Consider the following 126,015-nt stretch of genomic DNA (forward strand, 5'->3'; position numbering starts at 1 on the left):
TTGTCTTGCCAATGTGTGATGTTGAGAGATGGAGTTCCCAAAAACATCCTCTCTCGTGAAAGGTGTTTGAAATATAGTGTTGGGCATGCCAACACCAGTCCCCATGCATTGTTTCATCAGTGCCACCGCTCCTAAACAACAAGAAAGTATAGGAGCATAGCGGAAACTGCAACACAACCGCTGATTTAAGGCTCCCAAACATAGCCTTTAATTACATTGGATGGTTTTGTGTTCTGATGATCCTTACTTATATAGGCCATCACTTTTATTTGTTAACACCTTTACACTACAAGAAAATACGTTGTTAGCGACGGACGTTAGCGACAGAATCTTTCCGTCGCTAGTTAGCGACAGATTACCGAGCGACAAACATCCGTCGCTATAATTAATGAAGTTTACGAAAATAGCGACGGAATATAGTCTGTCGTTACTTAGCGACGAATTTTGCGACATAATGGTTTGTCGTTACGGGTGCACTATTTGCCGACGACGTTGGCGACCGAATCTAGTCTGTCGCTACTTAGCGATGGACGTGGCGATGAAATATAGTTCGTCGCTCGTTCCGTAAAGTTGATTTACGTTGGCATAGCGACGGAATTCATCCGTCGCTAAGCCGTCGCTAATTTTCAAATAACCCTAATCCCAGACAACTTTTCCTTTTCTTCTTTCGCTGCTTCTGCCGTTCGCCGGTCCCACTCCCGCCGTTCGCCAGTCTCACTGCTCGCCGGTCCCACCGTTCGTCGGTCCCAACCCCCGGAGACAGGTAAAGGAAGGCACCCCCCCCCCCCCGCATTTTCAGGCAGGGGGTCGACCCTCTGCCTGATCAGGCAAGGGGGCGACCCCCTGCTGTTCCGGCAGGGGGTCGACTCACTGGCGGAAAGGCTGGGGGTCGACCCCCTGCCCGAACAGGGGGTCAGTTAACCCCTATGTTCCGTAAGGGGGTTAACTTCCTATGTTCCGTAAGGGGGTCGACCCCCTGCCGGAACAACAGGGGAGTCGACCCCTTGCCGGAACAACCTCTTTTTTTTTTCGTGGTGACTTCATTTTAAAACTGTGTTTTTTTGTGCAGATTTTTCAACGAAACCAGCTCGTGCCCAGCCACTTGTGGTAAGTAATTGACAAAAATAATGCAAATTGGGTAAATACCCGTGGTAAGTAAGTGATGCAAGTGTATCACATGTTATTAAATTTATTAGATGTAACACTTTATTGTTCACACACTCACTTAGTTGTTGATATTTATGGTTGCTTTGTTGGAGTTCGGAGATCATGCTGAACATGATTTTAATGTATGAATATTGAAGTATTCTTATTTTTGGAGTACGGAGTCCATGCTAAGCATGGTAGTAGTTAGTGAGATATTGAAGTGTGTTTGCTGCAGGTACATGTTTGTCATTTGTTTGATATGAATGATTACGATGTATTATAATGTTTGATGTAATTGTATCCACGCTTGCATGTAGTTACTTTCAATTTGATTATGACTTCCATGTGAAATTGTATAATGAATGCATATTTCAAATGATTGTATCGTGTCATTAATAGTTTGCACATGAAAATATTAAGTTATCAATGCATGCATCAAAATTCTTGTTATTGCATAACATCATATATTGCATGATAAATTTGATATTTTCTTTATCGTAGCATTCTGATTGTTCTATTTTAATTCGTTAGGCTATTATTCATAACATCATAAGAAAATGACTGCAAACCGTGAATGGATGTACCGTAGGATAGTGGACAATGAGTTATCGCATGAATATATGGATGGTGTTGATAGTTTTATAGAATTTGCAACGACAAATGTCAGTACAGTGGATCCCACAGGTCAGATTAGGTGTCCCTGCAAGATTTGTAAGAATAATCGATTTGTAGAACCTCATAGCATTAGACATCACCTATACATGAAGGGTTTTATGAGTGATTATCAGAACTGGATGTTTCATGAAGAAGAATTTAGAAACGATTTTGATGCACGGGTGAATGTGGTGCACGATAATCCATATACGGATTTGATATTTGATGCTGCAGGAACAGAACTGGGTTCTGCTATGAGTTCTAGTGATGTAAGAATTGCCGTAGATGAAGAATCACCAAACGATGCAACTAGTAGATTTTATGATTTACTTAGAGATGCTGATAAGCCACTTTGGAACGGTTGCGAGAGTCACACTATCTTGTCTGCAGTTCTTCAACTAATGAATTTGAAGTCCGAGTATAATTTGAGTCAATCATGTTTTGACCGTTTGTGCATGATTGTGAAGAGTATGTTGCCCAAAGATGAGAAATTGTCACAAAATTTCTATCATGCAAAAGTTATGGTCAATGCTCTGAGTATGAGTTACAAAAAGATTGATGCTTGTCCAAATCATTGCATGTTGTATTTTAAGGAGCAGAAAATTAAAGGAAAAACGAAGGATAATCCGAAGGCCCGTATGAATTTAAAATTAATATGTAAGAGACCAGAATTGGAACTCAAAGAGTATAATGGCAAAGTACTGAAACCAAAGGCAAAGTACGTGCTCAGACCTGATCAAATAAAACATGTATGTCAATGGTTGAGACAATTGAGATTTCCAGATGGACATGTCTCGAACATTGCTCGGGCTGTGAATATTGACGATGGACAATTATATGGGTTGAAGAGCCATGATTGTCATATCTTTATGCAACGATTGATACCCCTAACATTCCATGATATGTTAGACAAACCTATATGGGGGGTACTGTCTGAGTTGAGCGGATTTTTCAGAACATTGTGCGCATCGGAGGTCGTAGTATCAGATGTAAAGAATCTCGAGGACTCTGTCATCACCATTGTTTGTCTGCAAGAAAAGATATTTCCGCCAGCATTTTTCGATGTTATGAAACATTTGATCATACATCTGCCATATGAACTAAGGGTTGGTGGCCCTGTGCAATATCGATGGATGTACCCATTTGAAAGATATATGTTTTTTTATATTTGTCTCTTTAATGACAGATATTTAAAAATTGAAATGTATATTTTTGCCAGATGCATGTTCGACCTCAAAAAAAAAGTTCGTAATAAAGCAAGAGTAGAAGGCTCTATTTGTGAGGCGTACACTTTAGAAGAGATTTCAAATTTCTCATCTATGTACTTCGAACCTCATATTCCAACACGTTACACATGCCCGCCCCGTAACGATGATGGAGAACAAGTAACTGTAGCTGACAAGCTGTCGATATTTCAACCACTTGGGCATGCATTTGGTAGTTGCCGATCAAGGCTCTTGACAGATAGAGAGCAAGACGCAGGACACATCTATATTCTTTTTAATTGCTCAGCGATCGACCCATACATCGAGTAAGTATATATAGACGCAACACAATTATAAATCCTTTTATGTTTTATATGTGGATACATGTCTCGATAATATAAGTATTTGTGGTTTGCAGACGATTTGATCTGGAGTTGCAAAGAGAAGTTTCACATCTCACTAATGCAAAAGTACAAAAAGAACGTGAAACTAAGTTTGTGGAGTGGTTGAAACAGTTGGTAAAGAAGCTAACATAAATTTTGTACTTATAAACAACACTAAGTTACTTAATTGATCGTGATCACAATCATTGTTTATGTCTGTGCGTAGGTCCGCCATGGTGATGTTAAAGATCAAGGAATATGTGATTTAAAAAATGGTCCGACCAAAGTTGTGCAATGCTACAACGGGTACATCGTAAATGATTATTGATTCCATACAAAAGATTATGGTATAAATAAATCAACGATGAATAGTGGCATGTGTGTCAAGGGTAGCAACTACGGTGAAAATGAACATGATTACTACGGTGTTATAGAGGAAATAATGGAGTTGACTTACTTGGGCATAAATAACAGGGTAACTTTATTCAAGTGTCATTGGTTTGATCCAACTGCAACAAGACTCGACAAAGCTTCAGGCATTGTGGAGGTGAATCATAAATCCAGGTTTGGAACATATGAATCATTCATATTAGCCTCGCAAGCTCAACAAGTTTATTATACTTCATATCCGAGTATAAAAAAGTCAGATAGAAATGAATGGTGGGCAGTTTGTAAGGTGAAGTCTAAACTATACTCTGAGTATGATCAATTACAAGAAGATGAGTTAGCTGAAGACAGTGATTACTATCAATCAGATGATGTCTATGACTTCGCTTATGGTCACGATGTTGAGCATGATATGCATGTCATATCTCCATTGGCCGATGAAACATTCATAGAGGAATGTGACCCAAATGATGTACCAAGTGGATGGGCAAACAATGAAGAAGAAGAAGAAGAAAGTCAATCAAGTAACGAGGAAGAATTCTCAAGCTAGTGAGCAAAATCTTGTAATACAAACCTCTATTTAAATGCATTGCAATACTTGATGTGAATGATTAAAAATTTTATTTGAATGTATTGTAATACTTGATACAAATTATTTGAATGCATTGTAATACTTGATGTGAATGATTTGAATGTATTGTAATACTTGATACAAATGATTCGAATGCATTGCAATACTTGATGTGAATGATTTGAATTATTTGAATGTATTGTAATTTATGCAACGAATGATTTGAATTATTGCAATACTTGATGTGAATGATTTGAATTATTTGAATGCATTGTAATACTTGATGCGGATGATTTAAATGCATTGCAATGTTTGATGTGAATGACTTGAATGCATTGCAGTACCTGATATGAATGATTTGAATGTATTGTAATACTTGATGTGAATCATTTGAATGCATGACAATACTTGATGTGAATGATTTGAATTATTGTAATACTTGATGTGAATGACTTGAATGTATTGTATGACATGTTATTTGTTAGAATATGGTTCGTGGATGTTACAGTGGTCGCTCATCCAGTAGTAGCCAGGCCCAGCCTTCATCTTCACGGGCTCCTGTGATAGGTATATCATTTAACTAATTGAATGCTTGATTAGTTCAAATGCGTATTCTGAGAAAGTCTAACATATTTTTTTACAGATGATGTTTCGCCTGTACACGACCCACCTACACCAGTTGATCAAACAAGTCATGAGCCAACATAGGAAGCAGAGTCTTCTCAGTCTGCCACAAGAAGACTCATTCGAATAGTGTATATCGATAATCGACCGTAAGTATTTCGTTTTCAATTATTGCATATCTTATAAATATTTTATATTGATATTTACTGTGTACCAATTCATGTGCAGCATGAGGTTTGAGCCACAAGAAGTAGTACGAGAGATTAGTAATTCACTTCTTCAACATCTACCAGGACTGGTGGCTCAATGAAAAGAGTACCCAAAGGAGGTGTTAGACAGATTGTGGTCCTCATTCATGGTATACAGTTGTTTCTCATAGTTAATGTGTTTTATATTTAATTTATTTAAGTAATGTCTACTAACTTTCTGAAAATATTTGTAGGCTTCGAATCGCTTCGCAACTACGGTGGAAGAAAATGATGCAAGGAAGGTGTGGCAAAAGGTGACTGTCAATCGATTTGCAGACATGCTTCACACTATGAAGACTACAGCAAAAAAAGCATATGGCGTAATAGACGATCCACTACAGTGGAAGGGCCATAGCCCTATTACTATCAAGAGAGATTATTGGGATGAAATGTGCGATAAGTGGGCGTGAGATGCATTTCAAAATCGTTCTGCAAAGGCTGCAAAAAATCGAGCAAAAATGCCCGAAGCCCATCCACACACAGGTGGATCTAAGACATTTGGGAGCCACTTAAAGAAAATGGTAACTCATCAATATATCATATTAATTTTATAAGTATTGTTGCAAACTAGTGAACTAAATCTTTTGTCCTTTAACTTCGCAGGAAGCAGAAAAAGGAGGCACTGTATCATATAAGGATGTGTTTGTTGAAACACATAAATGGAAGACCATGCGAGTCTTCCTATCAAAGAAGGCGAGAACGACAACAATATGTATTTATTCTATTAATAATCATTGCAATATGCAAGTTATCATAATGTTATCATTAATTATTAATACATACTTTAAACATTATTTTGTAGGAGGCATATGAGCAACAAATGGTAGAGCGATATGACAATGACGCTACTCAACATCCATCATTTGATCCTGCAGCATGGGTGACTGCAGCAGGTGAACCCAAAAAGGGTCACGTGTTCGGGTTTGGGAGTAATCTGAATACTTCACCAGTTATTGCTTCTTCCAGTTACGGCTCACCGATTTCTTCCGTCGACATAAGCTCCAAGCAGCAACATATTCTTTCCGGTGATGATGTACGCCATATCATTAAGGACACAATGAATGACTACTTCCATGACACCGTCGCCCCCTTTCTCCGAGATGAGATCAACAATCTTGTGCTGAATAGGGGATCTTCGATTGCAGGTCTCTCTCAGGTATAATCACATATTCAGTTTTTTGTCTGTCTGCTTTAGAACACATATGAGCATAATCGAATCACATATATAACTTTTTGCCTGCCTTAGAGCACATATGAGCATGATAGAATCACATATAGAGTTTTTTGCCTGCCTTAGAGCACATATGAGCATGCTATAATCACATATAAAGTTTTTTGCCTACCTTAGAGCACATATGAGCATGATAGAATCACATATAAAGTTTTTTTGACTGCCTTAGAGCACATATGAGCATGATAGAATCACATATAGAGTTTTTTGCCTGCCTTAGAGCACATATGAGCATGCTATAATCGCATATAAAGTTTTTTGCCTGCCTTAGAGCACATATGAGCATGATAGAATCATATATAAAGTTTTTTTGACTGCCTTAGAACACATATGAATATGCTATAATCACATATTTAGTTTTTTGACTGTCTGAGAACACATATGAGCATGTTATAATCACATATTCAGTTTTTTGACTGCCTGAGAACACATATGAGCATGCCAAAATCACATATAGATTTTTTTTACTGCCTTAGAACATATATCATTCATGATATATTCACATATAAAGTTTTTTGCTTTGCCTGCCTTAGAGCACATATGAGCATGATAGAATCACATATAGAGTTTTTTTGTCTGCCTTAGAACACATGTGAGCATGCTATAATCACATATTCAATTTTTTGACTGCCTTAGCACACATATGAGCATGATCAAATCACATATATAGTTTTTTGTCTGCCTTAGAGCACATATGAGCATGATAGAATCACATATAAAGTTTTTTTATTGCCTTAGAACACATATGAGCACATGATAGAATCACATATAGTGTGTAATTTATTTCATTATATTTTGTTATCAATACTGACTATTCTTTTCTTGTGTAGGCTGCTAGCGATAATCAATGTAGCGGAGTTGAAGGGACAGATAAAGGCAATGAAGAAGAAGACGCACAAAATCTTGGCGATGATTAGAGAACTGTGTTGAAGTTCTATTTTTTTTTGTTTCTTAAATGTAATTATTGTTGTAGTTAATTGAACTTGTTAATTTTAAGGTGAAACGATTAATTGTTGTAGATTCTTTTTATATGGATTTTTTTGTGTGGTTTGTTTTTTATTTACATGAAATATAAATTGTATAGGAAATATAAATTGTACCGTTCTCGGTATTTAATTTTCAAATAATTTTTTTTTAATTTTTTTTCGTGTTTGCGATGGATTAGCGACGAAACCATCCGTCGCTATGCATATAAATCTAGCGACGGCTTAGCGACGGACGTAAATCCGTCGCCAAGCCGTGGTCGCCGTTTAGTACCGGCGGATTGGCGACGGAATATATCGCTCGTTATTCCGTCGCAATTAGCGACGGACCACGAATTTATTCCGTCGCTAGTTAGCGTCAAAAAATTCGTGACGTAAGCATACCGTCGCCTAGTCGTCGCTAATCCGTCGCTAAGTCTGTTAGCGACAGAATAGCGACAGAATGTGGTCGTCGCTAATCCACGACTTTGTTGTGGTGTTAATGTGGCTCCTCTAGTAAATACTCATGGTATTCATGAACTTGATTCATTTTTTTTCTCTAAAAAAAGTGAACTTGTTTCCAATTCTCTACCCTATGAAAATAATATTAATTATGATGTTACTATTCCCTGCAGGTATAAATGTTGCATTTTTACCCCCATATAGAAAGCATCATCTGCTGACAAAAGGTTATACAATAGTGATCTTTTCTCTATCTACATTACTTATAAAGGAGCAATGAGAGGCAGTAGGGAGCCAAAAATTAGTTGCATTATAACATTTTAAAACTGACAAAGGAGAATGTTTTGAGTTGAATTACTAAATTGTTTATTTTCTTTTTGTTTTTATAGGAGTACCATGTCATACAACATTTTGTAAAATGACAGGGTGAGCGTTATGGTTTATATTGTCATTTTCTAAATTGGTTGCGTTTTAAGTTTTTAAGTATTTAAGTATTTAAGTAGAGAAACATTAGGAAAACTACTTATATGTGCCTGTAGGACATGAGAGAGAGAGAGCTTTACTCATAAAATTTGATCACAGTGTTTACTCATGTTTGATCCATGTGTGCATGTAAGTCTGTTCGTGAGGATAAGCCATTTTCTAGTATAAACTAATTATCTTACGCTTCTCAGTATATCTTCACAATATGTGTGTTAAATTGGTTCCAAATTGGTTCAATTGCTGACATAGTGAGCAAGGAGATTGAATTGCTTTTTAATGGCCAGCTCTAAATAAGCGCTTTATATTTGATTTTATGATGTGCAATGCAATGATGTGTCACCTGTGTTTTCAAGGTTAATGGGGTGACCTTCCTTTCCTATAAAGTTTAAATTTCAATGATAATTAAAAAAAAATCTTTATTTCGAAAAAGTTTTCCTAAAGTGCGAGCAAATTAATAGGCCAGATGAATGCGGATTACGTTCTCAAAATGCACATAACTACACTTAATCAATGAAAAAAGAAATTTAATTGACACTGCAGACAAAAATGTTTTATTGTCAAGCAGGCCTAATTAGCAGAAAACTACCCATACATCGACTCTTGAGAGGTGTCAAGTATACATCTATCTGTCTATGTGTCTCCTTGTATGCATTCACTGATCACCGTAAGAACCAAACCAATCTTATGGTGGATGGATAAGGTGGTGCATTCATAGTTCTACTGTGGAATCATATCCATTCTTCAGATGGATGGGCAATTGTAGCTAGCAGCATGCCGGCATGCATGAACAAAACCTTATGTTGAAAGGGGCACCTGTTTATATTTCGGATTCGAATCCGACCCGAATTCTTACTACGCTATGTTGTTATCCTTTGCCTTGGTGGTCCTACTATCACATTGTCATTTATCACTGCACAGTAGTGCCAACGTGTACCATATTTTGTCTCCCATTTCTCTGTCACGTTAATTTCAATATGTACGATATTTTGTCTCCCATTTCACCTTTTTCCTGCTCTACCAGCTGATTGCCACTTTGGATTGAGCTTCTTATCCCCATCCTCTTCAATGCTTGTCTGCCTATGGTGAAACTTGATTCTTCCTTTCTTGCTTTTGCTACCCTACAAAGTAAAAGCCTTACCAAAACAACTCTCTCTCTCTCTCTCTCTCTCTCTCTCTCTTTACAAAAGCTTCCATTTAATAAGGTTCAATGTATTCACTCAAAGGGATTTTTGGGCATTTTAAAAATGTTTACACTAATTAGCAAGATGGCAATAATTTATTATGTAAAACATAAAAAAACATGACATTTTTGCATGAAAAATGTCTCTGTTTGGGAGCTTTGAATTGGAGGTCAATTGCAGTTTTCCACAGCCACTGCTGTTTGGGAGCAGTGCCTTGCGGCTTCCTCAATAACTTATGGTCTCTGGGAGAAGCAGATGTCAAAACATTTCATTGGGAATAGAGTTGGCAACCGTTCTTTTGCGAATTGAGAGTAGAGTTGGCAACCTTAACACCGCATTTCCATAGTGTGAGTATCAGGTCAGGCCAAAGCACTGACGGGACGGGACAGGACAGGACAGGACAGGATCGTCAGTGCTTGCCCCAACTGCAATGGATGGATTCTAAGCCTTCCAGATGGGTCCCCGTGGGTGAGAAAGATTTCACACACAGGCAAGAACACAAATGTTTCAACGTAGTTCGGTTATGAGATAACCTACGTCCACGATCTCTCTCTCTTGTTGCTTTATTCATTGAGAGAGAGGTTCCATTATTAAGCATCACGTTACACCTTGGATGGGTCTCTGGTCCAAGACTTTCTCCTTAAGTTTTGGAGAAGTTGTTACATCATTTAGCAGGTTGATATTTTGAGATTTACACCAAGCTTTCCTATTCAACGATTTTGCTTTTGGATTCTCATTTGATATGGGCATCTTTATCGGATGAGAACCTTCCTCCTTGAGCCTTATCTACTGAGAACCTTCCTCTTTGAGATTGACTTTTGCGGGATTCACATTTGGTTCCACGATTTCTTGTTGAGCTTGGATCTTAGCAGGGTGAATCGAGCAGAGCTGAGAGGTTTGGTCATGATATCAGCCGTGGAGATATATCGGATATCCTGCTCGTGTTTGGCCACATGGTCTAAAAATAATAAAAATCAATCTCTCATTATTTGCCAGTTATGGAATACAAGATTGCCCGCCATATACGTTGCACCAATGTTATCACACCATAATGTGGGGGAGCTTTGGAGAGCAATTTTAAGTTAAGAGATAAGTTGCTTGAGCCAAGACAATTCAACAGTATTAGATGTCAGAGCTCAATATTCAACTTTGGTGACAGATTATTTTTGAGCACTCAAAGAGGCAAGGGAATTGCCAAGAAAAATGACACCCTCCTGTATATTTTTGATCATCTAAACTGTCGGCCCAATCTGCATCGATTAAGCAGACAACTTAAGATGAGGTCTGCAATGAAAAACGAGGCCATAATTGAGGGTAAACTTTAAATAACGAAGAATTCACATGAGAACACTCCAATGAACTATAGTGGGCTGATGCATAAACTGACAAACTTTATTAACCACAAAAGCAGGGTTCAGACGTGTCACACACATATACTAAAGAGCCCCAACTATCTGTCTATAAGCGGTAAGATCTAGATACAGATCACCATCATTAAGTGTTGACTTGGAATTGGATTTAAGAGGAGTGGAGATGAGTTTGGCCCTCTCCATACCTGTACATTGGAGAAGGTCCATTGTGTACTTTAACTACAATAAGATACACTTACCTTGGACTGGTATTGCTTTAATTAATGCCCAAGAAATAATTTAAGAATCCAAGATCTTTAAGAGCAAATTTTTTATTCAACAATGGGATGAGATTATCAATAAAACTTGTAGAATTGATGGTAATGAGAATATCATCCACATAGATAAGAGTATATACAATAACCGAATCATGCTCATGGATGAACAAAGAAGTATCTGTGCGAGAACTAACAAAACCAAGTTCTTGAAGATAATTACTTAGCCAATGAAACCAAGCTCATGGAGCTTACTTGAGTCCATAAAGTGATTTATGGATTTTTCACACATGGTGTTGCACCCATTGAAAATAAGATGCGAGAGAATCGTTTACGGTGGTTTGGACATATTCGGCGAAGGCCTAATGATGCTCCAGTTAGAAGGTTGGAGAAATGGGAAAATATATTAGTTAAAAGAGGTCGGGTAGGCATAGGAAGACTTGGATGGAGATGATAGGAAAGGATATGAATGCTTTGAACCTCACCGAGGACATGGCGTTGAATAGAAATGATTGGAGGAAAAGGATTCATGTGGAAGACCCAAAATGAATTTCTTTTTTGGTTCATATCGCTGACCCCAATTGTTTTGGGATGAAGGCGTAGTTGTTGTTGTTGTTGTTGTTGGTGTGGATATCAGAGACCCCTAAAGCTTAGGGGTTGAGTCATATAGATTTCCTCAGTAAGACACCCATGAAGAAAGGTATTATGTACAATAAGTTGATGAATATCCCAACCAAAATGTATAACAATATTGCGAGAACGATATAAATGCTGGTGGGTTTATCAGACTGAATGTTTCAAAATAGTCAACTCCAGCCGCTTTTGTGTATCCTTTGGCTAGTAGGCGAGCTTTGTACCTTTCAAGTGATCTATTAGCCTAATGCTTTATTTTAAAATTTTACTTGCACCCAATGATATTGTGGGATGTAGACGAGTGCACCAAGGACCAAGTCCCATTTTCAAGAAGAGCATTAAACTCATGAAGCATAGCATGGCGCCAGTGAGGATGCTTATGGGCTTGGGAGAAACAAGTCGGCTCTTTGTATTGTTAAAGCTCAGTCAGGAAAATATATGGAATAAGATATCATGTTATAGAAAAAACTTTGGGCTTGAGGGAGCCTCTTTGAAACCTAGTGACCATCGTGTGAGAGCGAGGAGTAGGAAGAGGGCAAGTGGTGGGAGCTAGTGAGAGATCAACGTCAGCTATAGGGGCAAGAGTGAGTGAGGAAGATGGTGAAGGGGTAGGTGGTTGGGATGGTTTGACAACTAGGCATGGGTTAAGGGCATCAAATGATGCAGACATTAAGAAGGTAGGAGGACTAGTGGGGAGGGGAGTAGGTTGATGTGGTGGTAATGCTAGTGATTGAAGGAACATGGAAGGAGGAGGTATAGGGAAGGGGACCAGCGCAAGGGAGGAAGAGGGCAAGGAAAATGCCTCTTTGAAAGGGAAAATTGCCTCATTGAAAATCATGTTTTGAGCAACCATGGTCTTACCACTACGCTGGTCACGACACACATACCCCTTATCAAAAATCCATCTGGGTGGGTCACACTTATGGTGGTTGCTATAACCTAGAAACACGCAACAAGTGCTACGAAAACAAGCTTGTGATGTGAAAAGCAAGTTTGTGCTGATTGTACGGATACAAGCATGGGTCGCAAGCACACCCAAACACCTTTAAAAACTTATAATAAGGTTATCTCTTGAATAACAAGAAGTAGGGTGACTTCATGTTGGCGGCTGCCGACGAAAGTCGATTTATCAAATATGTTGTCAAAATAAATACATAATCCCAAAATTGCATGGGAACACCAAATTGGGCAAAGAGTGTGAGTGCCATCTCAACAATGTTATGGTGTTTGAGTTTAGTAGACCCATTTTGCTCATGTGTATAGGCAAGAGACACGATAATCAATACCACAAGTTCAAAAGTGCATAGCAATGGATCAGTATTCAATCAAGAGGACCAAAAACTTTATGAGAAGAACGATCAAACGATAAGACATGACTTTTTCCTTGCTAACATGCTTCATAAATGCTATTTCTAGACATGTCAATGAAAAAAAGACCATACTTCTTAATAAGATAAAGTACCACACGCATGGTCGGATGACCCATGTGTTTATGCCACTGATCAAGAGTGGTGCACTTCTGAACGTGAACCTCTTTATTTTCTTGATGGTCTACAAAAAAACTGATTTTGTAAAGGTCATTGCTACTTGGTCCCTGAGCCACTAACATCCCCGTCCTGCGATCCTTTACATAGCAAAAAGAGGGGTAAAACTCAAAGAAGACATCATTGTCTTTGGAGAACCGATACACATAAAGAAGGTTTTTGGTGGTCTAGAACATGAAGAACATCATGCATAATAAAGTTTGATCTTTCAGGAGAAACAAAAGAGCTACCAATGTGAGGAATATCCAAACATGTACCATTACCCACTTTAACTGCATCACTACCTTGGTATTTTGATTGGATGAATAGGTTATTGAGATTGGTGGTAACGTGAAATGTAGCACCTGAATCAGGGTACCATGACATGTTATCGATCTCCATAGATGGAATAGCATGATAAACCTCACCAATCGAAGGTTCTTCCTGAAATTGACAGGAATAACACTATGCTTGTTGATTTCCTTGTTGATACTGCTGCTAATTTTTATTGCACTAGTTTGATCGATTATTACATCCACCACCACGACCACAATATCTATTTTGATATCCATTTTCATTGTTTCCACATTTTTTATTTCCTCGATGATATTGATTTTTCTCTTTGTTATTTTGACGATAAGTCATATTGGTAGTGGGAACAATGGCTTCATTTAGTTCAAGTTCATTGAGTTGTGCTTCATGAATGAGAAGCAAACCTAATAGATCATCAACTAAGATTGACTCTACTTGAGTATTTAGAGAGGTGTGGAACACACCATACTCATTTGCTGGAAGGCCAGCAAGAATGTACATGATCAAATCATCATCTTGAACATGCTTGGATGCCATGGCTAGCTGATGGGCTAAGGTTTTCACTTTATGAAAATAAACTAAAATTAAATTGGTCTCTTGATTAATTGAATTTAAAATCACAGTTGTTGGACACGGGATCGAGAAAACACAACATACATGCATTTGAGAATAGTCCATAACTCATGTGAAGATCCAACACCAATGACTTGGTATGCGATGTTTCAATGTTCGCGGTTTCAACAATCGAGGTAGAGGATTTCTACTTACATGATGTTCGATTTTGGGATGCATTGGCATACCCTCTATTGATCCAGGGCTTGGTTCTACATATGATCTATGCTTAAAACCATCTATGGCTAATGGATCTACATGAAAAGACTTTTGAAAATAAAAAATGGTGTTTTGGTAAATCGGTTTTGAGAAAACTTTTTTAAAAAAGCTAGTTTTGAATTCTTAAAAGCAAAAATTGTTTTGAGTGTTTAGATCTATATTTCCATTGATTTGTCTAGCAAATGTGATGTGTATAGAATGACTTATTTGTGTGATTGGCATAAGTTGTGATGCTGCAATCTTGTTCTACTTAGATCTATGCTAAAAATACACAAAATTGTTTTGTAGATTAGAAAAGGCAAAATCGGTTTTTGAAGTTTGGTTTTCTTGTTTGAATCAAATTGTTGTGAGTATGCTAGTGGATTATGTCATGTTAGAAAAGAAAATATAGACGTTATCATGTCTACAACAATTTAGAATGTCATGATTTAATTTATTTATCATGTGATTAGTATTAAAAATGAGTTATATGTTGTATTATGCTTTACCAATGAAATTTATGAAATTTTCATGGTGGGTCAGCATGAAAAGGGGTAAATATTTACTGTGAAATTATTATATTAATGTTATAACATCAAATATTGTCATGAATCATGCTTTAATGTCATGTTTAGCCTATGGTTCATGATTTCATTAAGAGTTATGGTAACTTTGTAATGCTATTCCCATTTGTGACCCTACCAGTTTTTTTTTAAATAATTTTATTTTTCCTAGAAGGCAAATCAGAAAAAAAATAAATAAAAATACTTGGATGTTCTATACATCTGGGGCCTAACTTTAGCATTTTATTTTGTTTGATTTGAATATGTTTTAAGAGAGAAAAGTTTGTTATTACAAAGCCCCATTTTTTGGCTCTAGTTATAGGTTGTTCTGACCAGTTATTTTGAGAGTCCCAAAAACCTATTCAAAACAACTCATTTAAAATTGTCAAAAATCTGAGAAAGAGTAACATATAGTATAAGGTTCTGTAAAAATGATTTTATGAAAAGAGTTAAGAGTAAGTTCCAGGAAAATCCCCAAGCTGGAAAATTATTTGCAGATTACAAAAACTGGTATGTAATTTTTCGAGAACAACATGCAGTTGTAGAATTTTTATAATTTTTGTATAACTGATTTTCGAGATTTGTTTCTTAGGTTATTTTTCTAATATACTAAGGCATACTTAGTAAAAAAAATGAAAGTTAAATCTATTTTTTGTGATTTCTGGTTGATTTTATAAAAATAAGCAAACAGAGGTCTGAATTGTCCTCACTTGTTCATTCAGATGCCTAAGCCTCTTTCAATTGGTAATTCATGTTAAGTATTACATGAAATATAGATTATAATATTTGATGCATGTAATCTAATTATGCAACATACATAATAAGGCATGATATTGGCAATGTTTGGATGCATATGTGCCATGTATAAATGCATTATGAAATGAAATTTGCAATTGATATATCATGTGATTGAATATATCCACATAATGGTACATGACATGCTTGTGTGATAGCCTGATATGAAAGTGTATATGTTGCATACACATGATATGCTTGTGTGATAGCATAATATGAAAGTGCATACATAAGTATGAATGATTAGCCTACCCAGACTATAAAAAATGCATGTTGATAGCAATACTTATAAAATTTTTATGGTAGAGACTAATCAAATGCATACATGATGGTGCCACAAATATTATTACATATGAACCAAGAATATAGTTACATGTTTGCATTAGCACACTTAACACGAGAATTAAGTAAGAAATCAAAATAAAAAATTAATTCTCTTGTGGTTTACTAAGAGAGAGTAAGCATGGTATAACTGGTGACTCCATGGGGATGTTACTTGAGCATAAAAGGTTGATTTGTCCCCCACCCATGAAACTAGGGGAAACTACTATGATTTGTCAGCAGTGTAGTAGGTAAGACTCATGATGAAATACTGATATATCAGGTTGCTAAGTTTGAGAACTCTCTCAAATTTACTCTTTTCTTCAGTAGTATGACCAGTGTTGGGGCATAACGCAGGTTATTCAATCACAATTGTTTGAATGTACAAACCTGAGCTATACCTCCAAATTGGGTGACTATGTTGTACCCACAAATGTATGATCGACAAGTGAAACAAGAATATGAAATGCATGTAAATAGACCATTGCATGTATCATTTAAGCAAAAAAATGATAACTGAAGATAAGAAATTATTCATACATGAAGGACTCGCATCACTGAAATGGTAAGTTCATTAATTTCTATAGATGTTTATGCATCTTTGTAAATGTTCATGCATATGTATGACTTTTGATGCCCTATTGAAAACCATAGCGTAAAATAACTGTGCACTAAATTGTCTTGTTGCCTTGTTACTTTCACTTATAGCATGATTGTTGCCTACTAAAGAATTTGCATGATTACTAAGATGTGTTGATTGATTTCTATGTGAGGCTATGTTTGTATGTATATTGATATCATGCATTTAATATAAGTATGTTATTTTCTACTCAAACTCGGGTTGTCTGACCCCACTATTCTAACAATTTTTAGGTTCTGAGGAGTTCGAGAGATTTTCTCTCCGCGTAGTTGTTCGAAGACTTTGCTTACTATCTGACAAGGTGGTGGTTTTGGTTCCTCATATTGAAAATATTTGATTTTGACTTTGACATTATGTTTAGTGGTGGTTTCAAATCTAGACCATTATGGATGACTTAAACTTTTATTCTATTCAATTAATAATAATGTAATTATTTCTATTATTGTAATTTAGTTCATGAATGGTTTGGCGTTGCAATTGTGAGAATCCTAAATCACATATTTCTGTTGATTTTTTTTTTAAATTTTTTCAAAAAAATTGAGTTATGAATCGGGGTCATTACTACTTCTATAATGCTCCAAAAATTTTAGAGAAATTTTTATTTTTTTAAATAGCAAAAACAACCTTTTTCTTTGGGTTAAACATTTTGGACGGGTTATAGTATGATCAATCATCTTAATTGAATTAAAATATAAATAACATTAAGTTTTAATTCAATCTCAATAATTTAAAATATATATAAGAGTATTTTGATAACAATAAATATTTTTCCAAAACTATCCCTAGAAAAGAAAAATATTGGCAAAGAAAAAGATTGAATCTTGACGCTACCCGAGCATTCCGTACCTGCTCTTCAGTTGCACATCATACTTCACCTAAAATCTATAAAATGAGTTAGACTCATGAAAGCATGGTAGGGATTATCAATACAAGTAAATTGAAACTAATATACATGAAGCATACTATCGTGTATATAAACAGGTAAACATCCATCTCAGGTAAATCAGAACTAATGTACATGATCATATTCCAATAAACTCATGCAATGATTCAAACAATTATCCATTCAAATATGCATATCATCACATTTCATCATAATAATATTATTAATAAACAATTAAAATCTTATGCATGCACAGATAAACATGTATACACTTACCATTGCAGAACGGGAGGTCATTTATGCATGAGTAGCTTAATTATTTTTAATTAGATTTTTTTTTTAAGTTATGCATGCCATGACTACCTAAATGCACAATCAATTTAAGTTCTCACTTCTTCAGCCCGTGGGTATGACACAAGCAATAACATGTATCACGACCATGGCACAAAGAGTGTATTCATACAATTTATGGCTTCATACCTAGTCGGGCACCTTTCTCCAGTCTCGGGTGAAGAATGACTGTATCAAGATAGCACTCACAACACCGTCATCCTTATGCATCAGATTTTTACTCATAAGTTTCTAACCATCTACCTCACGGTCTACTATGGAGGCTTCTTCTATCTTTGTGGTTGGGAAGGAGCAACCTTCTGTTCTAAAAAACAATATCTACAAAGCCAATATGTACTGCTTATCTTCTCCTTGTAAGCCAACTAAGTGCGGTGTATACATATAATAGTGTTGCAACACAGCATAGATAGTTTAGATATATGTAATAGTCCTAGATATCTATAACTAAGTGTAGTGTGTGCATATAATGGTGTTGCAATGCAACATAGGCAATTTAGATATGTATAACAGTCTTAGATATCCACAACTAAGTGTGGTGTGTGCGCATAATTTTCTTACACTATTAATGCCTACATATGCTTTCTACAAGTTTAGTTAAGGTATCTTACTTTCATAGATCTAAAATATATGTAAGGCAAAACCCAAAAATCTGAGGGGTTTTATGAACTTTGCACTGAATTGCCTCTTTGGCAATTCATCAAACACAAACACCCTCCAGATAAGCAAGATAAAACAATTCTAACTGATCCAAGTATTGGCTCAACTTGGTTTGGTTTATAACCCTAACTGCATCATTGCAATTATGGGTGTCTCATTTTTCATGGTAGAGCCTCATATGCTATCTATGTCCACTGTTTATTTTGTTCTATAATATTATGATCTTAAAGTCCAGTTGCCACGGTAAGAACTCAAGCATTGTTAGATGTCTTGGTTTTTCTAAAGTTTGTAACGAAAACACTATATTGACTTTTGTTGTTGGTTGGCAGTGCTATTGAAGTCTCTTAGCTTGCTCTTTTGCTATGTAAGTTGTAATTTACATCAATCTTGTCTTTGTATTTCAACTCCTTTAATTTTGCTTTCTTTCATATATTGTTTAATAAAACTTTTTATTTAGTTCATTTATGTTCTTTGTAGCTACTGTAGTGCTATCCATTTCATGAGAACTTTATTTTATGTGTGAAAAGAAAATTATAAAACTATCTCTCACAGTATTCTTCTTTTACCTTCTGGTTGATGATGTAGCTTGAACTCTTTGGTGTTGGAAGTAGTATTCTGTATTTGTTATTAAGTTATACGTAAACATCAACGTGCAAGTTTCAGTTTTTTTTCTCAAGGTCCGATTAAAAATCTAAACACAATTCAAAATAAATTCTCAATTTGAGATTGATTCTAAATCCAAATTAAAGCTCAAATTATAATTAAATCTCACCTTAAGTTCAATAATATTTTAGCATTAAATTCACTTTTATTTCCAATAAAAATATCAAAAATTCATGGGGTTTACTTCCTTCTCTCCTTAAAGAAATTTTGTTTGCAAAATTTAACTAGGGTTACTTACTGAATAAATTCTTGGTATATATTGTTTTTGTTCTTATCATTGTTTTGCTTAGTAACTATAGAAAATCTACGGTAGTATATCTATAACCATACCATCGAACATTATCATGTCCACATGCATACTAGTAGAGTATTATGGTTTTTTTATCAACTCATTGATCCATGATAAAATATGATTTGCGAAACATAGTAAATACTCTCACTTTTTAAAACTTTCACCATAGTTAATACTCCCACTATCCATGTGTATCATCATCACATGCAACATGCCACCATATGATTTGAATCAATATATATCAATATCCAAATAATCATACATATTACTAAAACATAAATAACACTATGTTGCTGCATACCGTACATAAGTTTCTAACACATGAAAATATCCATTCATGCATTCATAAAATAAACCATAAGAAGCATGACTTATGATAATTATTTATTATCATCTGCACATAAAATATATCCACATGCTTGTGTAAAATTATAATTTAGCTCCTACTTTTTCAATGCATTGCATTTAAGCAATATATGCATTAAGCTATCACAAACTAGAATCATTATGCATTTAAGAATAAAACTTAAGTCATCATCATATCTATATTTAATTTTGGATATGCTCTATATACATTTTCAATAGAAGTTATCCCATTACCATTTGGGTATGCCAAACATGATAAGCCAATTTCAACGCTTTAATCTTATGATAATAAGCAACTTAAACAATAAGTATGTTAACATACAAGTTCAAATCCATTTCTGGATCCACTCAAAATAATGCATATCCAAATTCATTGGATTTGTATGAGTCCATATCCAAAACCAACTTAAGATGTTGTCATCAAGTCCAACATGATCTATAATAAAATCAGTTCTCATGCAAGCTTAAATATTTTATGCAAAACAATGCATCACAAGAGATTTAACTATTGTCCAAACCCATATCAATATGTTCCAAATTTAAATGGATCAGTATCACATATTCATTATTATACTTATCTGAATCTATCTGGGTCAAATCAGGATTCATATATAATATATTATTGGGTTTAAATATCTAGCTTGATACTATCTAGATCTATTATAAAACTTAGACTAAATCTAGATCCATACAATATATATTCTAGTATAATTTTTAGATCCGTCTCAAGATCAAATCCAGATTCATATCCTATATCCATCCATTATACTATCCAGATCTATCATTAGATCCATTCAATAAAAAGACCCAATAAGGAACTATCCAAACTATACATGCATCAAATCATAACTGGGTTCATATCATATAATGAGCTTTGAGTCAAAAACAATTTCAAACTGAATTTCAATAATTGATCCATTATGTGTGCCTTGCATGGTATCTCTTTAGATCTGGATAGTAGCATGTTATATACATTTTGGATCTAAGTATAAATAAGTCTTTGCTTTTATGGTGGAGATCCTATTTTGATCCTATTAATATATGAATCTGGTATACCTAGTATTGATCCAATTTTATGATGGATCAAAATTGAATTAAACATTATTGAATATGATGCTTGGATAAATAAAACTAACATGGGAGCAAGTTAGACCAGTTGGAACATGTAGTATTATAATAAACCCGGTTGGATCTATATTGGATCTGGTTGAACTAGTATGGATCTTAATAGATCCATATACATTATAATGAGATTTTAACTCACATGTTATGTGAGTTATGAGCCTACCATTGTCTAGCTCCTTGGATTCTAGTGTGAGCCCCTATGGCCACACCAGATTCAATTACCAAGATCCAATAATCTCTTGACCTGATTGAAAGTTTGTGTTATATATATAAAGATGATGCTATTTTTTGTTGTTTCAAGACATTTTATAAACTAGATCTCATAGATGTGTTTAGCATGGTCTATTTGCTAGGAATTAGCTCTTGAACCATGTTTTTTTGATAGAAAAAAAGTTTGATTTTTGAAATTTAAAATATAAAAAATTATGAGCCACTCAGTTGTTTTTAAGCAAATCAATAGTATGCTTATCTATCATAGTTGAAATATCCAAAATCCAATTCGGCTAAACAAACCATATAAATCACATCTATAGGGTCAGCTTTTAAATTCCAAAAAAAAAATTGCATTGCCCATACCATATGGATGGTAAATAGAACTAATCAATATATATATATATATATATATATATATATATATTGATATATATATATATAGTAATGAATGCTGACTACTTTTCTAGCTAACGGCCATTCTAATCGGGCTTTCGAAGGATTTGTCCCATATATATTACTTAAATTTGACTGTATAGATGTGTTCAGCACAATCAATTTACTAGAACACAATACATGAACCATGTTTTTTTAATAAAAAAACATGATTTTTTAGGTCTTGAATATTTAAGAAAATCTTAGACCCTTGATTTTGTAAACCTTATAAAAACCTACTTGCTTATCGAAATTAGATCTTCCAAGAGTCGGTTTCTATTAAATCAAGCATGTAGAATGTATAAAGTCAGATTTAAGAAAAACATGAAAAAACCTTTCAAAAGCTGGTTAGCACGATGATTAACTAGAAAAGTGGTTAATGCTGGTTTTGTAACATGATACTATACACACGGTGGTATACACTTTTGTTTGCATAGATCTAGCCACTAAATGGTAAATATAAACCTATAGATGTGTTTGTCATGGTTTATTTAGTATCTTAGAAGGTTTTATCATGTCTAATAAACCACAATATTGTATTTTTGAGGATGTGAAAATCAATGGCTCACAATTATGAAAATTAGAATGGTTTAGAAATGGTCATCATATTTGAGTCAACCCTAGCACATGAAAATAGTAAATACAATATGCTAATCCTGATCCAACCGTTGGATTTTTTCTTTGAAGCTTAGATCTATGTAAATCAAGTACGTACCACAATAAAGTGTTTATAAATATAGAGAAAGAGTAACCCGTATCATTAAAAAGGTAAGTCATCTGACACAAATAGGATGTTTTTTGTGTCGCTGATCACGTGGCGGTATATTTTTGTTTTGCGTTTCACAGTTTTTAGTGGCTGTCAAGTGCTGCCTAAAAACTCATTTTTTGAATTTTTTTGACGCAAGGTACCTCGGAGCTCGTTCAACACCAGATGTATATATATATATATATATATATATATATATATATATATATATATATATAGAGAGAGAGAGAGAGAGAGAGAGAGAGAGAGAGAGAGAGAGAGAGAGAGAGAGAGCATAATAAATTTAAATAATCAACATTCTCTCCATGACTTGATGTCAACGGGGTGGCAAAAAAGGTTTTCAAACTCCTCGGCGTAACTTTCTCTCTCTTGCAGCTGTTGCGGTTGTGGGCGTGTGTAGTGCAATTTACGGATGATAGAACAAGAACGTCTACACAGGTCATTTCTTTAATGCCAGTTATTTCTGTGTTGATTTTAGAATAGCAGGAAAACAAGTTCAGAAATTGAGGTGGCGTCACTTGTCATTCTTTATCATCAGGAAGAGCAGTGGTCAACCCTGTGGTGTACAGGGAAGTATCGCTGCTTCTAATGTGTGTTTTTTTTTCTGGTCGCTTGAGATGGTCTGTGAAAGCATATGAGATCATGGAGATATTCATATAAAATGTGTATGGTCATTTTTAAACCCACAGCAAGCTTCATTTAATATGAATATATGTGGGTGTTAAAATATAGGAAAGGATTTGGTTTTTTTGGGGGAGGGTGGGAAAGTGAGGGGGGACAGTGATCACGAGGGCGGTGGAGACCGCACGCCCCCCCATCACCAAGCTTTTTGCTTTTTGCCCCGTGAACGCTTCTAAACTCGTGCATTTTTTGGTATGGTGAATTGCTGTTAGAGAGATGAAAAAGCTGCAAGAGAGAGAAAGTTACGCTGAGCAGTTTGAAAACTTTTCTTGGCAAGCCCGTTGACATTGAGTCATTGGGAGAATGATGATTATTGGTAATCGTCTCTCTCTCTCTCTCTCTCTCTCTCTCTCTCTCTCTCTCGGGAGATTGATGATTATTGGGTCATTTGCGCTCTCTCTCTCATGGAATTTAACCATTGAAACATTATACATATGAATACGAATACTGGAGCCCAAAATTAAACTAGAGTTTTTGCTTTAAAATTGTCCATTGATCGGTGCAAAATGTGAATTGCGACCCCACCTAAGTGATGGACAACGAATGACCACGAGAGGCTTGGCTTCCTATACTAAATATTGAAAACGAACAAAATTAACTGAAATTCCCGAATCCTTCTTCCCTTTTCACAGAATGTGACAAGTTTTTATCTAGAACTGTAACTTTGTGAGGTGCATTATTTTCATGGTTTTGCGGAATAGAATCGCAACTTTGAATTCAATGCATCATGTTAAAAAGTCCTAACGATGGCTTTGAAGGTACCTGCAGCATGAAAAGGTAGACACTAATCTCTTGCTTCTTTGTTGCATGCATGAAATTTCTAAATCACATGCTGTGTGATAACTTATATTCTTGCTCTTAAATGCTGGGCAACTCATCAACTTTTTTGTAGACATGTTTGCCAAAGATTTCATCTCTAATGGGAGTACAAAACTAAATGAGTTGCAATACATATCCTAGAGGGCCACTGTTTGGTGCACAGGTAAAGTGTTTTAGCTGTCAGAGTAGAAACATGAGCTCAAGTCATGGTGCAGCCACTTCTTGCAAATAAATAGAATTCACCCCAATATGCCCTTGCTGACATCCCAGAGTATGAAACTGTGTATAACCATTTTTTTTCAAGAGTGAATGAGAAAAATTGCAATACGGAAAATAAATATTTCCTAACAAAAAATAAAGCTTTTTCTTAAAGTCTATGTCACAGTGATACACGATTTTGGCCATGTGTTCCAGGTTACACAACCAAACGTGCTCATTCGGACATGGACTAGTACAACCATTATGTTAATGTTTTTTGTTACCTTTTTAATAATATTTGAATAATATATTTTTTAATGTTAAAATATCAAAAATGGTTTTTATTGATTAAAAAATAGGAAATTTCTGTCCTCAGCTCCTATCAAAGAGTTTTAGATGTTTGAACACGCCTATCAAAGAGCCTAATAATAACCATCCATAAATGCACAAAAAGTTTACAATCAAATTTCACATCAAAACCATTAGTTTCAAAGTTTGTTTCTGAGGGTCTAGTTGAACAAAATAAAGCCAACAACTTTTCAATTAGATAGTATGGTATTATCTATACTGCCAAAGATAAACCCTTCACTCTTATCATTAAAAAGAAAAAACTTTGTTCATTGAAAAAAAATTCAGTCTTCTATTACAGGTCTTGTATTGCATTTTATTCAAAAGCCCAAGTCAATTTGAAGGCTTACGTCTACCACTAGATAAGGTATTTTAGTCATTGGCAACTTGAAAGATACTTGGAAACGCATCATATATTGGAAGGGATGCCTGTTGAATGTCACAAGGCTACAATAATTGGAGTTAGGTGGAGGAGACTTATCAATCGAACATATTATTTTTGTGCCGACAAGGGTCTATTTAAGCTTCAACCTATTAGGGCATTTTCAACTATAAATGTTGAATATTGAAATACAAAACATACCCTAGTGGGCACCATATCAGAGTTTAAATTTCACTCTTGATGATTTTGGTGAATGATTGAGCTTTGGTTACATTCCTACTAGAACTTAACAGTGCTTTTGGTGCACACTTCTTCAAGTTATTAAATGGTATAAAGTTTATAGGTATTTCTTTTCCAATCCATGATGGATGTTAAGAATTAAGGACAAATCGTTGTATAAATATCTGATTGGCCCATGCTCATCTGGTAGGGGTGACTTGTGAAAGTCGCCAAGCTAAAGGAACACCATGAATTTGAAATTCATGGATGCGCATCCTTTGCTGCGAGGATGAAGCTGAGTGTACTATCTGATGGGTAAGGGGAATTTGGGCTTTTTACACCAATGAGCTTGAAAGTGGGGATGCAAATGGATCGGATCCAGATCAGCTAAATCTATAAGAAAGTCAGATCTGGATCGGGTCAGAACAACCAAAAATCATAAAAGTGATATACTGGGTCCGGTCCGTCTGCATCCCTATTTCCAAGTGAGTGAGGTGGTTTTTCACGATTGTTAAAAAATAAATAAATATCAAATTATCCTTTTCCTCTTAGCTGGCATTACATCGGCATGTTTACTTTGCTTCATACTTATATAATTAGTCTATATAAATGTGATGCGTTATGCACTAACGTTTGTAACTTGATCAAGTTATCTTTGCGTGCATTTCTACATCATATAAAATCCAACCTTCTTAGCTTGAATCTCCTGGACATACGAGTAATTTAGTAATTTATTACCTAACGATAAAATCGCTAAATTGAAAGAGAGCATCACAAATTTAAACATGAGCAGTCAACAACCTTTCATATATTTAGGCAAACATTTAATGTATCATTACTCAAACAAACTTAAAAACGAGCCTTCCCCATAAAATAGTGGTTTTACGTGGAGAGTTTAACTTAGAAATGCATAATAATATGAATATAAGTTTTCTTTTCTTATAAGTATGTCTAGCATTAAAGTCATCTCTTGTGTGAACAATGCAACCCATGTAGGACAAGTTTCTTGTAAGACAAGGCTGCACTTCCATGGCAATCTCATACAGTTAGTGCAACCATTTAATGCACTCTATTTTGTCCCTACTTGAGTTCACATCACCTAGAGGGTGGCTTTCATGCTACATTAAGAGACTTTTTTTTTTTGGTTTGATGTGCTTGCACACTTGTTACCATCCCTGGTAGTATTCTGATTTAGGACACTACTGATCCAACTACTGTCAGATTGGTTCCTGCAATATAGCAGAATCTACATAGCATATATAGAAGGCTAATTATAAAAAAACAAAAGTTTTCTTGCCTGAAAGCCTAGAATAGAAAGCATTATATTCTTTTTCTTAATCAGTCATGAAAAGTTATCCTATTGCTTCCAATCTCAATCAGGAAAGCTAATATTTCCTATTAACTCGGTTAATCTTTCTTATATATTTCAACAGTTGTATATGACAAATATAATATCTTCTAAAAAAAAGACAAATATAATATAATATAGCATTCACTTAATGACAACCATGCATGCATTTATACTCTCTCTCTCTCTCTCCTATATATATATATATATATATATATATATATGTGGAGATAAAGAGGAAGATTATTTTAGTTTATTGTGATGTTACGAAAGGTTGAAAATCAGAATTTAATGCAAGAAAACAGAATCGGAAAGCTGCTCATGATATTAACATGCAAAGGATAAGGACATAATGGCAGCATCGGTATGCGTGAGTGTGAATGAAGCGAGATAGCAGAATTGTGGTAAACAAAATATCCAACCTAATAATGACAAAAGGAAAAATGTTGGTTTTCCTTCTTGTTGTTATTAGGTTGCTGAAAGGCTGAAGAATCCCATGCCCACCACAGTGATTACAACCCAGAGTACATATCCCAAAATGGCTCAAAGAATGCAATGAATAAAATACATAATGCTATGCATAAAAGAATCCTTATTATCCTGCTTGAGTACAACAAATCAAGAGGCAAAGGAGGTCTAATAGCTGTAGGGATAGAATAACAGTGAAGAAGATAAAATGAAAGAAAAGAACAGAAAGAAAAGGGTCTCCCTTTGGGAGAAACAAGAGAAGAAACACAAAGATTTAAAAGAAAAGGTGAAAAAAGACAAAAAAAAGAACAAGATCAAGAAGAAGAAGACTTGTCTAGCCTTTTGGCTGTCTCTAAAATACAGACAAGGAAAATAGAAAACGGGAAAAGATAGCTCGGTTGATAACCTTACCATGGTCTTGGATTGGAAAAGTGGGCAGTGGATGTATCATCATTTTTAAGGCTGCGGCTGCTTGTGGCTACTGCACTCTCATCAAAGGGAGGGTTCATGCACTGACCAATACCAGCCATGCTGAGTATATCTCTGTGTGAAAGACCCTTAAAGCCAGAAACTCCAGAAGGCCCGCCAACACCCAAGAAATCCCTTGTCAACCCATCTGAATTTCCTTCTTCATCCCTTCTTGAGCTCAAGATCCCACTGAATGCCTCTTCAAAGGACCCAAATCCAGGCCCTGACAATGAATTCATCATCTCTTGAAAACTTGGAGTTGCTGCAGTGGGAGTAGAGCTCCCAGCACCTGAAGAACCAGGAGCTTCTTTCCATGAATTGAGTCCCAAACCAAAGCCAGAATTAGCAGATGGTACTGCACCAGGGAAGTGAATAGGAGCTCTTACTGTGGATGAAGGCTTGCTTACTGTTGCACCCATCTGAGCTGCTTTCTGCAACAGTGCAGTAGCTGACATATGTGCAGTGTTGCATGGGACCCTTGTCTCTTGGCTGGGGTAGTCATGGTTCAAGCGTGCAGAGAATAGTGAGGAAAGCATCTCCTGCTGGCTCATGTTAGGTGGTGCTCCTGCTGCTAACCACAAAGGCATATCTGGTCTCATGCTGAAGTTATCATCTCTCGTTAGGGTTATTCCTGATGACTGGAGGTCAATTGGGTACTGGTTTTGCAGTGTGGATGGGGATGGTTCTATTAGGGGCATGTTTGTAGGTCCATGTCCTATTATGGAGGTTGTGGAGGTTTGGTTTGATAGGAGTGGGTTCATAGGCACTGCTGTTGCCCTTGCACTTTCTTCTGTTAATGCATCACAAAAGGCTCTGTGGGTGATGAAACTGTCCCTCCTGAAAAAGCATCCCCGTGTTTACTATGGTTAAATCATGAAATCATTTCTTGAACCAGCTTGCTTCGAACACATGGTTTCAGCATGCATATGCACATTAACTTTTAGACATAGAAGTTGCTAAGATATTAAAAATAATTGATAGCAGCATGGAAAGAATGAAAATTTAATGGATGGATGGAAAGTGGTGGATCAAGTTGGGGTTTTGTGGAACAAATTAAGTAGAAAGCAGCAAGGATTTATGGGTATCATTTATTTATTGATATCTTACCTTGAGAAGAGGGTTCCGCAATCACATCTGTACTCCCTGGTGCCACAAATTTTGGAATGGGCCTTCCAGTCCGACTGAACAGCATACTTCTTTGAACACTTCTCACATTTCCACTTCTTCTCACCATGCTTCCTGCAGAAGTGCTTCTTGATGCCTGTGAGGTCCCCAAGTGCCCTTGAGGGGTCATGGTGAACACATGAAGGCTCTGGGCATATGTAAACCCTCTTCTTTATCTCTTTGCTTGTCCTTTGTTTAAGCTTCCATGGAAGGTTATGGCCTCTTCTATGGAGCTGAAGGTTTTGATCTCTTTGAAATCCCTTGTTGCAAATCTCACAGATGAATCTGTTTGTGGTCAGAAGACTCTTGGGTGATAGAGCTATTACTTCTGCATCTGGGTCTGAGTAGATGTTCAATCAACAAAATTCAGAATATATATATATATATATATATATATATATATATATATATATATATATATATATAAGAAAATAGTAGCATAAACTTATCTGAACCTTTAAAAAAAATGGTGGTTGATGCTGAAATGAAAAAATAAAAGAAATTCAAAGAGTCATATTGTTGTTAACCTGGATTGCCTGGTTGGTTTCTCTTCTTCTTGACAGGAGCTGGGTTTGTTGAAGCAAAGGACTGATACAAGTTTCCTTTATCACCTCTGTTGCCAGTGGAAACACTGCCCTCACCAGAAGCTGAGGTTAAATTGGACATGTTTCTCTTGAAACAAGGGGTGAGCTAACAGAACCCGGATCAGATATCATGCAACGCTTGAGTTGTTAGCCCAAACGAAGGAAAGAGATAAACAACCGTATCAGTTGCCCAAGTAAAAGGAGAATTGGGGCTTCATGATTTCCTGTCACTTTTCAGAAAAATTCTGGTAAATCAGCAGCAAGCAGCAGACCTCAAAGAGATTCCCAACGCCCAGCAGAAGCAACACCCGGCTACAGGTCCTATTCTCACTAGATCCAAGGGGTGACAGTCATCATGAATCCGGAAACCAGTAGATTTTCATCATTGCATAGACTTCTCCTGGCTCCAAACCAAGATAATTGTTTCTCAGTCTGGAAATAGTATCTTGTATCTCAACTTGAACCACCATGAAATCCTCTCTCTCTCTCTCTCTCTCTCTCTCTCTCTCTTCTGATAGTGCAAGGAGAGAGAGTCAACAAAAAAGGCCACAAACACCCAACACCCACATCACAAAAACACTTTGATTTTGTAGGGAGAGGAAGAAAAAATTAGAGAAAGGTGAGTAGGGGAATTGTGCAAAGGAGAAAGAGATGTGGATGAGGAAAACCTCTAAATCGTCCACCCATTCAATACCCACGCCCCCCCTTTCTCCCACAGGCTTATTCTGACGTCTCATTTTCTGTCTTTTCCTTGTTCCCTACACAAACCAAGTAATTTCTCTCTTTTGCATTTTCCCTTTTCTTGATTACTGTTTAGAATAAAAAGAGGATTCATGAACTTTTTTTTTATGATTTTAAGGGAATTATAACCATTTCATTTATAGCATATGCTTGTGTTTGTTTCTGTGTACGTGTGTTACCGTGTGGTAATATAATTAAGTCCGTTCTTTTTCAATACCGCCACCGACATCATTAGTATTCACTTCAGCGTGGCTGCATGGTGGGCATGCGGCGACTGGCTTGACAGCCACCCATCTTGGCATTTCTCGAGATAGGTGCGGTGTTCATCTCGAGAAATATTGAGATAAATGGTCATCAAGGTTGGAGCGGAATGCAGCGTTTCTGCATAAAAAATGACCTCTTATAATTACCTTGTTGATTTGTTGATTCTTGCATGATTGCATCACATGATGGTGATTTATTATCAAGATTCATGTTCCGAAAGATTTACTAACTTTAATCACTATTACTGTTCCTGATTTTACCATTACTGTCACTATTGTTATTCTTTTTCAAGCCAATATTAATTACTCTTTTTTTAATAACTCGGTAAAAACTGATTCACTTAGTAAGTTAATTAGCACAAAGCCCCAAGACCTTCATGCTCACTAATTACACCCAGATCAGTCGTGCAACAAAAGACATGCATTCATGGGTTTCGAACTTATGATGTCCCTACTAGATGAGTAGAGCTCTCGCGGACAATATTGTATATTCTCACGTTGGCTTAGTTCTTATAGGGGTGTATTAAGGTTCTAAGGTGTAGCTTATTGCTTTTATAAGTCGAGCCTTCAACCAATCAATGCTATGTGTAGCAAAGTTGATGGAACATGGTGGAATATTTTTATTTTGAGAAGGGGTGTAATGCATGCATGATATGCAGCTTCTTTTTTTTTTGGAAGGCAAGCTGGGGTTAGGGAGACCCACCAGTTATTCAACGTACCACTGTGTTTTGAACCTGCAACCTCCCACCACAAGAAGACGTGCACTAACAGCTCCTACCAACCATGCGGAATCCCTGTCGGTGCATGATATGCAGCTTGACCTCAAAGTGCAACCGTAATTTAATACTACTTTCCTTAATGCTAATGTTGTCGCTGTCATTTAGGATTCACCAATAGATAGGTGTTTCCTTTTTGTTTTTTTATACAGGCCTGAGTACAAGAAAGACCATAAACAAAGACATTACAGGGCCTGAATAAAAAAAAGGTTAGGTGTTTTCCTTTTTGTTACCATGGTTCACTGATTATTGCACAGCTATGGTTCACAATTGTATCAAGTCAAGCCTACACGAGCAAACGCCCTTCGGTGTTGTCTCTTCTTATTGCATGCCGAGCAGCATTAAAGTTCCAAAAAACCATGATGTCACTTGGAAAATAGGAGTTCCATTTTGCCAATCTGTTTTTTTTTTTTTTGGCACCGACCGCACTTTAGCAGTTTTCCTATTGATAAAACCCCTGAGGTCCCTACTACAAAACAAAGAGTCCACCCAACTTCAACCTTGCAGCAAGAGATGCTTCAGTAGTTTCAGACCACAGTCATCCCATCTTACCCCAAGCTCCTTATTTATGAAATTTCCACTGCATGAGTGCAGTTGATATTTGATTACAAGGGAATGCTTAAGCTTGAGGATTCAATTTCTTGATCTAAATATTTCTCCTTAGTGAAAATTGTGGGGCACAAACTTTAGTATATGAAAGTAATCACCTTTCACATGTGCCCAAACATGTCCTAAATGTTGCCCATGAATGCTACAAAAAGACCACTAAACGTTAAAGGTTTATTTGTTTTTGTGGCTTTCCATATCATATTAAATCCTTAATATAAAACTGTTTACAATGGTAATATCGACAACAGTAGCAATAGCAGTATATGTTTATAATATTTAGTATTTTTCATATCCTGTGGTTTCATTTGTGCTTCGATTGAGGAGTGGGCTGTATATATTCTGTTTTTCGAAAGGGTGATAACTCATCACCAGGTACTCTCACTGCTGTATTTAAATTCTATCTATCTATTTATATTTTTTTCTTTTCAGTCAAAAGAATGAATAGTAGTTGCAGTATAATTTTGTTATTATTATTCAATCTTGTATTATAATTTTTAAACTAGCAGGATGCTTCAGACCAACCCCACCATCTTCTGTCATGCAGTACATACATAAAGCAATTATTCTATTTTGCAGTGGAACTTACATAAATTATGCAATAATAAAATAAATACGTAAATTACTGAAGTGGGTCTCTCTCTCTCTCTCTCTCTCTCTCTCTCTCTCTCTCTCTCTCTTTGCGTGTGTGTGTCTCTGTGTGAAGGGAATCCAAAGCTTACAAACAAAAGTCCGTGATTCCGCGGCTTGCTGGCCCACCTTCCTAAATACTAAATAAAATAAACTGAAATATAATTTTTTGCAAACAAATATATATTAAATTTTATAATAAACTAATGAACGCCTTGTCATTTTCTTCTTATTATTATTATTTTTAAATTGTTAATCTAAAGTTGGGCTCTTAAAATATGCTTCCACAGCTCATCATACTAATTAAAAATTTCATTGCAAAGAATTAAACATTGATAAACTAAAGCTTTCGAATATACCCAAGTTGATTTTTCCTTTTTTTTTTATATATAATTAAGATATAACATATGCAAAAGAACGTTATGACCCTTGTGGGTACTCCTATTTCTTCATTTGGATTGAGTAAACAGTTGGAAATTTTATCAAATAAAGCTAGTCAGATGAATTGTGCTACAGCACAAGGGTTGGTTTATAATAATCACTTGTTAGTTAAAATTTAAGTACTAATGATAAATTGAAGAGAACTGATCACTCCAAGGAATCCCGTGCATAAGCAGGAAATTCAGAGCTCAGGCTGCTTGACACGCTGGATTCTGACACGTGGCAGTAAACAACTGGTTCCCCATAACCAAGAACAATGTTTTGCAATATAAATTTCAGAAAGAATATACCAAGAGTACCCCTAAAAATAAAAAGTACTGACATGACTTCAAGAAATATATGGTTTGGATCAGCAAATAATCATCAATTAGCTGTAGAAATGACACCCAAGATTAATCAATCATCAACCTCAAAACCAACAGCCAATACCTATGTGGGACCCACAATACGTTAAAAATGCATGCCTTATATCACAGTATGATGGATGACGATCAAATTTGATGGCTGGATCAAATTTGATGGCTGGATGATGAAGTTGCAGCATCTTGGTTGTGGTGGTGTATAGAGTTCGAATCTACCTAGGGAGGCTAGGTACGCCTTAGATTGGACAGATTATAACAACGAATGTGACAATATTAATTTGGACCTTTGGATTTGTCAAGATGTCTGGTCTACATCATGGCTTTCCCAATGATCACGCTCCTAAACCAAGTTCTTTAAGGTGATTTGGTGTCATTAAAAACTGAAATATGTAAACCAGCAAAATATGTAAACTAGTATGAATCGATATTTTCATAGTTTTTTTTTTGTAAATCTAACCCTGCAGATGCATTCAGCGTGGTCCATTTGCTTGAAATCAACTATTGGATCATTGTAATCCGATCGAAAAATGTGATTATGTATGCTTAAATATTTACAAAAATTTTGAGCCATTGATTTTCAAGCCTTAAAAAAATCCTTCTAATACATGGTAATCAGATGATCTAAGAGTCAGTTTCTATAAAACCAAGCATGTAGATCTCATTCACACCATGAAATTTTAGAAAAAAAAATAAAAAAACCTATAAAAATATCAGTGCATATCAATTTACATATTTTGCTGGTTTACATATTCCAGTCACCGGCCCTTGGTGTTATTATTTGTTTCAAAAACTTGCTACCTTTTCATGAAACGGCATAAACAATGTTAGGAATTTGCTAATTAATGACATCCAAGGGCTGTGAACCAAGTATAGCGTTGCTTCATAGGTCTAACTTAAATTATATTATGTAATCTTGCTTATTTTTTTTAATAAGGCCTCTATATTAGCATAAAAGTTACATAACAATGACAAATTAAAAAGAAAGAAAGAAAAGTGTGCTGTCTCCACAACCGTGTTTTATTAGCAGGTGTGCTTCTATTTCTGTGATACTAGCTAGGAGGCCTATTGTGAAAGGCAACGATCTAAAAGTGTTGGTTTTCAAAACCACGTTGAAAGATAAGAATGCCGTCTAGGCATCTATGCAAGATTTGTTTTTCAAATAAGTGATTAGTGATTGATATTCAAATATTGTTTTTTTTTCGATAAGAATATTCAAATATTGTTGGTGATATAATCTTACTAGTCACACCTAAGGGCCTTGGTTCTCAAATATGAGGGTTCTCATCAAAGATCCTTGGACTTTGGTTGGGTCAGGCCAAAGAACCGAGGATTTCCTTTACAAATGTGCATCTTAGAAGATCTTAAATGTCAGCCTAAAAGTGTTCAAGTTCGATACATGGGTGTGTCCATTCCCCCAAGACCCAATTAAGCTAAGAGCATTGCTAGGGGTTGCGATGGACTTTAGGGCCTTTATTGATTTTTTTTAAGGAAGGGCCTTTATTGCCTTGGGGGGTTGGCATAGTGGGGTGTATAGTGACAAATATCGCGAGATTTATGAAAATCTCATGATAATATCGTGAGAAATTGCCTAAAAGTTTAAAATGGCAATTTCAAAATATCGGGAGATTTATGAAAAAACATAAATACCATGATTTAAACGCAATATTTATGTTTTAAACGGCTATTTATCATGAAAAAACCTTGTATTAATATTTTCTTATAAAATTTATTTTTTTATTGCCGAGATTTTGCCGAAAAAAAGTGAGATTTATGATTTTTTTTTTAATTTGTCACAAGTTTTTGAAAATGAGATTTTGCCGAAAAAAGCGTTTGTCACTATGGTGGGTTGGGGCCTTGGCCCTTAGATGGCCAGTCAAGGGCTCGATTATGATGGGCATCAACCCTCTACGCAAACCAACGCCCAGCATATAGGCCTTGGAGGTGGGGTACTAGCCTCGGAGATTTATGCTGCAGCCAGCATGGTGATTGTAGGTATGGTAGGCTAAGCCAGCGCGATCATGTCTTTGTGTCGGGTGCGATTTCTTCGGGTTATAAATTAAAAAAAGGAATCTTTATCGATTAAGGCCTACACTAGAGCCTGCTAAGTTTACAATCGTTCCAGTTGCATCCCATGAAAACCAGGTTTTCCCCCTTAACTTATCTTGATAAAAAAGAAGAAAACAAAACAAAACTCTGAAATGCACCCTAAGTTTTAGGAGAAAAAAAAAAGATACCTGAAGAGGTACTTAGATCTTCATTTCAAAATTGATGCTCTAAGTCAGTAAAGGTGGAGCCCTGCCAGCTCTATATGCACGGCCCCAAAGATGTGCACACTCTTGTTAGGTTGATGGCTACGAAGTTACAAGAGCAACTTAATTGGTTCGTGCAACCAGTATAATTTTGGGCTCAACATTGCAAACTTAGGAATTAAGTCCTCCTCATTCTTTTGGAGTAGGACTAATGAAGAAAATTGTAAAAAATAAAACTGCTATTGACTTATAAAAGATAAGAAAGAAGGGAGAGAGAGGCTCATGAGATATGGCTAACTAGCCTAGTCTAGGGTTTATATTATATAAAATCCCGTTGCCAGGGCTTGTGTAGAGGTGTGGGGCCACCTAGAAAGCGCCACCAACCCCACGATCAGGGCCGTTAATGTTGACCCGGACCCGACCTGTACCAAACCCTATAGGTTTAGGGTTTGGTGATAAATAAAAAGGCTTGAGGTCGGCCCTGAAGGATTCGATTAATGTATGGAGTCGGGGATAGTTTGTGAAATTTCATACCAAACCCACGCCCGACCGGAGTTTTGATTAAGATCCGAAAATTGTCAATTTAAAAATAATAAAAAATATTATTTTACTTAGTATGATCCGGATCTAATTCATGTATTTCTCATAAGATTAGTGTATGGTTTCTCTTATAGTGAGTCGATTAGACCCGGGTCCGGACGTGATACCATAATCTCAAGTCAGGTTTGGGTCTGATTTCATATGAACCCAAACCAAACTCGACCTGTTGACACCCCTGCCCACAGTGTGTCAACGGAGAGGAAAGCCTACGGAAGGCTTCAGGTGTTGATGGGGTTGAGGCAAGGAAGGTGAGGTGAGGGTGAGAAAAAAGCAACTTTTGGGGAGGGCCACCTGACCAGCTTCAATTCTCTGGTTGTGTGAAGCATTCGTCTCTCTCTCTCCCTCTCTCTCTCTCTCTCTTGTCCATAAAATCCTGGTTGATGTATATGCAATATTACTTATGCATCTTAGAGACCTCTCCTCTCATCTGAACGACGTTCACTCAGCGGTGGTTTCTATCCTGGTTGAGTAGGCTTTGTTGTTTTGTTGACAGCTGTCTGTAGTTTCTTTTCTTTAGCTTTGTTTTTTCTATATTTTAGTTTTGTTTATTCTGTGTTCGGTTCATGGGTTCAACATTTTGTTGATCTTCATGAGTATTAATGTTGATCTTCTTTCGGCTCTCTCTCTCTCTCTCTTATGTGTGAGAAAAAAGCAACTTATGACGTTTCATTAACTTGATGACATTCATAAGTCGCCCCTACCAGATGAGCCGGAGCCCTTGTGGGTTCTCTCTTCTTAATAAGCAAAAAAAAAAAGTAGATTGAAGGGAATTTGGTGGACCCTCTCTGTAAATTAGCTAAGCTAGTTTTATTCTGCTCACCAAGTGAGAGGCGCCCTGTAACTCCCAGAGTGGAATATTCCCCATGTTCACCCTTCACTTTCAGGGCTGTGTGTGTGTGTGTGTGAGAGAGAGAGAGAGAGACGGGGGGGTGGTCACAGGCTTTGCAGTGGATTTGTGGAGAGAGAGAGAGAGAGAGAGAGAGAGAGAGAGAGAGGGGGGGGGGTGTGGTCACAGGCTTTGCAGTGGATTTGTGGCTTTTCGTTTTCACACCCCCACGTCTTACGTCTTTGAGAGCACATGCATGTACGAGAGAGAGAGAGAGAGAGAGAGAGAGAGAGAGATGGATTGGATTGAAAGTAAGCATATTGTACATTCTTAAAATAATTATTGGGCCAAGAAGGTCGCTAAAATAATAATTCGCATAGAACACTTCGAAGCAACTTAGCAACCAAGAAACAGGGTGCAATCAGCCTTTAGTATGGACCGTCCATCAACAGAATCTAACCGACATCCATATGCCTTCACTGTGGGTTTCGGCGTGAAACATGGGAGAAATGATGGTAGCATGAGTAAAGAAAAGTGGCATTTATTGGCAGTGAATTTGACGTAGAACACATGGCTTGGAAATTTCTAGAAAATCAAAATAAGTTTAAGATGAGATCAAAGTCTAAGTCTTAAGGTATGACTGAAAGCGAGAAATGGTAAAAAAAATGCAAGTAGAAAAGAAAATTGGCAACTTTTTCAACCGTTTCAAGTGAAAAAAAAAATGAAAGAAAAGTTTTTCTAAAAAATCTAATTTATATAGAGCACGTTTGGAAGTGAGAAAGATATAGGAAAAGTGATACAAGGTGTAAAAACTGTACCATTTTTTGACCCTTCCAAACGAGATTTTTTTTTTCTCTAAGAGTATTTATAAAAAGTATAATTTTTGACAGGAAAAATTTCTCCATGGGGTGGAAGAATCTTTCCTACCAAGAGAAAATGGTGATTTAAACTCTCCACCACTACAGGATAATTTTTCACCACCCCGACCCACCTCCCAAAAAATCGCCCTCCCCACCATCCATCATCACCCACCTCTTGAAAAATGGTGCCGGAGAAGCTCTACCACCACCCCTCTCCATGGTGATTTTTCACAACTACCATCATCATCACCACCACACCCACTCCTCCTCTCTTTCATTTTTTTTCAAGATTTTTTATTTTATTTTTCTCATGCTAGCCAAACAAGTGAAATTTTTTTATTTTAGAAAAAATATCATATCAAAACTTCTTATAGACAAAATTTTATTTTTCTATAAAAGTTTTTCTTGCTTTCAAATATGTTCATAGAAAAAAATTTCCTCCACACTCTAGGTAGAGGTTTTTTTCTTATCAAAAATTCTTTTTGCCTTAGGGCACGTTTGGAAGTGAGAAAGATATAGGAAAAGTGAAGATAAGAAGGAAAAATATACAATTTTTTTTACCGTTCCAAATGAGAGAAATTTTCTTTGAGAGAGTTTTTCTAAAAAGTATAATTTTTGATATGAAACATTCCTCCACCTAGAGAGGCTAGAGGAATGTTTTCTACCAAAAAAAATCATTTAACACTCTTAAAAAGAGAATTAGAGCTCTCATAAGCTTCCAAAGTTTTAATTTTTATAATTGCATTTAAACATTTCACTCTACCTGTAAGCTCGTTGGGTTGTTCTTCTACGTCTATAAAAGGGACATTCCTCTAGAGTGCCTTCTGTATTAGAACTCGCTTATAGTCATCCTCAGAGTTGGAGGCTGCAAAGCTCAGCAAAAAACAATAAGATTTTTGGGTATTTTTTACTGCTTTGTGAGGCAAAATTCCTTTTTTGGCATTCTTTTTAAGTTTAGTAGAGAAATTTTGTTATTTTTCTTTTTTCTGAAATAGGTGAAGATTTGAACCCAGAAGCAAAAGTCTAGAGAGAGAGAGCTTTTTGGATAATTGAGAAATTAATTTACTTTTAATTGATAAAATCTTGAAAATTTAGTGTATTTTCGAAGATTTTGTTATTTTTTTAGTTAATTTCATTAAAATTTTGGGTACTTTTTAGAGAAATTCAGTGGAAAATATCACCTTTTTCATTTCATCAACTCAACAAATGAGCTTTTGGGATATATCATAGCCCTACACGATCCTTTGTTATTCGTGCTCCCTAATCCAAGAATAAAAATTGTCGCCTTCTAAGCATTGACACTTCAAGGATGCAATATCTTTTGGATGTTAAATATAGCCATCTTCTAGTTATTGCTTTATAGCAATGAGATCTTCTAGCTGATAAATATAGCTGCTAGAGTGTTTTACCGACAATATCTAATGGCCAAAAAATCTCGTCGTTATACATGTCTTTAACAACTACATAACTTTCACCGTTATAAAGTAAAACCCTTTAACGACGAGATCTTCTGGCTATTAAATATACTCGTAAAGTGTTTTAACGGTAATATCTAACAGTCAGATAATCTCACTATTATACATATGTCTTTAATAGTGAGACATGTGCAGGGGCAAGGCATTACAAGGGATATTGGTGTGAGTTTTAGGAAAACCCTTTTCAAAACAATATTTTTAATGAAAATCTAGTGAAAGCCAGACACCAAAAATATAAAAACCGACTCGCACGAGTGGTGGAGTCCGACTCGATCTTAGGGAACGGGAGATACTTGTATTCAACACATACAACTACGCTACTCTTTATTGCCAAGAAAAAGAATTAATTAAATAAATGAATAACTAAAGAGTGTTGCCCTACGCAGAGGGATTAAATGAATAAAAAAATAAAACGGCCTTATTACAACCCAATGAATTGAATAAATAAAATTCTAGTCTAAAAAAAAGAGAAAAGGCTTCAGTGCTTTCAGTCATTTTGTCCCTTCTTGAGGTAATGTATGTTTTCTTGAACTTTTGCTTTTCTGAGGGCTTCCTGAGGGCACTTCTGAGAGCCCAAGGAGACCTTAGAGGGTACTTTTAGAAAACGAAAAGGGATCTACCGCACGTTCCAATGCTTCCCTGCAAAACATAAAAACAAAACAAGCAGCAAAAAAAGAAATCTACAAAAAAAAAATCATAAAAACATGAATTAAAAAAATATGAACTAAACTAATATCAAACTTAAAATAACTAACACTAAAAGACAAGGTAGCAAAACTGCCACACTAGTAGTAGAGTCCGGGTTGAACTCAGGGAACGAAAAATACTTTGTATTCAAGCATACAATTAAACTATGTTTTACTGCCAAAAATAAAAAAATTTAATTAATTAAATAACCTAAGAGTGTTACCTCTGCAAAGGGATTGAACAAATAAATAAATGTTTTTATTACAGACCCAAATTGAATTAAATTAAATGAAATAAAAGCCTAATCTAGAAATAAAGGAAAAAAGTCTTCAATGCTTGAGTCTTTTGTCCCCTTGATCTTCTTCTATGTTGAGCACTTTTGCATGGTTTGATTAAGGGATCTCTGAGGACTCTTTCTGAGGGCTTGAGGGGCCTGAAGGTCTTTTCAAGGGGACTCTTTAGGGACCTCAGAGGGCACTTTGAGGGATAAAAAATGGGCTCAACGTATATCCAACTTCTCTGCAAGAATCAAAAACACAAAACACAACAGAACGAATAGAACTAAACCAAATATAAAACTAAATTAAATCAAAATCAACAAAAAGAACTAAACTAAACTAAACTAACTAACTACATTAGAGGACGAAATAGCAAAACTAACTAAATGAGAAACACAAAAGGAACAAACTAACAAACTCACTAAAAAACAAAAATCAAGAAATCACTCTAACCGAATAACAAGATTTGAACTAATTATTTAAACTACTTAATAACTAACTAACTACAAATCAAGAAACTAATCTAACTACTAATAGATTAATTAATAAAACTAATCAAGAAAACTATGCTAACTGAATTACAAGAACTAAAACTAATTAGCTAAAAGGCAAAAAGACTAAATAACGATTTAACAACTAAACTAATGTATGAAAGTTACCAACGAGTCAACACATAACAAACATGAAATAAGAATAATAAAAAAACTAACCTATTTAACCTACTCAATGCATAATATAAAGTCAACAAAAAATAATCTAATCTATCCTACCAGCTGATATTTAAGAACTAATGTTAACATGACTTTTAGGCTTAAAATAAATAAAACAAATACTAAACTAATAATATGATTCAAACAAAACTAACCTAAATTGAACTGCTAACTAACTAATGAGTTAAACTAAAATTAATTTGTAGCTACTATGTTTTAACTCAAACTCATGTTAACTCACTCAAAACAAAAGACAATAGAAAAAAAACAAAACATGATTCAACTAAGCTATTTTATCTACGACAATTAGAATAATTGACTAACAAACAAAATACTAATTTAAAATGCTGCTCTATCGAAATCTAAACTAACTAGCTAACACAAATCTGTAATAAAACTAACTATATTAAAAATAGGAAAGCATGACAACTACCTAACCGATTATGCAAAACAAAGACCAAAGAAAAAATTCTAAACTAAAAACAATTGACGTGCATCCAGTTAAAACTAAACTAAATACTAAATTGAAAACTAACATTAACATGTAAAAACTATGCTTAATTTGAAACAACAAAATAAAATTTAACGATCTAAGGAAACACTAACTACACTAAAGGCGAAACCGGTTTTTTTTCTTTTTGTTCTTCTAATCTGATAAGTAATCTAATTAACTAAAAACTAAACTAATGTTTACTAAAAGATTAATGGCATGTATTGAACAGTAATCAATGCAAAGAACTATGATTTATTTGATGTCATCTAAAAAAAATAATATTCAGAAAACTATGTTAAAACACTATATCAGCTAAAAAATTTAATTTTATTTATGTAATCAATGAAACACCGAATATTAAAAGTATGATGCAGGCTAACTCTAACCTAGATCTAACCTAAAACTAATATAAAATCAAGAAAAGATACAAAAACATATGCCAAAACTATTGTTTTACCTATATTACGGTTATTCTATGCATAAATCAAGAAAATGACTACACTATATCAAACAAAATATATATTTTTTTCTTTTTATATTTTCAGATGCAAGAAAACTACACTAAACTAAACTAAATTAAATTATATAAATATGTAAAATATGCAAAGATCAACTAAAACTACATGCAATGCTATGATTTATGCTATGCAAAACTAAAACTACGGTGAAACGGGAGAGAAGAAGCAAATCGGACGATCCGCTTTCGACGGATGGGTTGAGAAGAGAGTGTGGTTGATCCCAAGCTGCACGCAAGCCTCCCAAATGAAGAAGATGATGTTGCCAATGGCGAGAAGGGTTAGAAGCAAGAAGAAAAAGAAGAAGAAGGAGGTGGAGGAGAAGAAGAGAGAGAGAGGAAGAAGTCGACAAAGAAAAGAGCGAGAGCAAGGGAGAGAGAGGGAGCAAGGGGGCATGTAATCCAACAAGGGAAAAACGTCTATGCATGCTGAAAAATATATATTTATAACTCCTATTTAGGTTAAAACACTAATTTTCAAAAAGAGTCTGATAATTTTTCAATAATTTCCAAGAAGAGTTGCTTCTTAAAAACGTGTTTTTTTTCTAAAATCAAAATTCTTAAACTAACTAAAATAAATTAATTGCAATCTAATATATTTAAACTATAATTAAAACAAATAAAAACACTGAAAATGCAGGGCAAGCTTTAAAATGTGCGATTTTTTGATATTTTTCATTTTAACACAATTTCTCAAAAGTAACGATAAAAATAAGTTTTAATGCAATTTTTCTATGGATCATGTATAAATATGGATGAATAAAATGCAAAATATATGCATGATCAATTTTTTTCAAAATCTCATGTGTTTTTACCTTATCATCATGTTGGATTTGTGTTGGGTCAAATTAGGCTTGTTGATGAAGAGTGTGAGTGTACCCACACATGTGTATGCATGTGTGTCCGACAGTGTGCACATGCAAGAGCATGCTCATTCTTTTTTACAACATCTCTTGCAACATTTTAGCTAACCTTTGACATTTGTTAAATCTTAAAGTGTTTGCCCCATCAATGCAATCGCAGATCAACTGATTGGTGTTATATGTATAGAAATTGGGTGCAAGCTTTTGTTTGTTTATTGAAATCAGTTTTGAGAAAGATCAAAGAATAAATCCACTTGTGGATCAGTTCTGATCAGGCATAGGAAGCAACAAGACCAGTCCTTTAGTTTGCTGGGTTTGTTCAGTTTCAAGAAAAAAAATTATTTATCAGCAGGCATTTATTGATTTGTGGGTAAGTAGATTTGCAGTTTATTATTGACTCCTACATGGTAAAATGTTCTTAACTCCTTCATCTTGAGGAGTTTTTAAGAATAGTTTGCAGCATATGAAAGCTAACAAATGCACGCACATAAAATATGGTAGAAAATGAGCTCAAGTCTTATCTCATATACAACATGGTGTTTGTTGTAACAGTGGGTGAACCTTGACTAACCGGGTTCTAAACCAAATACGAGCCAGTTAAGTTATGTGAAGTATGAACTCTTGATGTTAATGCATTGACTCAAATAATAAGTTAACATACAACCTCTGGTAGAATGCTACATGCTAATTAATTTTTGAAATATATTTTTTGAAATAAATGCTTGTGTTTATGTGCATATGTTTTGAATGGGATTGAACTTAGTTTAGAATTTTTGTGATTTGTTACTCTTGGGTGAATTTGGTTGATCTTTTGATATGTGAGCCTTAGTAGGTCATATGTGTTGTTTTGAGATTCATAAACACTACAACATATCTTCATCACAAGCATTCAAGAAAGACTATGTGTTGTGAAAAAGTTCTAATTAGTTGGAGGACACATGGTTAGACCTAGAAATTGATATAAGTGCAATTGAACATCTACCTATTGAAGAGTTAACAAAGCATCTATGGTCACAAAGAAAGTGTAATGTAAGTGCATGTATTATTGAGTTGTTTTCTGCATTGTATTTTTTTTCTCTTGAAAACGAGTTCAAAAATGTATATAGCCCTTATTTATATTTCATAATTATGTACTATCTTAACTTCATGATTTTGTTGCTACCATTCATTTGATTTAATATTGTTCTGTATGATAGTGAATATTTTTGTATAATTCAATTTTGTACAGTGTAGTCTGATATAATATTGTTTGCATGAAATTAACAGATATCGACATATTGTTCACGATGAGGAGGTCAGCGTTCTTCTTTCTGTCAGTCAAGGTGAACACTTAGCCGGGATCAACTTTAAATCACAAGTGGGTGACACTTCAAGGGAGTAAGAGGTGACCACCCACACACCACAAGACACTGTAGCTCAAGATCTGTCTATGGCAGCCTCAAGTAAATATTAATCTAGTATTTCTTTATTATAATTAAAATTTTATTATTGTCATTCTGATTAATATGTATTGTGTTTCTTACTACAAATTAGTAATTGTAGATTTTTTTTTGTATAAACGTGAGAAGAACAAATGTGTAGCCCACCAAAGGCAAATCAAGCAATGGAAAACATCAGTAACTATAAAGCCTGGGACACGAGGAGTCATGGGTGAGGGTTCCTTCGTATTCTCTAGGAGGCTTTCGTGTATCATCAAAGAAACGACCATACTCACTCACAACTAGTGAAAGAAGGTCTTAGACAATAGGATGATGGTCCTACGTGAAGCAGTTTATGAAAGTATATTGCCTAACTATATTTTAATAAATAAATTAATCAATAAAATGAGTGTTATTAACTATATTTTGATGATTTGGAACATAAAGAGTTTGATTTAGATAAAGAGATACTTGAACATTTGTGGTGCATGGAGATACAACTTTAACTATCATACTCAAGGGTGCAAAAAGGTTTCTACAAGCAATACCAAAAGTTTCAAAACTATGACGTAACAGAACAACATCCTCCTAAGAGATTCAACTCTGAAGTGTGGAAATGAATTTACAGATTTTTTATTGGAGACTATTGGATGGTAAATATTGGATATATATTTATAAGTAAATAAATGTTTAAATTTTTAGATTTTTATCTACTAATTAATCTTTTTTTGTTAACAACAGGTGTTGAAGAAAATTTTGGCCAATAGAACAAAACATACAATCCAACATACAAGTGGATCATCTTCATACCTTCAGAGGTATTATACGAGGATAAGTTTCTTATTCTTTAAGTTTATTTATTTTTTATATAGTACAATGCTAAATATGTTTGATTTAATAGATTCTTAATTTTTTATTTGCAGACTGAAATAGATGGGTAGTAACGATGGTGAATGCGTTCCACAAAGAGACGTGGACCCATTCAAATCACACGACATTCACCTGTAGCGAAGCATAAAACACCTTTGTAAGTAACTCACACTTTGTAGTGCTACATTCATTCTATTTTATACATTATCATTAGTTATTGATAATCAATTATTAACGATGTGTAAACGAAGCTGCAATTTATGAAGATTGAAAATTTGACATCTTCACAAGGAAGTCCGTCGATGATGCATCGAGATGTTTTTCCCAATGTCAGAGGAGTAGTACAGATATGTGAGGGGGAATGGGTGCATTTTTTTCTCCATGCAAATTAACCATCTTACTTCAGTCAGGCTCAAATTTCATAGCTATCTACTCAGCTGAAAATAACCTAGTTGGAGGACCAACAATTAAGAGATGAAATGGCACAAGAGAAAGAAGCAACTAGGAAGCTTAGAGAGAAAATGTAGGCCTTCATGGATGCACAAAGGCAGAAGCTCTCATCCTAGATCTAAATTTTGTAAACTCTTTGCTTATATGAGAAGTGTATATGTTTTGATGAATTAACTCTTTGCTATAATTGCTATAATTAAATTTTGATTTATATGAATATTAAAATTGTATATGTTTGTTGAAGGCTTGAAAAGGATGAAATGGAATGTAAGGAATTTGTATTTGAAATATGTTTATTGCAGGCTTGAAAAGGATGTAATGGGTTTGTATTTGAAGTGTGTTTATTGTAGGCTTAGAGGGGGTTGATATTTTTGAAGTGTATATTTGTTTTTTGAGGTGTATTTGAAGTTTTTGTTGAATGTGTCTTTGAAGTGTATGTCAATAGTTTGAAGTGTGTTGAATGTTTGAGTATATATGTTTGAAGTGTATATTTGTAGTGTAAGGTTGTTTTTGTTGAATGTAAGTTTCAGTTATTAATTTTAGTATATTTTAAGTTTTTGTTGAGGTGTATATTTGAAGTGTATGTATTTGAATGTATAAATAAAAAATAAAACTAATTTGTAGTTTTTAATTTGCAGGTTTATATCCTTTAATGACGACATTCTTGTCTCACCGTTATAGGCAACCTATAACGGTGAGTTAATTATCCCTGTTATAGCCTGCAATGATGAGTTAATGCTTGCCATTATAGGCTATAACGGTGGCACTGAAATGTTATAACCTATAGGTAGCTTATAAAGGTGATCGAGAGATCTCACCGTTATAGGGTATCTCATCATTAAAACAATCTCGTTGTTATAGGCTACTTGTCCGCTATTACTATTCTCAGTTTCGATGAGTAATCTCACTGGTGTTGAGTCACCTTTAATGATGACTTATAAATGTCGTCATTGTTGTTCACCAAATGTCATTTCTTTACAGTGACTTAACGGCGAGAATTATCATCGTTATAGGCCAATAATAGCGATAAATAAAGCAATAGTGACGAGAAAAATTACCAGTATTGACCCTCATCCTTGTAGTCTTTGCTTAAAATCCAACCTGTGTATACCCAATCAAAATTGTACCTAGGCACATTAACTCATATGGGTCAAAAATTTCAGTCAGACTCGAACCCAAAATCAAATCATATTAGTTAGATTTAGATCAATTTTTTAGACCCATTTCAAAATAGCGATAGGAAAACCTAACCCAAACTAACCCATTAGCACACACACACACACACACATATAACACACACACACACACACACACATATATATATATATATATATATATATATAGAGAGAGAGAGAGAGAGAGACTGTATCATCAAACACGGAAAGTGTTTGATGACGGTTGGATGATTATCCGCTTTTGATCTGCATGATCAGCGACATAAAAAATGCCAGTTTATATCAAAAAAAGGTCTTTAGCAGCGGGCAAAACTGCCATTAAAGACCCTGTGCGGAAAAGCCCTTCAGTGCTGAAGGGCGTTTTCTGTCCAGGGCCCCCGCTAAAGACAAAAAAAATAAAAATAAATAAATAAAACAAAAAAATGCAGAATCCGATGTGCAGCGCATCCGACCCTGCGTCCAAGGATTGAGCGTTGATGATATATATATATAGTTTCATTAGTAGATATAATTAATAGAAATAGGTTTTAAATCATGTTTTTGCAACATACAAGTTGGTTTTCTAAGCGCTTCAAAAATCAATGGGACACCATGTGCAAACAATCATAACTCAAAAATCATTAAGAAAATGATACAATGTGTGCTCCCTGACAAACAAACCATGGGCAAGACATTTTCAACTAAATTATACATGCAGTAGATAGTAGCATATCTACTCTATATATAAAGGAGCCATTACTCCCAAAGGTAACGGCTTTTAAGGTTTTTATAGCTTTTAATTGACTGTTATGCGAATATTAATGTTACCCCATTCTTTTCCCTTCGCTTGTTACCTTACCTTGATACTTCAAAAATATTCTTATTGCCATGTGTCAGTAACACTGTAACAATACTGATGGCTGTTTTTACTAAAAAATTCAGTCATAGTTTTAATTATGCACGACGTGGCTTCTGATTTTTATTGCCAAATGTGATATTTTGATTTCCTTTTTTTCATATTACCATGAAAGTGTCTGATTTTAACCCCCTCTACGACGTTTTGGTTTTATTTTTTTTTAACATTCTGTGAATAGAAATCCAAAAAAAGAAAACATGCTGTGAATAGGGCCTGGTAAACGAACCCAGCAACTCGTGGCTTGGCTCGTACCAAACTTGTTCGTGTACCGTTGGGATGGCAGAGCTGAACACGAGCTCGTTCATTCTACATAGCCGAGTCAAGCATGAACAAGGAGGAGTGTTCTTCTCGGCTGGGTTACGAGTTTGGCAAATTATTTGAAATTTCGCAATATTTTTTATGGAGAAATATGAGCCTCCTAGGGCCTCAGCTTCTCCCTGCCTACACTCTAAGATCTGCCAACTTGATAAATTTGTCGTTCACTTTCCTCAGTCTTACTTCCATGAATAATTCTAGTGGAGCTTTGAGTCATAACCCATAGACATCTAAGCATCTTCTGTTTGTTAAGGCTTAACCAATGCATCTTGCAATTTTTTCTTGAGATGGTAGGTTGTTCTACCAAATCCAAGATCTATTTAGGCTAAACACCAACACAGCATAACAAGAGATTCATTGTATTCTGTAGCATACAATCCTCGTAACACGTTCCAGAAACCGGTCTTCGTCTGGGAAGCTCATGTGCCTTGTTCATCTTGAGTTCAAAATCTAAAAAATCTTTGTTCAGCTTCACAGCCAGACACCCAACAGATTGAAAGGTCTGAAATGCTAAAAACTGGCATGTTTGTCCATTTGCTCTCAAGGCCCAACAGGTGAAAAGGACTCCCCTGTCTTTGGCAATGGCATTTCTGATGACACCCATATATCAGTGGTGATTTTAATTCCTATGACATCCTTCACTATTTACACAAGACACTTTCTTCATGCTGGATCAACCGGTGAATGAGGTTGCATCTGAACTTTGGCCTATCTATTCACTCACAATGACTCTAAAGCAACACCAAGAGTGTTGGTGTTAAACATGAGCAGCTCATCAATTCACAAAAAAGAAGCAAACAGCCATGTGAAGGTTCGGGCTTAACGCATGTTTATAGTGCCACACAGTCAACTGTTATTCTGCCGAAAAAAAGAAAAAAAACAATTACATATAGCGCCTAGTGATTTTGCGTCAACCCTCTGCACTATCAAAAATTATGTAGAAACTGCTCAATCGGGCGGATGGGTTTACTTATGTCAATTTAATTATGATTTAACAGATAAGTATCTCTATATAACTAAAAAAACTCTCTCTCTCTCTCTCAGAGAGAGAGAGGTATAGTTTTTTGAAAGGAAGAATGGCAAAACGGTTAATTTTTTTTAGTATGTAGTAAGTTAACGGTTTATCATGGTAAAATTGACATAACCCTCTCCTAAGGTAGGTATATATATATATATGAGAGAGAGAGAGAGAGTTGAAAGGAAGGGCAAAATAGCTTTTCTTTTTTGTGCTAGTTATGTAGTGAGTTAACTGTTCATCATGGTTAAAATTGACAGAAGTAAAGAACCGATTTTGATCAATTTCTAGATAAGTTTTCCGTTACATGGTAATTTTTTATAGTACAGACAGTTAAATGTAAATTTTCCATACATTAGACGGCTATATGTAACTCTCAACAAGAGTGATGCAGGCATCATGCAATAATATAAGCATCTCTACCAACGGGGGCTCCGCTTATCTGGCAGGAGCAGTTAGTGCAGGACGTTGCAAGTTTGGTATATGATTGTATAACTGGTAGGGTCAGACTAACCCCAGCTTTCTCTGTCAAAAAAAAATAATATAAGCATCTCAATCTTTGAGGGGTTAGAAAACAGAACTTTCCTCAACATCCTGAGAGCTAACCACATGGAATGCACCCAAGGCGGCATCCATTAAGGATGTAATGGCTATTATCCAGCCCGGCAAGCTGGTCCGGATTTGAGTTGGTGGGTGGGAGGAGCTTTACCAGATCTAGCGAAAATTGACTGGACAGTACGACCAAAATGATGTGTTTCACTATAATTTTCAAAAATCCACCAAATGTCCAAAACTGCGAATGTCTGCTATTAAAATGATCATTATAACTTTCGCATGAGTAAATTTTTTTGCAGGCAGATTTTCTCTCAAATATGTGCTCAAGTAATGCATTCAAAATCTGTAATAGACTTTGTCACTAATTTTCAATCCGAAATATAAAAGATTTTAGAAAAACACAAAAAATAACAAAGAAACTAGACAAAAATATATTTTCAATGATACCTGATTTGTTGAAAATGATGAATAGGCATTGAGATACCATCCCGACAATGCTCCTAAAATATAAATAAAACAGACTCGATTGTACCAATCCTAGTTATTATATGTTATTTTTCGATCACTTGTGCCAAAAATTTTAAAAAATAAAAAAATGACATAGACAGATTGAGGCATTAGCTTTTTAAGGACATTAAGATCACTTTGATTTGATGAGCAGTTAGAGATAAACATCATCTGAAAGATAGACTATTTGGTTGTTATAGTCTCTAGAGTATTTTTCTGTTCCAGTTTTGAAACTCAAAAATAGAAACTCTAGAGGGGTTTTCGATTTTGACTAAAAACTGAAAAGTTGCAGGCCTATGTCTCAACTTTCCAACAACTATAAAAATATAGGTTTTCAACCTCAGATCAAAGAGAGACAGCTCTAAGAATAAGGATTGTTTTACAAAAAATATGTGAATATGTGAATTTCCTCTTAAATATATGTAATTTTTTCCCTAAACATATGAATTTCCTCCCACTTAAAAGGATGTTTAAAAGATTTTTTTTTGCGGACATCACGAAGTTCGCATAATCATATTCATGGATATCATGAAGTTCACATATATAATACAAAATTCGCATAAAAAATGTGCACTTCCTGTTAAACCAAATTTGCATACATAGTATGAAGTTTGCATAACCAAATTTTTGAACCTCCTGAAACTGAAACCTCTCAAAACTTGCATGCATGAAAATAACTTGTTTATGCAACTTCATTTTATGCATTCAAACTAACGTGATCATACATATAATAATTTTATTCTTTCAAAAATGAATATACTCATACATATATATTCATTTCGATCATTCAAAAATGAATTTGCTCATACATATATTCATTTCATTCATTCAAATAAGAATATGTTACAAACACTCACGGTACATAGCTCAACATTAGAGGGTTTGATTTTTAGCTTTTTAATGTCAGTCGGGTTATTGTTTTTGTCTTTAGACCTTCTTCTCTCGAGCAAATGATTGAGGTGAAACTGCCACCCTTGCAATCAAACTCTTGTACCTACAAATCCTGCAATTCGACTCAGATCATGCACTTGTTCCTCTAAGGGCTCATTTTCAATCAAACATGTTGTCACATCAAAGGTTCAATCTTTTGCTTCATAATGCAGTCATATTATTGGTTTTGACTGCAAACTCTCTCTTTTCTCAAGCAACTGATTGAGGCAAAATTGTTTCCTTTGTGCACTCTCTACAACCGAGACCTTTTTCTTTTGCTGAGAATCATCAACATCATTCACCATCTCAACATCTCCACCTCTTATGTTCTCCAAAATCTTATCCACCTCAATTATGCATCCTCCCTTTGTTATTTCAAAATCTTCTCCACAATCACTTTTTAAAGGAGAAAACAAACCTTAAAATATGAACCATCATTTTTTTACTATCAAAACTTTATTTTAAATATCAAAGTGCAATAATTAATGCTAGTAAAGACATTCACAAAAATATGAGGAGATTCACATTCAAGTCTGCAGTAAATCTTCACATATTTGTGAGAAAATTTGCATATTTATGAAAAAAATCGTATATTTAGAAAGAACTCCACATATTTAGGAGAATTTAGTCAGGTATTGGCAAAGTTTTGAGGTTTGGGTATAACAGGATGTTCACAAATATTATTATGTGAACTTCGTGATGTCCGCAAAACAAAACATGTGTAGACTATCTTTTAAGTGAGAGTTTGCAATACCCAATGAGTGAAGTGATATATCTCATGAACTTCTTGAGTTTCGCACATGTGAATGTTAAAAAGGCCATTTTACAGTTGGTTATTTGTGATATTGGACATCGAGCGAATTTCAAAAATTATAGGACATTTCGAGAAACACATCATTTTTTACATAACGATCATTTTTCGTAAATCTAATCATCCCCTAACATTGCTATATCAAAATTTACATGCAAAAACAATCTATGCAGACTGGGATATTTACAGATCTAGAAAATCATTTATATGTTTGAGATATTTTGATTTGAAAAAGCAATATCAAAATGAATCTAGAGCCGGTGAATATGCAGTATTTGAAAAAGCAATATCAAAATGAATCTAGAGCCAGTGAATATGCAGTATTACCAAACTCCATTCGGACCACATTTGCTAGACCACTTATCAGTTCCTTGCCAAAGTCAGATTTAGATAAATATTTACAATTTTGGTCAAACATCGCCACTTGAACCATAGGACTTCCCCATTCCTTGTCAAAGCATGCTTGACTAAACCAACCTGGACTCGATTAAACAGGAATTACAATAGTAATCATATCTTGATCTATAGTGGGCTCATGGCTGAGGTTACCAGACTAGAAAGCAGAAGCGAAAGTGAGAAGTGAGATATTTTAAAATTTATAAGAAGCGGAAAGTGAAGAATAAATTTAAAAGCAAAATAGGAATAAAAAAAGTGACATGAGATCGAATGGGAAAAAAATACTAATCAAAGGAGAAGGGAATAAAAACTAAAATAAAAATGATCATTCTTAAATTTTGTGATTTTGTAGTGTAAGAATTATTTTTTTTTCAAAATCTAAAAATGATGCTTGCCAGTTTAAAGAAAGTATACGAGAAGTGGGAAGCGTGAAAGGAAACACATGAAAAATATGAAAAGAAGGGTGAAATAAGCACATAGGAATCATGTAGAGAAACAGGGAAGAAACTTGTGGAAAGTATAGGAGAAGCATAGGAAAATTGAGATTCCTATCAAGTTTCGGAAGCATGGAGTTTTACGCTTCGAAAGCGAGTTTACGGGAAGCATGCTTCCCACCTATCTATGAAGCTTTCGGTAACTATGCTTATGACAGATAATAGATGAAGTATATAGCGAAATTAAAAGGAAATTCTCTCTAAGTGGTCTTAATATTTGTAGACTTGGTCTAACCAATTGACTCCAAATCACAATTGTAAGTCAAGAGGCAGTAGATATTTGTGGGGTTGATGTTTTCCTTCTCCAAATCATAAGTTGGTCAGAGAAAGTATGGATGCAGGGTTTCCAGCCTGTTTTGGAATATAAACAGTTCTCAAGCTGCAACCGGAAGATACCAGCCAAGGTGGATCTCAACAGCCTTCTTTCTCCTTGCAAGCCGAGACTTCCTATGCGCTCCAGTGTTCCTGTGCAATGTCCCAACCTTCACAGCTTTATCAATGGTAGAATATGCTTCGCCGATCAGTTTCTCAATAGGTAAGATTTCTTCAGTCTGTGCATCAGTCTTCTTATAAAGTTCATCAAGTGCATCAAACACCTGTATAATGTGACAAGGGAAAGATATTAGCAAATATTTTGACATCAATTGGCAAGCTAAAGCCTAAAGATGAGTTGAAAATCATCAAAGTGGACAACAATTTCAATTGTCAAACCGCTGAAGTTTCTAATGTACAATGACTGGATTCCACAGTATCACCCAAAATTACTTTGACAACTGCCTGATTCAATAACATTCAACAATAGGAGATTCATGTTGTTGCTTAGTGGCTGTAACTGTAACCCACAGGAACATCCCATACAGGAAAAATTGCAATCCATTTTCATATATAACCCCACAATTAATGAAACACTAGGAGTTTGGAAGCATGATAACATACATTACATATAAATATAAAACTAGGCACATCAATGCTCACATGGTGTTTGTATTCATGTGCAGCACATCTATGGAGTATGGACGTGCATGCCAGATGAGCAACCAAATGTGTCTCCTCCAGATAGCCATCCCTAGACATGGCAGAATGAAACAAACAAAGAGAAAGCTCCCAAGCAGCATGTCCCGTGTGGGGTGTTCTTAATAATCAGACACCAAATCATCGAGTGCAATAGACTTTGTAAACTCATATTCACAGATAAGTACATAACATGTCAGATTTTCAGGTACTTTTTGCTTGTTTCAAGTCATTTAATACACAAGGCAAACACAAAAAAAAAAGTAATTTACTTCAGATACTGACAATAGCAGAACAATGAAAAGCACATGGGTACACATAACAAGGAGTCATGTAACGGAAGCATTAACCAACTCAAATTCCTCTCAATTTTGGAAAACGTAAGAAACTAAGAACTGGAAAAGCATCATTGCAAATTTACTTTAATCTAGAAGGAAATGTTATATAAAGAATGCAAAGAAACCTATGCATAACATCTGGCCTCACAAAAAGCATATCATAACTTGTTTAGTTGTTTTCCATATTCAAAGTTCCAGTTTATACCTCCCTAATGAGGACATTTATCTAGCAAATTTCATCCTTAGAGGGAAATCAAGTCCAGCAATAAATGCTCTGGATAGCATTATTTGTTTAATTGACCGGTACAGTTTCTCATTAGATGGTTGTGGCTTGGTCTTTTTGAAGGGCAGAGGTGCGGTGTTGATATGTACCACTCAACCCTCCACTAGGTAAAATATCTCTTTAGGGCCTTTTTCTCCAATTTGTTGCTATGCATTTGTTCTTCCCATTTACGATTCAGATTTAGCCTCTAATGACCCAGCATGCAGTCAGAGGCACTAAAAATTGCTCAAGGTGCAACTGTTGTGCTAAGGAAATGAGTCTGTGTATCCATGTGTAAACAAGCCAAACCACCAATTACATATATGACAACAAAAGTTGTACCTTTAAAATTCATCCTAGGCTTTTGACATAAGATATTTCAACTAATAGAGTAAGCAAAACAGAAACAAAGGAACATGACTCAGAAATTAAAGCAATCAGAAATTATGCAATGATGGAGGAAGCTTTAATGGGAGTGGTGGTGATGGCAATGACAGCTGAAAATGATGATAAGAATGAGGATGAAGTTAACCTTGAAGGTTTGTCTTCCAAGCACACAATCAGATGTCGAGAATGATAAGAATGAAAGGGATGGAACATTGGAACAGAGAGGACAATGAGCTGCACACTGTATATTAATGTTGTCCATTTGTCTGAACCTTGTGAAGAAAACAAGGGTATGTTTTTCATTTTCTCCATTGCAAAATGAAACAAATCCTTTTTATTTTCCTTATTATGAATGCAGTTTAAATGATGGCTCCCATATTTTCACACTAGATTGCACTAAATGCTGCTTCAGCATTGGTCACTATATTTGAGACAGATAGTACATATATGTTGACCACTTCAAAATTAATGATTTCTACTGCTTGCTCTTGTTGTCATAGTTTCATCTTGGTGACAATAGTGCATGCCTCCTATCTCATTATCGCATGAACTTACTAACAAGTGGACCTTGTAGTTGGAACAAATTCTATAACATGTGCAGTCTCCTGAACACCTGTACCTATTATGATTTTCAATTCCTTGCATAAACCACAGCTAGATAACAGGATGCTTATGGTGCAAGAAGTTGTAAAACAATTTGGGGTATCTTTAAGCACACCCATGCCAATAAAAGGAATCAAGAGAAGTAGAACATGAAAGACTTTGTCTCTGCTTTCATTTGCAGTTGGAACTGATATAATACTTGATAATTAAAATTTTCAATCTTTGTTTTCCTGAATTTTGATTATATTCCTTCCAAATTTCAATCAGAAAAAAATAGTAATTAACTCCTCAAAATTATGGTTCACAACAGAGTTGACAGTCGGGGAAGCAGGAACGGGAAGCGATTCGGGAAGCGGAAGAGGAAAGCGAGACACTTCCAAAATTTTAGAAAGTGAGAAGCACGTGACAACTTAGAAGCAAACCAGGAATCATCTTGGAAAAGACGTAGGAAGCGAACTGGAAGCGAGGGGGAAGCAAAAAAAGAGAAAAATAAAAATGAAAAAAGAAGGAGAAGCGAGCTTCCTATAAATGAGAAGCGTGCTTCCCCTAAATTGGGAAGCGAGCTTCCTATAAATGGGAAGTGTGGTTCCCCTAAATTAGGAAGCGTGTTTCCCCTAAATGGAAAGCGTGCTTCCCAATTTTTTTGGGTGCTTCCCAGCACGTTTCGAAAGTGCCACGTTCCGCACTTCCGAAACGCACTTCCCCCATGCCCTATGGCGCTTCCGATAACCCTGGTTCAAAGTCACCAAGGATACAAAAAAAAAGAGCATTACAACTTTAACTCCTTAGAAAATTTTGAAATTTTAAAGGGAGAGAAAAAATATGTGAAGTCAGAGCCTATTTGAGAAATATAAAACTAGAAATACATCATAATCACAAGGACAACAACCATGTGAACTGAAGACATGGGAGTAAAGGAGAGGAGATGGGACTTCCTCTTATAAGGTTCCCCAAATCAAGATCAGTAAGTCATGTTCAATGATTAGGAACCTGATGAGAGTGAGAGTTTTTATTACAAAAGTATAAACTATTTTATATTGATTTTTTATTCATTTATGCATGGCATTGCGACATATAAATGCTTAAACACACACCTTTTGGACCTAGCAGACACAAAACACCCCATATCCTTGATTCACAATTAAGCTTACATGCTATGTAACATGAACACTCCATTTAAGGTGTTGTACCCATGTCAACATGGGTACCACCACCGAACACAGTGTGGGTATGCTGCAGATCGGGTCTTGCACTGAGTCTGGTCGGGTCCAAAAAAACTTGACCCGTGTCGGATTTTTTTAAAGAACCCCCTTGACTCCCTCTCTCTCGTCTCTTTCCGCCCTCGCAGTGCCGCCTCTCTCAACCCCTCGCAACATCGCTCCTCCCCTCATAGTGTCGCCTCTCTTAGCCCCTCAAAGTGTTTCCCTCTCTGCACAGCTCAAGCACTCCTCTCATTTCTGTCCCTCTCTCCCTCATCTTTGTCCCTCTCTCTATCTCCCTCTCAACTCGCCTCTCTCATCTCTGTCTCTCTCTTGACTCGCCTCTCTCATCTCTCTCCCTCTCTCGATTTCCCTCTTTCTCTCTCTCGTTTCCCCCTCTTTCTTGCCCTTGTCTTCCCCATCTCTGTCTCCCTCTCGATTTCCCTCTTTCAGTTTTTTTTAAGTTTTTCAGTTTTTTTTTTTTGTTTTAAGGTGTTTTTCAGTTATACTTGTATAACAAGCCGAAGATTTTGACTTGGAATCAGATAATCTAGTTCTTCCATCATCCATTGATAGACGAGCCTTGATGTTTTTGTTATGGACTTTTGGGATTTTTGGACTTGTCTTTTTGGTAAGTGTGTTATTTGTTAACTTGATAATTGATACTTGATACTATGTTTATGAATGTTTTTCTATAATTTTGTTTGCTAAGTGTTAATTGTTAGGTATTATGTCTATTATTTATTTATCTAAAAATTGTTATTAGCTTGTTATAACTTGTTTCATAAATGTTAATTTGTTAGTTGTAGTTGTAGTTGTAGCTTTACTTGTTATTGAATTTTGATTCTTTGAATAAAAGTTGTTATCATGTTCTGTTACTAGTTTAGTCGGTTGTTAAATGTTAAATTAATTTGTGTTGTCTAGTTGGAATAATAGATTTTGATTTTGGATATTTATTTGATATTTAAGTAATTTTTTTAATATGTATAATGTCGTGTCCCCGTATCCACATTTTTTGGAATTGTTGCGTCGTACCCGCACCCGTACTCATACCCGTACATGAGTATTTGATCTTAATGAAATTACAATTCATCATATTCAAGCAACAAGGTAGATGTAGAATGATTCTGGAGAATTTACGACACTTCATTCCAAAAAGGGTGTCTTTGGATTCAAAGAATTGTGGGGAATCCAATTTAAGGAATTGAATGTTAAATCATATTTGCACCACCATCGAAGGAGAAGAAGAGAGGAAAATAGAAAACAAGGAGAGAAGGGGCTGCACAAATCCCCAGGCACATTAATGTGGGACGTGTGGGATGATTCTTCTTTTACTAATTTTGCAATTTTTTTGGTACAAATACAATATTACCCTTTCTTAATACACAACATAAAACTTAAGTGAGTGGCAAAATTGGAAACAAAAAGTAAATATAAAATACACAGTAACAAGTCAATTTGGATCTAGATCCAAATCCAATATCACGTCTCATTAGCCTCCCTCAAGTTGTACATGGAGAGAATCAAGGACAACTTGCTTTTCAAATACCAAAATCGTTGTTTGCTCAATCCCTTTATGAACAAGTTTGTTACTTGATCTTTTGTCCCAATAAACTTAGCTTCAATTTCACCATTTTCTATCTTTCTTACGATGAAATGGTAGTCTATCTTGATATGCTTTGTTCTTCCATGTTGAATTGGATTAAGAGAAATCTTAATCACACTTTGATTGTCACAGAATAAAATAGAGCTTGGTATTTTCTAATCCAAAACACTCAACCAGTGTTGTTAAAAACGCACCTCAAGGCGCAAAAAGTGTGCCTCGCATCAAGGTGAGAGCCCTTATGCCTTGAGGCATAGCAAAAAAAGCGTATACGCCTTGAGGCGTATGCCTCAGGGCGGGGCGCACCCCTTTAATTAATGAGTCAAATGGGGTTCAAAGCCCCCATTTAACCAAATTTTGGGAACAATTAGAGAGGGGTCCTGACCCTAATTAGGGTCGGGGGCCTCCCTCTCTTTCTCTTTCTCTCGTCTCTCCCTGCTTTCTTGCTCTCCCTGCTCTCTCGTCTCTCGCTCTCACTCCCCGTCTATCTATCTCTCTCTATCGAAAGGAAGGCCAAAAGGAAGAAGAAGACCCTTGTCTCTCCCTCTCCCTCTCCCTCTCCCTCTCCCTCTCTTTCTGCCGAAAGGAAGAAGAAGAAAAAAGGTATCGCTCTCCTCTCTCACTGCGAAAAGAAGGACCCCCATCAACCCAAGGTACAATTTTTTTTCTTTTTTCCTCTTTTTCTTTCCTCTTCCCTTTTCTTTTTTTTCCTATTATTTTTTTTTCTCCTCTTCTGAGCTCTCGCCCGCCACTCTTTTTGTTTTTCTTCTTCTTTTTCCTTTTTTCCATTTTCAGTTATATACATATATATTTTGTGTTTGGACAGGTCTATATTGTTAAAATATATGTATATATATACTTATATATATAGTATGTTTTTACATCTTTTTATTTTTTGTTATTGTTAGGAGTATTTTGGTCTTTTTTCCTTGTAATAGAATCTGTCCTCTAGGGAAAGTCTTTTATTTTTCCTTTATTTTATTTTTGGTTCTTTTACCAAAAGACCAAGGCCTCTTTGGGCATTCTCCCAAAGAATTGTTGGGGCTCTCCAACGGTAATACTTATGACCATTGGGATCTCCCAACGACTTCTTGGGAGCTCCCAATAGCCTCTCTTTATGGCTGTATTGTTTATAAATAGGGGTTAAACCCCTGTTATATTTTCAATGCTTGTGTTAAGCATTTGTTCAATAAATCCTATAATTTGTTAGATTGTTGTGTTCTTGTTATTGCCAATATTGGATTGTGTATTGTCCCCTTAGTGGACTTGTGCTTCTACACTTCTTGTGTTTGCAATCTTGTAAGCCCATAGTGGCTCTTGGTTATACTTTTGTATATTTCGTTATAGATATTACATATATATTATATAATTCATGTATAATCTATTTCTACTCAGTTATATAATCTGTTTTTCAGTTATATAATTGGACAGGTGTATATTACATATATATTATATAATTCATGTACAATATGTTTCTACTCATTTATATAATCAGTTTCTCAGTTACATATATGTTTATATTTAATTAATTATATAAATTTATGTGTATTTGTGTGAAAAACAGATATACATACACATTAGGATGTTATATTTTGCTGTCAATCATGTTATTTTGTGTAGTTTTTTTCAAGGTTGTAAGTATCGCATCGTTACCCGTATCGGTTGGGCCCAAAGTAACACTATATTGTATTGTATCGTAAACGTATCGTAAACTTTTAATAAAAAAAATTCCAAAAATCCAAGAAAAATCAGAAAAAATAGCAAAAAATCTAAAAAGATCATAACACATGAAATAATAATGAATTGCACAAAATACAACCATAAAATCACATTTATGTCTCTATGAGCTACATAAGACATCATCAAACATCAACTAATATAGAATCATAGATAATATTGTATGCATATCTCACAAGAACAATGCCACAAGACTCGTACTTTCATATTACAAAAACATAAACAAAATAATCAAGTTTATGAAATACGCTAAAAAAAATATATATGTATTGTATCATATCATACGATACAGTACGATGCAGGAGGGGTATCGTACGATACATCCAATACATATATGATACACACCCGAATCAAGATACAGGTGTGTATCGTATCGTTTTCCCCCAAAGTAACGATATGTATCATACTGTATCATACGATACGGTATGATACTTATAATACTGGTTTTTTTACATCTATATAATCTATTTCTAAGTTATATAATTAGTTTCTCAATTTTATAATCAGTTTCTCAGTTATATAATCAGTTTCTCAGTTATATATATGTTATATATTTAATTAATTATATAAATTTATGTGTATTTGTGTGAAAAACATATATACATGTCAATCATGTTATGTTGTGTAGTTTTTTTCACATGTTACATAAATTTGATTATTAGAGATTTTGTTACTTAATTTTTATTGAATACTCATATTTTATTTCTTAGATACTTACATAGATCAAGTTGTTGCATTAATGTTACTTTTATATGTTAATCATATATTTTTCAATATTTATTTGAGATTTTTTATTTCTTATTGGTTGTTGGCTCATCAATAAAGCATTTTTTAGATATTTTTTTAAAGTTTTTTTTTAAGTTTTCAAAAACAAATTGAGGCTTACGCTTTACACCTCGAGGCTTACACCTCACCTTAATTTTTGGTGGAGCGCTTCGCTACGCCTCAAACAGTTTTCACAACATTGATACTCATTTTAATCCAACAATATTTTTGTCTAAAGGCCTTCATACAATATCCCATAAAACATTCATACAAAGCCTCCATCTCTTCATTCATGGCCTCAATCCACCTGTTAGATTTAGATGCTTGACTATAGGTTTTTTGTTCTTCTTGCCTTGAGACTACAGTCAGAAATAATTGATGTTCTGTGTTGAAACTCTCATAATTGACCATCTCTCAATAGGATGTTGAATTTGGTCGGATTTCCTCATTGTCGAAGGTATTGATCATACTGAGGGGCTTCATTTTGCTCTTGTAAAAGAGTGTCAAGTGTTTCTTTGTTTTTGCGATGAGTCCTTTGAACCTGTCGATTTCTGAGGCTGAATCATGAACACTTGTTTGCAAACCAGTTGTACCCATATCACCGTCTTCCTACACTGCATTATGTTGTCCTTGAACCTCACTTTCATAGTCAATTTCTTCAATGTGCTCTTCGTTGGATCTACCGAATTCCGTTGGAAATAAGTTTTCACTCATCCATGGTTGATAGGATTCAAGTGATTAAGGTCTAGATTCTTCATGTTCCCTACCCTTATACTCAAAATTCATCTCATCAAAGATAACATTCGTTGAAATTTGAATACACTTGTTTTCAACATCATTACATTTGTAACTCTTATAATCATCAGCATATCCAACAAATTTGGAAAGATATGCTTTCTTATTAAACTTATTTCTCAAAGAAGCATCACTGTGTGCATAATAAATACATCCATAGGCCTTCAAAAAATGATAATAAGGATGCTTTCCAAAAAAATCATAATATGGTGAGTTATCCTAAAGTATCTTCATAGGCAGCATATCAGCATATTAATGATATGGACTACAGTATGAAAGGCCTTTGTCCAAAGAAATAAAGGGACATGGCCCTCATGCATCATAGATAAGGCACTTTAACCTACGTGCTTATGCTTTCTCTCAGTAAGGCAAGATACTATGATTGATCCATTTTTCTTGAGATATTCAATAGTCATTCAAAGAGTATTCGCCCCCACCATCACACTAAAACTTTTAGGATATGAAGAGAGAATTGATTATGAACCATAGCATAAAAAAAATTAAAGATATTAAAAACCGCATGCTTGTGCTTCATGAAAAATATCCAGGTATACCGAGAGTAGTTATCAATAAAAGTCACATAGTATTGACTCCCAAAAGAAGAAACATTGGGAGTTGGTGCTCACACATCAGAATGAATAATTTCAAATAACTTGAAAGCTTTTTATTAATGGATGATATGAGCAACACATGACTCCTGGACATTTGACAACTTGGATAAACACGACTGTCCGACTCTTCACTCAAACTTGACATTAGAATTAAATTACTAGAAATAAGCTTTTCAATAAAAGATTTATTACAATGTGCAAGACGACCGTGCCAGGCATGCAGCTTATTTGACTCAAACTCATTGACAAAGCAAGGACTCGTAGACTATTCAGTGGACTTGTTCTTGACTTCTACTGATGGATCTTCCTTAAAAAGGTACATATTCTTGAATCTCTCTCCTTAAGCGAACGTTCTCTTCATGTGAAGATCCTTCACATAAACATAAGGAGTAAAAACGACGCACAAATTGGTATCATCAACTAGTTTAGAAACAGAGATGATTTTTTTTATGTTAGGAATAAGAAAGACATTGGATAACTGAAGACTAGAATCAGACATGAGAATGAAAATTTTTCTAGTATGTGTGATGGGGTGGCGAGTGCCATCTCCAGTGATAACTTTATATTTTCCAAAATAAGAGACAAATTCTTAAATTTACCTTCAGCACCAGTGATGTGATTTGTTGCCCTTAAATCTACATATCAAACTCCTTGATCATTTTGTTTGAGATTCAGCCCTGCAAGAGTTGTCAGTAAAAGTTGCTTATCCACAAGCACTTGTGTCTCTTCTCTTGATCCTCTTGGTTTATTTGAAAGCTTTCCTTGCTCGCTGGCCTCATCGAATCGTCCTTGAACTAGCAATTGGCCTTGATGTGACCTCACTTTTTGCAAATAAAACAGGTCAAAATCTTTTTACCGTGATTGGCTAAAGGTGGAACATTTGGCGGCTAAAGGTGGAACATTTGGAAGAGGAAGAAGTCCACGACCTCACTGATTTCCTGCATGTCCACGTCCACGTCCACGTCCACGTCCTCATCCTCCTTGCATACTCCCTTGGTCTCTTTCGTATTGCATCCCAGAAATGAGAACATTATGGTTCTATGTTGTGACTAAAGAACTTTCTAATATACCTGGTAAGTTCATCTCAAACTGAAGTAGTTTAGGATGCAATGCTTCAAAAGTTGATGACGCAGGAAAACAGGTCAAAGTGATGTAGATGACATTGTATTCCGACCTGTTGCACTTTATCTTGATCCGAAACCTTACACTCAACCATAGCAAGTTGGTCAGGAATCTGTTTCATTTTGTTCAAATACTCTATTAAAGTCACAGAGCCCTTCTTGAGATTCTGGAACTCTATTTAAAAACATAATTCTCGCTTCTGAGAGTTGAGAATATGTTTGAACTAACTTCGCCTAAATTTCCATAGTTGTGTAGTTATCAGGAATATCGAGCAACACTTCTTGAGATAACATAGACGTGATGTAGGCAACAAGTGCCTAATCACGTTTCATCCAGGATATGTAATTTGCATTCTGAATATGTGAAGTGACAACAACCCCCTTTTAATCTTTCTTTTCCTGCACAATAAACTCTAGTGGGATCATGATTGACCCATCCAGGTGGCCTGAAAGGTCTTGGCTATGGATAAAAGGAATGATGTCTTTTCCATGTGAGAAAATTGGAATTTGTTAATTTTTCATAAACGAGTTGATTAAGAAAACTGGCAAAAAGAACAGAAGAAGAAGAAAAATCCATTGGAGGGAACAAGAAAGGAGGTAAAACTAAATATAAGAAAGTTCAACAAGATGGCACAATTTTTAAGAGGATAAAGAATATAAGAAAATTGTTTTTCTTTTCCAAACAGGTTGCTGAAAATATATTGATGTTGAAATTGTATTGAAAAAAGTCAGTCTTCAATAATAAACAGATCTGCACTTTTTTCCAGATCAGAGAACAGTTGCGAAATGAAAAATATGTTGTAGCAGCCAAGATCAATTTATATAAAAGGGTTGAATAAAATAAGATCAAGAGAGAAAACAAAGAGGATATTCACGTGGAAATCGAGCACCCACGAGAAAAACAGATATGCAGCAAGGATACAGCAATATAAGAGTGCTATGCAATGATAAATCTAGATCAGATATTCAGCAAAATCAGAGAAAGAAAATATCTAGGGACAAAATCAAGATTTAGGGATTTTCAAGAAGGGAGAATCAAGAAAGAGAGAAGATAGAAAGGAAAATGAGAGAAAGGTAATAGCCAAGTCCTATTAGACTTACCTCGACGAACAAATCAGAACCATACGCGCTGTGATGTCATGTTAAATCAGATCTGCACCACCATAGGAGGAGAAGAAGAAGAGAGGAAAAGAGAGAGCAAGGAGAGAAGGGGCTGCACAAATCCCTAGGCGTATTTCTCAATTTGGGACATGTGTGGGATGATTCCTCTTTTAATAATTATGTAACTGATTTGGTACAAATACAATACTATCCCTTTCTTTAATACACAACATAAGACTTAAGTGAGGGGTAAAACTGGAAACAGAAAGTAAATATAAAATACACAATAACACATGAATCTGGATCCAGACATGGATTTGGATCCAGATCCAATATCATGTATCATTATTGAAATCCTGGAATTGAATTCCCAAGGGTTCCAATTCTTTTGTTTGTATTTCTTCATGAAATTGGAACTGGATTCCCTTTCCTCTGTTTGTATGCAAATTATGAATGTGGAATCTAATTCTAGTTTTAGTTTTCATACTTTATATTTGGGTCCAGCCCAACTCTGACTGATTGGATAGAATATTGAACTTTCATCAGATATAACAGGAAAATATATAACAACCCCGTAAAACAGTTTGTAATTCAAGATTCTCTGCTTACATTATCAAAGAAAATCCACTAAATTTACATATCTCCCTGAAGTAATATTACAAAGTGAGCAAAGACAACCACTTGAAATATGAATTGTTAGCCAAAGTTCTTGGACTATCAAAATTAACAAGAGAAAAACTCAGGGCAGAATAACATTCCAACTTAACAGGATTTCTGCATTAATTAGATCATTCAAACCAGTTGCAAAATTAGAGGACACTGGAGGATATCCTTCTAGCTGTTGTTTGTAAGATCCAACAAGGAAAAAAACAAAAATAAAACATCACAGCGAAGCAAAAACAGAAGTTTAGCAAAAGGTAAAAAAAAAACTTACTCTTATAATTTTCCCAGCTGAAAATAAAAATAATGAATTTTTTCATCAAATAGGTCTATCTAGGCCACGGTTAAGAGGAATTTGATCCTTATGGTTTTGGTAGCTTTATGATGGAACATTTAAATGATCATCTTCTACATTCTTCTGAAAATTAGGATTTAAATTATTAGTGAAATCTTAAAATTGATCATCTTTTTATTCTTCTTCCTCCTCACTCTAATTTATGGTTGAGCAAACACAAACAAGAAGAAATCGAAGAAGAGGAGAAGAAAAAGACCAGAGGGCCATGGATGGGATTGGAGGATCGGAGAGAGAGAGAGAGGTGGCAGCTTACCGCTAGTTCTAGCTAGCTTTTCCAGCCACCAATCACTGGCCGCCCAACAATCACCATCACACTGGCCACCCTACTCTATACCAGGTTGAAGTAGGGGGAGACGAGAGAAGTCTGGGATGGATCGGGCTTGCGTTTTAGGTTCATAATAGAACAGGAATTCAATTCCAAGAATTGAATTACCTTGTATAAAATGAGAATTGCATTCTCAAGAATACAGTGGAATCGGAATCCCATTCTATGTGCATAACAGTTAAAGCAAACAAAGGACAAGAGAAATGGAGATTCCAATTACATGAATCCAACACACCCAAAGGTGAATCTGTTTGGATAGCTAGGATCAGTTGACAAACTCCAGCAACAATTCGTCAAGCACAGCAATGACAATAGTTGGTCACAGTGAAATATGACTAAACGAGGAAAGGGCAATAAGAGCTCTTATTTCTGCTCACGTCCCACTTCAACGGGGCAAGCACTGACCTGGTCCAAGCCTATTAACTTAGCCTACTTTCCCAAGGCAAAAGATTTCAACAAGACAGCATGCTGCATTGATGATTAACTTTAGACAGCCATTGCACAAAGTAATGACCCAATTCCTACTTTTCTTATGACTGACGTTCAGTGGTTTGATCACTGCATTAATTATAGGCAATGCCCTACTTGGAGCAAATAAGTTGATTTACCACGATGATGATGTGAAGAATCCTTGAAAACAATCAAGTTTTCAAATAACTTGATACTTCAAATACTCAATACACAAAATAAATGCACAGTGCTTATAAGCTTTACACAAGTGCAATAAATGCACAGTGTTTATAAGCTTTACACCAAAGAAAGTGCAATAAATGCACACTGTTTATAAGCTTAAGGAGACAACTCCTTGCTACATACAATGGGCTCACATAGCCCTTATTTATAAGCATACTTAAGAGAAGTTGGGCTATTCCCAACGGCTCTTATTAGAGACGTTGGGAATCAGCCCAACGTCTATCTTTTTAAAACTGTGTACACAGCCAGTCAGTGGCTGACTGTTGTACACTGTACACAGTGGCCAAAAACATTATATAAAAAAGCAAAAATAAGAAATGGAAAAAATTACAAAAATAAGAAAAAATAAAAAGGAGGAATTACAATCATATTAAAAAACATGAATATGTGTAAAATGTAAAAATGACTAAAATACCCCTACAGCCAATACAAGAAAGAAATATATATTTATATATACAAGTAGAAGGATACATGTACATATATATGAAATATATATATGTATGTGTATCTTCTTTTATATATATAAAATATATATATAATACATTGTCTTATAAATTACAATTTAACACCCCCCCTCAAACTTAGGGCAAGATGACCGAAAGTTTTCCAAGGAGGAAATTGAACTGCGGAGCACACAAAACTTTGGTAAAAAAATTTGTCAACTGATATTTTGAAGTTACATATGAAAGATTTATAACTCCTTTCAGATACGCTTCCCGAACATAGTGACAGTTCATCTCAATGTGTTTAGTCCGCTCATGAAAAGTATAATTTTTGGCAATGTATATTGCACTCTTGTTATCACAACATAGCTTGATAGGCCCTTCTATTGAGATCCCCATGTCTTCTAATAGCAGATGAATCCATACAATTTTCATAGTAGTAGTCGTCATGACACAATATTCAGCTTCTGTTGAGGATAGAGACACTTTTTGTTGTTTCTTACATCTCCATGAAATCAGCAAGTCTCCTAAAAACACACAAAAACCAGTGGTAGAGTGACGGTTATTTGGGTCACCTCCCCAGTCAGAGTCCGTATAAGCAATTAATTTTAATTCAGAAGAAGAGGATAAGAATACTCCCTTGTTTAGTGTGGTTTTTATGTATCTCACAATCCGCAAGATGACACTCATATGAATTGATGTTGGTGCATGTTGGAACTGACTTGCAGTATCAATTGCATGAAAGATATTTAGTCTAGTAATACTCAGATACATCAAAGATCTCACAAACTGTCTGTAGGAAGTGGGATCAGAGAGAGGAATACCATCATCAATCTTTATTTTGGCTCCTACTATAGCAGAAGTTTCACAAACCTTATCATCTGTAATACCTGACCGGTCAATAATCTTAGAGGCAAGCTTAGTTTGAGATAAAAAATACCCTCTATGAGAGTATGCTACTTTAATACCCAAAAAATAAGTTAGAAATCTCAAATCAGATATTTCAAACCTATCCTTCAAAATTGATTTTATGTTTTTAACCCCTTTAAAATCACTTTCGGCTATAAGCATATCATCCACATATAAGAGCAGAATGACAATCCCTGCATTGGTTTTTCTAACAAATAAGGCAGTGTCAGTGAAACAAGAAGAAAAATCATTTTCTAACATTACGGAGTTAAATCTATCATACCAAGCCTTGGGGGCTTGTTTTAAACCATAAAGTGCTTTTCGAAGACGAAGCACTTTCCCTTTGAGAGTCTCCATTCATGGTGGAGCATCCATATATACCTCTTCATTCAGATCACCATTTAGGAAAGCGCTTTTAACATCCATTTGATAGATGTTCCATTTTTTTATTAAGACAACGGTAATGAGACATCGAACAGTGACCATTCGAGTCACAGGGGCAAAAGTTTATTCATAGTCAATCCCGTATTCTTGACTATATCCCTTTGCAACTAATTGAGCCTTATATCTTTAAGAGATTCATCGCTCTTAGTTTTTACCTGAAATACCCATCTACACCCTATTGCCTTCTTACCCTTAAGAAGATCTTGAAACTCCCAAGTTTTTGCCCTGTTGAGAGCCGAAAGCTCACATTGCATTGCTTTCAACCATTCATCATTTTTTTTGGCTTCTTCAAAGTTTTTGGGTTTTATATAGGAATGAATGGCGCTAAGACAAACTCTATGTTTAGGAGTAAACAAATCATATGAAATAAACCTAGAAGGCATCTTTCTACTTCTCTCAGTTCTTCGTAGGTTTTCATCATTTGTTGAATTGGACCTATTAGGTTCACTGAATTTTTCAATTGCACTTCTAAAACTATTTCTATCTCTACAACAACAACAACAACAACTACGCCTTCATCCCAAAACAATTGGGGTCGGCGATATGAACCAACAAAGAAAATCATTATGGGTCTTCCACATGAATCCTTCTCCTCCATTCATTTCTATCCAATGTCATGTCCTCGGTGAGGTTCAAAGCATTCATGTCCTTTCTTATCACCTCCATCCATGTCTTCCTAGGCCTACCCCGACCTAACAAAACAACAACAACAACTACGCCTTCATCCCAAAACAATTGGGGTCAGCGATATGAACCAAAAAAGAAATTCATTTTGGGTCTTCCACATGAATCCTTTTCCTCCAATCATTTCTATCCAACGCCATGTCCTCGGTGAGGTTCAAAGCATTCATATCCTTTCCTATCATCTCCATCCAAGTCTTCCTAGGCCTACCCCGACCTCTTTTAACTAATATATTTTCCCATTTCTCCATCCTTCTAACTGGAGCATCATTAGGCCTTCGCCGAATATGTCCAAACCACCGTAAACGATTCTCTCTCAGCTTATTTTCAATGGGTGCAACGCCTACCTTCTTACATATGTCCAAACCACCGTAAACTATTTCTATCTCTATGGGTATATATTATAGGATCTCTCAATGCTCCTTCATTTCTATGTTGGGAGATAGGTGGATGGAAAGAGCCATCTTCTTTATCATTGATGTCATTATGAATGAAATCGTCATCACTATCATCATCATGTGCTAACATTTCAAATAAAAAGGAGTAATCCATGTTTTATTCAAAGGGTTCACTCCTTTCAAAACCATTAACATTTTTCAGAAAACTCACATTTCTGGAAACATATAGCTTGTCATTTTTAATATCATAACAACGAAACCCTTTTTGGGTTTCAGAATATCCAAGAAAAGCGCAGGCAATGGCTTTTGGTGAAAGCTTGTCGTTCTTGTCAGTAAGAACGAAACATTTGCAACCAAAAATTATCAACCGACTATAGTCGGGTTCTTTGGTATACAATTTTTCAAAAAGCGAGATATTGTTCAAGTTTTTAGAAGGTAGCCGATTTATCAGATAGACAGATGCTAAAGCCGCTTCAGCCCAAAAACCTTTTGGGATATTTTGAGAAATAAGTAATGTTCGAGTTGTTTCTATTATATGTCCATACTTCCTTTCGGCTAATCCATTTTGTTGAGGGGTTTTGGAACAAGATCTTTGGTGAAGAATACCATGACTTTCAAGATAATTTTTGAATTCACTTGAAAGGTATTCTCCAGTAGAGTCAGTTCTAAAAAATTTTAGATTCCCATTAAATTGATTTTTAATCATCATATGATAGGTTTTAAAAATCGAGAAAACTTCATATTTGTGTTTAAGAAAATAAATCCAACAATATCTCGTGCAGTCGTCAACAAAAATGCTATAATATGTAAAGCCTCCTTTTGATAAGACGGGTGCCGGTCCCTATACATCCGAATAGATAATTTCAAAAGGTCTTGTTGTAAACATAGATCTTTGACAAAAAGGCATTTTTTTCATTTTCCCAAGAATACAGTCATTAAAAGTGAAATCACTTTTACATAGACTTTTAACAAAAGGTAAATGAGAAATTTTTGTAATATTTGGATGTCCAAGTCTCTTGTGCCACACATTAATATCCTTTTGTTGGACAACATTACAGAACAGGTTCTTTGGAATTTAAAGGGAATCGACATAGTATAGATCGCCCTTCCTAGAGCCTTCTCCAATCAATCTCCCGGACCGGCGATCCTGTATCCAACATTTGTTAGATGAGAACTTTATATCACACCCATGATCCGAGAGTTGAGAAACAGAAAGCAAATTTAAGTTTAATTTGGGCATAAATCTAATTTTTAGAATAAAGAACCCTTGTTTTTCAAAAAATTTTATTCATTTTACTTCAAGTGATGTTCCATCCGCAGTTGAAACAAAAGATGGAGAGGGATTTTTTGAGTATTCGAAAAAAGAACTAAAACTTGAGGTCATGTGAAAAGAAGCACCCGATTCTAAAAGCCAAGAGGTCTTACCGGGAGGAGAAGAGGTTGACATGGCGGCTCCGAAAATAGCCCATTTTAGAAGAGGTTGAAGTGCATCCACGATTTGTTGTAATGAAAGAGCTCCATTTGAAGATGACGAGCACTCTTTCTTTTGAGGTTGGGATGTAGTAGCCATGGCAAGTAACTTTTTCCACTTTGGGCAAATAGGCTTGATATGCCCCAGTTCCTTACAAAAATGGCATAAAAGCTTGCTATAATCCTTCTTCCCTCCTTGACCACTTGAGTTTTGATTCTTGAAATGAGGAGGCTTGTAGGTCCTTAAGTTGCTCCCCGGTCTTGAGACGACATTATCTTCTTCATTTTCTTCATTATAGGAAGGTGTAGCTAGAACACTTGGGTTGTTCTTGCTTATACCCATACGAGTCTCTTCCTCACTTAGTTTAGTAATTACATCTTCAAGAGAGGGGGAAGTGAAGACGGATAAAAGAGAAGATCGGATTTGTTCGAATTCAGGCCTAAGCCCATTCAAAAAATTAAAAAATTTATCTTCTTCCAATTGTTTATGACGAAGCTCTATGGCTTCTCCACTCCACTTGGGTTCGAGCATAGCAAGCTCATCCCAAATAGAAGAGAGTTTGGCAAAATACTCCCTTATAGTCATCTCTCCTTGATGAAGAGTTAGAGCTCTCTTTTAGAGGTAATATTTATGAGACAAGTCCCTAGAGGTGTACATCTTCTCAAGGTACTCCCACGCTTGACAAGCCTTCTTAAACTTGATAATATTGGCGTCAATTCTTGTTTCTACGGATGAGAAAATCCATGAGAGGATTTTAAAATTCTTCATCTCCCATTCTTCATGCTTTTTGGTGTAGTCTTCAAGAGCCTTGGCTCTTTCTTCGCCTTCAAGGATTTTTATTTTTCCTTTCTCCATCAAGGTTATCTTTGGCTCCGGTTCGGGAATCAAGCCTTGAACATAACCCCAAAGCACTTTTCCTTTAATATAAGCCTCCATGTTTCCAGCCCAGACGTGATAGTTTGACCCATTGAGTTTGAAGCCGAGAGAAAAATGAGTCTTTTTCACCCATTAGAGAGGAGAGATGATGAAAAAGAATACGTACCACAAAGGATTTTTAGACCTTTCTCGATAGAAGAGTCTTCTAAAACATTGGATGAACAAGCAAATTCACTTCAATCACCAAAAAAATTGAGGGCACGCTTTTCGAGGCACCCAAAAAAGTGAGAATCCACACGATCTTTTTTTTTCCTCCAACCTTGCTCTGATACCATGTGAAGAATCCTTGCAAACAAACAAGTTTTCAAATAACTTGATAATTCAAATACTCAATACATAAAATAAATGCACAGTGTTTATAAGCTTTACACAAGTTCAATAAATGCACAGTGTTTATAAGCTTTACACCAAAGAAAGTGCAATAAATGCACACTGTTTATAAGCTTAAGGAGATAACTCCTTTCTGTAATACATGCATACAATGGGCTCACATAGCCCTTATTTATAAGCATACTTAAGAGACGTTGAGCTATTCCCAACGGCTCTTATCAGAGACGTTGAGAATCAGCCCAACGTCTATCTTTTTAAAACTGTGTACACAGTCAGTGGCTGACTGTTGTTCACTGTACACAGTCAACCACTAAAACATTATATAAAAAAAACAAAAATAAGAAATGAAAAAATTACAAAAATAAGAAAAAATAAAAAGGAGAAATTACAATCATATTCAAAAACATGAATATGCATAAAATATAGAAATGACTAAAATACCCCTACAGCCAATACAAGAAAGAAATATATATTTTATATATACAAGTAATGGATACATGTACATATATATGAAATATATATATGTATATGTATCTTCTTTTATATATATAAAATATATGTAGAAAATACATTGTCTTATAAATTACAATTTAACAGATGCATGTGCATGCAAAACTTTCACAGCACCTTATTTAATCATAAAGTAACAAACAGTACCGAGTGACTAATAGTGCCAACCAAAAATTTTGGTTACACAATAATAAAGGTTTCCATTTCCATAGAGCATAGAAAAGGGACTGTACAGCCACATTTTAAAAGATATTAACAACTGTAATTCAAACAAGCCATTCAAGAATATCATTTGCAAAGTGTTAACAATCTTAAAAGGTAGAACAATAGCTTCCTAATAATTTCAAAGTGAGACAATAGCAATATTTTTTTAATACAATTGTTTATGATATATTCAAAACAGCAATAATAATCATTAGACGACCAAATCTTTTATTTTCTTATCAAGGAAAGCTAGGGATAACTATATACAAAGTGAACAAGGTAGTTGTAAAACCTGCAAATTTATCACATATGTTCGTAGATTAAACCTTGAAGCATGCATAAACAAAACATGAATTCTATTCATGCGTACGTGAACATGCACTTTCCATAATACGATTATAACTCGGATGTAAGAATCAGACATTTATCGATTTTAGATCTTGATATGTGGTTATGATTGTAATGCTCATGTTAGCATATAGGTGAATGACACATCACACCTATAAATGACTAGTTTTGACTTATTAGGTGAATGACACATCATGCCTAAATAGTTTTATTACAAATTATTGCATTATGATTTTTGGAGTGAATATATCACACCTATGTATCATATGACTGATGTGTATCATGAATATCTAACTGATTTACTTAGAAAGTATGTGTGTGTATTTCACGTTAGCATAGTCAAATATGATTTGACCTATTGTTTATAAGAATTATGAATGCACATGAAAATGATACAATGATCTGAATGTCATATATATATATATATATATATATATATATATATATATATATATATATATATATATATATATATATATATATGTGATGACTTGTATGTCTTGAATGCATATGGATTATGCTTTATGATGTGAGTTAAGGTTGAATAGAATAGTAAGTGATGTAATGCTTTATGTTTGAATGCTTGAAATGAAGGACTTATGAGATGTTGTTCTCTTACCTATCACTTTATGATTAATGAATAATACATCATGTTTTTACCTTTAAATGCTTGATATGTTTTTTTGAGTTTGAGTTTAGGTTGCTCTACCAGACTTTAGCAAGCTTGACCCCGTTTTATGGAGGACAGGTAATGCAGGTAAAGTATGATGAGTAGTTTGAGCGAAGGACTAATCGAGATGCATCCTCGATGGTCCACTCTTACCTTACAATCTTGGCAGACATGATCTTTCTATTTTAAGTACTTGATCACGTAGAGACTGAACTATTGTTTTTATACTCTGATTTAAAATAAAATTAAAACTCTTCATATTTCAGTCTTATATTGTACGTGGTTTGAAATGTGTATATCCCATATATTTTGATTTGATTGATATCTTTAGTGTAACCCCATCCAAAGTCTTAATCGTTTTTTAAAATTGTTTCCGCGTTATAAGATCTGATTTACTTATACTTATATAAAAAAAATGGTCTCAAAATTTTAATATTTGAAAAATATTAAGGTTAAAATTTTGGGGGCGTTACAGTAGTAGCCTAAACAATGTGTAAGCAAGTTCCTTGTGACCAGTCAGCCCAATGAGCCCACCTTTGGTCAACTAGTTCCAGCTAGGTGATAACAGCCCAGATCACGTAATCCTCATCCAAGAAGGCTATTATGGTTTTACATTTTATGTCAATAAATGTACTTTTGAGTTTCACTTTAATTTCTCCGACCTCATCAGGAATTGCATCCAAGTCCTCATCTACCAACTTTCAGTACACAAGACTAGTGAGGCCCTTACTAATTTATTTATAAAAAGTATGTGCATTTCCCACTCGAAGACTATATACAAAAGGGGAAAGTAAACTACATGATTCAGTTGAACAGTCTAGTGGTTTATCCTTGAAAATCCATGTGGTGGCACCAAGTCTACTGAAAAAATAAAATGAAAAAGAAAAATAACTTAACCAGCAAACTTGTTTCCCTAGAATGAGGACTCCAAAGAGAGATCCAGCTTTTCCATGAATTTGATAGATTCTCCTCTGAATTGAAGTTCTTAATGAACAAGCTATTCAAAAGCTTCAATTTTATCAAATTATATAGCTCTCGCTATACAAAAACTCACCAACTCCAGGGCTACTTCGGGTTGATTCCTCTGCCTCTTGTCAGATATTAGAAATGAACCTCCATCAATCTAAAACAAGGGTATCCTATTGTATTAGAACAACCTTCATTGAGCTCTTATTGACATCCATCACATTCGCAGTCCATTTATGCACCAATCCCCATGAAAAATGGCAAGCCACAGAACTACTCCTGCTTCATACAAACATTCTTAAATCTACCATGCATCCCTTCAAGCATATAAATGAAGTTGCAGCTTAGGAGACTACACCTATGCATGTTCAGGTAAGGTTTTTCTCTATTTATTCCACAGGTCAAGTGGATGTTCCTGGCCAATCTCATGGAATACAAGAATAGTTTTGGTAGGATGTGATATAGTCCATATTATCTGCTCAACCCATACATTCAGATCGAGACTAAATAGGGCACTACACGACCCCAATAAAGAGATGAAAGGAGGATTCAGAATGTTTGATACTAAGCAGACCTTTCTTTTGAATACACTTAATACATGAATCTTCACTGACAGAAAATGAACTCATTAGTTATCATCATGCAGAAAAAGAGCTAAAACGGGTGTGAAAAATTTCTTTTACTTTAATATAACCAAATTTATATTGAAGATGAGGTGTTCTGCACATCATCTTAATTCAAACTGAAATCAGCCCATTGATTGCACAGAATAATGATAGGTTACACAGAAAATATTGAGCACTGAATCATGAGGTAGAGTTCATCCTGGTTTGAGCCATCCAACGCAATCAGGAAACTGGATTTTCTCCAACTAGTCCACCCATTTAAGCCATCAACATGCATAATAGAAACTTGGGAAATAACTCACCATTACTACAATGGTTCACCTAGCCATTTCAGAATATATGTTGAGCTCATCCTTCAAATTTCCTCTATGCCAAAAATCATAGGGAATTAGTCACCATTACTAAAAACACAAGTCACATTAAAATCAAAATCCATAGAGACAATTACAGTGATATGGCGTAATTTTGTTTTTCAAGCCACCATAAATCAAACCCTTCAAATACCCAACAATTAATAACCATCACAAAAGGACCACCACAAAGATAATATCCCTCCCATTAAAATCGTCACAACCATCTTCTCTGGAACCCATAATATGCACAAGTAACATTAGCACGTAAAACACATTACGTTCACCGAACCGGGGTAAAAAGGAAAAGCAAAAATTTGTACTAGAAATACCCAAAAGAAAGTTTTTCCATACCTTCTTCATCCTGGTTTTGATTTCGGATTTCCTAGCTTTGTTGTAAACTCGCCTCTTCTCAGCCTGCCGAGCTCTTTTCGCAGCCGAATCGGGCTTCTTCCTCGAACCCACCTCGCAAACAACAGAAATTCTCCGATGCGCTATACTGATTCCTCTAGAACACAATGTGCCTACAGAAGTAGTAGTAGTAGTAGTAGTAGTAGTAGTAGTAGTAGTAGTAGTAGTAGTAGTAGTAGTAGTAATAGAAGCTATAAACTGTCGTTCTAATTCACCATAGAACTCAAAGTGAACCTCAAAAAAACCACGAATTGTGTATCGTATACGTGATTATACGTGTTTTGGGGAGATTGGTATCACGAAAAACGGAAGAAATAACGAGGGAAGTGAAATTTACCTCGATGGAATGGATTGCGCTGAAGGTTAGCGGAGAAGCCGAGGGATCGGAAAGAGAGGGAATTGGTTGGGAAATGTATCGAGCAGACTCCACCGAGGGGTTTAGGCTTGGCTGAGACTGCAAAACAGGGTGAGAAGAGTTGCAGAGCCATCTCTCTCTCTCTCTCTCTCTCTCTCTCTCTCTCTCTCTCTCTCTCTCTCTCTCTCTCTCTCTCTCTCCTGGTTATCCTCAAACAAGGAGCGAAAAGTATTTGAGTTGGTCTGAACCAGTAGTATAAAGACCCGAACCCAAATAGGCTTAACAAACCGCGATGCAAACGGTTTGGATCCGGAACAGCTAAATACATGTAGGAGTCCGGATCGGGCCAGATTTACAACAGCCAAAAATTGAGAATACCACAATCCTGAATCCAAGCCATTTGCATCCCCGGGTCGAGTCATGTCCAAAGTTGGTCAAAAGCTTGGTGTTTAGGGGTGTGAATGGGTCGGGTCTGGTTCAGACACAAGTGGAACCAAACTCAGATCTTATTTGAGATTATGGTAAGAGAAACCATACTCGGATCCTATAAGGATTATATGAACCAGACCCAAAATATACTTGATAAAATAATATTCTTTATCTTTTTTACATTGAAAATTTTGTGGATCTTATCTGGAACTCAGGTCGGGTGTGGGTCTGTTATGAAATTTTACATACTCTACCAGACTCGGTTTCAGCCCGTTATATAGATGGACCGGGCTCGGGTCAGCCCAAGCTGACCCAATGGGCTTGAGCTACCTAATTAACTACTTATTAAGTTGCATTGATTATATGAGAAACAAAAAGATAATTAGATTGGTCATAGGCTGCTCTTCAAACCCGAGCCTGTTGAGAACCGAGCATAAACTCGACCCATTAATAAATGGGTCGTGCCATCTCCGTGCCGGGCTGCACTTAAAACCCGAATGGACTGTGCTATGCCCGACCCTAATTTCTTCTACTGACTCCTAATATGGCTGAGGTTGGGGCAGTTCAGCCAAGCCCATCTTTTTGAAGACATGGTCACTAGTGAGGAGGGATTAATCAATATACATAGTAATGAATAGCGTTTAAACAGTTAGTCTTAAACCATCTGAAACACTTCTTAAAAACGTAGTTGCATGTAGGGGTGATCGGTTCCAGGATGGATGGTTCCTATCCTAGAACCGAAAACCATCTGCTAGGGGCCGGTTTCGCAAATTGTGAACCGTGAACCACATGCTCGTTTCATGGATTCAACCAAGAACCGAACCATCGGTCTGGTTTGGTTCCGGTTGAATCCCGATTACTATCTTAATGCTTACCCAATTTTCTGAAAAGTTCACCTTTTTTTTTAAATGCGACTATAACCATAACATCCCGAAACATCTTGAAATGGAACATTTTTTGTAAATGGAACATCCTAAAATCATAACATATAAACCATAATATCTTGAAACTTCTCAAAGATCAGGCCACAGGTACACAAAGGCCTTGAGCATGTTTGACATATAAACCATGACATACAAACGAAGTCCAGGGAGAATTAGCTGAGACGCAAGACTAGAGGAGGACTGAGAGAAGGAGGCTGCAGCGAAGGTTGAGAAGTTGAGGGTAGGGTTTTTTCATTTTGGTTTGGGCTTCTTTTCTTTTGGACTGAAGAGATGGGCCTTGGGGCAAATGATTTCATTTTCAAAAATATAAGTTCATATTATATATAGGACCGGTTCGGTTGGGCTGATTGGATGGTTCTCACCCAAAACCGGAAACTGAACCGGTACCTGCTGGTTTTGAAAAATTAAAACCAAGAACCGAAACATACCCGCCGGTTACGATCCAAAATTAGCCGGTTGGGTACGGTCCAGTCCGAGTTGGTTGGATCGTGGTTTTTTTGCTCACCCCTATTTGCATGTTTTTTTTTACTTAATCCAGGCCTGGAGATGCATTCTTCATGGCTTATTCTCTATAAAAAAAACATGTTTTGGATTGAATTCATTTAATGAAAAACCTTGTTTTTTATTTCATCAAGTTTTTTAAGCAATATGAGCCGCTAAAATAATACGTAAACATGAAAAATGCTTAATTTAATACAAGTTTTCTACTAAATTTTTTTTAAATACATTTATAAGTTCAGATGATGCTAACACCCGAATGGCTTAAGTAAAGGACGTTGTTGAACCACCAAGAAAACTAGGTGACTCGAATGAACTACCAAACTGGCCACGCATGTGTATCAACCTTATATACTGCTTAAAAGATAACTATAGTAAATAGAAATAAACTTAAAACAAGAATATTTATTTTATTTTATAATAAAAGGTTTGAAAATTAAGACCATAAACAGTAGGAAGGAGAACTTAAAAGTTTAAGTTTTGCATATATTACATAAATGAAAATGCTCAATAGCAAGTTGATCAATTAGTCCCTATCGGTCAATTGCAGCCAAGGATGCAGTTATGGAATCCCCAAAATTTGTGGTTTTTGTTCTAGATAAATGAAACGGTTCAGCTGAGGACTCACCACTTTCACTTACGTTAGATGTTTGGAATGCAGCTGAAAAGCTAAAATTAATACTGAAAGAGTATTGGGAAGGTCGTAGGGAAAATGGGAGCCATAAGCAATGCAGGAAGCGAGGCACTTTCAAAATTTTAAAAATCAAAAAGTGTAGGGCAACTTAGAACCGAACCCAGAATTATCTTAAAAGCAAACCGAAAGCGAACCGAAAGCGACATAGAAAACAAGGAGGAAGCAAGCTTCTCTTAAATGGAAAGCGTACTTCTCAAAAAAATTTTACGCTTTTCCATGCATTTCGGAAGCACCATGTTTCGCGCTTTCGAAATGCACTTTGAGAAAGCACGCTTTCTCATATTGCATGGCGCTCCCGGTAACTCTACCCTAGTCCATCATTTCTTACATCTGCATCCATCACAAACAACTTTGGCACTGGGTATTCTACACTTTCCATTCGGGCTACTTCTGACGCCTAGTTTCTAAACAGGGTATTAATTCAATAAGAAAGGGGGAGTCGGTGCTTGCTTTTGAAGTTGTAAGACTAAAAGTGTGTTTGATGGTAGGGATAATTTCTCTCCTAAAGAAATTTGCCCGGCTTATGAGATGGGATCCATGTGCACGTCAAACAAGAGATGATTTCTCTCAAGATTTAGAGTTCTCTCAAAATAGGCTATGACAAGTTGATGCTGATGGACAGAATGGATGCTAATCTGATGAATAGGCTACTCGATTTTCATAAAATAAAATATGTTTGGGTTGATCAAATGAATAATCATGTAGCTATGTAGTTTATTGGAGCTGGTAACTTGAAATGTAGTGTAGTTTGGAAGGATAAACCACCTGATTGGTTACCTTCTCTTGATTGTGTTTGATTTGTATTGTTTGTGAGTTTTAGGGGGCATATGAATGTGTGTCCCGCGGGACGTGTTCCCCATCAAACAGCGGACTCAGGATGCATCCCTGGGGTGCATTTTTTTTTTTTACACAACCCCTTCCCCCCAATTCAAAAATAAATAATTAAATAAAAATGTCTTGCAGGATAGTGTGTCTTAGACAAAGAACCCCATTTTGGCTATCTTGAACAGTGTGTTCTATCCAAGCTTGGACAAGCATTCAAACACCCCCTTATGTAACCGGTTGGATTCTGCCTAACCCCTGCTTGACAATAAAAAAAAATAGCTGACATGTGACTCAGTCAAAACTAAAGTGAATCATACATTGTGCTGTTATAAGACAAACTTGAGTTAAGTGTCAGTTTTTGGAGTCCGGATCGTGTTCAATCACGACACAAAATTTGTGCATTAAGCACCCTATTGCCCTCCATCAGACCTTTGGCCCCACAACTGACTGGCCCCGTCCCCAAGATGGAGGGTGATCAGGTGCTTAGTGCAATCATATTGCACCTGATCTTTTCACCAGTTTTTGATACGACCCACCAAGATGACTCGATTGAGAGCTTATCATTTTGGAAAATTCCTACCTTTTACAACCGGTTACATCAGATGAACATTTTTTCAAATGATGGAGAGAAAGCTCCCAATCCAAATGATTTTTAGGCTTGTTTTTACCATAGATACTGGAGCACTGTGGGGTCAGGCATTACAAGAGTATTCTAGGACTTTTTTCTAAAAGGGAAAGAAAATAAGAAAGATTAATTCTACCTTGTGCCGAGTGCCACAAGATTTAGTAAATTCCTGCCGATTTTGCTCTCTGTATTGTACTATATAAGAGTATCTATATCAGTCAACCGAATGAGTGGTATTATCTCTCTCATCTCAAGTAATGAGGGGGCATTTTTATGAGGAAGAAGTATTCATGAGTGCATATTGTTTGCTCATTGTTGGGGAAAAGGCGCACAAACGCACTCACTTTACAAATGAAAATGATGAGGACAAAGAACCTAGAAAAAATTACTCACATGCCTTGCACATGTCATATAGAACAACTCCTTCCACCCAAGCTTTAAAATAAAACCCTTAACATCTAAGGGATATCACAAAATATATATTTTGATGCACATGATCAAGAGATAATAAAAAAAATAAAGAATATAATAAGATAGAGGCACACACCGATTTTTACATGAAAAACCCTCTCAAAAGATAGGTAAAAATTACGGGGTTGAGAACAACCCAACAACAACTCCACTATGTGATATAAAGAATGACTACAAATGAGTATACACAATGCCTACACTCCAATAAGCTTACAAATCATTATAATAGAAAAATAACAATGTAAACAAAAATATAAAAGTGAAAGAATATCATCTAATAAGGAATGATGACCTTCCCACAACAAAAGCCCTCTTTCTCTTGCCCTAGTCTTCACAAAAACAAGAAGAGGATTTGGAGAAGATGAAGAACACAACAAAGCCAAGCTTCTCTTTCTTCTTTCTCTTTCTCTCTCACAATCTTTCTCTTTCTTTCTCACAATCTTATGGAAGCCATACACACAAAGGAGGAAGAAAACTCTCTTCCCTCTCTTTTTCTCTCTTGTTCTTCTAAGAGCAATCAAGAAAGAAAAACAAGAGACATTGTACTTGTCCCGAACTGATCTTTCAGAATGGGGCATGTGCAGTGCGGAGCTCTACTGAGTGAAAAATACATCGAGTGTAGGAATGCGCAGTATGTGTTCGCTTGATCAGTGACGTGTAGTGGTAGCACAACATGTGATAGGCATTAGTATCGTCGTTAGTACATCGCTGTGTGGCAGCACAGACGTAGAGCGTTGTTCGGTTAAGTAGTGCCAGCGGATTAGAGGATGTTTCCTTTGGAGATTTGGTTAAGGACCTCTCAGCTTGCAAGATTGTCCCACGCGTAGCGGTTGGATACACGAGGGTGTGTGTGGGTTAGGGATAATTTTTCCAAGAATCACCTTAGGTGGTTCCAACCGAGTATGGTGACTCAGAGCTAGGCGAGTGAATGCCTAGGCACCGACGAATGAGTTTGGGTGGGGCTCTTCGCTATGGTGTTCAATCATCAACCGGTCTTCGGACTGGGGTCGTAAGGTCTTGTTCCTTCAGTGGCAAGGTTTTGTTATGTCGTGTGCATGGAGTTGCAATACGCTTCATGGCACGCAAGACTAAGATAAATTTTGTGCCTCTTTCGAAAGTGATAGCTGGTATGGGACGAGTATGCACTAAGCGGCATGGATTACATGGAATGCGTATTTGGAAATATGCTTGATCAGCTTTCCCTAGGCAGTTGTGCACGGGGTAGTCCGCATGGTCAATGAAAATGATTCAACACATGGAAAGGTGTTGGTACGTGGCCTTTGGTCGTTAGGCTAGCCAGCTTGGTGCATTACGGGTTTGTGAAGCATTCTATACTCATGACAGAGAGATAAAAAAGCTTGTGACGGTAAAGAAGGATCGGCGTGCCACACTGACTTAATGGAAAAAGTAAGCTCGTGACAAATTGACATCAGAGCAGAAAGATTCATGAAAACCTTGTTCTTCATTATGTGCGACATTGTAGAGGACAATGATGGTTTATCTTGGTTACGCAAATGTTCGCAAGATATTGGCAGGATGGTATAGGACATCGTGTCGATGACAAACAGAAGTGTAAGGTTGTTGTTCAGTTGGCTAAGAAAACATAGATAAGCCAAAGATTCCTACTAGTTGTGTGTTAGGCTCACAGGTGGAGCATGACGTTTACCTTGTGCATGCAGAGAATGCGCGTTGGATTCGGCTAGATGGATTTGCATATTTGGGTACGAGAGACTCAATTAAACTTCTAGATACTCTCTCAAGATTGTGAGTTAGCGGAGTGCCCACGTTGAGTAGAGTGCTCATTGTTTTGGTTCCTTGAGTTGGCAGATTCTCAATGGATTATATATGCAGAAAAAGTTGTTGTTTGTGACTTGTGGGTTCGTACGAGAATGTTTTACTGACTCTAAGAGGGAGTTACAACATGTTGGCTTCAGGAGGAGAGTTCCAGCGTTGAGCCAAAGGTGCCCATGTGAGGATAAGTGCCCAGGAAGACGCTTTGAAGGATCACTTTGGGGTGATACGCAAGAAGGCATCCCCCACTTGAGGACTAGTTTGGACTATTGAAAAATTGTAAGTTGGTGCTTAAGGAAGTTGATATTTCTGCGGCAGGCATTGGTGATTGTCTTTCTCTATAAGAACCACGAAGGGCTTGAACTTGTCCTTGCTGAGGCTGAAAGGCACCCCAGCCATGAGCATAAAGATGACAAGTTTGTCATGCGAGCGAGGATGACTCATTTATGTTTGAGACTGCACTGGGGTCTCACGAGCAGAGAATGCTTGATGTTGATAATATAGAATATTGTTGTCTAAGTGATCAGAGATGCGTTAAGGAATGAGACTTGGCATGTTAAAGGTGGAGACGATGGTCGATGTAATCCAGAACAAGTTGAGTAGGCTGAAGAAAAAGAGTAAATCAAAGATATGTACAAAGGGAAACTGGCATATCACTGAAGACTGTATTCTTATCTGCATCAGCATTGTCGAGGACGACAGTGGTTTTGAGTGGGGGAGAATGTCCCGGGCCAATCTTTCAAAATGGGGCATGTGTAGTGCAAAGCTCAACTGAGTGAAAAATGCATCGAGTATTGGAATGTGCGGTATGCGTTCGCTTGATCGGTGACGTGTGGTGGTAGCACGGCATGTGATAGGCATCCATATTGTCATTAGTGTAGCGGTACATACATGGAGCGTTGTTCGATTAAGCAGTGCCAGTGGATCAAAGGATGTTGCCTTTGGAGATTTGGTTAAGGACCTCTCGGCTTGCAAGATTGTCTCACGCATAGCGATTGGACGCATGGGGGTGCATGGGGGTTAGGGCTAATTCCTCCATGAATCATCTTAGGTGGTTCCAACCGAGTATGGTGACTCGGAGCTAGGCTAGTGAATGCCTAGGTACTGACGAATGAGTCTGGGTGGTGCTCTTCGCTATGGTGTTCAATCATCAACTGATTTTCGGACTAGGGGCTGCAAGGTCTTGTTCCTTTAGTGGTGAGATTTTGTTATGTCGTACGCATGGAGCTGCAATACGTTTCATGGCATGCATGGCTAAGGTAAAGTTTGTGCCTCTTTTGGAAGTGATAGCTGGTATGGGACAATTATGCACTAAGCGACATGGACTACATGGAATGCGCATTTGAAAATGTGCTTGATCAGCTTCTGCTAGGCAGTTGTGCACGGGGTGGTGCGCAGGATCAATGAAAATGATTCAACACATGAAAAAATGTTGGTATGTGGTCTTTGGCCGTTAGGCTAGCCAGCTTGAGCAGCTTGACATGTTGCGGGTTTGTGAAGCATTCTATACCCGTGACAGAGTGCTAGAAAGGCTTGCGGTGGTAAGGAAGGACCATCGCGTCGCACTGGCTTATTGGAAAAAGTAAGCTCGTGATAGTGCCCTCCTTTCTTTTTTAACCTTTTCATTTTAAGCTCACAATATTTATGTTATTTACACCTTTTTAAACTCTCACAAAAAAAAAATATGCACCACTCAAATGGAGCATCCATTTGCTTCACCAAATGGACCGGGTCCTCCACATGGAGGTGGCCCGATCCGACATGAGATGTTGGATTCAGTTATGTCCTTCTGTGCTTCAATAGTTTGTTTAAAGATAGACTTAGAGAAAGCCTACGATAGAATATATTGATATTTTTTAGCTAGTACTTGGACTCCATGTGTATTAAACGAATCTCATTATATTATGCATTAAATCAGCCTCCTTTGATGTTCACATTAATGGCTCCCCGAGTCAATTTTTTATAGTAGTAGAGGGATGAGGCAAGGAAATTTGTTGTCTCCATATCTATTCATCTTGATCATAAAGTGCTTAACAAAAAATTCAATTTGACCTGGATGGGTGGAAGATTAAAGCCCCCAAGATTTAAAAGAGATTAGACCTAATAGAATCACAACATGCACAACACATGCAAAACTTAACGTGGTTCAGTTCTTTGAAGAACCTACGCTCACACTTCTCTTCTTTTCTCATTCATTGAACAAGGAAACTGATACAACATATATAATACAAGTAGGAAACCGTTAAGAACCTTCTTAAAACAACTCTTTGAATTAAGCACCTTAATCACCAAACAATAGGTAAATCTGATTTACCCATATCTAAAGTAGAGTCCTTTTGGAAGCAGGAAACTTCTTTACATTTTGAATTTGGTCCATTTGATGGAATTGGATATGATCTGAATGGTACTAAGCTGGATCCAGGATTGGTTTCCTTAACAAGACCCTGTAACCTCACCTATGCTTGCGGATGATGCATTATTTTTTCTTGAGGCGTAGGAAAGCACAATCCAGGATTTTAAGATTGAATCAGTTTGAGCCGTGTTTAGATGAAGATCAACAATTCAAAATCAGCCATTACTCCCCTAAATCTTTCACCTAGCCATTCAACAAGCATTATCAATTGTATGGGCTGGAGCAAAGGAAAGTTGCCTGTAAAATACCTTGGTCAGCCACTATTTTATGGTAAGCTGTCATCTAAACTTTGTTGTAATTTGTTTCTTAAACTTCAAAACTGTTATTGATGGTTGGCAAGCAAGGACTCTTTCTTTTGCAGACAGAGTTTGCTTTATTAAGCATGTCCTCTCTAGGCAGTCCATGCATTGGATCCTTTAGATTATGCTTCCACCTACTGTAACCAGGGATTTAGAATGTATATTTTGTGTTCTTTTAAAAAAAGAATGTATATTTTGTGGCATGGCTTGGGTCATCAGAGATGTGTGCATTTATTGAAGTGGGGTAAGGTTTGTAGACAGAAACTTGAAGGTGGCGTGGGGCTTGCGCAGGATTAGGGACATCAATCACGTAAATTTGGCTTTGTTGGCCCTCCAAGGCTTCCTTCACTCGTGTTAAATATCTCTACGGTCGAAGTTTTTGGGCTATTGTAACAGCTAAGCTGAAAGGGACTTTATTGGGGATGGAAGGGCATTGGAACTGAAGTATATTGGAAGGTTGGTAATGGATTTTAGGCTTGGTTTTGAGCTGATCTTTGGGCCCTCAGAGGCTCCTTGATCAAATTAGTGGTGATATTTATGATCTTATATATAAAGACCTTAGATTATCTGTCACAGAAGCTATTAGTTTATACAGATTTATGCCTAATGTGTGGGCTCTGTTGTCTAGCTGGGTTGTGCTTCAAGTTCCAAGTGTAACTGCAGGGTTGGATAATCACATGTTTCAAGGGTTGTAGGAAGAAGTTATGGATTGAAATTTAAGATAAATTTCAAACAGAAAGTTAGATGGATCACATATGGCCAAAAAATAATTTGAGATGAGTGTCCTGGACCCTGTTCTTGGGCGACGTTTGATTACCTTGGACAGGTTACAAAAGATGGGGATTCCTGTGGTGAAACCACCACCTTTTCATAGACTGATGTTACAAAAGTTGTTTGGCGGTCTATAATAAGTCATTTTAACTGAACTTACGTTCAAGCTCAGAATCTCATTCAAGTTTTACAGTGGTGGAATAGAACTAAGGTGAAACCACGGTGGTTACAGAGATGCTGGACTCGGACCTTACACGTTGTTTGGGTATGGAGGAATCAGATTGCACATGATAATTACCAGAACTCTGTCATGAGGATGCAACAGGGTATCTGGGCTGCTTGTAAGGAAAATTTTCTAAAGATGAATTGGTCAGATAATGACAGAGCTGCCATTGAATCCTGGTGTAGATATGATGTAATCACCTTATCATTAGGAACCTCCAGTTCAGAATACTCTTGATGTGCAGGTAGCCACTGTGTTGACGGTTACTGCATGTTAATAGCTTATGCTTGAGAGAGATCAGGGTGTTACTTGAGGGCAGGAGTGTTTAGAAGGAACCTTGAGTTGATTTCCCCCTAGACTGAAATTCTTGATACTACCCTTGACCCAGAAGATCAAACATTCTGTAATATTACTGTATATGCTAATAAAGCTCGATGGATCGCTTGGATGTCATCTATTGCTGAAGGTGGCAGATCTCTCAGGCCGGCCATACTTTAACATGTTAAAGAGGTTTCTATCAAAATGTACCTTCAGGCGTAGGAGTCCAAATAAGGGGTCGTGTAGATTTTTTTGTTTCATTTCCAATGATGCTAGTCATATGTACTGCGAAGATAAAAACCTTGATTAGACTGTATGATTGACTCTTCAGCACTTTTATTGTTGGAAGTCTCAGGGTGGGGGTGGGGGCGCTTTTCCCGCAGTTTGATAATCGGGAAGAGGAAAAAAGAAAAAAAACAGGCTAGTTTCTCAACTATGGACGACTTTCAACATGCTTTTGTATGGATGGTTTCCCCATCCTTTGTATGGATGGTTTCCCCCTTTTCATACTTATTTTAAGTTATCAACTATGTAGACTAACAGGGCACTGCACCCGACGTCGCACCGGGTGTGACACTTGGATGTGATTTCCTTTGTGTCAGGTGAAGTCAACCACACTGAGGTTTATTTCTATCCAAAAGAAGATTCAGTTAACCCTAACCAAGTCCAGTTTTATTTATATTATATATATATATAAATACATAAATGCACACGTATATATATATATATATATATATATATATATATATATATATATATATATATATATATATATATATATATATATATATATATATATATATATATATATATATATACTCTCTGCAGTCCCGCACTGCATCACCGGCCAAATATTAGATGACATCTGATCAGTTGCATCCCTATGTAACAGGTTTTTCTTTTTTCTTTTTTTATGATAAAGGAAAACTCTCACCAAGAACCAGGTCACTAATGGGCCCACTTCCCTGCCTGCATGGTAAAACTCGGGTTGAAGACACGACCACCTAGCCTTGCATGCCCCGACTGTGATAATAAGTAACAGGCTTTTCATTATATTGCCACTATCAGACTTAATTCAAGTCCGAGTCCTCAATCAAATTTCGACAAGGGTTGGATCCCAACACAGATCAGCCATGATCCAACCTAGATCCATCCAGTTTTATATCTATCCTGGCTCAGCTGAGTTGATGCAACAAGGGGTTGCATTGCCCTCCACAGTATGGCTACCAAATGATTCTTCCCATTCATGCCTGCATTTGATAGTCAAGGATACTTAGGGTTATAACGAACAACCTCTTCAAATGATAGAGCCTAATAAACCTGACGGTGATATAGAAGAGCTGGACTTTCTTTCAATTTCTGATGCCATGTTTGGATTCACCAAATTCAGCGGAGTTGAAATCCACTTCCACTAAATTCCTCTTGTGGCTGGACAACGGCGGAAAGGTTTAGCAGAATGGTATCAGTCCCAATAAATTTTCCAAATACAAAAACACGATAATGAACCTTGGGGACAACCTCTGTGGGATTCAAACACCAGACCCCTTGGATAAAGACAGTTCCATTCCACAAGATCCAGTCATGCAGATGGGTGTATTTGATGAAAATGACTTAGAAAACAAATAAACCTGTTTTGATTCCATTACAGAAAAAGAGGGCCGGATATTCAGTAGTAACAAAGAATGACCACATTTCTCGTATTAATGAGTCTTTTGCTGTTTGGAGGATTCAGAGGGGGGAAAAGTTGAAGGAAAAAGGCGACCCATTTTGGAAAACAGCTTTTTTTCCATGATGAGGAAACCTGTCCAAGGTGTTGGACCATTCTAGGTGGATTCAAAACCCATAAGGACTTGCCACCCTGCTTGGACAATAAAACCTTAGGATCACTTCCTCGCCCACTACCAAGTTGCTTCCAACACTTTTAACACGGTGTGCACACACCGAATTGATCAGATGTCCATGAAAGAACGAACAATCATGCATCAATCTAATCATGTAAGCAGACCCGTGATGGGCGAATTACAGAGCAGTTATCACAGTGCATAATTATATACAAAGAAAGTAAAATCAGAGAGCACGAACAACATTGTGTTCTATTCAGATGTAAAAGAATGCTAAAATTTTCTTGGAACGATATGGAGAAAAAGATGTTGGTAAAGTTTATTATACATTATCCAAATGACTGGTGCTGTGATGAATACAAGTTCATAAAATAAATTACAATCCAAGTGTGAACAGTTAGAGCATGTCCTTTGCTGTTTAGCAACATGCAGGAGTTCCTCCAACATCTATAAATCAAATGTTATACTAAAACTGCACAAAGAGTAGAGCAGATGCCAAACCATGATTAGTTTCTATCAAAGAACATTAGCATTCTAGCCATTTAGTAATACTTGTTTGAAAAACAACTCAAAAACAGGAAAAGCGGAAAAGAGACAAGCTTACAATCAAGGGATTCCACCAACCCAGATCTTGGACTAGTCCACTTTGTCATAAACACTCTTAAAACTACAAAAACTTCCCAATGAAAGAAATAAATCCAATTCTTGAATCATCTCTTTATGTACGGCTTCCAATGGGGTCACTGATCAAACATGCTGATATACATCAACAATATCACAAGATAGAACTGTATTTGTGAAATAACTTGAATAGAGAATGAATGGTATAGAAACTCACTTCAATAGGTGTTCAACGGAATTCATCATGATAATCATATTCATCTTCTTCTTCATCACCAAAGACAGCATTATAAAAAACATATGGATTTTCAATCATCTCATGCAAATCTAGTCGTCCATCCTTATTTTTGTCTGCCTGCAGTTATATTAAATATAAATCAATTAAGTAAAAGGAAAAAAACAACATACTCCTGACATAAACGCACAGACTCATGTATGTTGCTTAATAAAGAATAGCTTATCAAATAGATATAACAAGTAGGTTTCTGCAGAATGCTATTGGTAGATTAGGCATTGTTCAGGAGAAAGGCAGCCAGAGGGACTTTAATAAAAATCTTACATTTTTTTATGTTGGAGGAGAATATTTTGCAGGACTTTGGGCCACCTGGTAGGAAATTGGCCCCATGATTTTGTGAAAGAATGTTATCCAGAAGTCACTTTCGCAGAGGACATGTTTGTGAATACTCCATTTTCTGAATAACTTCTCTCAAATGCCTAAGGCCTGGTATAACTCCCCTAATGGCTAACGTAACTCCCAGCTTGGAACATATATTATTGTGAGATATCAATGATATAAACACACCTCCACCCAGTAGACAGCTTGAGTTACCAAAAGCCACCGAAAGCGGTTATACATACTTTATTCCTAATTTAATTTACTGTTTAGTTTTCATACAGAATTGACTCATGTTACTTTCTTTCTGAAAATGAAACCATTTATTATGCTAGTTGGGAAACAAAATTAAGATTAATGCAAATCACTCTTTGTCATATAGCAGATTCTGATCACCGTGACATGGATGTATAATAATTTATTGAAGAACTTTATCATTCTAGCCTCAAGAAATAATAATATTTAGTTGCAAATAGATAAGAGCATCTCTGAACTTTTAACTCGATCAATGAAGGAAGAATTCTACTAGTAGTTTGAACACAAAACATAAAAGCAAAAAGCCATAAAAATAGAAGTTCATGTCTAAGAATCAACCCCTACACTACAGTCAGCAAATGCCATCAGCCAATCAAAATTAGCCAACCCAATATGACTAGCAAAACCGGATCAATGCAGTTGTCCAAGATTATTCTGCTTTCCCCATAAAGAACCTCCTATCATTTAGAAAGCAACCAGATAAGGCTATTATCCACTAAATATATCTTGTATAATGATGCACAAGGAGGCTTCTTTCTGGACGTAAGATTTCATATCAAAGAAATCTGATTATTTCCAACATAAAGAAATCTAATTATTTCCAACACAAGGGTGAAATTTCATTTTTCTTAATCCCTCAAATCATCATCATCACCAGTGCCACTGTTATACTGGTTTTGCTATCTAGGCATAAGAACAGATGCTATTTAGTTTGCGAATCAGTAAAAACAATAATTCAAAACCATAGCAATGTCCTAATCTTTGTGATTAGTTGTTCATATGTAATGTCCATCTCTAATTCAAATAACCAACAAGGTGGTTTGCGGAACAGCAATGTATCAAGGTCATGTACACTTTGAGTATCCTTCCCTTTAAATGCACTTTAAACATCTTGACAAATGAGTTGGTACGATACTTGATAATGACAGGGTTACTGATGCCTCAAGCTAGATTGAGATTTCAACAGAAGTTGATGAATATAATTTAAGGGTCATTTTCCTTATAATAGGAGAAGAAACCTACAAAAAGAGTACTTTGAAAGTGAGATATTGTATATGATAAAAGTTTCAAAATGCATTCAACTGAACAATGATAGCTACAACGGTAAACCATGATCAAGCATGCTCTCTGAAAAAAGTACTGCAAGCTCAAATAATTCAAATGACCTGAGATCATCAAGAGGTGAAAGCAAGGTTTGATAAATCATCAAAAGATTCCGTTGCATATGCAGGTACGTCAGTTTTAGTATCTAAATTTGTGTCATGACATTTTCAGTCAATATGAGTTAAAAAGCAATAAACAGGCTTAGGCCAGAGACCCACACTGTCCATGCAAAAATTTTACATTGAATGGTCAAACTGTCATGTAGATTCAATTGTTAGAGAAAAATATTTGTAATTTTGGATTTCATATAGCTACCAATGAACTGGGATCTACTGCTATTCAGGGACTATTCCATATGAAGCAGATAGCCATATGCCCTACATAACTATGGACTGGCTTCGAAGAAAGAAAAATAAGAGGTACAAAAACATAATATTAACAAAATCTAGCAGCAGAAGGAAGCACTGATATGAACTGATGAACCAGATAAAATACCAATATTATTTGCTACCATTAGTGGAAAATTATGCAAACCATGACATATTCTAACAAGGACTCTTTATCTCAGAATACCAAAAGTATAACCTGCATTACTGTGTAGTCCGCCTGCTTCCTTGCATAGAAACGTTCCCCTGGATGAAGTTTATTAATGACAGGCAGTAATTCAGCTGCTGACAAGTACCTGATTGAGAAGCAAAAGTTTCAGATTCTTAAATATGAAAAGGTAATCACACACACACACATGCAAGCACACGTGCACACACACATGCACACATTCAAACACACAAGAAGATGAAAGATGATGAACAGTAAAAGAATGATTCTAGTATTGGAGAAAAAAATGACATTAAGTTTCTACAAAAGCAGCAAAAATAGGTACACACCCATCATTATCTCGGTCAATCTCTCCGAATAATTTCTTTGCTGGTATCTCCCTTGAGGTATCAAAGACATGTGTAGCATTAGGATCTGTATCATCATAGTTTCGTATCAAGTCAAACAAACCATGGAAAAATTCTTGAAAGTCAATCTTCCCATCCTTGTTGGAATCTCTTTCCCTGACATTTGAAAAAAAAAGAAAAAGAAAGCCAATGCAGTTAGCAAACTTATTTCAAGCAATATACTGTTAATTTCGAAACAGAGACTGCTTTAGAGGCCTACAATTCAGGGTTATCAGAAAATGACTCGGCTAAGCACGCTTCCCTAAATGTGCGGGGAAGAGACCTTTATAAATGAGAAGTGTGCTTCCCATTTATGGGGAAGTGCACTTCCAGCTCGCTTCCCAATATCAAGAAGTGAGTTTTTTTTAGGGCTTGGAGCCTTTAACAAAAATTTTTTTTGCCCAATGTCGGAAAAACCCGATTTTTATTCGCTTTCCACTTGAATCCTAGGTCGCTTCCGGTACGCTTCTTAGGTCACTTCCGGTTCGCTTCTAAGTTGTCATGCGCTTTCCGCTTCTTAAAATTTTAGAAGTGCGTTGCTGCTATTCCGCTTCCGCTTCCTTTATTGGAAACTATGCTCCAAATAGCCAAGATGCACGCTACTCAACTTTGTTTGCGGAGCCTTGAGCTCATTCACACTTTTAAAATAGGTTTTTTATACCAAACATGAACCTAATTTATAAGTTGATTATGTTTAACACAAGGTTGTAAGTAGTGTATCGTTACCCGTATCGGTCGGGCAATAGTAACACTGTATCATATCATATCGTAAACGTATCATAAATTTTAAAAAATAAAAAATAAAAAAAAATCAAGAAAAATCAGAAAAAATTAGTAAAAATTCTAAAAAATCATATCACATCAAATAATGATGAATTGTACAAAATACAACCATAAAATCACATATGAAGCATTTATGTCTCTATGAGCTAAATAAGACATCATCAAACATCAACTATCTCACAAGAACAATGAAAAATATTAAATATCTTGCGATTAAGAACATGCACAAGACTCATACTTTCATACTATATAAACAAAAAATATTATGACAATAGTTGCACTCGATTTTCAATCAATTTTCAATCATTACTTGAGTGCCCCATTACTATGCCGGATCATCTTATGCCATCTTTGTTGGAGGAGTGTGGAGCCTGATTTCTACCTTAATATAAATCTTTAATTTCACAGATCCAACTTTTTTTTGGAGAGTAGCTTTGCAATTTTACTCATAATAAAGATTTTTTTACCTTAACCTATTTTTTTGAGTGAAAAAATGGTGGAAATGAATTATCTTAACCCACTTCTTTGGATGAAAAAACAGTGAAAATGCAATTCCAATGGCCTCTAGACAAATGAAAAAGTTGGCCCCCAAAAAATATTTAAAACCCAAAATGAAAAAAATTAATTTTTGGCCTTTTTAAAGTGCGTTAAAGATGTATTGTACGATACAGCATGATACAGGGGCGTATCGTATGATACACCAAATACGGGTACAATATACACTCGTATCACGATACGAATGTGTATTGTATAGTAAAGCCCAAAAGTAACAATACGTATCATACCATAACGTACGATATGACATGATACGGACAACCTTGGTTTAACAAGCCAAGCCTGAATAAATGTCACTCACTTGACTCATCAAATTTATACATGCGCAAATTACAATACCATGGCAATTTTTGTTCTTACTGTGGGCCTCCTTCACAATAAGTTGGGTGTTCAAGTTTTTGATATGTCCCTCCTAAAAATAATAACTTTTTAATTTAACAAGCCAGCTTAGGACAACTCAAGCTCGTGGCAAGCCGAGCCCAAGCAACTGTGCTTGCGTTCATGATGAGATTAACCCCAAGATTAGCTGGGTGAGCAAGAATGACAAGCCCAAACAAGGGAACAGCAACTTTTTTGGCATGTTTACCAGCCTAACCTCTAAGCTTTGCCAAAATCTTATTTTCCAAAGAAAGATGGTGAAAAGCCAAAACACGTTGAGAACATCAAACAATACTAATAACCTACCTGTTTAGCTATTGATGCTGCATGCAAGTGCAAATAGCAGATGGTCTGGTGGTGGCATTCATGAGAATTTTATCATCCATATGCAAGCAGATAACTTCCAAGCTACTAGACATCAGTTTATGAAACCATCATGCAAACCCAGGAAAACAAGCTCTGCAAGCCAAGCTCAAGTCTAATGTTTAAGCACAATACAAAATACCCATGACTCACAAACTCTCTACTTGGCTAGAATATATATATATATATACATACATATAGAGAGAGAGATGAGTATCTCCTAAACCATTTTAAACAGCTTCAAAGGACAAAGTTTCAGGTGTTTGCTTAATCCAAACTTATAGATGTACTCTTTATAGCTTACTTAGTATGAAACATGTATTAGATTAAGTATTTTTCATGTTTAGATGCGAAGCGGTCAAAAATTAATGGCTCATATTGCAACCAAAACTTGGTGAAATAGAAATCAAGGTTTCTCATCAAATCAATTAGATCCAATGCATGGTGTTTAGCGAATAAATTATAATCAATGCATGTATAGGTTAGGATCAAGTGAAAAACACGTGCAACTATGTTTTTTGAAAGTGTTTAGGACGGGTTAAGACTTAAAGTGTTTAGAATCTCTCTCTCTCTCTCTCTCTCTCTCTCTCTCTCTCTCTCTCTCTCTCTCTCTCTCTCTCTCTCTCTCTCTCTCTCTCTCTCTCTTTATATATATATATACATATATGTGTGTGTGTAAGGAACCCCTTAGGTGGAAACCATAATGGGAAGTTGTTTTGATCAAATCTAACCCCATGAATGTGTTTAGCATGGTCCAAATAGTAGGAATAAATTCTTGGATTGTGTTTTTTTTTAGGTAAAGATATGAATTTATAAGGGTTGATATTCTACATTGTAGGCTGTTGATTTTTCAACCCTGCAAAATCTTATATACACATCGGAATAGCATGATTCAAGATATACAGGGATCAATGTTAGCAAACTCCAATTTTTTTATCTTTTTTTTTTTTTGGTCAAGCTGACCCCATTGATGTGATCTATGTGTCCTTTTTAGTAGAAACCGGCTGTTGGATCACTGGAATCCAACATATGTACAGGTTTTTGGGCAATGCAAAAATCGACAGTTGTAAATGCATTGATTTTTCTGTCTAAAAAACCTATTTTTTCATAAAAAAAATCCAAGAGTCAATTCCCACTAAATCAACCATGCTGAACACATCTACAAGGTTAAATTGAGTCAAAACAACTTGCATCATGATATTCCAACTAGATTGTAGGTACAATCAACTGTAGCAATGGGCATCACAGTTCATTGTGCATATCATGAAGCCACTACATAGTTAACTACTTAAAGACCATTACCATCAGGGATTTGTTCTCTTAGTTTCCTTTTTTTTTCAACTTAACATGCTAGGTCTTGCAATGGCTATGCTTGTTTACTAGTCATACTCTTCACAGATCTCATATGCATATTATCATGAAGCTCTCTATTTACATTTTGTTATTTACAGCCCATCTATAATCATCAAAACTTTTCTCTCCTTTGTTTCCTTTTTAGTTTCAAGTGCATTGTCTTTTTAAATAATTCAGTTTCGTGAAACTCCATGAAGCACCCTTCTCTGCTCGAAACCCAAAGAGATGAATTTAGACCAAAATGGAGAAAGAAAAGGCAGGGAAGAGATTCGGAGTGAAATAATTTTATAGAAGTCAAACATGATGGAAAAAAGATTCTCAAATGGAAAATTTTCTTTTAAATAAATTTCGATACCTTACTTCCTCTTTGCACAACCACATGTGGAGCTTTTTGTTATTGCTGTCAGACGGATGCAAGAAACTAAAAGAAGATAAGAAAAAAAGATTATTGAAGACAGGTACAAAGAAAAGGCAACCAGAATTTAAATGAAAATACACACTTGTTAAATTCTGTCTTATTTAAACGACCATCTTCATCTTCATCTGAAGCATTAAAGTGCTCTTCTCTCCACCACCCCAGCTCAGAAGCATGTGAATCATTATCTGATAAAGAAAAGAAGATCAACCAGCTAGATGAAATGTTTCAAGAAATCTGCACTACATAAAATTACTGCCCATGATTTTGAAATCGCAGATGATGCATCATCATTACTACTACAGAACAATATGTTAAAAAATTAAAAATTTAAAATAAAATCAACCACGTGAAAGAACAACATATAACAAGCAAATTGTGTAAAGAAATGTCTTAGTGTGGTAGAGTTTATACTATAACTTTACAACATGAGCAATAAAGGACGAAAATAAGAATAACAAAATTGTTAACTGTTGAATAGGACAGGCAAGCAACAAAGAAATAAAAGCCAAAAGTCACAAATGGTCAAAAGCAGGGACGAAGCTATTCCCAAAGTGTTCTCATATTAGATTAACTCCCAAATTTTTTCCACATAGATGTGTTGCACCAAACTAAATCCTGCACAAGCGTATCTGTTGGATATTGTTAAGTTGTATATATATATATATATATATATATGTGTGTGTGTGTGTGTGTGTGTGTGTGTTTTATTTATAATGATGTAATAAGTAAATACCTATTAGGGGTATTTTGGTCATTTCAGTCCATGTAATAGGCTGTGCCCATTAGGGGCACATTAGTACTTTTACTTTATTCTTTTTTTTTGTCCTTTTCTGTTTTTATAGGGACTATTTGGTCAAATACCAAATAGAGCAATTGGGTTCTTTTTTTACTAGTGAACTTCAATAGAGTTGTTCCCCTTTCATTTCCTAATGTTTCTCTTAAGCATTCATGCTCAATAAGATGAATATTTTTTATATTTTTGTTGTCCTCTCTTTAGTTCTTTAATGTCTTGAATGCACTTAGTGCTTGTGTAGTGTCTTTGTGCTTGTCCCTTAGTTGGACTTGTGTATGTGCGTGTGCACTTTGTGTTTATGATCTTATAAGCCCTTAGAGGCCCTCGTTTTGTATTTCCGCATATTTCATTATATGGTATCAGAGCCAAAAAAACCTTTCTTGGTATTTTGCCTTTTTTGGGTCTTGAAATTCTTTAGTTTGAGTTCATGCTTCGTGAAGGATTTGTGATCGTTGTGTGGCTTAAATTCAAGAAAAATCTTGACCAGGTATGTATCTTATATCTTAAGTGTTACTTGAGTTATCTATATCATGCATTATGCATGAGAAATCACTCATTTTTCTTATTTTTGAAAAATTATTTGTTATTTTTGTTAAAAACTACAATCTTTAAAAAAAAATTAATTATTGTTGGATTTATTTTTATTAAATGTTTTATAAGGTTTATAATATTTGTTTGACCTTGAGAAATTATATATGTGCATGCTTTTATGAAATCTAGTTTGAATCTTAGTTTTTCGAACTCGCTTTATTTAATATGTACGTATATGATCTAGTATTCTTGAGCATGTATTGTTGGCATTTAGATGCTTTATTTGGACACTTCATGGTTATAAATGTCAAATCATGTTCGTATTTATTATTGGACTTTGTTTTGTTTCTTTTTGAAAATTTGTCAAATATTTTAAAATAATTTGAAATGGTGTTGAACAATGTTGTTAAAAACGCGCCTCAAGGCCCAAAAAGCGTGCCCCGCCTTAAGGCGAGAAGCGTTATGCCTTGAGGCGCATGTGTGAAGCGCAAAACCCTCGAGGCGTGCGCCTCATAGGCATTGAGGCGCATGCCTCGAGGCGAGGCGCGCCTCAGAATGAGGCGTACACGCCTCGATTTATTTGGTCAAATGAGGGTCAAAACCCTCATTCGACCAAACATTAGAGCTTAAATGAAGCACCTCCGACCCTAATTAGGGTCGGGGGGCCATTATTTTTTATGCTCGTTATTTTCTCTCTGTTTTTTTGCTCACAGTCGTCTCTCTCTCTCAGCTCTCACAGCAGCCTCTATCTCTCAGCTCTCAAAGCAGTCTCTCTCGTAGTGGAGCCTCAAAATAGGTATGCTCTCTCTTGTCTCTGATTTTTTTCTCACTTAGTCTCTTTCTCCCTCATTTTTTCTCACGTAGCCTCTCTCGTTTTTTCTCACGCAACCTCTCTCTCTGTTTTTTTTTCTCACACAGTCGCTCTCTCTCTCTCACACACAACAGTCTCTATCCCTCTCGTGGTGGTTCCCTAAAATAGGTACTCTCTCTCATTAACTATATATGTAAAACAGCATAAAATATATGTAAAAAGAGAAAACCGGGTTATTGGTTTGGCTGCGTGGCTATCTAGATTTGTTAATCTCTCTCTGTCTCTCATTTGTTGCATCTCATCTTATATGGTACCTATACATGACTTATACCAACTATAAGAAAAATCAAAATTAGGATTTGTATTTCATGGCATTGAGCAATTCATTTTTGTTTTATTTCAGAATACCTGAATCAGATCCATAGGTTGGATGGTCAAACGATCAATCAGATCCAAGATCATGCTTAGGCAGCATAATCTGAATCAAATTCATATGCAGATTTGATATATATGGTGCATGAAAGTAAAATTAGTGGTCATGCATGCTTGAGCCTGCATATTACCTGCTTCTTGAGCAGATCAAGAATTTTACTTGCATATCCAACCAAATCATGTCCAGCTTGATTCACAAGCAAGCCTCGTCCGATTGGAAAGCAAGCAATCAACTAATGGAAGAATAAAAATTTAGGAAGAAACCTGTATATTGACAATGAAAAAAAAATCATTACCACCCTGTGCTGCATATTTTTGCACATACAAGCGTTTAGATTAATAAAAAAAAGATACGCATCACTTATTAATTGCTACAAAAGATTTTGACTGTTCAATCACCTGAACAATACTTCCAGGACGACGTGCAAGATCATCTTCTCGCCTATCTGACTTTAGCCAATCCACACCCTGCGCTGCATATTTATTTGAGATTTTTTATTTCTTGTTGGTTGTTGCTTCATCAATAAAGCATTTTTTTTATTTATAATTTTAGATATTTTTTATAGTTTTTTTAAGTTTTAAATTTTTTTTTTTGAGGCTTACACTTTACGCCTCGAGGCTTACGCTTTACGCCTCGAGGCTTACGCCTCGCCTCAGATTTTGGTGGAGCGCCTTGCTACGCCTCAACGCTTTTCACAACACTGGTGTTGAATGTCATTCACAAGTATGATCTTATAAGATTTTGCTTAACTTGTGTTTGAATTTTTTTCTTGCTTTACTCTTGATGTATTCTTATGTGAAACCTAAAATAGATTATGAAGTATTAAAAATTATGTGGTTAGGATCTTAGTGATCATGGATACCTCGCTAATTTTGAATTTTGAATAAATTAATTTTATATTGATATATGATCCTTCTACACTTGCGATTGTCTTACATGATGAATGAGATTATCTATTCGTGCATAAGGTATTGAGCATGATTTCTTAGGGAAATCATTTACTTTTATGAATGCCTTTTAAATATGTTCCTTTTTAAAAAATTATTAAAAATAGTTATGTTATTTAGTGTTTCTCTTGTTGGCCCTTTTGTAGTCCTTGTGATTGTGTTATTTTTTTAGTCTCATGGCTCTTTAATGAACATTATCTTACATGTTTTGTGTGGAATTTAAATATTATACTTTTTTTGCACACTTAGCTTTAATAAAATATTAATTTGAGAATTATGAGAACCTTCTTTGTGTTTGTCCTTTATGGGTGTTATAAGTGTTTCTCTCGTGGTTCACTTTAGTAATTGTCCATTATTGATAGACATGCTTGCTCATAATTGAAGACTCTTACTGGTGGACATTTTATCTTGTTGTATCATTGCATGTTTATACTAAAACTTATTTGCATCATGATACCTCACATGAATTTTCACATGAATTTTAAGTGTAATATTTGCATTGCATACTTATGATATTCAATAATGATATTTTTTATGTTGTGAGCCTTCTTGTGTACCCTTTTGTGGGTTTTGTGAGAATGTTTCTTAGAGAATATTTTTTGTGTTTATCTACTTCATATTGGTGGACATTTTGGTTCGTGATTGAAGGCTCTATAATTGCATTACTTGAGGATTTCCTTGACTTGAAAATTTTTGCCTTATCGGTTCTTGTTCCTTAGAATGTGTCTTTCAAGGTTTTTATTATTTGGCTTTATAAGTCCATCACTCTTCTTTCGATATATCCATTATTATTTGTTTGTCCTTATCAAGGTGAGTTGTATGCACTTCTATGTTGTGGGACCAGAGTTAATTGTTAATTGTTGAGGTGAGTTATGTGTGCACCTCTGTCTTCTTGTCAGTATAGATTGTCAAATGATTTGGCTCTGACTGACGGTTGATTGACCTATGGCTTTATGAGTGTGTTGTATCAATCATTTGTTTCTTGTGCACCTTGATGTTATAGAGCCACAGTTAGTCGTTGAGGTGAGTTATGTGTGCACCTCATGTCATCTTATCAGTCTAGATTTTCAAGGGTTATGAGGGACGTGTTGTCACATGTCTTAGGTCTCATTGATGGGTGATTGGCCTTTAAACTCATTGTTGTTAGAATTCTGAGTTAGTCGTTGGGGTGAGTTGAGTGTGCACCTCATGTCATCTTGTTAATTTAGGTGTATATCTAACTTGTAGGTGATTGACCTCAATTTCTATGAGTATGTTTTACCACTCATTTGATTGTGTAGCCATTATTATATTATTGGATGCTTGTTATCTTATTTATCCTATGATGGTAATTGTGTTTTTTGAAACCATGGTGTTTCAAAAGGTTGCGAACTTCAATATTTTTGCCTCGATTTGTAAATCTTTTTCTTACATTCTCGATGGCATTAGTTTGTTTTCATTACAAGTTCTCTTACCTTGTGTGTTTTCTCCTATTATGCCTCTTATTTAAGTGTCATTTTATGTAGACAAAAGATGTTATTTTAATGTGGTGAGTTATGTGCACCCATTGGTTATTGTGTTTGTATTATACTCTTGTTCTAGTAACAGATACACTTGAATATTGAGTTTTGCCTCTTATTTAAGTGTCATTTTATGTAGATAAGAGATGTTTTTCAATATGGTGAGTTATGTGCACCCATTGGTTTTTCACACTTTTTGTGTTTGTTAAGCCCATAAGTGGTATTGTGATTGTGCTCTTGTTCTAGTAGCTGATACACTTGAATTTTGAGGTTTAGAGGTCTAGTGAGGTGATTGCTTGTGGTGATCGAACTATTATTGAGATTTGCAAATATAATTATTTTTGTAGAGTGGGATTTTAAAAATCTTTCCATCAAATTTCTAAACTTTTTCTACTTTATGCATCTTTTGTGCATTTTATTAATAATATAAATATATATATATATATATTAAGATTGATGTTTGGTGCTTTGTGCTTAAGCTCATTCTAGGTTATGTGAATGAATCCTAATGGGTTGGGATTTGTGAGATTGCTCTTTCATTATTATATACATTAAAAATGTTTTAATTGCATGTTGGATATATATGTGTTTCATATTAGTTATCTTGTTCACATTATTGTTTACATGAATTTAATTATCTCATCTTTTCTTGAGGACTTTTTTGAATTGTTATATTTTATATGCATGTTGTCGATGATGATTTGTTATTTCATTTGAAATGCTTTTTAAAAATCTTAAGGATATTATTTATGCATAATTGTTTATCTCTTCTTGATGATTTATATGTCCTTTAGTGATCAAATTTTCTTATGATCAATATTTATGTTTTTCTTGAAAAAAAAAATGTTGATTTTGGGTTTATGATTTGGTTTCATAAAAATTTATCCTTGAGGTATACTCCGCTTTCTTAATAATTATCTAATGTTTCTCTTGTTCAAAAATATATTTATTTTAAAAACTTTATAACTATTGGGTTAGGATATTTTTTTGTGTAGTTGGAACCTTTGTTTTGTTCTCTCTGCAGGTTCTTAAAAATGTGATGAATTGAGAAAGGAATATATTTGATGCATCATATTATGAAGATGGAGATAGCCAATGAAGGTGTTTGGGGACGATCACCAATGAAAACATTTGGAGACTTGTATTTGCAAAATTCTTTGATGCGACATAAAGATGGAGACTTCCAATAAAGACACTTGAAGACTTTGATCCTTCTTGGTGATTCTTTTTGTATTTTGAAGCTTTCGGTATATCACACCATAAGTTTGAGGGAGAGTGTTAAGTTGTATATATATATATATATATATATATATATATATATATATATATATATATATATATATATATATATATATATATATATATATATATATATATATATATTCATATTTATATGCATATATATTTTTATTTATAATAATGCAATAGGTAAATACCCACTAGGGGTATTTTGGTCATTTTAGTCCATGTAACAGGTTGTACCCATTAGAGGCACTTTATTCTTTTTTTGTCCTTTTTTGTCTTTCTAGGGACCATTTGGTTAAATACCAAATAGAGTTGTTGGGTTCTTTTTTAACTAGTCAACATAGAGTTGACTAGTCAATAGAATTGTTGGAACAGTGCAATAGCTCTATTGAGGTCTTCCTCTCTCTTGTATGTGTATAAATAAAGGCTTTAATCCTCTTTCATTTTGTAATGTTTCTCTTAAGCATTCATGCTCAATAAGATGAATATTTTTTATATTTTTGTGTTCCTCTCTTTAGTTCTTTGATGTCTTGAATGCACTTAGTGCGTGCTTTTGTGCTCTTGTATTGTCCCATAGTTGGACTTGTGGTATGCGCATATGCACTTTGTGTTTATGATCTTATAAGCCCTTAGAGGCCCTCCCTCGTTTTGTATTTCTGCATATTTCATTACAAAGATAAGTACTTAGTCTAACCTTGATCAAGCACACGTAATGTACATGGATTTTGAACCAAATTAAAAAAGCACCACCAGGATTAGAGATGAACCTATCAAAACCTAGATTACACTAAACTACGCGCGCGCACCCAGTCACAATTATCAACTATTTTTTTTAAATCTCCTTATTGAGTCTCGCGAGAATTTACAAACTGATATAATCCCAAGAAAACCACGATACTTTCAAAATATCATCTATTTTGAAAATATTAAGTTTTAATACAACACCATCCCATTATTAATGCAATATTTATAATTTTTATTTTGCATGATTTTCTTAGGTTTTTGATATATTTTTTATATTTTAAATTTTAAATCTACCAATATTTTTTTGAGATTTTCTGTAATAGCTCATAATTTTTCCATAATTTTTATGCTCAAAAATATAGTTTTAATTAAATATTTATATTTAATATGACAAAATTATGAAAATTGTTTAAATATGGGTTGATGTCAACATGGGTTTGGATATGGTCTAGGGCTATGCCACATGGGTGTGGGTGTGGGTGCAGCACTTTCAAAAACCTTGGGTGTGGGGGTGCGGCAATATATATATATATATATATATATATATATATATATATATATATATATATATATATATATATATATATATATATATATATATATATATATGATTCATGTGGAAGACCCAGAATGATTTTCTTTGTTGGTTCATATCGCCGACCCCAATTGTTTTGGGATGAAGGCGTAGTTGTTGTTGTTTGTTGTTGTTGTGTATATATATATATATATATATATATATATATATATTAAGTTTTATCAGTTAACAACATTAACACTAATGAAATAAAAAACAATTATCACAATATCATCAAATCAATTCATCATGCATGCAATAAATCAAATTAACAATTTACAATTTTATTCTACAAGACTATTAGCTCTAACTTTAGTACGGCTATCCGAGTAGCAGGTACCATCAAACAAAGTATAGTTGATTTAATGAGCCATTCGCAGTTTCAGAGTCTAAATTAGTTCATACTTACACATGCATGGCTTAATCTTTGAGACAAGCATATGACTATTGGCAGGATCAACCAGGTAGCATCCCTCGTAAATGTCGCAGCACTGGCCCGAAGGTCGCGCAACTGCAAAGCGTCATCCATCGATTCCGACATTGAAAATATCAGTGCAAGAAGGAGAGCTGTTTCGACTCCCCACCTAAGCCAACAGATACCGAACATCCGAAAGCCCACATAGCAGCAAGGGGAGGGGTCGAGCCCCCTCCTTGCGCTCCCTATTGGCAAAGGAGAGGCCGAGCCCCCACCCTGCGCCCTCTTTGTGCAGGGGAGGGGCCGAGCCCCCTCCCTGCACCCTCTTTGTGCAGGGGAGGGGTCGAACCCCCTCCCTGCACTCTCTGTTGGCAGGGGAGGGGCTGAGACCCCTCCCTACGCCCTCTTTGTGCAGGGGAGGGGTCGAAGAGGAGAGGATGAGAGAAGAGGGAGTCGGAGAGGAGAGAGCGTACTTGAGGAGGAGAGGTCCGACGAAGCTGTCGACGACAGCGTCGGGGTCCGACGGAGGCTTCAGAAGGAGAGGAAGGGAGGATTAGGGCAAAAATTTGCCCTAATCCTCCCTGTCTGGCGATATTTTTTTAAAGTTTAAAAAAAAATGGCCCTAGGGGCGTTTACCGCACCCAGGGTCGGGTTGACCGCACCGGGTGCCGCACCTGCACGCTCACCCGCGTCGTGTCAACGCGGGTGCGATACCCGTTTTGCTGAGTCCCTGTGACATAGGTCTAGGGCCCATTGACAAAATCTATATATGGTAAGAAAAATATGCGAATTTATTTATTTTTAACCTTTAAATTCGAGCAAAATTCAAGCTAAAATCAGGTTAAATTCATGCGAGATTCAAGAGCAAAATAGATCTAAGACCATAATTAGATCCGTTTTGGAACGTAGATCTCGTAGGAGATTTGTTTTATCGAATTCGAATATCAGTTGGCTCAGAAAACGTAATTTTTTTATTTGACCAACCTCTATTTTTTTTTTTTTTGGGGGGGGGGGGGGGTCGATTTGGATCGGACTCGACCCGCTCCATTTATAATTGGACTGATGTTAATATGGATTTGGACCCAGTCCAGAGTCCAGAATCCATATTGACTAGTACCCGATCTAGGTTGAGATCCAATTGGAATTGGATATAGATTTAGATCATAGGTCCAACTTGGACCCATAATCCATCAATACCTTTTTAAAACTAAAATGAATTTAAACTTTAAAAACATAAATATGAATTTAAAGAGAAAGGATTAGAACTTTACCCCACTTTAAACATCTAGAAGGGGCGTCCCCCCTTAGTGTGGAATATTTCACAGGATACACGTAATAAAACAAAAAAAATAAAAGATAAATATGGTTACGAGTTGGTTAGAACTCCACCCCTAATCATCTAGAATGAGGTGTCACCCCCCTCTAGAGAGTCTCTCCAATTATAAAAAGGGTAATGAGAGCCTCTCTCTCTAGAAACCATCCCCTAGAAAAAGAGAGAGAGAGAGAGATAAAAGAAGAAAACGTTCATAGAGGGAAAAGAAAAGAGAGAGAAAAAAAGAGAAAGAGAGAAGGAAAAGAGATAAAGGAGAGAGAAAAAGAGAAGAGAAGAAGAAGAAGATGTCTCCTCCTTTGTCCTCTAGATTTTTTTTGAATCTTCGAAGCAATGTACGAGTTTCTCTCTTTCCCTAATAAAACAAGGGTTTAGCATGTCTTAAATCACGTGGGTTTAAAGGCAAATCATAACTGAAAATTTATGCACACATATTCTATGTTGTTTTGGTGTTCTTAATGCTTAAATCCATGTTTTTGCATTCATGAACATGTCTAAAAATTTCTGCATGTATATTCCATGTTGTTTTGATGTTCTTGATGCTTAAAGCTATGTTTTTGCATCCATGAACATGTCTAGAAATTTTTGCATGCATATTCCATGTATTTTTTATGTTCTTGATGCTTTAATCCATGTTTTCATGTCTGGAACTTGGTCCATTTTTTAGTATCCGCGGGTTTGTAAGGAAAGTGGAAATTAAATTTGTGTGCATTTAATAGGAACATGCATGCAAAAGCAACTCTGATAATTAATTTAAGAAGTTATTCATGCATGTGCATCGATCGCATCCTTTACTGTTTAGCATTAGTTTCATGCATTCCTAAATATTTGATTTAGCATGAAATTGTTGAATGCTTGCTTGAACTGCTTAAATGGTAAATTAGTTCTGATAAATTATTGCCTATGATTTCCTCTTAAATTTGTGTTTGATTTATGCTACTTCCTTATTGTTGGATTTTTAGATGAATTCGTACGAGGACTTCAGTTCTTACCCATTTTCTAAAAATGTTTTTCAGGCACGGAGGCTTAGTGATAAGAGGGACTGGCTGGCTAGAGGATTCAAGGCTTTATGACTTGGTGGCCCGGTTTTGATGTGCATGGAATGGATTAGAGTTGATTTTTGAATTTTGAACTTTCTTGACTCATTTGATTAAATAAATGAAGTTCAATTCATAGTTTTAAATTGACTCTATGTGTAGAATGGTTGATGGATTAAGTATAATAAATTTGTAATGTGCCCCTAGTCCTTGGGAGGTTTTCCACAATTGTTTTTAAAAAAAATCGCATTTTTTAGGGTTAGTTTGGGGTTGTTACATTTTCTGGAGAAAATGATTTTTTTTAATTTACCTTGAGATTTTCCTTTTCTAAGAAAATCCCAATAATGAGATTTGCAACTATGTGTGCGCACACACACACATGTCACATCATAAATCATATAGAAGCAGTAGGGTTGTCTGTGTCAACAATTTGATTCTTTATAACTTTTTTAAATGACAATTCTAATGTGTTTTAGTAATGTAATTATAAATTTGTTTGGGCATATCTATTCAGAAATAAAAAGTGTCAGCTTGTCATTTTTAAAATCTCTCTCTCTCTCTCTCTCTCTCTCTCTCTCTCTCTCTCTCTCTCTCTCTCTCTCTCTCTCTCTCTCTGGTCACCTCACCTTGGAGAATTACTGTTGAAATTAATGTATATCTGCATGTGTTATTTAGCATTTTTATTCATTTTCTTTCTCATAAAAAATTTAATATAAACAAGACTTATCTAGGGCCCAGCCATATGGACGAGCCATTAAACTTTGCCAATATATATGGGTTTATCTAATATTAAACTAGTTGTGTTCAACGTTATCTACACTCAACCATATTAAAATTACTATCGCACCTTAAAAGAATGCATTTTTTAAAATGCATGGTTACTTTTTTAGGCATTATAAGTCTTTTAAATTAAGAGGAAAATGAAAATTCAAAAACCTTTTCCAAAAAATAAACTTGATGAATCCATCAAAGTTACCAATTTGACCTTAAAAAGTAACCACACATTTTCAAAAATGTCATTTTTTAAGGGTATTTTAGCCATTTTAATAAGGTTGAATCCATTTAATGTTAAATGCAACTAGTTTAATATTAGATAAACCCTATATATATATATATGTATATATATATAGAGCGAGAGAGAGAGAACAATCCTTCCTAGTGTGTTTGTTCTTCCTTAGGAATAAATGGAAAGTCTTTGTGAAATAAAACAGATGAGAAGGAAAAGGAAGGCATTAAGAGACCCTCTGGACTCTCTTCGATCCTTATTAAAAAATGTGCTACCATCTCCAGTCTTATACATGTATTGACAGCTTCAAGCAAATATCAGGATGCTATCGGAGACACAAGATAAGGATCATAATTCATAAGATCAAGGGTTTTCCCAGTTTTAAAGAACATCTAAGAAAGATGTGTTTAGCAGGATTATGGTACCTTATATCTTTGGTTTTCCATCATAACTCATAAGTATCGACGCACATGTTCAAAAACTCATTATAAAAGACTGGTTAGACAGATGCAACAACCAAAACCTGATCAAACACATGGTGATGCATCTATACAACAATAGCATACCTCTCATGTCATCGAAAGCTGACTGACCAATGTACCAAAATCACTATTACGAAACTTGCAGATCAGATCTTAAACCACACAAAACCAGTTCCCTGTATATGATAAAAGGACAATCTTTCATGCTTCACTTTTGTCAAATTGATTATCATACAACATTAAATATCAAATAATGTCCGCTAACTAGCTAAAAGCAAAGTTTGATCATAGAACCACGTTGCCTAGTCACTTAACATGCATGCTCAGAGCACTTATTAAAGACGGCAGCTTCATTCATGCTATGGTCTCCTCAAGTTATTCCATTTTTCACCTCTACATTATACAAGAAATAAGATCCATATATTCCTCCCAATAAAAAATTCACATTGACCAAATCAAATAATGACATTTTATCACCTAGCAACTTCTGATTTCGTTTCTGTGCATTCCCAAAACATTCGCACAAATTCAGAAATTTCAACACCTTAGAAAGATCATTGCCCCCGCACCATTCTGAAAGTTACCATCACATGATAAGCTGAGAACACCAACATTAAACCACCAATTCTTTACTTCGATTCATGTCAGCCACTAAATAACCATCATTGCAGAAACTGGTCCAAAACCAATCACAGATCGCTCATAAATGCAGAAAATTCTGAAATCCCACATAGCAATTTCCGCTAATTTTCAACCAAAAAGATCGAAGTAACCGCAAAAAAGGAAAAGAAAATTTGATCATAGAACAACGTCGCCTAGTCACTTAACATGCATGCTCAGAGCACTTATTAAAGACGGCAGCTTAATTCATGCTATGGTCTCTAGTTATTCCATTTTTCACCTCTACATTATACAAGAAATAAGATCCACATATTCCTCTCTGTCCCTCCTAATAAAAAATTCACATTGACCAAATCAAATAACGACATTTTATCACCAAATCAAAAAATTCACTTCTGATTTCGTTTCTGTGCATTCCCAAAACATTCACACAAATTCAGAAATTTCAACACCTTAGAAAGATCATTGCCCCCGCACCATTCTGAAAGTTACCATCACATGATAAGCAGAGAACGCCAACATTAAACCACCAATTCTTGACTTCGATTCATGCCAGCCACTAAATAACCATCATTGCAGAAACTGGTCCAAAACCAATCACAGATCGCTCATAAATGCAGAAAATTCTGAAACCCCACTTAGCAATTTCCGCTAATTATCAACGAAAACGATCGAAGTAACCGCCAAAAAGGAAAAGAAAATGCGAAAATCTGAGAATGAGCCTAACCAGATTGGTGAACCCAGCTCGGTGGATCGTACTCCTGGAACGAGACGAAGCCGTCACCGTTCTTGTCCTGGATCTCCATGTCCCTCTCCGTCCGGTGCATCACTTCCTTGAGGGCCAGCTGGTAGTTCCACTCCGTCAACTCCTCGGTGCTCAAGAAGCCATCGGAGGGGTTCAAATCGATCTGGGGGAAGAGGGTGATGAGCCGGGAGGTGACGTTGAAGCGGTCCTCGTTGTTGAGGTAGTCCTCGGCGTCCATGAAATCCTCCCACTCCGGCTGCGCTTGGTGGCCGGGGGCGGCCGGTTCAGCGGCGGCGGCGGCGAACTCCTTGTGGTGCTCCTGGAAGTATTGCCTCTCCCATTGCTTGTCCTCCCTGCGTAGCTCGATCTCGGCGATGAGAGGGTCGAAGGCGACGGGGTCGCGCTTCTCCTTGGAGAAGGTGAAGGCGGAGCGCAGCTTCAGGCGGCGGTGGTGGTGCGGCCCATCGTGCCGCTTCTTGGGGCCGTGGGAGATGAGGAAGATGAGCAGCACCGCCACCGCCAAGTAGATGACGAACGACTTCATCATCACTTTCTCTCTCTAGATTTTACTCCCTCTCTTTAGTTTCTCTCTCTAAGGGAACTGCGGCCGTGGCGATGATGGTGGTGGGGAGGAAAGAGAAGGAATAAAGCAGTTGAGAGAGAGAGTTTTTTGTGACAACACGCCACGTTTTCTTCGGTTTTAATTGAGTTGTTGGATTTGGGCTTTGGCAAATGGCAGCACGGATCGATATGGTTGGATATCAGATCCGAATCCGAATCCCACATGTTATTTTCGAATTTGGATGTTTAAAATAAGTTTTGAATGTGTATTTGGATTGGGTTTGAATTTGTTTACGTGTTATATTTGGACTCAGAATTTGAATTGGTTTTTCAAGTCAAATCTAATTCAGGTTCGGCCCAAAATCGGGTTCCATTGCTTTCTTTTTTTGCATGCAAGCTCATCTTTTTTTGCGCCATTCAGTTTCTATCACATGTATCTTTGAATCCAGATTAAACCCTAATTGATTGGATATGTTTGACTGTTTGTATTTTGAAACCGGACTCATATTTGGTATGTATTCAACCCCTCTAGTAGATCTTTCAACCTTCATAGTCGGTATGTTCCTTTTTTCTCATTTCTTTCTATTTTACGGAGACGGTAAATGTCACCTGACGAAGACAGAGAACTCTAGCAGATGCCGTCAATCCAACATGGCTGCCTCTCTGGCGAGGCGCGCCACCCCCGGCCCGAATGTCTTGATCCAGGCATACAGAGGCCTGTTGGAGCTCTGTCTCGAGCTGGTGGGCTCAGGCGAGGTTGGAGGTCAGTCGTCATCGGTTGGGCGAGGGAAGAGCCGGTTCAGAAGGGGGAGGTCATCTGGTGGGAAAGGGTGGTAGGGAGGGAGATGAAGGGGGGCAGTGGTGGGAGAGAAAAGAGGAAAGAAGAAAAGGAAAAATAATGTGGGGGTTGTTTGCTTGTCACGGAATGGGGGTGCCGCGGCACTCCTTTTATGGATTCCACTGCCGTGGAAGCAAAATCAGACCCTCCCCCCACGGGAACGGTTTTAGCGAAAAAGGGGGTCCACCATGTGAAATGGCACACCTATTGATGCAAGTGTGCAATGTCACGTTTGTTTTGGCATTTTGGGCTTCGCAGAAATGCATGCCCATAAGCATGTGCTGCTCTTATCCTCATGTTTGTAAGCATCAGTTAGCGTCGGAGTTTGGTACGGTTGCAAAGACTTAAGTACCTTTTCTTTCATTCGTGTTATAACAATGATGATTCTAGAAAAAGACTTAAGTAGCCCGAAGATGGTTATTTAAGACCCAATCCCTGGTAAGATTATTCGAGAAAGAAATCCCTCCTGAAGAAGGTCATGAATATCAATCATCTTTCACTCTCTCTCTCTTCTCTTTCTGTCTTTGTGCACATCCAGCAGATGATCCTACACTGCTTCATCAAGCATCGATTGACCTGCACACTGCCTCTGTGCACATCCAGTAGATGATCCTATATTGTAGCATGGTTCAACTTGATAAGTTATGGAGCCTGATTCAGAGTTTTTGCCCTTACAAGAGGGGGGTCCGAAGGCTCCCCCCATGCGGGTCTCGCTGCGGGGTTAGCTTGCAGGGGTCCAGGGGAGGCTGCCCCTCTCGGGGGTTTCTGGGAGGCAGTGCCCCCAAAACAAATTTTTTTTTTTTGGGGGGGGGGGGGCTTGTATAATTTTTTTCTTTTCTTTCCCTCTTGTAAGTGTCGAAAAAGAGCAATAAAGTGTTTTGTTTGATCATGGAGCTCATATGTTTCCTTCGGTTGTTTCTTGCTCGAGGTTTTCGTAACACTCTTTCTCATGATTTTCTGTTTTTTTTTTCGCTATGCGATTTTCGTAAATTGCTACTCGATTTAGCGATTTCCTATTTTTTTTTCGCTACGCTATTTTCGCAAATCGCTACTCAATTTAGCGATTTACAAAAATTGCATGGCTATTTGCCATTTGTTTTTGCTACGCGATTTTCGTAAATCGCTACTCGATATAGCAATTTACGAAAATTGCATAGTGATTTACCATTGATTTGGCGAGAAGGTGGGTTCTGTCGGAGAGCACTACGCTGGAGGTCAAAATGAGAACCTCGCGGTGTCAGAACCCGATGAATGCCTGCCAAGACTTGAGGGTGTGAACGCCTGTGTTGAGCAGCGTCAGGGTGGCCTGGAAGGCATAGCCCTGATCGAAAGTATTGCCGACGTAGGGGCAGACGGATTATACTTTGAAAGACTATGTTGTAGGTGTACTGGAGGAAGATTTCATTGTAGGTGTACTAGAGGAAGATTCCATTATAGGTGTCCCTTGAAGGTGGCGGAGGGGCCGCCGCAGTCGATTGCCCGCTGGACAATGACAGCATTCCGGTCACTGCTAGCAGAAAGAGGACAACGATCACCATCGAATCATTGGCTCTTTGCCTTTCTTAATACAATGCTTCACGAAAAAGGAAGAAGAAGAAGATGACGACGAAAAGTTCAAACGAAAAAGAAAGAGAGAGCGTTTCAGGTTTGTTTTGCTGTTTGGACTTTGAATAGTTAACATCATCCTCGACTTTCTGGATGGAGGATATTTTTATCTTTTTTTCGAACTTGTTTTCCTTTTTTTGAATGAAGGACATTTTTGTTATTTTTTTGAACCATCGTTTCATGGCAAGAATAGCAAGAAAGGGTACTTAAGTCTTTGCAACCGCACCGGACTCCAACGCTAATTGATGTTGACAAACATGGGGATACGAGCCCCATGTGCTTACATACGTGGAGCTCATTAAGACCTCCCGAACACGCGATGTAGCTAACGGTCGTCTTCGGGAGAGAACACACACCACCGTCCCCATGCCCATTGATGTGTTCACTAAAAAAACTAAATTTTGTGTGACATGCAAACGCCCTTAAAAGGGGAAAGAGAAAAGAGACAGGGAGATGAGGGAGTGGTTAATATGACCTTTAGATACTAAAATTTTATGATAGCACAATTGTTAATATTTTTGAAGACATGTGTTTACAGGTACCTAATAAAAAATGGGCATCCGTAAGTTTTATGAAATAGATTTTTAAAACAATATTTTTAATAAAAACAATATAAAAGTTAGACATCAAATACTAAAAACAGGTTTGCACGAGTAGTGAAGTCTGGGTCGATCTCAGGGAGAAGTCTGGGTCGTTCGGAACGGTGAAACACTTTGTATTCTATAGAAAACTAATTTATTCTTTATTGTTTTGAAAAATAAAAAAAATAATTAATTAATTAACTAAGAGTGTGGCTCTCTACGAAAGGCTTAAACAAATAAAAATAATTAAATAGCCTTATTACAAACTTAATGCATTAAATAAAATAAACCCTAAGCTAAAAATAAAAGATGGAGGGTCTTCAATGCTTGAGCTTCTATTTCCCTTTGATGCTTCTGTTTTAGATGAACCCCAGAGTTACTAATGTGTGATTGCAACCTGCATATGCAAGCTCCCGCATTCTTTCCTCGGGTGACAACGGTTATATACTGAAATAAAGGGAACCCTGAGGGACTCAAATGAGCCTTTTGAGGAGACCTTTTGAGGATCTCAAAGAGCTCTTTGGGAGCTCATTTGAGGGCTCACCGCACGATCAATCATTTTCCTGCAAAACAACATCACAAAACACGAACAAGATATAAAAGAACTAGACAAAAATTTAATGTTAGTTTAATAAAAAAATTTGAAACAATATTTTAACGAACTATTCTAACAAACTCTGACAAACTAACTAATCATGTAACAAACTAAAACAACCTAATAACACACTATTTAATATTTGTAACAAACCAATTACTTGAAACAATATAAACAAACTAGCTATTTGAAACAATCAAATGACAAACTAATTATGAAGTAACAAAAAATGTGAACAACACTACTAAATAAAATATAACTAAACATACAATAAACTAAAACTGATTAACAATCTTATCTCAAGAAAACGTGAACTAACCTAACCGACTATGAAATATTAGACCAACAAATTAACCATAACATGTTCAAAATTAGGGGTGGCAATTTCTGACACGACCCGCCAACCCGCCTCTTAGGCGGGTTCGGGTTGGGCTTAAGCCAACCCGTTTAATGAACGGGTCGACCCGCGTAACCCGTTTATTAAATAGGTCGGGTTCGGGTTGGGGGTATGCCAACCCGCCAACCCGGCTGACCCGTTTAATAAACGGGTTAGACGGGTGGGCCGCCAACCCGACCCGTCAACCCGACCCGCCAACCTGCATACCTGCCAACCCGATCCGTCAACCCGCCAACCCGACCCGCCAACCTAACCCGCGAACCTGAAAACCCGTTTACCCGACCCAACCCATTTATTAAATGGGTTGGCGGGTCGTGTCGGGTCACCCGTTTATTAAACGGGCCGGGTTCGTGTTTGCCACAGCCGACCCGTTTAATAAACGGGTCGGGTTCGGGTTGAGGTATGCTGACACGCCAACCCGCCAACCCGCCAACCTGACCCGATTGCCACCCCTATTCAAAATACATTAACTTCGAAAATTAACACACTGTTAACCTAACACATATTTGTAGAATAAACTAATAAATTGTAGAAAACATAAATTGAACTATGACAGATTAATTAGAACGTAAAAGAGAAAAAAATCTACTATAAACTGATTAAATAAACAAGCAAATAATAAATTAGCACTTATCTAACGATGCCTAAAAAGAAAACTCTAATTAGATCACGCCTATGACGATCGGCTATACAGGGTTCATGAGATGCTCATGTTATAACACAACAATAAAGAAAATTGAAAGGTTGTGTGTTCAGAGGATCACACAGGTAATTTTCTTGCTACTGCTCGATAAAAAAATTGTGAACACATGAATGCACGCTTGCTGATGCCATCACGCTGGACATGATCTAAAACAAATTGTAAAAATAATGTGATAAACAACAACTATAATCTATGGTCAAACTATTAATGAGAATCAAATTTTTAGTGCAGGCTAAATAAACCAATTAAACAACAATTGATTTATGAAAGAAAACTCACTAAACTAATGTTTATGATGCATATGCTTTAATCTAATATGTAAAACCAAGAAAATATAAAAATTAGATTGTTCTATATGCAATAACGATGATGAATTAAAGTATGAAACATGCAATGAACCTAAAATATATAAAGAGAGGAGGGAGAAGAAGCAAACCTCGTGATTCGCCTCTGATGGAGGGGTTGAGAAGAAGAACGTGGTCTTACCTTTGAGCTGCACTTGCCTCCGTCGAGTGGGGATAAGAAGAATCGGTGCCAGAGAAACGTTAGAAGCAAGACGAAACTGAGGGAGAAAGGAATAGATCAAGGGAGAACTGATTAAAAACGAGGAGGAAAAAGGAAATAGAAGAGGGAGAAGAGACTTGTGATTTCTCAAGAGGCAAAAACGTGCTCTTCTTCTTAAAAAGTCTATTTTATACTCTAAAATTAAAGTGCCACACGATTTTTCTAAAAAGCTAATTAATTTTAAAATATTTCAAATAAGTACTCTTTTAGAAAAAATGTGTTTTAGAAAGACACTTCTACATAAAGTAAAATACCAATTGAAACTCCTAAACTAATTAAACTATGAATAACAGAAATCTTAAACTAATTAAAACTCTGAAAATCACAAGGAAGAACTTGAAATATGCAGTTTTACCTATATTTTCAATTTCAAAGCAGTTTCTGAAAAATACTTATAAGAATGAGTTTTTAATGCAATTTTTCATTGAATCATGCATAGAATAGTATGAATAAAATGCAAAATATATGCATGATCACCCACACTTAGATAGCAAAACTTATTGTCGTTCATTGCTAAACGGTAGAATGGGACGTCGTCTACTACTAAACAGCAGATGGCAGAACGTAACACCCTCCACTATTGGATGGTAGAACATAATGCCCTCCACTATTAGATGGCAGAACGTAACATCGTTCATTAAAGCACTGTAGAGCAGAGTGTCATCCACTATGGAATGGCAGAGCATAACATTTTTTGTTGCACCGAATGCATGGATAAGTCATGACTTATCCCTATCCCATCCAACCACCTTCTACGTCTTCTAGGGCAGGAGGACTCTTCTTGAATAAGTCTTTCTTTTGAGGAAAAACTCTCCTAAAACTCTATAAATAGGGGCTCACCCCTATATTTAAAGAGCATCTGAAAATCATATACCTAAGTGTTGGTCTTAAAGAAGAAGCCTACCCAAGTCTTGTCTGCACTTTTTCCCTATGCCATTAAAGAACACTCATACCTACATAGAGGTGCTAACGGACCAAAAGGAGCTTAAACGATAAAAATAAACTTTTGAGTCTGAAAAAGGTATTTTTTTAGATCTCTAATCTATTTATTACATTCTTATTTAATCTTTGGATTAGGAATTTATACATGTTTTTATTTTTTATTTGCATATTGCGGTGCGATTTGAGCTATAGAGATTGAAAAACTTGTTTTGACTTTACCTTTTCTTTGAACGAAGAACGATCAAAGCTTGCAAGGGTGTCCCCTATGATTTCAAAGAGGATTTCGCAAATCTAAGACTCATCTTTCTTAGCACTTCAAATTTTTTTATCAACAGTTTGTGGTGATCATGTTGGGATGCCATTTTTTTATTTTATGTAGTTAGACTTGCATCAACGAAAGAGTTTTGAGTAAAAGAAACCCAAGAATCTACTTTTTTCACAGGGCTTTTTCTTTCGATATGCAACGTCAGCCGATAGTGCCATCTGCAGACAACACCATCCACAAACAGTGTCGTCTGCTCAGTCTGCAGCATTGGCAAAAACTGCTTTTATGTTCGCAGATAGTGTCATCTGCAAATAGCATCATTTGTAAATATTGTTGTTTGCTCTGCCTGCAGTTCGCCCAGTTAGGTGATTTTTTTTTTAGCTTTTTTTCAATCATTTATCCTGCGTATAGGTTTTTTTTTCATTAGTTGCATGCACACATATTAGGCTTAGGTTTTTCTCACATATTAGAGATATTTGCTAGAAAAATACATGCTCACTTAGAAATTTATATATATATATATATATATATATATATATATATAATATCCAACAAGTTAGGGTTTTCTTTGAGACATTGCTTGAATTTATTATGTGCTCTTCATTTTTTTATCCTCTTTTCTCTTAAGATAGAAACCCTCTTTTATTGAGATTTTCCAAATTCTCATGTCCTATTATTTGGACCTTTGGATCCTTTCACTATTACCTTTAAGTTGTTATCTTGGGTATATTGATAGAGGTATCATTAGAGCCAAATTCTTCACACTAGTACTTTTAAGTTGTTAGCTTGGATGAATCAATGTGGACTCGGAAGAAAACTCTAAACTCTAGAACTCGAAGAGACTTTGTAGATATAGCTTTCGAGGAGAACTAGGGTATCCATTATTTTTAAAAAAAAATTGTTACTTGTTTGGGCCTATGTAAATAATTGTTTGGGGTATTATGAATACCTGATCGAGGACTCGAAAGAACCAACATTCATCCATTCCAGTGGAACTATCCCTGGAAAATCCCATGTATGGGATGTCATCTATGGGGAATCCTACGTACGGGATGCTGCCCCATATGATACCAAATACCCTCTTCAATAAAGAATTTGAAGGGGATACCCACATGGATGTACCTGGTGAGCCTGAGCGAGATCTAAGAAAAGAAAAGAGACTTAAGATCCTGAAACCTCGCTCTAGAAGGCATTCACATCATTCTCGTAAAGATTCCACTACGAGATGGATACCTCTAGTTTAGATGGGTTTGCAAGGAGGAGAGCACTAAGGGTTTCCCATGTCAGATCTCTATCCACAAGAAGAGATATTTGGGCAGAGATGAGATGGTGCATGGATAAAATGGAAACAAAAATGGTCAAAATTTAGAAGAGAGAAGAACATGAATAGACCCAAGCCTTGGGAGAGATCTGCAGAAGGGGAGAGTATGAGCAGACTCAGACAATGGATACAGAAAGGAAGGACAAACAAGACCAAGAGTTGGGGCATAACCAATGGGTTGAATCACAAGTTTCAGATATGGAGAGAAGAATTTGGAGACCTCGGATAACCTACCTGATCTAAATTATATCATCAAAGGCAGACCAAAAGATAAAATCCTTAGAGGATATGGTCCAGAGCCTCAGTTCCAAGATGAAGTATATGAATACAAATCAGAAAAAATATTTTTTAGAAGATTTTCTGCCTAAAGGTTATGATGAGGAGGAGGATACTCTTCCTAAGTTCCTAAAGTTCAATGGAAGGGGAGATCCAAAAACTCATATGGCTTTATTTATAGGAAGTTAAACCAAATATCGAAATAACGATAGGAGGCTATTCAACTGGTTCCCTAAGAGTTTGCAGAGAGAGAAATTAGAATTGTTTGCTACCCTGAACCTTCAAAGTATCAAGAAATTCAAACAAATTATCAATATCTTCATGGTCGGCTCATATTCAATTTAAAGGCTCTTTCCACCATAAGTCAGTTATACGACTTAAACTTATGAATTTTTCAATAGATGGCAGTTAATGGCAAACAAAATGAAGGAACCAATATCAAATTTTCATGCACTTGTCATAATAATGGATAATTTCTCCCAACCCTTGAGGAGCCTAATTAGCATGCTCGGGTAGAGACATATGTTGTGCTCATAAAGAAGGGCATCGCCTTCAAGATAGGCATAAAGAGGAGAGTATAAGGCGGATTTCTAAAACATAACACAGATGATAATATCTATAAGAAAATAGACTTGTCTAAGGGCCAAGTTAATGTCATTTGAGCATCGAGAAAGGGCCCACAAAAGTAAGGTTACTAGGGTCACAAAGCAGAAAATCAAAAGAATACTCTCAACAAGCAGAATCCTAAGGAAAACGGGTATAATGAAAACCCAAAGTGGACTAGAGATCAAATTTTTTTCAGGTTCAAACAAGCCCAGTCACAGGTCCTAAATCTATTACTATAAGACGAATTAGTAAAATTGTCTGAAGTGTCAAATACACTATAAATGAAAAGAAAAGATTCATCTAAGTATTGTTGATACCATAGAGCAGTGAGCCATTACACCGAAGAATGTTTTATCCTCCAGCACATAATACAAGACCATATTAAAAATGGTGAGCTCTTGATAGATAAAGAACCGCAGAACCATGGCAATAATGATCAGGGCATTTTTCAAGAACCGTTCCCTAACCATAATGCAGAAAAAGAGGTCCAAGACTATGAACTAAAAGAAAACTAGCTTGCAAAAAAGGCTATCAAACACGAGTCACCTGTTAATAGTGTAATATGCATCCCTCAGGTCTCTGTATACAATGCCCACCAGTCGCCTATAACTCCCTAAGTGTGTCACCAAGGAGGAAGGAGGGTACAAAGAAAACATGTTCCCTAGGACAATCAAAAAGTTTCACAGGAGGTCCCTCAAGTCAGCATAATTCGCCTGGACCCGTCACACAACGAAAACACCAGGGCTCCTCCTCCAAGATCCTACTGCAAGGACACAATCACAAAGAAGGATAACCTCCCTGCACTCTCCCTCAGAAAGGAGCAGACAAAAGATGATGTTAGTCCGATCACATGGTCGAGGAAGAACTACCAGCCAGAGGCCCTAAGGAGACCATTGTTGTTAATGACTCATCAAATCATCGCTCAGCCAAAATTCGATAGAGTGACAATAAACAAATCCAAAGAAACATAAAAAGAAAATACAATATTGAGACAAATTTTATAAAGATACCTGCCAACATCTCAATATTAGAATTAATCAAGATTTTCAAAGAACACCGAGAGGCAGTAGAGGGGATTCTAAGGAATGTCAAAATTTCTCCAAGCACTCAGCATGAAGGATTGGTGGCCCTTATCTCTCAAGTCATAACCCAAATGCCAGTCACCTTCTTAGATAATGATTTGCCTAAGCCCATGGTGTTGCACACAAAAGCCTTGTATATAATTATCCAAATCAATGAGATATTAGTTACCAACTATTTAGTGTACGAAGGTGGTGGAATGAATATTTTCTCTGCCATCACGGCCAAAAGAGTGGATATTTTAAGAGCAAAACTGAAAAAACACGTAATTCAAATCGACGGGTATAATGGCAATGCCACCACCATAATGAGAACCATAATACTTTTACGCAATATTAGGTCTCATTGTTTAAAAGACAATCTTTTATGTGGTGGATGTGTCACCCTCGTATAACTTGTTATTGGGAAGGCCTTAGATTCATGACCTTAAAGTTATCCCCTCTGCGTTCCACGAATGTGTAAAGATACTGTGGCAAGATAAAATTATGGTGGTGTATGTGAATGACCCAATTATTAGGACAGTGTAACCCATGTTGTTCAGACTAGAAAAGTAGACCGACTGTTTGGACAAAGAAAGAAGATGTCTCATCCCCTAATGCGATCATGAATGTGGCCTCGCCTAGCTTGAGCCAAGTGACAATGATGGATCTCTCTAAAAGGCCTAAAATCTTTAGGATCGAAGGGAGGATAGATACCTCCCATCTTAAAGACCACCCCCAATACCATCAAGTTTCAAAATACATTAATAGGTAGATAATGACCTTTCATATGGTATATGAACTTTTAAGAGACTGAAAAAAAATTACATAACATAATAGAGCCTCTCACAGCAATACCCAAGGTGGGAACCTATAGGCCCGACTTTAAGAACCCCAGAGGAAAGAAGGACCAGAAAGAACTCACTTGGACCTTGTAAGAACACTTCACGAGGGCAACTACTATTGTCAGTTCAGCAGCTACTATCATCAGTTCAGTAGGAGATCTTATTACAACAGATGCTACATGATTAACTCTCCCTTTGAGTGAACTCAGTATTGGGTTACATGATTTGAGAGTGATTTGAATTATATTATGTCTCATTCTGCAGAGAATCATCAGGCTCAGTACAATGCTCTAACAGGAAAGGGCAGAACCACAATAGTATGGAGGAAGAAGGACTTCTTGCATAGATTATCATCCCATGGCTCTAGATAAGCCCTCAAAACTTGGATTATGTAAATAGTCTTTAAAAAAATAAAAATAAAAACAAAAATCCCAAGAAAAGTAGAAAAGTGTTAAAAATCCAAAAAAATCAAAATATTGCAAAAATCCAAAACAAAAACAAAAACAAAAAAAGTCATGAAAATACAAAAATATTGTATTCTCCTTGGGTCCAAGCTATCCGCTTTGTTGCAGGATCATACTATTCCTATGGACAAGACTAAGGAAGCCTTTATCTAACCCCTTTCTTTGTTTTATCTAATCATTCTTAATCATGCTTTTATTTCAAAACCACGTAGGGGCATGCCAAAGGAGTGAACCTATGAAAAACCTAGGAATAGCGTATTGTAAAGATATTTCAAAGTCCGAATATCTTAGGTAAAAAGAAACCTCTAGCAGCAAAGCATACAAATCTCAAACTGGCTCGACCTCATTCGACAATATCCAAATGGTCTTGAAAGCCCGGTTTACCTATAGACATTGACCCGACCTTGTTCGGCAGGACCTACAATGATCCCCACATCCCAGTTGTCTTGGACACTTACTCGACCTCATTCGGTGAGACCACAAAATGATCTTCACACCCCAGTTATCCTTGAACTGATCTGACCTTGTTCGGCAGGACCCATAACGGTCTTGACAATCCAATTTACCTTGATTCCAACAGTTATAGGAGGATGATAGAGCTTCATCATTATGCAAAGCATGACATTAAAAGATCATTAATGGTCAGAGATCTCTTAAAATGGATCCATCTCTCTTCAAAATGGTCATTCCCTCAAGTATGTCTCTACACCCGAGGATCTACCATATAAGACATCAAATTCTTAGGATGAGATAAAAAAGTAACATAATGAAGCTAAGATACTTTAATCTAATAATTCTAGCCTATAAGTTTATAATGATGAATTATAGGGGCACATGATTATTATCAATGCATGAATGTAGATCAAATGGACTCTAAGAAAAGGTAGTGTGTTGAATGCCTTCATTGCAAATAAGCTTCATAGGTTGGTATCCTAAGAAGCTTTTTCTTTCATCTTGATAGAAAAAAGTAGAAAAAAAAGAAATCAATATTTACCTCTAGATCTATGACATGGTAGCTAATTTCGGTCATATGATTACTTCAGGGGCAAAGGTTGGAACAAAAAATTAGAGCAAAAAAAAATCAATACCTGCCTCTAGACCTATGCAAAGATGGTAGGCTTTGGTCATATGGCCTATAAAGGCAAATGTTGGATAGCTAGAGGCACTCTTCCTAGACTGGAAAGCCATGATAGCCATGGTTACCAGACCTCAGGTCAAAAAATAACAAAAGTAAGGAATAAAGCTCCTCCGAGCCAACGACAAATACTCTAAGAAACTTACCTAGGGGCAAAAAGTATACTTAAATGTATTCTAATCAAGCTCTAGTCTTTCAGAGTTCAAGCCTTAGTGGAGACCATTAGATCTAACATGAATGCTTTAAGACTTAATCTCACATCCCTATAACTAGTCGCTTGAAACCAAGGCAGAATTAGAAGAGCAAAAAAATTTATAATGAAGTCGAGTGTCGCTATCTTAGACTAACCTGAGAGGATGAAAGTCTAAAGCATAGGAATCTCAAGTGCAGAAATCAACTTGTTAGGAAGATTCAAAATTTTTAACAAAAGGAAAAAATCTATGACCTTATATAATCAATCATCCATGGCCATTATAAGCTACCAACTCTACTACAAATGCATGAGTCTCGTTGCATATCATAAAGGTCTATTGCATGCATCAAAAAGTCTAGTTATAGGGATCCTAAGTCTGAGGAGTACACAAAAAGATTTATCATCTCCTCGGTGCTTCTTGATCGAAGTATGGTTGACTCTCTTCACTGGAGCAAAAAGTTTTATGTCTAAATTGATCATCTTATGAAAGATATCTTCACCTTAAGACCTTATTAGGGCAATTCCACCATATCCATGAGCCCACAAGAGGTGTAGGACTCCTGATGTTTTCACTCATAAATTCTCAAAAAGAAAATCATCAAAAGACATAAAAAATCAAAACAAGTATAAAATGCATGAAAGGAAGCTACATTCCTCTTGTGTTATCTCTGCATGAAGCCCAATATTTTTCTTCTCTATTACAAATAAAGTGGTTTTCAAATTAGCACCAACCTCACTCGACAAGACCACCAAATAGACATGGCAATCCAGTTGTCCCTACACTGGCACTGACCTTGCTTGGCAAAACCACTAAAGAGTCTTGGCAATTCAGTTATCCTCTAAATAATCTGACCTTGTTCAATGAGACCCATAATGGTCTTGATAGTCCAATTCCCTCCTTTGGATGTTGGCACCCACCTAGTTCAGCAAAACTAATCATGGTCTCAGTAATTCAGTTTTCCTTCGAACACTAGCCTGACCTCATTCGGCAAGACTGAATCTAATCTCGACGACCTAGTATTTCAAGCTTGAGTGTCTACTTCTTTGTCATAAACTAAATCATATTGATTAATGACAAAGAGGGGCATATGTAGACACTAAAATTTTATGATGCGCAATTGCTAATATCTTTTGAAGACAAGTGTTTGTAGATACTCAGCGAGAATTGGACACCCCATACTTGGAAGACAAAACTGACCATTGTTTGTTACTTGATGGCAAAACAGGATGTCGTCCACTGCTGGATGACAGAATGTAACACCCTCTACTACTGGATGACAGAATGTAATGCCGTATGTTATAGAATAGTAGAGCAGAGTGTCATCTGCTATGGGACGATAGAGCATAATGATGTATGCTACACCGAATGCATGGTTAAGTCATGGCTTATCCCTATCCCATCCAACCGCCTTATACATCTTCTAGGGCAGGACAACTCTTCTTGAACGAGTCTTTCTTTCGAGAAAAATCTCTCCTAGAACTCTATAAATTGGGGCTCACCCTTATATCTGAAGAGCATATGAAAATCTGATACCTAAGTGTTGGCCCTAGAAAAGAAACCTACCTAAGTCATGCCTACACTCTCTCCTAACGCCATTGAAGAACATTTATACTTATGTGGAGGTGCTAATAGACAAAAAGTTGCTTGAATGATAAAACAATCTTTCGAGTCTCAAAAAGAAATTTTCTCATATTCCTAATCTATTTATTTTAATCTTTTGAATATGTATTTATACACGGAGTTATCTTTTATTTGCATATTGCGGCGCGGTTTGAGCTATAAAGATTAAAAATCTTATTTTAACTTTACCTTTGCTTCGGGCAAAGGACGGTCATAACTGGCAATGATGTCCCATGCGATTTCAAAGCGGATTTCACTAATCCAAGTAAGTTCTTTCTCAACACTTCAAATATTTCTATCAATCAGTCTAGATATAGTGGGTAGGTTTGGCATGTTTTGTGGTGGGCAGAGTTTCATTCCTATATATATATATATGTATATATATGTATATATATATGTGAGAGATGCTATGGTGCTCTAGGAGTACCTACTCCCACATACTAGAAATCATGGTTGTAGGTTGTATCTTCGCAATTAAACCTTACAGTTGTACTTAACATACTTTATTTGATAGGAATCAAGCTTTGGATCATATTTTTGTACATAACAGTAGGATTTTTTAAGTCATGAAATTTTGATACATTGTGAGCCATTGATATTTAAAGGTTTTAACAAATATACACATGCTATAATCACATGATCTAAAACTTGTTTTTGACTAAATAATGCTTATAGATCATATCTGTAGGGTCTGATAAACTAAAAGGTTTAAGAAATTTGACAATCTAAGCTTTAATTAGGTGGGAGTAGGTACTTAGGGAGCATAGTATCATTACTATATATATATATATATATATATATATATATATATATATATATATATATATATATATATATATATATGAGTGAGTGGTAGTTGCTTGATCCATAGGTGCTTAAATAAAAAACACATGATAGACAATCAACACAAAAAAAATCTAAGAAGCAATAAAAGTGGAAAAAAATGCTTTGAGCGACGCTTTTGAAGCACTGTTAAAAACAATCTCTATAATATCGGATGCACCCCCCTCTTGGCACTTAGCAGCATTTTGAAGCAACGTAAAGGTCCCAGCCAAATTGAGACCTTTAGTAGCGCTTCAAAATTTGAAGCACCACTAAACGTATTTTTTAATGCTTTTTAACATTTTTTGTTTGTTAACTGTCCATCACGCATGCACGATGGACAGGTCAGCAGATGTGCGTTTCCTTTAAGCCCCTATGAATTAAGCAGCTATCACTTTCGAATATATATATATATATAGTGAAAGGTGCTAACCGCCAGCTAACTAGGCTTTAGAAGGGTTTTTCTCACGTTTTACTCAATTCTGACTATATATACATGTGTTAAGCATGGTTGATTGACTAGAAAACAATACTTGAATCAGGTTTTTTGATAAAAAATTTATTTAAACTTTTAATATTTAAAAAAAAATCTTAGAGTGTTAATTTTATATATGTTTTTAAAACATACCTCTACCTTGTATCGGAATCAGATGATCCTGGAGTCTATTCCTATAAAATCAAGCATGTATAACACATTTGTATGATTAGCTAAGAAAAACATGGAAAAATCCTTCCAAAGCTTGGTTAGTTGAATAGTTGGCAGCTACCACACACACACACACACATATATATATATATATATATATATATATATATATATATATAAAGAGAGAGAGAGAGAGAGATGTGTGTATGTGTGAAATGAAAACTTGCAAAATGAGTGCAATTCTAAATAAAACATATGATGCATAGATAGATTTTTATAAGGTTTCAAAAATCAATGCAATTTTTATAAATTTTTTTCTCTAAATACTATTTTTTTATCCAAAATGCAAGATCAAGTGTTGTTTTTTAGTAAATCAATCATGCTAAACACATATATGGGGTCAGAATTTCAAAAAAGACACCGAAAATCCAATATCATGTTCCATTTAACACTGTGCTCATTTTTCATATATATATATATATCACCTAAAAAAATGGACACGAACAAAGAGAATACGATTAAAGTCAGAACATGACGAGACTTGGTTTGAACTTGAGATCTGTTTTTTTATTTTTTTAGTGCGCAAGCTTAGGGATAAAACTCGTAGATTTCGAACTTTAAGCCCCTAGGTTGTGATAGCGCGACTTAACCATTCAACTTTGCAGCAATTTTATATTAAAGGTCCAATTATACATGGATTGGTTGAGCATCACCAAAGATTATTTTTGTTTAGTCATATTTTCTATAAATACATATTTACATTGAATTGGGTCATTTCAATTTATAAATATATTTTTAAAAACTTACAAGTGAAATAATTCAGGATAGAATCAACCGTATTCTGACCGATTCCTTAGATTTGACCAAAAAGCAGTTCAGTTTTTTAAAAGGGTCGAACCTGAATCTGTTTCATTTTGTTAAGTAGTCGATTCGATCTTAATAGGCCAAATCAGCTGTTTTCACAACTATTTTACTACACCACTGCCATTGTAGTGGTTACCCATGTGGTCAGCGGGGACCTGTGTTAAGCTGAAGGCCCAAGATCGAATCCTGCTGGCTTATGGAGGTAGTTATTGCTTTATCACATCTTTGGGCAAGTAAGGTTGGGTGGTTGTGTCATCAACCCTGAGTTTTATCTTGCAGGAAAATGGGCCCATTAAGGGGGGTTTGAGTGTCATGAAAAATCTATGAAAACTCATCGACCCGGCGTGTGTTTCCGCAGAGTTCACA

At 36.0% G+C, this 126,015-nt stretch overlaps 3 protein-coding genes across 4 annotated transcripts; all 3 read right to left on the minus strand.

Moving 5' to 3' along the window:
* Nucleotides 1-27,057: 27,057 nt before the first annotated feature.
* On the minus strand, nucleotides 27,058-29,810 carry LOC149820320 (protein indeterminate-domain 7-like). Its single transcript, XM_089982217.1, has 3 exons — nucleotides 29,129-29,810; nucleotides 28,545-28,941; nucleotides 27,058-28,274 (listed from the first exon to the last, which is right to left on the minus strand). Exons 1-3 carry the CDS (start codon nucleotides 29,265-29,267, stop codon nucleotides 27,377-27,379), a joined length of 1,434 nt encoding a protein of 477 aa, XP_089838343.1. The 5' UTR covers nucleotides 29,268-29,810; the 3' UTR covers nucleotides 27,058-27,376.
* Nucleotides 29,811-52,552: 22,742 nt separating this feature from the next.
* On the minus strand, nucleotides 52,553-76,218 carry LOC149820321 (small ribosomal subunit protein bS20c-like). The gene is made up of 3 exons (XM_089983404.1): nucleotides 75,991-76,218; nucleotides 75,597-75,766; nucleotides 52,553-52,986 (listed from the first exon to the last, which is right to left on the minus strand). Exons 1-3 carry the CDS (start codon nucleotides 76,139-76,141, stop codon nucleotides 52,765-52,767), a joined length of 543 nt encoding a protein of 180 aa, XP_089839530.1. The 5' UTR covers nucleotides 76,142-76,218; the 3' UTR covers nucleotides 52,553-52,764.
* Nucleotides 76,219-88,405: 12,187 nt separating this feature from the next.
* Nucleotides 88,406-109,392, minus strand: LOC149820322 (uncharacterized). Of its 2 annotated transcripts, XR_016426702.1 has the most exons (8): nucleotides 108,730-109,392; nucleotides 95,617-95,719; nucleotides 95,472-95,537; nucleotides 91,628-91,801; nucleotides 91,329-91,425; nucleotides 88,989-89,126; nucleotides 88,755-88,893; nucleotides 88,406-88,622 (listed from the first exon to the last, which is right to left on the minus strand). XR_016426702.1 is itself a non-coding variant. In XM_089983405.1 (7 exons), the coding sequence occupies exons 1-6, from the start codon at nucleotides 109,292-109,294 to the stop codon at nucleotides 89,001-89,003; spliced, it is 1,131 nt and encodes a 376-aa protein (XP_089839531.1). In that variant the 5' UTR covers nucleotides 109,295-109,392; the 3' UTR covers nucleotides 88,755-88,906; nucleotides 88,989-89,000. The 2 variants fall into 2 exon arrangements, 1 of the variants encoding a protein (XP_089839531.1); XM_089983405.1 differs by lacking the exon at nucleotides 88,406-88,622 and having other exon boundaries at nucleotides 88,755-88,906.
* Nucleotides 109,393-126,015: the final 16,623 nt, after the last annotated feature.

The sequence above is a fragment of the Nuphar pumila genome, chromosome 12 (genome assembly GCF_984573655.1).
Source record: "Nuphar pumila chromosome 12, dmNupPumi1.hap1.1, whole genome shotgun sequence".
In the NCBI taxonomy this organism is placed as follows: domain Eukaryota; kingdom Viridiplantae; phylum Streptophyta; class Magnoliopsida; order Nymphaeales; family Nymphaeaceae; genus Nuphar; species Nuphar pumila.

Bases quoted from the DNA above. Each gene is read 5' to 3' on its own strand.
- LOC149820320 (XM_089982217.1), bottom strand. From the start codon at position 29,267: ATGTCCAATTTAACCTCAGCTTCTGGTGAGGGCAGTGTTTCCACTGGC. The intron at 28,942-29,128 runs GTTAACAACAAT...ACATCTACTCAG, and splicing joins AAACCAACCAGGCAATCCAG to ACCCAGATGCAGAAGTAATA. The intron at 28,275-28,544 runs GTAAGATATCAA...ATGCTTTTTCAG, and splicing joins TGCGGAACCCTCTTCTCAAG to GAGGGACAGTTTCATCACCC.
- LOC149820321 (XM_089983404.1), bottom strand. From the start codon at position 76,141: ATGGCTCTGCAACTCTTCTCACCCTGTTTTGCAGTCTCAGCCAAGCCT. The intron at 75,767-75,990 runs GTAAATTTCACT...CTACTTCTGTAG, and splicing joins GCGCAATCCATTCCATCGAG to GCACATTGTGTTCTAGAGGA. The intron at 52,987-75,596 runs GTATGGAAAAAC...CACATTATACAG, and splicing joins TCAAAACCAGGATGAAGAAG to GTGTTTGATGCACTTGATGA.
- LOC149820322 (XM_089983405.1), bottom strand. From the start codon at position 109,294: ATGATGAAGTCGTTCGTCATCTACTTGGCGGTGGCGGTGCTGCTCATC. The intron at 95,720-108,729 runs GTTAGGCTCATT...TTTCTTTATCAG, and splicing joins GAGCTGGGTTCACCAATCTG to ATAATGATTCACATGCTTCT. The intron at 95,538-95,616 runs GTGTGTATTTTC...ATCTTCTTTTAG, and splicing joins AATAAGACAGAATTTAACAA to TTTCTTGCATCCGTCTGACA.